Source organism: Botryllus schlosseri, chromosome 6, assembly GCF_051294905.1.
Source record: "Botryllus schlosseri isolate E-star chromosome 6, Bs_hap1, whole genome shotgun sequence".
NCBI lineage: Eukaryota > Metazoa > Chordata > Ascidiacea > Stolidobranchia > Styelidae > Botryllus > Botryllus schlosseri.
In genome coordinates this window covers 8963885-9078435 of record NC_137241.1, presented here as the reverse complement: position 1 = coordinate 9078435, position 114551 = coordinate 8963885, and the positions used below count along the sequence as shown (strand labels likewise).

The window sequence follows — 114551 nt, the reverse complement described above, 5'->3', positions numbered from 1 at the left end:
AGTCTTCAAAATTCCGGACATTTAGGCATATTTTAGAAATTCCTTTCGGACGCAGTTTTAACAGTGAAATTCCGGACATGTCCGGGAAATTCCGGACGTATGGCAACCCTACCTTAGGTGGATTCGTTCTCTGTTTGTGTAGAATTAGGGTATTTATATTTTATCTACACATAGTATAGAAGCGTGTAGCTAACATGATTATGATGCTGTCAGCATTGTGGGTCTTTTGGAATTGAACTAAAAGTGGATTTAATAAATCTATGAATATATCGCTGCTGCTCACTGATTTCAATTTCAATCCTGTTCTAAGAATTGGCACAACCGACTGTCATCTCTATAGTTTTTACAAATTGGTTATTGTGGTCGACCAGCCTATAAAATCACGCCACTGTTTCTGACGCGTGTACGATATCATCAAAGCAATGTTTGGTTTGTTTTAAAAAGCAGATAGATAGGCTATATTTTCTCCATGTCCTCACTATATAATCAAATACCAATATTGCGTTTTGGTTTGTAATCTCGATTTTACATAGTGCGGCCCGCGAATGAATTCAGATGTTGAATGCGGCCCGCGAGCGCAAAAGTTTGCCCACCCCTGCTCTAGAGGGTTACGAAAAAAACGGAAGGCATAAAATCGCTGCGAAACGCGAAAAAAAAAACACCCAATTCAAAATTAATTGGCCATGCAGGTAGGGTTCTGGTTTAAATCAGGTTTTTTCGCTGATTTTTTTATTTTAATTTTACCATTTTGGTTTTATTGATTATTTTGGTTTTTTCAAAACTTCGAGTTAAAATAATCGCCGCATATTGGCCAAAACGTTCGACATTTATGCTTTCTGTCCATGCGCCGAAGTGACTAGAGCCGAATATTCCAGCGCCCGTAGATTGAACCGCACTTATCAAATGTGACCCGCCGAGGATAATATGATGAGCCCCGTGAAATGCGAATTTGGAATCGTTTTAGTCTCACGATGACGTTTTTGGCTTTCCTACTTTAAATCAGTTTTTTTCGCTGATTTTTCATTTTAATTTTACCATTTTGGTTTTATTGATTATTTCGGTTTTTTCAAATTTCCGGACGAGATGCTTGAATGTGGTTTATTATCGAACAATCATGTTCATTTTATATAAACCGGACATAGCATCTCGTCACCGGCACCGGTATAGTTCTGCTATTTGACAGAAAGACGAGAAAAGAGCAAAGCGCGATAGTGCATAATGCAGAGAAATGAGTACAACCGTATTAGCCATTATAAAAGAACGACAACCGGGTATTGCATAAAACCGTTTGGATGATTTAGTCTAGGAGTGTGAACTGTGCAGCCTGCAGGAGCGCGACTACTCTACGAACCGGCATTTCGGCGATGGGCATTTTCACGCTAGGAGACTATATAGACCAGGGGTGGGCAAACTAAGGACCGCGGGCCGCATGCGGTACGCAACACCGTTCTGTGCGCCCCGCGAGAGTTGAAAAAACTTTTTTTAAATATTGATAAAATGCGTACTAAAAATCGAATTAATGCAGGGACTTGATTAACTTTTTCTTAGTATATTATTAGATAATTCTAAGACAGTAGTTCTCAAACTGGTGGGCGTGAAAGCATCTGAAGGGGGCGCGAAGTTGAGCTTGAATGAAAATTTTTTTTGCGCTAGGCGCGATTTATATATAATTCAAAGTTGTCGCTCTGTATTTAGTCTGAATTACATATTTAAAAATCTCTCATCCACAGCTGTAACGTTCCATGCCATCAAACTACCCGTTAGATTTGCTAGCATCCTGGTTGCGTTTTGTGATATGACGATAAGAGGGCGCAAAATCTTTCACCGACATGAGGGGGGGGCGTGTCTTAAAAAGTTTGTAAAGCACTGATCTTAGGTTAATACCTATCACAGCGGTATAGCTGCGACGAGATTGAAATAATTCGGATTACGAGTGGGATTTCAGATTTGCCACTCACTCCACTCCAGCCTATGAAATCTCGCCACTATATGTTTCTGACGCATGTGCGATATCATCAAAGCAATGTTTGGCTTGTTTTAAATCAGCACATATATGATCTCCATGTCCTCACTATAATAATCATATATCAATATTGCGTTTTGGTTTATGTAATTGAAGGGTCGCGCCGCCATACACTACTTTTTGCAATGGTTCACATGATGCACATCACAATACCACAGTTTATAGTCCCAATTTTACATACTGCGGCCCGCGAATTGATTCAGATGTTGAATGCGGCCCGCGAGCTCAAAAGTTTGCCCACCCGTGATATAGGCAAAACGTTCAAGGTAACATGTGACCATTCGACTCCGTGCGGTGTGTTCGATGCCAAAAAGATCGATGGCGATGAAACCTTCAGTTAAAATAATCGCCGCATATTGGCCAAAACGTTCGACATTAATGTTTTTTGTCCATGCGCTGAAGTGACCAGAGCCGAATATTCCAGCGCCCGTAGATTGAGCCGCACGTATCAAATGTGACCCGCCGAGGATAATATGACGAGCCCCGTGAAATGCGAATTTGGAATCGTTTTCGTCTCACGATGACGTTTTTGGCTTTCCTACTTAGTAATAATTTCATAATAATTAGAAGATTGAAGATGAAAAGATGAAAATTAGGTGGCATATCTTTAGTATGTGGGCGATATAGATATGGGATATCGTGGTCCGATAATTTCGAGCGCAGACTAGTAGCTTGTTGTTTAGTAGTTTACCGGTACTACTATTTCGTCGTCGTGATTCAGACATGGACTCCGAGTGTCTCGTTGATGACTTGCTTACCCGGTGAATGTGAATATAAGTTCACCTAGTTTTTTGTCAAACCGTAGTTTGCAACAGAACACAAACCCTCGAATTGTGGTAGCAGCGTATGTGAGCAGATCGCGGAGAAGATTTCGGTAGCCTAGGGGTTATTCGCAGCAGGATCGGTACTGCTAAGTTCCGTTGCAATCATAATTAAATTCCTGATTTCTCAATGCGTCCAAGACCTGTCCGGAGTGTCAGCCATGGTTAATTTGATACGAAAAGTGTACGGTTATTTGCAAACAATCAACAGATCGAAGATACAGCGCAAGCATGGCCGAACGGCCAAGTCGAAGTATTCACGCGATGGCCGACGAGTCGACCGATGTGGGTGTGCTGCGCAACAGAAATTCTCTCGTTCGTCGGCCGAGTCTCTCGAAAACGGGTCCGTCGGCAAGTGCATGGAAACGCAGTATATGCTGATCAGGCGCAACTCGCAAGTATCCTAATTTTTGAAAAGGTGCCTTTCATTTGGGCAATAAGGAGCATACCGATAACAGATTACAATGTAATGTCAATTAAAAGTTTATTACATATTAACACAAAACATATTGTACCAGGGATATCTAGTTCTAGATATCGCTGTAAGTTGCCCGACATGTGACCATATGCGATACAAAGGAAAACGACAGTTGAACATGTGACACTTAAGCATGCGTCACCTCAGCATGTGGCTTTATAATATATAATATATACCGTAATTTTCCGAATATAGTGCGCCCCCATGTATAATACGCACCTTTAAAATGGCGTGTAAATTGCGGGAAAAAGCCTGTACCCATGTATAGTACGCACCCTGCATTCGCAGTACATGAATCGTTGTGTTTTAGTACACGATGTTGTTCTGTTTTGCGATGTCACTGTCGAACATAACGATCGCTAATCAAAATACAATTACCGGTATTGTCTCTAAACGAGAGTAGATGGTAGCCAAAGCCTGCGAGGTCGGCGACGCGATAGTTCAGGCTAGCAACACACGACATCTTGCGCACGAGGTCTATTACAATTACAGATGCGATTGCTCAGGCCAACGGTTATGTCAGGCGCACCAGTCCTGTTGGAGATGCGACTTATGATTATGATTACGCAAGCGATTATATCTTGAGCACATGGCCTCATGTGTATGCGATTGTTGAGGCCTATCGTTGACGCGATGAATCAGCGAGGATTGCCGCGCACGCTTGTAGCAATCAGCGACCTAATTTCGCTCGCGTACGGCAAACTAACTCAGCAAGAGATCGTGTGCGGTGCAGACGACTCCCGTTAATTGGCAACACGCTTTTTGTTAATTGGCAACATGCTTCTCTATTAGGCAGCGCGTTACACTCTATAATACGAATTACGGGGCACGATGGCTAGAGGTGATGCGCGATTGGAAACAAACATGAAGAAAGATGTGATTTCAAGTTTTTGATCAAGGGAGATTTTTTTCAAGGCTTGCTCTACCCATGTATAATACGCACCCCCCTATTTTAGGGCAAAAAAATCGGTAAAATTTTGCGCATTATACATGGGAAATTACGGTATTGCATGTTCCGCTGTCTCGCGGTCCGCCGTTTAGATTTGAGCTATTTTGTTATGGCCCGCACGGTCCGCAGTTCCGCTAGTTCCGCCGTTTAGATTTGAGCTATTTTGTTATGGCCCGCTCGGTCCGCAGTTCCGCTAGTTCCGCCGTTTAGATGCATGCTGCGTGAAAGCGGTGTCTTAAAAAGTCCTGGGACCGTGCTACAAGACGGCAAATACGATATCATAATAAAGAATATCGTTATGGTGTAAATTGACCAATGTAGTAGTCGAAACACCATGAATATCAAACAACAACCAAAGATGTCAATATGACGTGAAAAATTGTAATGCATGCACAGTGCAGAACCTACCAAGGTTCGTTGTGAACGCGAACCTCCAAATTTCTGAGGATCACTCAGAGAATGCGAACGTGAACCTCACGTTCACACCATAGGGTAGGAGGTAGGTAGCAGGTAGGAGGATGCGAAACGACCAGCAATTGCGGTATCTTAATCTGGCATACTTTTTAGACTCTAGCTCAGTGGTTTTCAACCGGGGGTCCGCTAACCAGAGTTGGGATGACTCGAGTCATGACTTGACTTGACTTGACTCGAGTCACTTTGCGAAAATGACTATACAGACTTGACTTGACTTGACTCGTCGCTTCAGAAATGTGGATTCACTCGTGACTCGGAGCAAAATTCACGAGTCAATTTCAAGTCATCACGTAAACGGTGTCGATGAAATCACTGTATCTTGTGTATGTTCGGATTGTTCGCGATACGCCGGTGTCATTTGTGAGAGCAACCGGTCATTCATTCAATTGGTATGGTACAATACACTACCCATCTACACATCCGTGAGAATATAAATGTATAAACTATATATTCATTCGAGTTAAATCATACAAGAGGGCTGTTAAAGTACTCCACAATGTAAGCACTTCAGCCGTCTAAGAAACAGAGATACGTTGCTATCAATGTACTTCTACTACGGAAACGTAAGCTGTGATCATTTCGTTTGCGGCAAATTTATTTGTGATTTAACAATGGATGACCAGTGAAACGTACAATAAGTGAAAGACTGGTTGCTCTCACAGGTGTCACCGGCGTATCGCGAATAATCCGAATACACACATGATACAGTGATTTAGTCGACACCATTTACTTATTGATGACTTGAAATTGACTTGTAAATTTTGCTCCGAGTCACTAGTCATTTTTGCAAAGTGACTCGAGTCAAGTCACGTCATACGAAAAAATTGACTCGAGTCTGACTCTAGTCATCCCAACGCCGGCAAAATGTAATGACATTCAATCATCACTCCTACTTCGAAAATTCAGTTTGACTTGAATTGTGACTTGACTTGTGTTATGTTCTTGATCTTGTTTGAACAATAACTCAGTACGACGAGGTTGCAATATGAAATCAGTATATATTAACAGCAGAATAACTTTAGGCAGCGACACGATCCAGAGTTCAGTTAAATGAAAGACCAGTAGACAACAGAACACAGGGTATAAATACGAAGCACGACACACGAGGAAATAATGATTGGCGGTAATTACTAATCCTAGACAAATAAGAAACAAACGATACCAACGTAAAATGCACGAACATAACAACTTGACTTGACTCGAGTCACCTCCATAAAACGAGTGATTTGACTTGACTCGAGTCACATTCGAAAATCGATTGACTTGACTTGACTCGAGTCAAAATGTGCAATGACTCGAGATGACTCGTGACTCGGAGGTAGTGACTTGATCCCAACAATGGACAGTACAAGGGGACTTATCGTCGTGTCGTGAAAAAATATCAATTGATAAGATATGACAGGCTCCTGTCCAGTGATGTCACTCGAGGTTCGTGAAAAACACTAGATTTGACAACTAAATAACACTGGATCGACAAAAAATGCACTAGTTTTGAAATTTAGGCCAAACTATTGAGTAAATCATGAACGATAAGGAAAATGAACTGATTAACAACAATAACATAACGACAATACTCAGTAAATGACAAAATCGTCACGTTTTTCGCAATCTTTCGACATCTGACAATATTGTCGGGTATTTATTTGCCCATAACAAAACTTTCCTACAGATCAAAGTAAAAACGCGAGAGGTATATTAAAGTCGGTGGAACATCATACACTCAAATTTGTCGAGTTTTTACACTGTCAAAGGCTCAAAGGAATCTACATAAGAACATTGTATTGAATTAAAATCATTGCAGCCTAATCATGTATGGAAGAATGCCCCCCGCAAATTTATACTTCGTCTTTATGACGCCACGTCATTTTTCTAATAATGCGGCCCTAAAAACTTACCTTCTGTCAAGGCATTCGACCAAGGATATAGGCTACATAGGCGCCGAGTTACGGGGTGGCGCAGCCACCCCATGATACAATTATGGGGTGGCGGCCACCCCATACAAAATGCTTAATCGCCCGCCGTCTGCGCCGTCAATTAGCGAGTCCGCGACATCGCGTAAATGCCAACTATTCACCATTAACCGATACGCGCGCGAATAATTGAATACGCAGCTTCGTCGACGAACTAGTGCTTAATACGTCCCAATAAATTGCAATCCGTGATTACGATGATTAGTAATCAATTAGGGCAAGTTTTTGCAACTTTTTTTACAGCTTCCGGCAGCTTCCTAAATACTCGTAAGATATGTAGAATTCTGTTTTAAGCCCGTTGAAGGAATCTTATAGTGCAACTTTTTGCAACTTTTGTCCATTTTTTTCATGCAACTTTTTGCAAATTTTTGCAACTTTCCGTTTTTTCATGAAAGTATTTTCGATTTTGGTGAAATACACGGCCAAATTCGACTGAAACACCGTAAATCAGCACCGAAATAACGCTTTTACAGGTATTTCGGGAGCTGAGCCGGAAAATTGCCTTTTTTTTAGTCAACCGAACAAAATGTGGTCAAAATGCAACTTCTGCAACTATTGTTAAAATTAAAAAAATAAATGCAACTTTCTCAGGTTTTTAGTGCAACAAAAACTTGCCCTAGTAATTATACAATCGAAGCGACCTCGTTTACGACGTCGATTGCGACACGCGCGCTGAGAAACACTATCTCTTCTCTCGACGAGACGAGCGAATTCACGTTCTATTTATCTTAATTAAATTGTATTTGCGCGCATATTCGCTTACAAAATAATTCTTGAGTTAGTTTCGTGATAGTCTCTTTAATTGGAGCGCGAAATAGGACTGTGTGTTTGAGTATGCCTGCGAATTGAAAGTCATTCCTGCGCAAAGTGCGCAGCGCATATTCATTACTCTAACAAGGCTTTGCTAACTTTTATCGGGAAATGCAGCAATGCAGCTCAAGCGTCGTTATAATGAGCAAACAATTGTTGCGATGTCAGACTCGGAACCCCATTGCGCTGTACGCAAGTTGGGGAATTACTGATTAGATGCGCGCTTTCTCGTTTGCTATCATCTGTAGACTACTAATTCGTGTCTGCTTTATACACTTGTATTCCCTCGATGTCACTTGTCAGTGCACGGCATTGAATTACGTTGTCAAATATTGATGCAACACGATATTCTCGGTGGCGCAAATTCTAAATTTATTCCATTAGTTTGAGCGGGAACCTTCTATGTTCCAATAAACTGCATTGCTGGACGGACTCCATCGGCCGCAACCATATCGCGGATCGAATTTCAAACCATCGGGATTTGTATTTCTATTGCTAAGGTTACGGCATGCGCCCATATTGCTCTTGCTGCAATAATACCTGGATAATTAAAATCGCACCATTTCACGATCAAATTCGACTGGCTGATCGGGACCTACGTAGGCCGTAGGCCCCAGGCTGATATTAACCAGTGCGTTGTCGGTATTAAAACCCTGGGTGCGTAGCCAGGGAGTTTCTCATTGAAAACTGGAAATCCCGTCCTTTTGAAATGCCAATTCAATAATTCATATTATCGATGCTGCGTACTGCAAATTAGTGAGAAAATCATTCGTATGCGAAATGGGTCATTGATATCTGATGTGCGCTATCGTCGCTTATTTGATTTACCGCGTCCGCATGCAGGCCTGCACGCTATAATCGCTGGCATGAACTATCACGTTCGCCAGGCTAAGCCTGATATCGATACCAGCCTGAAGTATCAAGTCTACAGCAGGACTGGCGCATGTCATAACTACGCTGGCCTAAACCTTGGGGACTGCTACTGGCCTCACATGATTTGCCTGCTATCTCTACTGATGCGATTGTTATGTCATACTGGCTTAAGACTGACAGTGTGGAATTGAATAACTTAAAATCTGGGCAATTGGCCACGAACAGACTCGAACGGACGTCATTGATTAGCGGTATAATACTAGAACATCTGAAGATGTGTGTTAAAGCCGAGTTATCAAAAGATACGACAGGCCTGAATCCCCTTAAATCGGTGCCATTACAGAACAGATTCCACAGCAGACTTCAATCGTATTAATTTGTGAAATAGTTCGTCGTCACTCACCGAGGTTGCATATTCAATTGGTCACGCGAGTGTTGGTGAATAGTGAATTGTTGATATTGAAGCGAGATCGAGGAAACGCTAATTAACCGCTGGACTCGCTGGCAAGCTTACGCGCACTTATACGCGCAAATTCGTCAACTCTATAAAGCTTGTCCTATCCATGTATTAGGAGCATTTACGCATGTACTTGCCCTTAATAAATTTATGCTAACTTGGTAAATTTGATACAATTTCAAACCCCTCCCTTTTTATTCAAACACCTCCCTTTTTCATCTGGCCACCCCATCTAAAAATAAAAGTCGGCGCCTATGGCTACATACATCAGGGATATATATATCTATGTCTATATATCCCTGACATACATACACCGATGGTAGCCATTCAATATTGGGTACAGTCAATTGGGACAAGGTAGCCTAACCTGTTCGCTTCGAGTGAGTAACACAGTTTCCACTTTCTGGGACTTGAAACCCGGCCTCACGCTAGGATGAAAACTACGGCAAGCTTGGCGGCTGGCCTGGTCTATTTCAGTCTTTGTCATACAAACTTCACCCGTAGGATCATGTTTACAAACTGCCAGACCTGGAGTTAATTTCAGGATATTAAACAGTCTGCTACTGACGGAAATGTGCGGCAAGCTACGCATCGTCCTGTTGGGTTGGTTCTTGTGCCAAATGAGCAAGTGTAGACGAATAATAATTGCTAACTCTTCAAGTACAAAATATTTGAAGCCCGTCAAAATAGCATTCTCATTTACAAAAAGTTTTCAACAAAAAACACAAGATTTGCCGAATTTCGAATAAAAATGTACTAAATCTATAAGTGTAAAAACACTAGGAGTGGCAACCCTGCTCGTGTCGAGTTTAGAATTGCAGTGCAGCTCATTATGACGTCATAACAAGCCTTCTACACGCGCAATTAAATCTAGCAGAGTAATGGGGTGTGTGCCAGAGATTGTGTTTTTGGGTGTAAACTAAATGTCACCTGCCAGGTCTCGTAAACATACAGATTTAGTAAAATGAAGGAAGTCCAGAGCTATTAATTCCATAACTGCTCTGATGTTTGCTGTAATCTGCATCAGAATTGCTGGTTTTCGCTAGTATGGCAAAATCTGCGTCCAAGCTCATTCTTTCTCCGTTCATGGGTCAAATACATTAGTAGATGCATTCATATCAGAGCTACTTATTATCAAGTGCGAGAAACTGTCGCTACAAAATTGATTTAACGTTTTTTTTTCTGATATGGAAGTCGCAATTGGTGGCAGACATCGCAAAATTCACCAAATTCATTTTGTTACGTTTGTGGATATTTCGCTGGTATAGTAAACACAATTCAAATAAGATAGTGAAAGAAACCAAATGATGGACAGGTTATATAGACTTCATATTGGGATGCCTAGAGGCTGGACTCCAAGAAGTAATATGTGATTCTCAACCTTTTTGACCTGACGACATCCCTGAAAGGTAAAATAGCACTGCGTGAATTAAGACATGAATACAGCTGACTCGAAGACCACAAGCCTGACTGTGGTCCGCTGTAATTGTCTTTTTTGAATATTTGTGCCAACTCGCAATGTTCAAAATAAAGCATCTGTCTGTCTGCAAGATTTGGGGAGATGAATAAAACACTAAGGTTATTCTCAACTGGCATCCGATTGTGGTCGCATATAACCTAAACTACCCTCTATATCTCTCAACCACCCAGTCGTATGGTACGTGATCGCAACTCGAAGCTTCAGACAAATTAGTAATGATACCGCATGATTTCACGTGTTTAAAAGAAATTTATAACATTACAAAGGTATAATTAACGCAAGTTAAAAGAAATACAATGAAAAGAACAAAATTAAGAAATAATCTCTAGGTTAAGAAAAAGCAATCATCGTCTGGAGCGAGAATCCGTACACCTGGCGGTGGTAGAACCGAATTCAGTCACGCCGCAAGTGCAGTCCTGCACGGAAACAGCATTGACTCCTCGACTGACCTCAGTACCGACCAGATCCCATGCATCCTGCAATGAAATACATGTATATGTTGACGCTACTTGAGATAAAGTCCACAAGTTCATTTTACCCGTCCAATAACGTTGGAATTCCACATGGATCCTCTGGTCAAATCAGTCAATGGCAAGCACTGGTCCAAGAAGGAAACTTTGAGTGCACTTCTGGGATAGCTGGTAGATTTCGAGAAGATGTTGTCTTGATTGAAACCATAAACCTGCAATATAGCGTCGTCATGAGTTGGGCAAAGTGAGACCATGGATAACGCGACGACAAAATACACTGAGGTGCGTAATTCATAAGTCACGAACGATGACGCTATGGCGAAAACGAGTCCAAGTCCAGTATCGGTATGATGTTTATGTTGCGCGTATAGAAACACGACAATACAATCATCCGCAAAAAAATAAAAAATCTACTAGTCAAGTATATCAAAGTTATGAAGTCACGTACATAACGATTTATGACGCAAAATAATTAGCAACCTCAAATTTAGAGACATTGCAAAATATCAAATTTTGAAAATCGAAAACCCCACCTTTTTGGAACTTCGTCCAGCCCGAATGTTCTTTTGACGCAAATGATGCAGAACAATGCCTTGGTCAACAAGACGTTGTTGCACAGTGGCAAGAGAAAGCTGTCGAGGAATAAAATTAATGATAATAATTGTATTAAAAAGGACCGATGTTATTATTTTTAACGTTACCTTGCTTTCCGCAGAGCATTCGTCACATGTCATCAGGACAATGGTTCTAGAAGCTCCAGCTCTCAGTGGCATTTGGGATGCATAGGAGATAGCTTCCAATACGTCTGAAGTCGTGCTTGTCTTGGCCCCCTGTCTCAGTGCGTTAACGATCTTTCTCTCTTCCTCCTAAATAACGTGGCATTTGCTATCGATTTCAATGTAACCTTTACCATTTTATGAGCTTACACGTCGCAGTCTGCCGGCACTCGCTTCAACAAAGATTTCGTTTCCGAAAGTCACAGTGTGCGGTTCGGCAAGGCCATCAGGACCGCCGAATGCAACGACACCATAGTTGATTGATCCAATTGATTCCGATTCGGCCAAGGCAGAGTGAATTCCACCCACCATTTTCTTATAGTCCTTCTTTCCGAATCTGCATCGTAGAAATCACCATAACAACTTCTCTCCGTAATGATAGAAGCGTAGAATTACCTCAAGCAGTTGGCCCGTTCAATCACGAAGATAACATCAGCCCCAGTGACGGAAACTTGACTGGTCTCCACGAATGGGTTTCCAGACACAGCGTTGCATTTGTTGCATGCGGCAGGCGCGGCGAGGAACACTCCTTGTAATGCACAACGTCTAGCGTATGACGCGTAGGCTCTGCACACTCCATTCTGTGAAAACCGTGTATTATATATATGTTTCGCCCGCTAAGAACGAACGAAATGTACCTGAGAGGAAGGTCTGCTGCAGGTGTCTTTGGTGCACGTAAGTTGGTACGGTTTTGGATCTTCAAGTTCGAAGCACGCGGCGAAAGGCGATCTTTCGTTTTCGAAAAGGAAACTGCACTGTTCGTTGCTGACCATGTCACATCTTTGCATGTCGTTGTTACCAGAGCACAGCACTGATTGCGAAACCTACGAAGCTCAGAATTAGCATTCCGCGTACACGCGAAAGCAAAGACTAAACCATCTACTTACCATCCAAGATTGAGCCAATTCTTCTGAGTTTCTGATAATCACGTTACCCTGTCCGGTGAAGTCGTCGGATGGTTCGTTGTTGAAAGTTCCCAACATACCGGAAACTTGTCCGAAGTAGAACGGTGAGATGTCAATCGTGCAGAGTTCAGATACGAAGTTGCAGGTGACAACCAAACCGTAGCTGGTCCTGACCGAGACAACCTCTCCAGTTCTCTTAACGATCACCTGAAACACATATGTCAGCTCTGACTAATTCGTTTAATGCAATATGATATGATTAATAATATTAATCGTTGTCTCTTGATGCATTGGCCGAGATAAATAACTGCAATATCAAATGTTTTAGAGCAATACCAATCATGCAACGGAAATGAACACCAACTCACGTTATTGTATTCCGTTGGTATAACGACGCTTCTGTCTCTCTCGTCTGTGACGCTGTAATCGGCCTTCAGGTTGATGGTCTCTTCGCCTTCGACCGGGTCCATCGTGGTGATCGTGATTACCGGTATCGGTTCGAATGTAACGTAGACCTTGAAGTCGTGGTATTTCGTATCGTGTACAAGCAAGTGCTTGCTGCTGCAGCTGCTTCTGTAACTGTATCGCTTGCCGTCGAACGTTCTGATGTGACGGAATCCGGATAGTTCAGCGTGTCCCTAAAAATACGCAAGAAATCATTGTTATTAAACTGTACTACTCAAAACCTGTGAGTGTACATTGTACATACCTTGAACGGCGGCAGGATCTCGTCAAAAGGCATGTTCAAGATGGCCTTGATTCTGTTGTAGATCTTGAGAGCGGCGTCCAAAACTTTCATTTTGCTTCTGATTTCATCGGCGAATGCGCTCTGAGTGATCCAGAGTTCAATGTCGGACCAGGTGGGTGGCGATAGCGTGTCTCTCAACTGAGAATGTAAATAGGAAATTTGTGCACAAATTATTTCGTTTGATATCTCATAAAACTTACCTGGAAGGTCAACGGAATGGTGAAGACAACCTTGTTTTCGGTGACATCCATGAATTTGGCGAGAGCGGGTTGCGACGCGCGCAACAGAGCTTCCATGTTCTTATCCAAGCCAAATACGAATTTGCTTACGCCTTCTTCGACGAGTTCCAAGAACAGCTCTCCAGCGTGGAATTTGTGCAACGCCAAAACCACAGGCTGTAGCATCGGTTCGATTTCCGTGTAAATTTCGTTGGAGATGTCGGTGAGCATAGAATTCTTCAAATCGATCCATGGCTTGTTGATGACCTTGATCAACCTTTTCACTGCGGTGTTAAGGTATTCGACAAGCAAAACGAGTCCTGATCCGGATGTTCTTTCGGTAGTGCTGAAGATGTCTTTAGAATCGGTCTCTACTGTCGTCAAGAAATCAAGGATCTGGCTCTTCCAAACTCTTACAGTTTGAATGGCTTCATTTCGTCGCCCGTCAATCACAGATTGAATCATATCGGAACCTTCCACGAAGTTGTTAAAGCTCTCCAACACCTCGATTACAGCGTCAGCAATCACGGTGACCTTATCCTTCATTTCAGCGACAGATGATCCCAGAGCAATGGTGAGGTATTTGTTCAGGCCTTTGTTGATTTCGATTTCAAGTTGAATATTTTCCTGATCGACGATCTTACCAGTAACAGCGAGCACCTGGTCGACCACAATGTTGCGGCGTTTTGTGACAATGCTGAAGGAGAACGGCTCGGATTCAGATCCAGCCAAGAAGTGGAGAGTGTACGGCGTGTCTCTCACTTTGATTCCAAGCACCAATTCGAATCCGCTTTCGTCATTCGTGTAATATGCAATCGGTTTCATTTTTGGTAGGACGTGTTTCCTCTTCAAAGTTTCGTACACTCTCTTAACAGCAGGGACAATGCTACCCAAGTTAATCGTGACCACGATGGGTTCCTGACCAGCTGGAGTAAACGTCACCTTGATCTGAGATCTTTCTTTCATGTATTTGATGTTGATTACATGATCGATGCCGACCGGGGGAATCTTGCATGAGACAGTCATTCCATTTAGCAGGTCGACCGTCAAGCCCAATTTTGCGTCCATGCCTGGTGTTTCGGCGGGGGACCTCTTCAAAGCAACGTAGCCATCGAATAGCACAGACTCTTGGTTCAATGTCCAGGATGTTTTTGCAACGGTGGGGTGTTGTAGGAAGCTAGAGGTAACGGTGACGGCTACTGTGGTGGTTTTGCCTTCTACATCCATGCTCACTTCAAGACCGTTGTTTTCTGGCAGACTGTAACTGCTACTGAACGCCGCAGGCAAGTTGAGATTGTTCACTGCTCGGAAGCTGCTTGGTTCCATGGTGTATTTAGATGTAAATCTGAATTCTTCCTCGTTTTTGGAATATGTGTACACATATCTTCTGGTAGTCTCGCTGGAAACTCTGTCGTATGTCGAAGACCAAGTGTCTACATTATATTTGAAGGTGTTAACCGAGCTGACATGATGATCAGAGTACGTCATATCCGATGAAAGCAGCAGTGCAGGGGTCATCAAGTCTTCGTATGGTTGTCTCCAGTCGAATAGGAAAGTCAGGCCTTCCTCGGAGAGGATGAATTTCTTTCGCAATGTAACAAGCTCTTCTTCGTTACTGACGATCTTCCAGTCGCTGTCATACAGGAATCCGCCGACATTCATAACGCCAGTGGTGACGAAACTCTTAGGGATGTATTCGTTGTCGTAGGTATGGTCAATGCTGACTGTGAGGTCGAGGGCTGGTGTTCCCATAACTGCGGTTCCGTCCAGATTGAATGTCTTTTCATTGTGATCGATGTCAAGAGTAAATGTAACAGTTCCATCATCGGCGACGTGGGCATTTACCGAAACATTGAGGTGCTTGCAGATACTGTCAGAGATGGTTTGTCTCCAACCGGACTGCATGTACATACCAGTTTTAGCCATTTTGTAGTGTTCATCCATGAAGAAAACTTCTTCCCCGTTCTTCGTTACCTTGTGTACGCTTTCAATGGTGTTCTGTCCACGGACCACGTGACCGGCATACTCCGAGCTGACCTTTCCTTCGGTGCCAACATACTGCAGTTTCGAGTCGACTTTCACGCCTTCGGCGAGTTGGACGTCAATCGTGTAGTTCATTTCTGGCGTGCACCATTGCTCGATCGGATGTTTCCAACTCATATGTCCTGTGAAGCCAGTGTCTGACATTTGGTAGCCGTCTTTGAAGCTAGCGATAACTGCGTCGTCGCTCTCAACCTTCCAGTCCATTTCATATTCGGCGAGAGAGAATGATACCTTCCCGGTGGTCTTGAAGTGCTGGGGTAAATATTTCCAGTCGCCGGTGTGTCTTACGTCGGAGGAAACGTCCACGGTGACACCCGAAAGTGTTACGGTTGAAGTTTCTGTGAGTCCCGCTGGGATATGTTTCGTGAATGGTTGTTTCCAGCTCACCATGTGACTCACTTGCGACGCGGTGTAAGAGAAAGTTTCATGGTATGTCGCGACCTCTTGGCTGTTCTCTACCAAACTCATCTCTGCCTCGAAGCCTGTTTCTTCCCAACTGAAGGAACCGGTTACAGTGAAGTTCCCGAAGGCGCAATATGTCTGCGCCACTTCCATCGCATTCTTGAAGGATCCTGATTCGTGCTGCCATTTCTCTGAAACTTCGATGTACCGGCCGTTGCCTTCTGAGAAACCAGCGTTGACCACGGTCCATTCGTTTTCTTCGTGATATCCGAAATTGACGATCATAGTATTAGGTTGGAAGAAGGGCTGCACGAGCTTATATTCATAAGCTGTATTAGCACCCAATGTTAATACTTCTGAAGTGGCAATCTTCTTTTCACCGTTCCAAGAAAGTGATGTGTGTGCTTCATAAGCGAGAAGAGAAACCCTTCTAGAGACGCTGTATTCGATGGAATTGACGGGGTATGATTCAGGAATTGCACCAGACAGTATCATTGATTCATTTGAAGAGTGGAATTTCAAAGAATAATCGTTATAACGAGTTTCCAACATCCACTTGAATGGTTTGGCGTGAAGTTCTAGGGTGGTGTTGAATTCGAATGCCAAACTGGTGCAGTTACAACTTGCTACAATGGCACCGGTTGTATCCCAGATTCCTTTGTCGTTCAAGTAGGCGAAGACATCAGAGTAAAATCCCCGGTTTGACGCATTGTCCATCATTGAAATTTCGATTTCAGATTTTCCATGAATCGGTTCGAAGAATTGGATCTTCACACTGGCAGACGTGTCAATCTCAAATGGAACAATTTTGATCGTGCCCGATGCTTTGTGGGCTGGGTGTGTGCTGTATTCTCCGGAAACTGCAAAAATCTCTTCGTTGTTGAAGGTATATGTAGCTTGGATTGAACGTGGTTGAATGTCGAATGACACGAGGGATTGGCCAACTTCGGTGTTCAATGTTAGCGAATACTGCGCTAGATCAACTCCAACCGAAACTTCCCTAGGCACGTATGTCAGTGCATCGATATTGTGGTTGAATACGAATTGTTCCTTGGCATCTCTATCCACCAAGAGACTCAACCCCGTGTCATCTTTAGCCATTCTCAGATTGAAGTTATCTCCGGTGGCAATGGCCATTTCAACAGATGTGCTGTCTTCTCCCAGTCCCCATTCGCCACTGATTCTGGCAGGGTTAGTCCATTTCAATGAACCTGCCACTTTAGCGTTGTTGACGGAGAAAATTGGGAAGTTCACGGTGACATTCATTGCGACGCTGTCGTCAAGGTATGAGCCAGTGATTTCAAAGTCGTGTCGCGGGATGACAGTCGAGGCCGCGTCGGTTTCTTCGTAGAAGTATCCGGAGCTGGTGAAGGTCTGTTCAGCAAGTGAGAAAGAGCCCGAGAATTTTCCAGAATAGTTGATTTTATTTGACGATCCGAATGTTTCAGGTCTCACACCAGTAGTGACAATTTCAATTGTGGTCGGGGCGTTTCTTTGGACGATAAAGTTGTTCGAATATGTCTGCTCGCCAAACGCCAGCTCGACAGCAGTGTTGACGAGGTTGCCTTCGGTTTGTCCGCAAGTCGATACGGAAGTGAACTCCACGGTCTTAGGATAGCCCGAAGTTTCTAAAGCATCGATGTTGTGAGATGTAGTAAACCGGTAGGTGTTTTCCTCCTTAGCGCTCTTAGCCTTCAGGAAAAAGTCATCGCTGGAAATGATGGTGCTAAATCCCTTTTGGGAACCGGCAATGGAGATGGTTTCGAACGACACGTCAATGACTGGGGAGAGTTCCTTTTCGTTGTACTGGAAAACGCTCTCAACGTGGAAGCTGTTATCTACCACTCGCATGTTATTGATCTCCAGTTTTATATTTGATGGCATTCCGGCGGCATTCAAAATCTCTGTATTTTGACGAAGAGCCAATGCGTATCTCGGGCAGTCACTCGTGAATTGGAGGCTACCTTCTGCCTCATTTATATCGTAAGAGACGGTGTAGTCAGTAGACGTTACTACATATTTGAACACAGAGCTGGTTGGCAGTTTGGTCGGAAGGTGCTTGTTCAAATTGTGGTCGACCTTGAACTTCCATACTTTGCGAGAAGATTGGCCTGGAGTAGATAGGACAACGTTCAAGTATCTTCGTTTCGGTCCCATTTGGAATCTGGTCTCCATTGTGTAGTCACTGCCGTCTTTCGCAACTTTCAACGAGTAGCTGTCTGGGATTTGCGATTGATGGCGTCTTCGCAGTCTCCAACTGCTGCTGGCTTCTTCGAAAAGTTTCTGGTCTACCTTGATAATGAACTCGCTCTCTGTGACGGAGGAGTGTAGTTTCAGATATCTTTCACCGGTGCTGGCAGTGTAATACATCGAGGCGTTAAGGTCTTTTCCGTTGGACAGAATGTCCACAGACGCTCTGAACGGTGGCAAGTATCCCTGCATCTGATCGAAGTCGTGCGCAAAAGTAGTTTCGAATATCCATTGATCAAGGTCGTAGTTGACAGTCCAGGAAATCGCTTTGCTAACACCTGCACTTGTGAAGGTGGCTGAATATGACATGGATGATTCAGTCACCAGTTTGTTGGCAACGAAATCAGTGCTCATCGGGATGTAGTCAACAATGTCGTCGATGTTATGGGTCACGTGAACTTGAATTTGATTTTCTTGTTGTACGTTGTATGTGACACGCACTGACACTCCAGAAGTCAAAAATATGGTACCTGTAGATTCTCCGAAGGTATACCCGACTTCATACCCGAACGATTCCGGCATGTATTCGCAAATGGCCTGTGTAAAAGCGACCCGTTGATTTCCAGTATCTCGTCCTAGATTGCTGCTGACGCTGGAATCCAGAAGATTTGTTTCTCCCTTTATGAGGTTATCGGTTACGCTGATGCTGGTCTCCTGCTTATTGAAAACAAACTGATGCTTGAAAGCGTAGTCGTCAACATTCACATCGATCGAGTGGGACATGATTGGTTCCTCTGCAGTGTTTGTCACGAGAACGCTGGTCGATTGGGGTAACACATCAACGAAATTCTGCCTTGCCGTGAATCCGTTGTCGCTTACTTGGATTACAAACTCTTGTTCTCCAACCGTGACGGTCAGTTCAGGAGGTGTTATTCTGTACTGAATTAAAACATCCTGCGGAATCGGCAGCATGGTCAGCGTGTGATGGAATCTGTACTCGATCAAGTCACCGTTTGCTATTCTGTTCATTCTCAGTTCTGAATTTCCGTCTCCGGATTCGACAGACACGACAATGTTGTCGATTTCCATTGAATCCATCGACACCTTGAGCGATTTTGGGATAGGAACAATTTCATCAAAATCATTGCTGAACGAGACGGAAAGCGGCGATTTCGTAGCAGACACGCCTACACTGCCGTGCTGTGTCGGGGACGTGTATTCGGAAGTTACGCTGACTTCATCGACAGACATCATCAATTTGGTGGCCAGAGTCTCTTCGTTTCTGGACGCGATAAGCTGGTAGCCGCCGTCAACTTCTTCCAATGTAAGCCCACCCGTTGCTGACATCAAGTCGGTCATAGTTTGACTGAAAGTGTACTTGAACTGCTTTTCTTCATACCAAACAAAGTGAATGTTGTGCTTGTACTCTTTTCCGTTATATTGCAGCGCGATGAATCCGTCTAGTTTACCGGGAAGAAGATTGCCATCCAATACGATTCCAGCATTTTGGAAGTCAACCATTTCAAATCCACTAGTGATTTTACCATCCATATGCAAACCAGTGTCGTTCATGTTATAGATCAAATTGGCGTCTGCAATTCTGGACTTGCCATCGGCTGTGACATTGACGGTAACGCCGTAATTGCTGTCCGACTGCGTGACAGTCACTGAAACGGTGATGTGTTTTGGCAGAGCGCAGTCCTGGTCATGCTTCATTTCGAATGTCGCCGACGTGGGACCGTAAGATGATGTGACTTCAAAGTAGTACGGAGAATCCTCTGTCCCTTCTACTTTCACATTCACGGTGTTTTCATCAGCGCTCCATGTTAGCCGGCGTTCCATAAGGAAGGACCCTGCAGAACATTCCTTGGCAACGTGGAAAAATACTTCATTAATGCTCAAAACATCAAGACTTCCACTGGCAGAGAATTTCATGCCGTTCCATTTCATATCCGTCGAGGCCATAGTTTTCATTAGTGTATCTGCTTGTGTCATGTCGTAACCCAATTCAATATCGAATTTATTCTCTTGGCTGACAATGGCCGATGTAAATGTGAAAACCGATTCCGCCATGTTGTAATTGATTTCAATCGACAATGGTTGGCTGTGGTCTGTGACAAGGAGCATGGCGTTGTTCGGCAGTCCGTTGACGAGTTTAAATTCCCCGTCTCTTGTTCCCCAGGCGTAAGTCGCGGTGATTGAGCTGGTGTCGAAAGTTGTATCAATCTCCATATCGATCGGGAACACCGATGATAGCCATTCCATATGGTGGTTTGCAGTTACTTTAAAGCCGTTCTGGGGTAAGGTGTACTCCATTGATGCCAATATTTCATCGCCAGATGCAATCTTGAAGTTGCCCTCTTCGATCGCAAGATTGTAGGTGGCAACAATCTGTTGCGGGATCAACTCACAAATGGTCTGTGTAATTTCCAATCTCTGTGGCGAATATGTCACAGAAACCTTGTTGGTCGTTTCATCGATTGTTACTTTATGGACCATGCTATATTCGCTATCGTCGGCAGTGATAACTTGTTCCTCCTTGCGGGTATGCGGTATGCTGTCGAAGATGGTTTCTTTCACGACATATTCATGTTTCAATGTGTCTGGAGTAATAGTAACAGTGGAATTCGCAACCACGACGGCCTCTTCGTTCATCAGCACTCCAAGGTGAAATTGAGCCTTTCCTGTTTGCGTCACCATCATGAAGTTGGTGGGATTCTCAGAGAATCTGTTCAATCCGGATATCGTCAGTTTAATTGGAGTTTCATCCACCATCATATTGCTGACGAAGTTAAACTCGTCATCCAGAATCTCTCCTTGAAGATCAATAGTAGCGTTTTTAGGCAACCCACTCACTCCGTCGCTGTTCAAGTTGAACGTGCGTTTGCCGTCAGTGATAATGCTCTCAAACTGAAGTGACTTCTCGCCACGAGATACCATTAAAGCCTGGGTCTGTACCATGCCCTCCGTGCTCTGTGATACTGCCAACCTGTTGGGAACGTAAAGGTATTGAAGCAGTTCGGAGTTGTGAGAGAATGTCATCACAAATCTATCGCTGGTCGCTTGATCGAGGCTGAAATCCAGAACGGTATCGCCAAGTTTCCCTTTGAAGGTAGCTACCGATTTTTTGTTGGCCACCTTCCACGAAAAGGACTCGGGCAAAGCACCGAGTAAATTGTTGTCCATCTTGAATTGGTGGAGTTTCGGCCATCTGTTTCGGTACATGAGGTCAAAGGTTTCCTTATCAACGGTGGTGTAGAACCTGAAGCCATCATCTAACGGTCGGAACAGCACCTTGGCGCTTCTTGGCGCAAGCTCATTCAACATTGGCATTTCATTGGTCCAAGTAGATGTTATTACATTTTCTTCAGAGGAAAGCTCCCATTTAGATTCGTGATCGGCGTTGTCTGAAAGTATCAGCACCGCTCCGGTTTCTGTCAAACCAACTGAAAAGTGCAGTGGGTCGATCTCTGCCATGTACGTTTGATCAAGAGTCCCTTGTACGCCGTTCTCCGCATTTTCAACATGAAAGTTGATTTTCTTGCTCTTGTTATGATGGATCACATCGAAACGGTAGCCGTTCTCGTCATTCGCACTGACGGAAGTGTAAAAGTCCAGACCTTCCGTGAGTGGAAGGGATTCGTGTGCATTTGCCATTACGGTGACGTTGCCAAATCTGTTTCCATTGTCCATTGTCTTGAACGCGATGTCTGTCGAAAAGATGGGCGCTTCGTCTTGCGTGAGTTGGACATAGGACTCTAATTGTCTCGGCATGGCCAGCTCGTACCCGTACTTCAAGGTAATGGTGCGCTGATGAACGTCATGCTGCGTGACAGCCACAGATGAGTGTCTTCCGTTATAAGATTTTGTGGTACGGAAAACGGCACCAACTGACACGATCGCGTCTTTCAAAAACTCGATGGAAGCTGAGTTTCCTTGAGGGATAGTACCGATAACAATGTCGAGGCCTCTGGATTCGTACCCGGCTACTTGGATTAAGTTCTTGCTATAGTATTCTCCTTCGTTAGCGATATTCTCCGATGTGATGAGCAAAATCTCATTATCGGAACCTTTCACAAGTTGGAATCGGGCAGTCTTGTTGCTCGGGAGATTGACAACGACGGCCTTCTGCACGAATTGCAATTCGCCGGTTGTTCCCATGCTCAAACTCGACTCCATGTTGTAAATGTTCTTCGAAAATTCGTTTAGGCTGCTGGACATGGTCCACTTTCCGAAAGTCGTTTCGTAGATTTCGGCCGCAAAGTTTTGACTGATGAGCTGTGTTTCAGGCCCGTTGCTGCCCCACATGAATTTGGCGTATCGCGTTTTATCTCCGGATTTTCCCTCCAAACTCATTGATAGCACTCTGTCGCTATTTACATACGATCCTTTCAATTCTTTGTCGATGTTCATGAACGGCATAGTGCACGCAATCTTTCCGCTCTTAGCTGTAGCTGTGCTGTTGCTGTTGTCGCTAAATTCTTGTCTGAATGTTACTTGATACGGATTTGTTGCTTCCAACATGGATGCTCCAAATGCTACGTTGAGGGTGCTGGCCATGGCATCCTGTGAGAATCCGTGCTCGAGGTTGATTTTGTAATTCAAGCTGGCGAATTGGGTGGAGGAAAGAAGATGATCGATGCTGTATTGCGTGTCGGTTTGCCTCTGGTTGTGGATGCGCTTGTGGTGGAAAGCGATGCTGTAAAGAATGTGATCGACTTGTAATCAACTGCCTATACTTATGATCTTTATGAAATATACAGTGCAACATAACAGTGTACCATACAGTAACTATCTTACTAACACATACCAATTCCCGACGGACGATTATGTTAATTTAGATATGAAGACAGCGGTAGCAAATTGGATATTTACGTTTCTTTGGGATTCGTCCCGACTTTGTAGTTGACACTGAATCCGATGTTGTCCCAATCTGGGTTGAGTTCCATATCGACCAGCCATCTCGAGTTGATGTAAGGCTGCGCTCTCATTTCCACGTCTCCCGAAAAGGACATCTTGCTGGCAGATCCCGTAAGATCGTTCAATGCCGCTGTGATGAAACAAATAAGCCGTTTACGAGTGATATTTTTAGTACCCGCAACAGTTCCTCATATACGCATTAAATTGGATCGAACGGCTCACCTTTGAATACAACAGGTTCCGAGAGGACATTGGTCATTTCAAGAGAAGCGACCATACTCTGTCCTGGTCTGTACACCAAGCCAGCTTCGACATTCTTATTATTTTCAGGCCATATTAAAGCAATTCCGGCGGTAGCAGTCTTCTGTTCATCGCTCTGCGACCATTGGGCATCAGTCTGAAAGACGACAGCATTCTAGCCAGGGAGAAAGAGACCACGCGCTGAATAAAAACATACCTTGAATGAATACGCTTCTCCGTTGATGTTAGCCGAGATTTCAAATGTCTTTGAATCATCAGTAGATATGTAGTAACCTGTTCATAATATATACAAGTGTTAAGAGAAGTGCTGGGCGAGATCTATACTTCGAAGTCGAACCTTGTAATCTGGACACTTCATCTCCGTTATTGATGATCATTGCGATTTGCCTGTCTGGGATATTGTAAGATGCCATAATGATTGCCTTTCGATTTGCCGTGGTTCCCGGAGTATCGAAATCAATTTGAAGCATCAACTGGGAAGGTATCATGGCGCCCTCCTGTACGAAGTTGTCAATTATGTAACAATATTTACACAGTAAAATAAAGTCATGATGTATTACGTCGTATATGGCGCGATTCACCACAGAGGCAGTATATTTGGTTAGACTTGAATCCATCTTTTCCGAATAAGTTGAGATCTCGATTTCTCCCGACGCGGGGAAGATGTATCCGGATGCAGCATTCTACATATAAAATATTCAGTCCCTATATAATTTTCATTGTGGATAATATGTACCTGGTTATCCTGGAAACTATTGGTGTAACACAATCGGTGTCCGAGAAATTCATCAGAGCACAGTTTAGCATCGGTAACGACATCGGTGCTGAAACGTTCTGTGTGATCACCAACAACGTTGAGGAGTTTATGGCTGAAAGCAGGCATCAAGTAAATATCGCGATTAGACATCATAAAGATGAGGTTGTATACTTGAAGTTCATAGCCATGTTTCTGTCAAAAGGACTTTCCAATTCGATTTCGAAGTTCTCTCCGCCATTTTTGAGTGCGACACTCCCACTGATGGAAGTTGAAGTGTAGCCAACGCTCTCGGTGGCAATCCCCGTCTTTCTAGCGTGGGTATCGATGATCATGGATCCAGATACTGTGATTGCAGCTCTGCAGGCAAAACAAACGTGTTCAACATAATTAACTCGGGTAATATGTATGGAGCTTATGTATAGAGCAGGGAACTTGAGTAATGTCTGTCTCCAATCATAAATCACATAGAATTAGTTTCTAATCGAAATACGGCGCTTTACTAAGTTCAGGATTATTTATAAATACCTTGGAGTGAATTTTCCATTGACGGCATATACTCCTGACGACACCTTGGCCAAATTAAGTCTTCCTTGCGCTTGGACATCAAGACTCGAAGATCCTTTGAAGTTCATGTACAGAGGCATACCGATACCAGTTGGCAACGTGTGGGCCGAGTCCAGAAGGAGGGTGTCATCATGATAACTGTACCCTTCATTCTGTTTGAGATAATTCGAAATTAAAATACTTGGATACTGTTGCGGTGCATGGTATTAGAGTAACACAGCGGTGATGAGAAACAAACGGTAGTCTCTTACACTCATAAACTTGGTCATGAAATCGCCCCAGTAATCAGATTCCAGGCTATCTTCAGTTGTCATCATCTCAGTGTTGTAATATGACAATTCTTTACCGAATACTCTCATGAAGCCACTGATATGGGTCTTGCTTGCTGGTGTTTCCCGAGTCTACAAGAATTCAAGATGATAAGTTTTACGTCGAAGGGACAAGGAAGCTCATGTCGTACATTTTTGTGGCGTCTGGTTTCAGAGTCGATCAAGTTTTGACTTTCTTTCCTCTTTTCGGCATTCTTCGGCTCTAGTATGGACTGCAAATAATCTTCAGCCCCTTCGATTCTACCACCAAGCTGAAAAAAGGTATGAATGCTACTCACGTTTCAAGATTAGCCTCAAGGATAAATTTGGAAGCGTTTTTTACATCTAAGTAGGCCTATAACAGTAGGTGGATAATAATATGAGGTCCTAGTCTTATTATGATCAACCCTTACCTCAAAAAGATTGATTGCTTGGCCAAACATGTGGATGGTGACATTGGATGACACAGAGCGTGGAATGAAAGATTTCGGTGACCAGACAATACTTGCATCAGCAGAACCGCCAGAGTTGAAGTTTTCTATTTGACATTATACGCACTTAAATTGAGTAACAATACATATCGAAATGATTCATATCTATACCGGAAAATACAGTGGCTTCGTAGTAGCGTGAATACTTTCTGAAGTCAAGGTCAAACTTCTTGAAGGTGTGAGGCTCGAGCATTTTGCCGAAGAAGATTTTGAGTGGGTCTTGGGATCCCAACATCTCATTGAGATGAGACCAGATGTAGCTTCCCACTGAGGTAGAAGTCACGGATTATCTGTATGCCTCTTCGTGCACTCGTAGACAATATGTACCTTGCATATTTTCCTCTCTCTCAAGAAGTGCCTTTACCTTGACCAAAAGGCTATCGGTAGGGCATTGCATCAAGTTTCTGTAGGCTGCAATCCTCAATTCTGCATCCTCCATGCTGTCTTCAAGAGTCGCAAGCAATCCAGATCTCTAAATTAGGAAAACAATCGATGATGAATAGAGGCTATGTAAAGAAAATGATAATCAAAATCTTACATCAGTGCCACATGACATACGTCTGAACGCATCGATGGCGGCAATTCTGACTTCATGGCTGTTCATCGATTCGGCAATGCAACGCTTCAGAGTTGGGACGGATGTGGTTTGTCCAGCGTTTCCAATAGCTCTCAACGTCAACAAAGTCTGTAATTTGTAAAAAACGAAAACGTTGCTATGTAAGCTTATAGGGAAGGGTAGCAGAATTTGTTACGTACTCTGATCCTGCCTTCAGCGGTGACGCTGTGGCAATTGCTGCCAAGATGCTGCATGATAGCTTCGACTGTCGTACGGATCTCACTGTTGTCCATACAGTTTTCCTCGGAATTCTCACAGTATTGGTGGATCATAGATCCAATGCTGAGGAAAGACTGTTGCGGATAGATGTTGCTCTCAACGATGTCCTGCAAACCAACAAAACTTGGTTACACATATCCCCGCTCCGCAACATACTATCCAACTAGCCTATATACAATACACTCATAGCACATACTCCTCCACTATGTTTGCAAAACACCAATGTTATCGAAAAAATTACCAAAATTGAATGATGGAAGTGATGATGACTCCATGAACGGGCAGGTGAACAGGTGAAATCCCCTCTATTCGGATTTTTATCAAAAATGTATGTAGAAAGATCTACTTACAAGTACAGATGAGATCATTCCTGTTGTTGGTTGCTTGATTAAACCAAAGCCAGCCAGCCAGCGTCTGGCCACATTTTCTTCGATTTCACCACTTCTGATCAAGGTTGATGCGAACGTGACGCAGCCCTCGGTTCCACAAAACGGCAGAGTGTTGGCCAACATCTGACTGCAAGTTCAAAGTACCATCAGTCAACAGCACAATTACACGCCACATGCGATCTTACTGCAAAGGAGTACTGTGTTCAGAGCAGGAGTCCGCATGATCACGCAACTCAATCAATGAATCAGCGTCAAGTTTCCTTACAGCAGATACCAAACTCATGAATTGCTTGCTGACCTGTATTAACAAGAGTTGGACTTAGTACCCTGAATACATGCTGAACGACACGAGTTATTTCCATACAAGGTTGTAGCTTTCTCCGTCCATGTTGGCGCATATTTCCGTAAGAATGCCCTTTGCCTCAGTGGTTTTGTCTTGCATAGATAGGGATGAGGTTTCGGCTTCATTCTCGTATGCCAAACTTGATTTTCTCATGGCAAACTCTTCAGCTGAAATATCAATTTCAAGTTATCAGAATGGGATTTGCGATTTTCAAGTAGGCTATGCAATACCTTCATAAGATCTCGCTGACTGTTGGGACGTGAAAGTGATGATTTGGGTGATTGCTGTTCTAGCACCAGTTTCCTCTGTACTAAATGGTCGGAAAGTGTGTTCTTCGTCGCACCTCACTTCGTGTAAGACATCGGACACAGTCTGCACGCATCCTTGACGACTTTCGATGTAGTTTTGTCGAAGCTATTTGTGCAATGTGCATTGATAAATTAAGTTTCTTGCATTATGTCTAGTAACACCAAATCTTTACACAACAACTTTACCAGAGGATCAGAGTATAATATTCATTTACACTTTTGCAGCATCATATAATATATATGTATAGTTGGTACTCACTGCATTATGTTACAGATATATGTCGTTATAAATCATGTAGACATGGCAGAATTAAACTTACAGAGTCGAATTCGTATGGCATGGACCACGAGAAGAGAAGATGGTCGTTTCTGTTTTCGCATGTGGAATAATCCTTGGTTTTGCGAATCGCAAACCCATAATAGCCCGATTCTTCCACGAAGTAATCTGATTCACATGTCCCGGACACGTCCACCTGTGCAAACAGCGACAATTTACACGAAATATAGAATGAGGGCGGTGTGCAATTGTACCTCTTGCACGCTGCTTGTGGTTTGGTCTGCCGAGCTTTGCAGAGCGGACAAAATACCCTTTTTGAAGTTCACAACCCATGTAGGTTCCTCAGTGGACGAGCAGACTTGCTTGACAACTCCGTTTTCCCATTGAAAGTACAACGGATGGGCCGTCACGGCACGTTGCCAATCACGCTCATCCCGCGTTTCCGGTCTCCGGTTATCAAATCGAACGCCCCGGTTGATCTATAAAAAGCGTTTGAGAATTCCAAAACGATCGCAGTCTTTGCGCACAATGCGCAGTCATATACAAGATCGACGCGTGAAATTGATTTGAATATTCTCACCTGCAGTACTAGATTGCAGTCGGTGCTTGTAATAATTGAAAAATCCGCATTTATTTTTAAATTCGCCGTTTGCTCGTCGGTCGCGGCAGCGTGGAAGCTGCTTCTCACGAACGTCTCGTAGTTGTACGAATATTCGTGATTGTTTTTCGCGAAAAATTTTCTTACGTCATTTGCTGAAACGAAAGGTTGAAGGTATAGGGATGACTGATTCGACGCACCGGCAGAACGTAGACTATACTCACTTTCGCAAGTTCTGGAGCACACTTGTTCAAGTGACCCTGTAAATGCAGGATATATAGATTATGACGTATGTGGGATGCGTGCGGTTTTACAACGAGTCATTCGGTCTTGATTGTACTTAAGCTCAGTTCGGGTCATCTTACTAACTCCCTTAGGCTACTCGAAACTGCCGACCTTGCTCAAATAGGTGGTAGTCATTAAAATGTACACGTCACATGATATATCATTTGAGGGGACATGAAAACATGAACTCAGAAGCCTTCGTTGCCTTCGATAGTACATGCTTTCAAATATGGTTTTGCGACAATCTCGATGGGGCAGCGAAGCACGGGAAACAACTCTAGTGCAGAGCTGGCCACAGCGATTCGAGTAATATACAGGCTACGCAAATCCGAGCCGATTATATTATCAATTGTAGTGATTCGAGTCGTGTGGTGCGAGTGGATTTTCTTCAAATAACGAAATTATGCTCCCGTTGCGAATGAGAATTATTTGCCACTATCAAGTTTCGACACTTTCTTCACAGCGTGAGAACCTTGCAACCAAGGTCGCAACTCAGCATCCAAAACATGTTGGACACGGCTGCGTTTATTCATGGAAACGACAGTTCCGTGAAGCATTGATAGAGCCGTAGAATGGTCGCAAAGCGCTATGAAATAGCCATGGTCAAGAACTACATATTTAATTTCGATATGTCAGTGGAGTCATTTTCGTTGTGTCCAGTAAGTCGATACATACTTGAACTTTATAAAGACACATATATTTAATGCTGGACTCGGAATCGAATCTGCCAAGCAATCGTACGATATCAGACTAAAATAATATGGTTGAAATAATATGCCGTATGGCAATCGAGGAAACATATCGGTATTAACACACTTGAACAACAGATTGGATTCTTTACCATGACAGCGACGCAATATCGGTGTCGATTGATTGGTTGCGGATTGTGCACAAGTCTACCGCGATTACGCTACGCTGCAATCGCACCACCTCGTATGTGAAATTCTCCCCGTGGAATAATGTTGTTGTCAAATCTAACGCATGTTGTATACGAGCAGCTAACCCGATTAGAAATCAACAAGGTACGCCGTGATTCATAATATATACTAGTGATTTATCGAGATCATGAAATGAACAAAAAGCGGGATGAAGACACGGAGAACAACATTCGCTATGCAGTCGTTTACAAATGCTATTGTTATTTGGGATACACTGTGCGAATTAATCGATGAAATTACATATGTGAGCATTCTGAGCAAAGCGATGACGCATGTCATTCAAGCGTAGCAATTGGCCACAAGTTTTCGCGAGTTACAAACACTGTCAGCGTATCGATGCGGTTTTAGATTGTAACATCAAAAGGACTTGCAGCGGTGGAAGAAGTGAGTTGCATGAATGCGGACATTGAATTAAGCCGTATTCAGCCCAGAACAATCATCAGTATCTTACATTAAAAGTTTGCGTTTCTCGTCGACAATGCATTTGCTCTGCGCTAAGCGATCATAAGGTCGCACTGTGTGCCATTACGAAATCGCGAAAGCCCGCTCAAAGTCCATAGGTTGCTCGCTTGAACCAATAAACTAGTTCGGAGGACAAACAATCAATGTGTTAAACAGTACCGCCCTGCGACCCGAGATACGTAATACCCTAAATGTAGCCTACTGCAAAATCGAATACACGATATCGAGTGATAACGTTAGATTTGAACGTATTGCAGTACTGTCAGTGAAACATTCGGGTAAATCCCTTCAGCACTGCGACGCGGCAATCTTGCGCAAAACAAAACTTTAGCGTTATCGGTCAAAGTCCGTTTCGGCGATTTTTGCCCGTAGTTGTAAATAAACCGAACGAGTGGGATCAAAACAAGGTTTCGCTACGCGTACAATATTCGGATTTCCGAAAACAAAATATTGGCGCAAGTCTTTTCCGATATCAGATGCTACTCAAAACAACTATTTTGCGTCAGTCACTCATCAGGTTAATAATTATCAACAAATCAACATTCAGTTGAGCAAACGGACAAAGACAACTTCAAGCTAAGGTCATACTGACGATGCATTATTATAAGTAAGATAAGTTGCATTGATTTCCGATTGGACATACTTCGTCGGTAATTTATCCAAAAGCAACCACGAATGCCGTACCATGTTTTACACAAAAATGTAACAGTAACTATCCCGTTGTCAGCATAAATTTTGAAGAACATCGTTAATACCACGTGAATCGCAGCACGGACTCGCAAATTAGTTGCTATATCGCATTGCTTTCCAATATGATACTTGGAAATACATTGCCTTCCTGTCTGTGCACTTTGTTACTCGTTACGCGATAAAAGCTTTTCGAATTAGATCCACCTAATCGAAAAATTGTCCGGGCGTCTACCGATCTATATATCTTTCGCGATAGTAATAAATGTCAACTCACTTGCGTCTGAATCTGATACTACAAGTAGTAATATAACAGATATGACAAAAGCGTGCCACTCCATATCGACGTTTGATAGCTCGCCGAAATGTCCTGTCCACTAATTGTGTATTGTCTTTATATATGTATCCGGTCCCGGCAAACAGATGCAATCTCTTTCTCTCGGAATCTTGAACTTTCTCCGGCTACGACTGTGTTGCAACACCTCGATATGCTCGTGACAAATGTCGCAACGGGCAAATATCAGACTATGGCTCGACTTCGAACCTTGTTTATGCGCTCCTCCGCGAGAGATATCGTCAAATGTGTTCACTTGTTCATCAACTACTCTCCGAGCGAAATCAAGTTCCGTGATGGGTCAAAGTCCAGGAAGTTGTTCCAGCATTGGTCTGAGCATAAGAACCGTTTGCAAAGACGTCCAAGCTATCCTTCTTTGTTCCTTTTTAGGTGAAAATGGACTTCGGAACCAGATTTATGGCTTTTTTCCTTCGGCGCATCGAGGTTCAGTGCTTTCTTCTAATGACACCGGTATTGATATAATACAATTGCGATGCTGTCTGCCATTTTCCTTCCAGCAGTTCAAAACTTTGACGCTTCGCATTTTTCTCTATCCAAAATAAGTGTTTATCTTTTTTGCTGTTAATATTCTGCCAAATCTAAATATATTGTAATAATTGCGATAGCAAGCTGTGTAGATGTTCACTAAAATGAAGGGTTAATTAAATAGAGCTAGACCGAAACCGACAAACGTTTGACAAATTCTAGTTCATGCAATCTGGATTATTACGATCTATATTCTATATGGATCCTTACTCCAAGTCGTCACATCACATAATTAAACTTCAAGAAATCATTCTGCCTTCCGATACAGCTCTATCGATAATTATCATATTATATGACTGAGGCCTGTGCAAAACCCGCACGAAAGGTGCCAGACGCATTCGGCATGACTGGAGATCTTCTATTTTATACATTAGAACTTACTTAACGGTTTAGAGTTGTGAGCATCATTTAGTTGGATAGACATATTATTTAGGTAAGTGGGAATTCTACGTTTGCGTCATATACTCTAATATGTGAGTTGATAGGATATTGGTTGCGATGACTGAACTTTTCCTACCGTCCTTAGGATTTGAATGGAACTAAAGTCATGTCGATCCCACAAGATGTCGTTGAAGTAGATAAATGATTATTTCAATCTTTTTTTTCGCTCAAGCATCTGCTCTGACAGCAATTGGCCAATTTGCGTCGCCTTATACTATGTCGACCATGCCGACATTTGTGTGGCCCAACTGTCGTAATACCACGTATGATGTGTTGTTGAGCAGGAATTGTTTATATTACTTTGCTCACATTAATGCTGTAATCGCCGCTACAGGCTGTGTTAATTTGACTTTCCCATGTCTTTCACCTCTATACTTGAGTATGAATTCAATATCGAGATAAAATAGGCCACACAGTTTAACACGGTACTAGCTGGGAAAATGTCTCCTCGTAAAGCTCGGATCTCATGAGGAAGCCACAAGTCTTTTCCTAAGCGACTCGGTCTTGGCGGTGTCTGGGCCATCACACGCCAAGTCAATATGAGCAGATTGAGCACCAGCTAATTTGTCCTCGATGGAATGCTATTTCCATCGCCGAAACCGTATCAGCCAGTGAGGAATAGTGATTCTTGGCACAGCCCACAGGAGAATAGCATATTTAAAACAATTACAATATCTTTAAACTGAAATCAATTTCAGAATGTCAAAACGCTGTACTAAGCGTTCTTCCGAAATCTTAAATCAGGTCGGATGTTGATGAACCCTGATGTATAGCATCGAGAAAAACGTATATTTATCTATACTTAATCCAAACTTACACAGTCCTGGGCGACGGTTATTTTCGCAGTCATGGTCATCGTGAATGAATTTTGAATTTTACAGGCATCGTTGTGGTAGTTCTTTAATTTAGCGGATGTTTCTTGTCTTATTATTCAAAATATGTCAAACAAGTTGTTGACTGCAATTCACGATTATGCAACATAAAGACTTTCTTTCCGTAGCGGTTACTTTACAGTTTACACTCAACACGCTCGATACCAAATCTGTTTATTGATGACTACGAAGCTATGCGCGATCGACCTTTTGGTCTGTTTGGTTGCTGACGTGGAAGCACTCCAAATATAGGGGAGTTAGGCGAGATACGCCTTTGTCCATATGTCCGCAACCTCCACGTAAGTGTACTTTGGTCCGACATCTCGATTGATCGAAACAATCCCTTCGTGTTGGAGGAGATCGAATCAGAGCATCTGACATAGGTCGGTGTGGCGATCTGGGAGACATTTCGCGGAGAATCAGTCAGTCAATCAATCATCGGCGTTAGTATTTTTATCTCCAAACGACACAGAATGTACAAATGGAGAAAGAGCCACAATCGGTCTAACTTCCAATATCCACACACACACACACACACACACACACACACACACACACACACACACACACACACACACACACACACACACACACACACATACACACACACATACATTTATACGTACACACATATTGTTTATTTCTCTGCTACATTTCGTAGTGGCATTATATTATTTTAATTACGTACCGACTGCGAAAGCTATTTATGATTAATTTGCTTATACAGTTGATCCCGCTTATAATTGGGCCACTTTAGCTTCCCTCATTTTTGTCCGAAATAGGCGGAGAAACGACTTTGTGCGAATTAAGGAAAAAACAATTGTTCGTTTCACGCTCATGCGTAAAGGCGGCGAATTAGAAATACTGTACTGTCGCGTAATAAATGAACTGCAGCTCGATATACTGTAGTAATTGAGACTGCTCGTATAAAACGCACCACAGTTATACCTTTAGGTTATAGTTGTATTATATGCTACGCATGGTATCTCGATATGAAACGATTCAACAACTGCTGTATTTTACTGTGTAATTCACATAGATATGGATAAAATAGTAAAGTAATTCTCCAAATACAGTACCAAGTCATACAGCAAACGCCTGAACGATATTTTCACTTGATAAAGGAATACCACGTCCCCAAAACACTGATAATTACAGCAAGCAGCTTTTATCCAGACAGAAAACCATTTAGGGACCGCTTACAACGCTGACTGAAGGTTAAATCCACAAATATGGGATCCTGTGTCCGATTTAAGGGGATAATTGTCCGAATCACCCGGAGTTCTTTACGTGAAGTTTATACCTTTATTTCATTCCCGGACATTTTGACCGAATGAAACGGTTATCTGCGTTCGTATTCGACTGTGTCTTGATATGATACCGACTTACAAACGACTAACTCAGTATAAAAAGCAGCGGTCTGAAACAAGCGGCACGCGAGAACATTTTGGGCGGCCCACGTCGAAAGCAAGTATACAACAACAATTTTATTCGAATATTTGAAAATATATCCGTTTCGTGCCCGACGTGAATTGCATTTTCACGATGGATGTGGAATGACAGTGTGCAAGGTCCCATCAAATAAGGCCTGCTTGCCTACTTTGAAATAAATTGAATATCCTATTGATGCTGCGGCCCGCGGCGATACCAAAAACCAGGATATGGGCCCGCGAGGATATTTGAGTTTGAGACCCCTGATCTAGAGCAGCTGATGGATGACCTGAATTTTGTAATTGAGTTATGTGCATGTCATCATACTGCATACTGATCAAACAGTTTTATTCAATTGCACCATATGATTGTAGAATGTAGACACACACCAGTACTGCACGGTGGTGTAATTAAACGGCTACGTGTTTGTGTGGCAACGCCCTTTATCGTAAACAATGACTTGTATGTGACTAACAAGTCTGTAATCGCGCTGAGGCATCAACAAATTGACGGTGAATGTTTTATCCGTCGCCCATCTCATTATTGATCGGAAGGAGGAAATGAAGGGATGAATGATCCCAAATATATAATAATTGGACAGAATCAGATAATAGGCTGGACATGAGTTGTTGAACGGTATGATAAGGCCGACCAGTGTATTCAACTTCTTCGTATCAGGTCGCTGTCACCTGTGAACCTCAGAAAGTTGGAGGTTCGCGTTCGCAAGCGAACCTTGGTAGGTTCCGCACTGTGAATCTTTTTCATTTATTACAATTTTCACGTGATTAAAACATCTTTGATCGAGATTATTTCTATTTCAGCTTCGAACCACTCTCCGCATGGCCCTGACAGCATGGAAAAAAACTCAGCACTAAAAGAACACGCACCTTGCCAATTTCAAAAATTTTATTCGCTTTGTTACAAAAGGTTGCTCGAAACGTTCAGCTTTTCGCTTGTGAATATTAGTGACTCTCTGCAGTGGCTCGCCATCACACAACATCAAGAACGAAAATGCTACGCTACATATAGCTATAGCCAGCGAATTGTACTTACGCAACCAATCAATTATTGTCATCAATGATATTGATATAAAGAATGCATCGTTGTCCAATGTAAAATGTCTAATAGATGTACAGGATCAACTTGATTTGATAGGTTTATCGTGTCATGAAACAAAGTATTTCCAATTGGCGTGTGTTGGTACTGCATAACTTGTTTTGTGGTAATATCTGTAGCAAGTGTAGAAACCTTCTTTTCCCTCCGATCAATATTAATGTAGCTGACACCTTAAGGCAGTGGTCGGGAACATATGGCTCTTTTGGGCATATGAGATAGATTTTATGAAATTATTTTAGTATTTGATTGGTCCAGTTCATACATTTGTGGATGTTTAAAAAGTCAACCTGTATTTCAGCGCTTTGGCATAATGTGACCTAGTTATCACTAGGTATCGTGTACTGTACGTATTACTTTACGGAAATGCTGGTTTGGAATTAGCCTTATGGCGTCGTGTGGCGCTTTTACTTCTTTCCAATTCACGCGAACCAGAATCTTTCAGGGGTTCGCACCATCCCTAATTGAAATTCAATTTATTCAATTCCTTCCCAAAATGATAGGATATAATTGAGTAATACCAAATAAATAGAAAGTGACGTCCCGAATCTTATAGTCAGCGGCACATAGGCAGCTCCGTAATCAAATGCTTACTAAGGCGTTGTCGCTGACCGGCGGGTACTAGTATTCAACGAGTGGGCCGCTGGTTGGACTACCTGATTGCAGGCATGTTGGAGTATAAGACTATTTACTTGGATTTTCAAATTTTGGAATTACCTTGACTATGCTTTCAAAGCAGTAACGACAATAGTTGCTCGGATGAGCCTCGCGTTGATATAGTGTTGAGCCTTATAATATAGCTCATCGAAATGGACTACGACCTTTGAGCGGACTATTGCGCTGAAACTCCATCTACAGGGCAGATCGCGGTATGAAATTCCTCTATACAGTATAAGAGAAACATTTACATGCAGATACGTGACAAATGTTAATGTCCAAAACCATTGAGAAAGCTGGCAATTGCCCGGGATGATCATCACGCGTGCAAACAACATTCATGAACAAGTTGTATTTTGTGCACTGCTTTTGGATTGCAGAGTTGATGATGTTGTTTTGGTATTCATGATGTTTCGACATCAATGATCATTTGACGTCAGGCCGTTGTTCTGATATGATTCCTGAACTGCCGACGGTCCGTGGAAAAATGAACATTGTGATACAATGGCATGTGAAACTTGGACATGTGACATTTGGGCATGTTCGATCGGGTTTCGTTAGGGTTGGGGTTCTAATTGGTGCAAAGGTAGATTATGGGATTATGCTTGAGGTTAGGGTTAGCTTTAGTATAATAAAGTCACTTGCTCAGCGGTCGGGCAACCCTGCCGACTTAAAACACGGCCCACTTTTGTTTTACATTTTTGGAAGACACATTTTGCACGGACCGAATGGCGATGCGGAGCCTATAGATGGTATTCGGGATCAATGATCACTAATCAGTAGGGCGGGTATTTTTTCACCTTGAAAACGGAAGATTTTGCAGTACAAAATGAATAAAACTTAAGCTTGATAAAATAAATTGTAATTGTGGCTATTTTTATGTTACAACAATACGACCTGCCGAAGTACCGAAAATCTACATCAAGTGCATTTCAGTCCGAGTTTAATACACAACCTTTTCAATGGCATACGACGCATGACACTGACGTATTACTTGGTGACTTCAGCATTAACTCCCATATATTATAGAATCGAAATTATTTTCGTTGCTGTTGACCGTGGATTGTCATAGCCCGCGGACAAACTCCGCCGTTTCCCTTCCATTTTCGACTTGTACTTAGTAAGTACATACGTGCCACTACAACTCATCAGAGTCGGAGGAAAAGCTTTCCTATGTATAATTCGATAATATGAATATATTATTGAATATAAATGAACAATGAACATAACAAATATAACTAAACTTTATTCGCTAATTTTCCAATTTTCCAAAAAGCTCTGTGGCCTACCTCAAATTAGTCCTGTGGCCCACCCTTTGAGAAGCCCTGCTCTATAGTATTGCGTACGCCTGTATCTTTTAAAAACACAAATGAAAATTGCGATAAAACAAAACCCAATACACTTAACGTCCCAGTATTGCCAGTCGCAGAGGTTCAGTCAGATGTGCCAGATGTGTATGATCCCCCCGATGGTTGTAGTAACAACCTTGATTTGATCCCGAATATAGCACATACAAATATTATAGCGTTAATTAGTCGCGTGATCCTCGGGCGCGATTCAAGCTATACCAATAGTAAAGTCCCTACCCGAACAGAACGACCAAACTTCGAACTCTTACCTCTTGTTTTTACTACCGTCCTTAAAATATGGTGTGGGGCGCCATACCTAAGCAATTTTCTAAAAGGACCGCTGCAGGAAAAAAAGTTAAGGACCACTGGTATAAATTAAGTAACAGGTAACCCGGTCAAAATGCAACTATAGTTGTTTATAATAATAGTACGACGCCACGACATTCCTATCCCAGTCGTATAAAATCAATCAAATATAAACGCACAAAAATGCCCACGGACGCAATGCACACTTGAATATATAGTTGTAGAGTAGCCCAGTCTGCCATGAACACAACGAATGTCTCGCCTTGAAGTACGGAACAATGCATGGAACCTGAGCTGAGCAGTGAGCATCGATCCACATATCACACGCTGCTATGACCCATGATATCAAGATAAATGCTCAATTGCTCATAACAGTCAGTGATCAACACCCAGGATATACTATATATGATCCGCACAATACGAGTACGGCTGATGATACCCTCTGCCCATATATTGGTAGCCTATGTGAGATATAGCTAAGAAGAGCCGATAGGCAAGAGTAAGCTTTTCCAGGATATGGAAGTTTGCATCCACCTGCTCATAGTATAACCTTATAGCTCAGAGGTGGGCAATTATTTTTCTTCGCGGGCCAAATGAGAAACCGAAAATATGTTGGTGGGCCAAATCAAAAATTTTAGCTGTTTTCTCCAATGAATTGATTTTATTTCCAAATTGAAAGCAGTGAATTAATTTAAATCAGAGGTCTCAAACACGCGGGCCGCATGCGGCCCGTCCGAACATTTTGTGCGGCCCACGAAGGCATTTGTAATTTCAAGTATTCGACAATATATTCAAGTGTCATATATCTTTTTTAGATTTAAGAACTTAAAGGTCACTCTAAAACTATACTACAAAAACCTGAAATCTAAACAAACTTCACTATCACATCACTTCTAAAATCTACCATGCGATGGAAGATCGCTATTACGTCACATTTCAGGTTCATGATGATAAAACATGACCCGTTGATGATTCGTGATTGAAAATTGTGATTTTGTTTGGTGCGACCTTTCGTCAAATTACTCGATTTTGCATTGACTGGGTGATAAACTAAAATGACTCGAGTTGAGTAAGGTCAAACGTTCAAATCAGAGAAGGACTTGCGTCTCGGAATAGTGACTTGGTCGTCCTACGGACGCAACAATCTATGAAACTGTCGTGGGGAATAGTAATTTATCAAAAGCCCGTAGTGTGCGTTGCGTAGGGTATATAGATATCGAATCAGGTCTGTATGGAAATCATTGGAATTCTGTGGCCCCCGTGACGCTTCTTTGGTTACATCCTGGGTGTTTGTTCTCTTTATCCATGTTATTATCGGTGACGAGTAAGAGAGCGGTTCGCTACACAGCTGTAACACCAATGGATACTTCGGCGATTGGTCATTTCTATTCCAGGGGTTCTTAACCAGGGGTTCGTAGCCCCTTCGTGGTACGAAGCACCACATCAGGGGGCACGAGACGCATTGTGGAAATAGGCCTATATGCTATGGAATATTTTCTGGGCCAATTTATTCAACGCGAAAATATTCTTCGCGCTACGCGCGATTTTATATGGATGGGCTTTCTGATTTTTATATTAGTACCATCAGAAATGGTGTTGAAAATAGACAGGGGCACGGGAAATCTTATTGAAAGCACAAGGGGTACGATCGCTAAAACAGTTACGAAACGATGATATAACTATGGAACAATAATGATTACATTTAAGTTGTTATTGATCTGTCCAAATATTAATCGAAGAAAATCTAACGCTGGTTTAATTTGACTTTGGCAATGACAGCAACAATAGCCCATACTTATCACGACTATATTAAAAAACCCGGTTAGGCAACACCGCTTACATGCTCTGATATCAGATCAATCTTTAGTAAATTCTAAAATATACTACATAAAATTGTGGCACGTCGAAGGTCCACTAGCTGCAATATTATAACCCGACAGCTTTTACGATGTCATCATGCGTCCTCTCGCATGATGTCTATAACTCATTATTTAAAAAAATTATGCCCGGCACAAAAACTGTGTTATTCAAATATTTGAAAATGTGATTTTTTTTCATGCCAAGCGTGAATAGTATAATAGTAAATTACATTTTCACGGTGTTTGTGGAATGCCTGTCTGCAAGGTGCCGTCAAATATTGCCTACTAGGATATGATACATTGAATACCCCTATTATTGATGCTGCGGCCCGCGGCGTCATCAAAATTAGGAAATTGGCCCGCGAGCACATTTGAGTTTGAGACCTCTGATGTAGACAGTCCCGTATAATGTCTAACAAATGTGTCTATTCCCCACTAGAAACCAGTGAATTCCCCACCAGTGGTGAATTCCCCATCGGTTGGAAACCATCACTGACCCATAAGAAACAACTCGTATTTAATGTAGACTTCAAGTTTAACGCATAGAGACCAAAAGCAGTATTCAATGAATTTATTAACGAAATTTACTTCACTACCTGTTAATGCGACATAATGTGGTAGATCAAAGTTGTCAACAAGTTCTTTGAACACTCGATGCAGGTCGGACGTAGAAACCTTTAGTACAGATTGTACGCGAACATCAGTTAGATGGGAACGCAGCTTTGTCTTGCTAATGTTCATGGTCGAAAATATATGTAGACGCGGGTCACATTATCATGTCAGACCGGAAACTGTCTGCGGGTCGCTCACAACAACGTTGCCTGCTGGATCCGACCCGCGAGCCATACGTCGCTCGCCCCTGTACTAAAAAGACAGACTGATTCTTCTGATGACGTTGATCTGCGTCAACAAAGAGTGATTGAGATATACAGTAGGCCTACCCGTCACGGACCACATATACACGTGCTCTGAGTTTCGCCCGAGAAGCGTATAAAATAACTCGTCAAATTTGGTTGAATTATGCCGACATTCTATCACTCAGAACAGGGGCGGGTAACATACGGCCCGCGGACAGTTTCCTGTCTTGTATGATAATATGACCCGCGGCCCCAGTCTGCCGAGATTCCTCACTTCTTGCTTAAACGTCAAATTTTAGTGACTGTATGCATGATGGTAACTACCGCACCCCAAACCCCTGAGTTGGTGGGAGCCGTGCTCGAAGGGGGCCACAATTATTTCGCGAATTTAAATGAATTATGAAGTATTTCTTTAGAAATTTATGCAGCTTTTTCAAAAAAATTTCGCGCTGCGCATGACTTAATGTTGACAATTACCTTCATTATTTGGTACCCTTCCCCCAACAAAAATACGCATGATTTATAGAAATGGAGATTTTGGCGTTGGCCATTACCGCGCCTCGACGCACCAAGACATATGACGTTATTGGCCATGCTGCAACATGCGACTCCGAGAAGTGTGCTAGACCGATCTGCAGAGAGAAGTCCTTGGCCGAGAAGGACTGCCCTTGTGCTGACCGAAAGCTTCGACATATATATACAACTATAAAATATATGTTTAAATGTCCATTGGTGCCTAAATGGCTGGCGCCGAATGTTCCTGTCCAGGCGCTCTGAACCCCACAAGACCAATAGGGGAGATGTGGTACCGATGGATCACTGGGACCGAAAATACTTTGAAAATTCTCTATGATAATTCCATGATTACACTCCGTGAACTTTTCTACAATTGCATGCTGGCAATATCTTTCCTCACATACAAAAAAATTCGACGTGCGCGAACTATGGGGTCTCTCACAGATGTTTTTTGTTTTGGGGGGTGTAAACTAAATTTAGAACGACATATACATTTTTCTTCGTAACCTTCAACACGAACAAACCAGCAATCATTTTTATTGTGAAGTCAAGGGCTTGTATCAGGCTATTATAATGGAACCTATTATTTTTTTCAGTTCTTTCCTTGAGTAGAATTTTTTTCGATTTATGTACAAAATTAGTAGGGTGGGGACCGATGATACAATAGCCAAATCAAGCAAAATAATCAAGCATACTAATCATTAAACGAATGAAACATGACTACGTACAGAATATCTTTATGTAATAATTGAATATGATGTTTTATCGCTATAACGAGGTCTTTGAAAGTCACACTGTCGATTTTCGGGCAATATGTATGCACCCTCAAATTTATAAGTCGGAGCCTAAATCGAAACGTGATTTTACGACAACATTTGAGTCAATATTTAATCTATTTTTTGACGGTTGCGACCGAAAATTCTTCTTTGGCTTGCTGTATCTTAGATTATAATACTGTTGTCACATCTGAGTTTTTTAGGGTATTTGTGTCATAGGTCCCCGGGTCGTGTGCCATTGGACCCACCGGGTGGGGACCGATGACACGTTCGAGCAACAAATTTTAAACGTCCATAAATATTTTTTGAAAAGACGGATATTCATGTATATGTGCGCGATAGGTAGAGCTTGTATCAAAGTGCTGAGCCAGCAAAAGATCTGCTGTTTTCGGCTGAACATTTTGGGGCCAGCGAACATTTTCCAAATTTTTATCCATCGGTACCACATCTCTCCTACCATACAGCAGGGGGAAATTATATTAGCCAGTAAAGAAATATCAATTTGAAATTGTGTGCGTCATTTAGTTTAGTAAGTTTGGGCGATTTCAACATCTTTTGACATAGCAGATAGGAGATCACGAAATAGCATCATTTAACGAAGTCATTATACCAACCGGTCCGCCCGAAGATATTTAATTATTATTTAGAGGCCTCACATTTTCCAAGACACCTCATGCAATTCCCGATCACGTTGACTGATTCAATCATGAATTATAGAAACTTTTGCGCACTACCCTCGTTTAGGGGGGTGGGCAATATCAACGTTTTTGGGGGAGGGGCTGACGAAGTGCTGTTACGTTCCTTACTGTATGTTGTTATATGAATGTGTGCGCAGCCTATACGAGAGTGGAGCTCACGCGTAAGTTCGTTGAATCGAGAAGACTTGCATCATCGACATTTGCGCTGTACTCAACCCTCATGAATTGATATCTTGGTGAATTTGGGGTACGGGGCTTATCGAACGCATTGGAATCTTAATCAAGGATTGCACCCTGTGTTAATTGATCAGAGAGAAGCAGACATGGAGGCGCCTGTATGACAATGCTGTTCCCAAATCCACATTGCCTTCGTCACTATCGACGAGAAATGGCTTTGAAGTGACATTGCTGTCGTTTAAATACATTCATTAAATACAATTTATTCCTTGTATATGTGGATAATGTATCGATTCAGCGATTACCAGTGAACCCGTCCCTCGGTGAACCCGTCCCGTGAACCCGTCCCTCGGTGAACCCGTCCCTCGGTGAACCCGTCCCTCGGCGAACCCGTCCCTCGGTGAACCCGTCCCTCGATGAACTCGGCCCCCGGTGAATTCCGCCCTCGGGAAATTTTGTATTCACCGGCAACCCTAATATCCCACCTCCGGCAACCCTAATATCCTACCCCAACCCTAATGTCCCCCCACCGGCAACCCTAATATCCCACCTCCGGCAACCCGAATATCCTACCCCAACCTTAATATCCCCCCTCCCCCAACCCTAATATCCCCCTACCCCAACCCTAATATCCTAACCCTAACCCTAATATCCCACCTCCGGCAGCCCTAATATCCTAACCCTTATATCCCACCTCAGGCAACCCTAATATCCTAAGCCTAACCCTAATATCCCACCTCCGGCAACCCTAATATCCTAACCCTAACCCTAATATCCCACCTCCGGCAACCCTAATATCCTAACCCTAACCCTAATATCCCACCTCCACCAACCCTAATACCCCCCTCCCCCAACCCTAGTATCCTACCCGAACCCAATGTCCCACTCCCCGAACCCTAATGTCTCCCCCCTACCCTACCCTACCCAACCCTAACACCCCACCTCAACCTACAGTTGCAATAACGAGCAGACCACGCGTGGTTGATATGTGAGCAATAACAGTCGTTGGGATATATTTTTCATCTGAACAAGTCACACACAATATACAATGCGATAAGACCCAATGCCATGTCATGAACAGATACGAGGATGTCGAACGTCGCACGTTCGCCCCTCGCCAAGTCAATTCAACAATGATCCGACCACGCAATCGTGATCACGTGATCTGATCACTCCGTGACTGCGTGATCTACGCATGTCCTGACCTCCTTGCAAGATCGACAAATCAGTTGATAATAACATTATTAGTTTAATAATTCATATTAATACTTGTTAATACACTTAATTTCAAAATTTCCCGAGGGCGGAATTCACCGAGAGCCGAGTTCATCGAGGGCCGGGTTCACCGAGGGACGGGTTCATTGAGGGACGGGTTCACGGGACGGGTTCACCGAGGGACGGGTTCACTGGCAACCGATTCAGCAATCCGGCCCGCCAAGTACCTAAGTTTTCTATATCCGGCCCGCCGACTGGAGACGTTGCCCGCCCCTGACTCAGAAGAATACTGCCGGACGAATTTTTCATCCAGAAAACTCTATGATCTCTCGTGACTTATGGCAATTGGTGTTCTTTGAGCAAATCTTTATGAAGTGTCACGGCTCCCGGTAGTGTGTGGCCGGACCGCCCGTCAAAACGATCGCTCAGTCCTGTATTACGGATGACAGTTTGGTGTTTTCGAAATGCTCCGGTCCGTATGCAATGTTCGCTCTAAGCTGCGCAGTGAGAGAGAGAGATGATATTCTTTTTCGCCTGCACCATCTAGATGCTTTGACGACGTAGTTGCGATACGGCCCGATGGGTCATCTCGTCTGCGCCCCCGTTTTCTTTTCCTCCATGCTATCCGTGATTGCTGAGCGCCTAGCAGGATAGCTGCGGATACCAATTTTCGAGTCTTTGGTATGACCCGGCCGAGGATCGAACCCACGACCTACCGCTCGAGAAGTCGGACGCATAACCATTACACTATCTCGCTCGGTGAGTGAGTTGGTGAGTGAGTTGGTGAGTTTGGGCAGACTCGTGAAAAATTAGAGGGAACATTGCCTGTATGAGTAATTTGTGAGCTTCTTATTACCAATATTATATGGTTTACATAATATTGAGCAGTATAACACCGGCGTATTTGATTTTTGCTCAGCCTCGCACATTGCCGCTGTGATTCATCATGTGGGCCGTGACGTCGAACATACCCTGCTCGAAACAGGCAGTACGATCCCAGATGTCACAAAACATTGCTAGTATTACTGGCTAACCTTCGGGCAGTTCTCGTTGGAAGGAAAGTTCATGGTTTGGACGCGACCTGTTACGTTATGAAAGAACTCGAAATACTTAGAACCTGGGTGCGTGGCGTCAATGAATACAGCTACAAGCGTATATGCGATCAATTCGTTAGGTAAGGCGGCACAATTATAAAGACAATACCACACCAATGTGATGAACTCTATACATGACAGCTAGAAGCAACAACACGGGCCATTCTCTAGCTATAACGCACCGGCCGCGGACCGCGTTATTGCACTCGTCAATAAGCGGCACAATACACACGAGAAGTAGTGTCTCTTTACACTTTTCCGGTGTGAATGTACTCAAATTTGCAACGAGCATAATTTTGCGTTATACAATAATCCTTTCTCGATTGCTTCCATAAATTGAAAGAAGCGGAAAGATGCTTTCCACATTACGGTATATTCTGGATTGTACAAGTGTCGTCGCGGGAGTGATGAGCGTGACATGTTATAGTTTGTAACTTGTATAGACCTTTGTCAAATATAGTCGTCGACGAAGGACGCATTCAGTATTTTTCAATACAATTTTGAACTGCGAGTGCAGTATAATGCCGATCGGTGAGGTAAGAAGACACCTTGAAAACGACTGTTTGCTAGTAGCTGGAAGGCGTCGACGGCGAGAGGAGGAATCTGTTTGTGCCGAAGAAAATCATTGGGAAACCTTCTCGGAGATGCCGATAGCTCATGATCAAATTCACTACAGCGACAACAGCGCTGGCGTCCAGGTTAGCTAAATATTATCGCGTCTGTGAATCAAGTAGCCTATGCATTCAACTGTGGTTATTGAAATTTATCTGCACGCTGCAACTTTTCGACCGAACATCAGTAAATCAAGGGCAAATCGCGTTTCCTGTGCTATAGGCAGGGTTGCCATACCGTCCTTATTTCTAAGATTTGTCCTTATTTTGAAGGGCCACGTCTTAGAAAACTCAACTGTCCTTATTTCTAAGAAATGTCCTTATTTTCGACTTGCGTCCTTATTTTGTCTTATTTTTAACCACCACTAAACTTCGATCGTTTTCCTCTGGTATCCGTGTTGCATAATATTCGAAAATTATGTTTTTGCGTCGAGATTTTATGACATCATAACTAAGTGGACTCTTGTGACGTACATAAGATTTGACTTCTAAGTGGTGAGATAGCTAGGACAGAGCGGTGGTATAGCAGTTTCGTCTGTACCAAGCAACCGCAGCGGACGTCATTTTAGCGGTAAACAGCAGAGCCAGGCACCTGCTGTTTGGTCTACAGCAGAATAAGCTCAAGCTGTGGGGGAGGCAGCATTTCTGGCGTAGTGAATAAAGGCGCAGTGCAGTCAACACATTGGATAAAAAGTAGTAAAGCTATAAATCATTGATAAATTTATCTAAATTATATTGCACTTGCGCACATAGATTTATGATATGACTTCGTTACATGATGTTATTTCTTGACTTCCAGTCTGCTATATCAAAAAATGTAGAATCGCCCAAACGTAGGCTTCTAAACTAAGAGACGCACACTATTTCAAATTGGTATTTCTTCACTGGCAAAAATTTTTCCCTGCGGGATGGTATTTGTCATGTGAGGTTCAGATTGCAAAGACAGGAACATTCGGCGCCAGTCATTTAGGCGCCTATGGACGATTACACCTATATGTATTTTGTATATATAACGAAGTCTTCGGTCAATAAGGGCATAGACCTTTTCGGCCAAGGTTTTCTCGCTGCCGATCGTTCTGGCACACTTCTTGGAGTTGCATGTTATATGGCCTAAAACATGATTGTATTTCTTGGTGGGTCGTGGCACGGTAATGGCCCAATACCCAAAGATAAAGATAAATGGCTACTTGAATTCGCGCCCAGCGCGAAAAAATTTTGAACAAATTGCATAAATTTTCAAAAAATACTCCATGATTTATGCTAATTCACGAAATAATTTTGGGCTCCTTTCGAGCTCGGGCCCCCACCAATTGGGGGGTTTGGGGTGCGGCAGTTACGGTGCTGCATACTGTCAAAACCAGCAATCATTCCTTACCAAAGACTGTACATCGCAATTGTTCAAAGCAATATTCCCCGAATCCAACATCGCAACGGCCAGGACCAGGACTATACAAGCATTGCTGCTGGAGTTCTTGCTCTATACGCTCAAAAAATGATTTTGTCTATAGACTTGGTGTACGGCCTTTTTCGATCTTGGTTGACGCCTCTAATCACAACGAGGTGAAGAAGGTTGGTTTATCACCCTATTTGACGAAGTGCTCTTTCGGCCCTGAGTAAAGGTAAACCCAGACCTGAACTATCGTGAGATCCATGAAGAACTTTCTAATAACAAGGAGTTGCTGGAGCAGATTGTTTCTGGCGAGAAGTATAGAATGTGATATGCCACGGCTCGCATAAATACAAAATATGTACAGAAACGCTTTTTCATGCCAATCTAAATTTTTGACTGTCCTTATTTTTGGGTCCATGTCGATGGCAACCCTGGCTATAGGCGTAGGCCTACTCAAGGATACCTAATGCTTCTTGCTGCAATTTAGGAAGTGTTGTCGGTGTGCACTGTGCATATTCGTTCACTTGAGCAGTGTTATACAACTGCACTAATCGCAGAGGTAGAAAATGGTAAGTTAACGCTACGTCACGACATAGACTCCACTCGTCCACTGTCAAACTATCGATGCCGAATCTGACACGCATGCGTCGCAAATGTTCCGGTGATGTGAGAATGATGTGTGTAATAGGTAGTAGCCCTATTGACCATAAACCTCCATATGGTGTTAGGTGGTGTACGTTAGTACGATACGTACGATAATTCTGTTAAAGCTCAAAAAATATGGGGATAGTTTTGAAGAGACGTGGAGATATGTGGAGATTTTTTCATGGACAGATTCAATAGAAACCCCATTTGTGCATCTATTATATAAAAAGGCTGATGTGCCCGTAACAAAGGCTTCGCTATATCGCGTGGGTGCCGACAATCAATGACTTAGCTATTGCTATACCAATGACTGATACAAGCCCATGAGCCTATACATCAGTCATTCTCAAACTTTCATGAACACGTCCCTTTTGCGGTGGTGGAAAATGTCGCGCCCCCTTTATCGCCATATCAAAAACTATGAAAAAGAGCAAAAAGAATGTATGTAATCCCAACGCATGGTTTGATGGCATTTAGGGTTATGACTGCTGAGAGACCTCTCAAATGTGAAATTGGGATTATATACAGAGCAGTAATGAATTATCAGCTGGAGGTAAATCGCGCGGAGCGAGAAAAACTTTTCAATTGAACAATTTATCGAAAATATCATGTGCAACGGTAGGACGTAGCATTTTAGCGATTTTGATGTCAAATAACTTATATTTCCTGACTTAGGCTTGGCTCAAGTCTGTACCTACCTGACTATAAGCCAAATAAAAAATCACTGGCGCGGCCCCGTTCTACGCCACTTATTTCGACTTTAATCCTCATTTCTAAGGTCCGAAATAAATGTTACACATGGCATATGGCATGAACTTATGAGGAAATATTTTATTTCTACATAAGGCGGTGTGCACAGATATTTGACAAACTGACCATTAAAGCATCTGCTAACACTTCCCTTACACGCATTCGCCAAGTGCTCCTAATTCAGAGACATATTCTGATCGGTGCAAGGTCCGGTATCAGTCACAATCCAGCGTCGTTTTACAGATGGTACGACGCAACTATGACCTTGAAAATGGTAGTGTAATTCCGATTGTTTAAACTTGTAAGTTTTAGCAGATATTAAACTCATTCCGAGTTCAATAAACTTCATTTCTCTCAGGCGGTTCACGCTCCCCAGTTTGAGAACTACTGGTCTACATTGTAGCCATAACTGCTACACTGGCTGAGTACAATTCTATAATGCAAAATACGGGTAATTGACGCTGTGACACATAGGATATTAGCCTGTGACATTTCATAACAACAGTTGTTTTTGTGACGACGTGAATAGCGAAGAATACGAAACGTTGGTAAATCCTTGTCCCAGATGTGACTTTGTATCAACTTTTTTATTACGGCTCTCAGAATTTTCGTGGGTGTTTGCTTGTCAGCGAAACGTTTTTGAACTAACTACATAACCTGGGTTGCTCCCGTCGACGTGGGGGATTTGTGTATAATGACTATCACGACATAATTTCTCACAATATCTAATACCGATTGAATAGACCCTCGTTAGATTTTGAGCCTGTGTTGTAGTCATACAATGTTTTCTCGTCTTGTCATTGTGTCGACATTCGGTTATCTGAATTGTAAACTGCTTGATGAACTTAATCAGGGTCGTTCACGACTTCACTAATATGTAATTTATAATAACGTGCGTACTACGTATAGCTTTGTACTAAATGTTACGTATATATGCTACGATACGACCAGGCGAGGTTGAAGGCTTCTACAGTGGAAAATACTATCACAACTACAATTTTCGTTCAGGAATTAACTAGGGGCAAAGAAGCGTATAATTTCTGTATCAGAAAAACCATCTTCTACTTATCGACTCGAATCATTAGAATCAATACTCGATTCAGATTCGAGTACGCTAATCATTATGCCCAGCAATAAGCACGACCGTGCACATTTACGTTAGGTGATGAGATTCATTCCATAAAGATTCGCTCTAAAGCTAAGTAATACTATGTGAAAAGGTCTCGCTGGCTTCTGGTATGCTGTAGGCCTATCGTCACTGTATCGTAGCATGACCATTATGACCAACTATATGATTTTTCATCCATCTAGTATGCTTAAATGAATAATCCCTGATCCCACCCTTGAATTCCACTGGCGGGCCGGATTACTGAATTTATGCAACCTATACAAGGAACATATTCCATTTAATGTAGACTTCAAGTTTAACGCATGAAGACCAATAGCAGTATTCAATGATTTATTAACGTAGTGTACTTCAGTAGCTGTTGAAGTTAATGAGACATATGAGGTAGATCAAAGTTGTCATGATCGACATATATTGCGATCGACTGGCGGCCGGTGAGGTGAATTTTTCAACTCTGGGTCCAAAAGAATTTTTCGGCCTAAATTAATAAGGTTGACTGTCGCCTTCGGTGTATTGAATGAATTCCCGTAATAAAGGTCGGGTAATTGGAGGGAGTTTGTTTTCAGCCACTAATTGACATTGGACAATGTTTCGCAAAACCTACAAGATTCTTATAAAAATCGCAAAAATAAATGATTGCGTTTCTTCACCGCGCTATATTCAGTACTATTTTTATTCACAATATTTTACAATGCTTTAAATATGAGGCAAAGGTTATCTCCTATCAGACCAAGACTATTTGATATCCTTTCAATTGTATCAGTTAATTATTACCGGTAGGCCTTGGTGACACATTCGGTATGATTCGGCCTTCTTCTGATGTCAGAAGTTGAACTACAAAAACACCATCTGTATACAGAGTATACAGCAAGCATATAAAGAATAACGACTGGATTTGATTGCTAGCCATTTCCGCTTCTCCCAGGTCGTTTTACACTCTCCCGTAGGTCTACAGCTCATTGTAAACAGTGTGTACTTGGTAAGTCTGCTGTCATGGATGTATTATAACATTTTCCTGCAATTGTTTCCGTACAATAACGTGCAAATATCAGTATATAGCCCATTAACGTAATTACGTCTATATGAAAGGCGTATACATAACCAGTAGATGCGAAACGCGCACGCCCCCTTACAAGATAACTAGGATTTAACATTGTCACGTACGGACTTTGCAAGCGTTATTTGACCTTATTTCCTTGCTCGATACATTTCGTCAGTCATTAAACTTTTAACAGGAAACCTTCCTGGTGACAAGAAACAATGTGTTGAAAAAGACTTGTGGCATCAACTCTTGATGCATAATTTTTAACCCGCTAGTTTTCAGAATAAAAAATCTTGATTTCGCACGTAAATATTACAATTAGTAGTATGCATCCAAATCATTGTGTATAGACCGCGACATATAGTCATGAAAAACTAGATTTGTCCTTCATGGACCACGATCGTAGAATCGTCGTCGTAATCTTCAATAATCTTTTCTTTTTTAAATTGTCATGGTGGGTATAGGCGGGAGTGATGTTATAACAGTTGTTTGCAATATATTTTATGCGTTTCAGTTCGGTGTTGGTTAAGTCTTGAACAAACGTGCTTCATTTACGAAGATGTTGTAGGCCTATATATTCCCGTGTTGGGATGACTCAAATCATCAAGTATCTTGCTCCGCAAAGCATTCTGAACTTCTCAGTTGCACTATATAAGCACGCCATCAATGCTATATCACTTTATTTATTGGATTCATTTCCGTCTTCGGTATGGCTAATTCTGTTGGCAGCGACATCGCAGTCAAACATACTCATAGCTGTTGTCAATGTGGTTATTACTGGCATTATATCTTTGCAACCACCACGAATAAATTTCTTCGATTAGTATTGTTTGTGTGGAACTAGCTGAGGCTTCGCGTATAGTTGAACATTAGGCCTCTTCAAAAAATGACTTTTTTTCTCAAATCGTACTGGCTACTTGATAAAATTTCTATGCACAAGTTTCTATTTATTATACAAAAATAAATAATAAAAAATTTGAAAATTTTCTGTTCACCCCATGAAAGTGTTGGGCTGCCTATAGAAACTATGCTCACCAAATTTGGTTCAATTCCAACCGGTGAAAGCGGAGTTATTGCCGTCGAAAAGTTTGGATTTGAATAAAATAGTATTTACGGTAACCGATTCTTTGTTTATTTATTATAGTTCTGCTCACCGTAAATACTATTTTATTCAAATCCAAATTTTTCGACGGCAATAACTCCGCTTCCACTCATTGGAATTGAACCAAATTTGGTGATCATAGTTTCTATAGACATCCTAACACTTTCATGGGGTTAACAGAAAATTTTCAAATTTTTCATTATTTATTTTTATATAATAAATGGAAACCTACATCTCCTGTAGCAAAGCGGTTACTGCTACTGGCTAGAATTGAACCAAATTTTGTGTGTAGGCTTAAATTAGGTAACCTAACAATTTGATCAAGTAGCCAGTACGTTTGAGAAAACAAGTCATTTTTGAAGAGCCCTATTGAACATACGTGCGTTGGTTCATATCACAACTTGCCTGAGTCCGTCTGCGGATTTGCGATGAATAGGAATTAACAGCACTAATAAATAAGGCGATAGTTCTGGAGTAATGATGCGCGTAAGACGTTGTATCGGAAGTCAGTCGTCGAATTCGCATCCACACCGAAGGCATGCATGGATTTCGGTCACAGGGGTGTCATATCACCGCAAAGACAGAAATATTCAACATTCAGTTCAAGCGATATTGAACAGTTATTTTCCTAGGAAATAAATTTGGTCTTTTATTAAAGACAAATTTAGACCAATTTACGGTAACAACGTTCTCCTATTTGCTCAAAATTTATTTCCGCTCTACAGATATGAGGTCAGCACTGCCTATAAGCTGTCATATGCAGCATTTCATTCAATAAAGTAGTTAGCACGTAGTATTTCCATAGTGAATAGATTATCAGCGACTTGCATAATTAATCCGTTTAAAATGGCTTCGAGTGTTGACAAGTTTGGCGTGGCGCGGTCAAGCTAATGTACACCAGCTCATTTAATCAAAACACACTAACTGAAAACATCTGGTGACTTTAAAATGAGTCGAAATAATAATAAAAAAATTGAGATGGATTTGAATCGAGTCACATGAAAATCTGGGTGACTCTGATTGACTTGCAAAATTTGGAAATGACTCGAAGGTAGCGACTTTGATCCCAACAGCTATATATACTAAGCATGAAGAGTGGGAAGCATATTCGGAAACGGGTGGTTTAAAAGTAATTTTATGAGGGGCCAAAATTGCTGGAACAATGACGTGACTTACATTACCATGAATTTCACACATATGACCTCAAAATGGGGGTGTGAGGAGAAGTCTCGTTGTTCCATTCTAACTATATACGCACGCATAGCGAAAATAATATGTATTCATACCCGTGTACCACCCCACGGATGTGAATATACAGAGCCTATAACTCACGCTTACACCACGGTATAAATCTATAAGGATCGTTTTAACAATAGGCTTCACAAAAAGTGATTTCTTGCAGGAATTCGATCGCTACGCTCATCCAACCAGACACGTTAGCGACGAGAATCTCCGTGACTATCCAGTCACCAACACCTCACCGCTCGATGGTCAAGGTGAAAGTTACCACTCCATCCCGCCAAAGAATAGAATCTATCCCGATCAGTCTACCCCGGGTTTCGCCAATCGCATACCACCACTACACCCGCAAAATTGGAGAGACACCTACTTCGATGGGATGCCACTGGACAATATCACGGCAAACTATAGTTGCGTTGGCAATTTAGAATCGCTGTAAGTTCTCCAAACTTGATATGATACTGAACATTCTTACGGTAACGACGATAGAACATGAGTTTTCATAAAATCGACAAAATTGACACACAAGGAGTTGGCGACATTCTCATTTGTTATTGCGATGATATCCCATTATCGTAACCTCAGTGCGGGGCATGGGTTATTCATGGACTGAATATACACGCCGGATATTTATTTTTAATTTTGGGCGGATCCGGATTCATACTTTTGCTGCGAGGCCGAACACGGATTCGTACTTTTTGTGATACAACCACAGTCGCATACTACGTAACTGTTAACTAGCTAGAAGACGCCAAGCTAGGGCGAATAAAAACGAGCCGTATAAATGAATCCACACCGTATCATTCACCGTTTTTTTTTGCATTTATAAGATATAGCTACTCGTAAACGATCATTCTCAGAGTTTTTTGGATATGATGTTGCTCATTTCAAGAATCCAACTTCGGATTCTATAATGAAGAAACAGGATTGGAGTCGGACTATAGGGCATTTTTCGGTTCAACCCGCACGAATGGGCAATGGGCATACGTCGCTACGTGTTAGTTATTGATTTCGTCATATTTATTATCCACTATACTGATTACAGCTGCGTTGAACCCAGTACGGCCAACAACGGCAGTGAACGAGAACCATCATTCGAAATGGGTGTGTCGCGACATGGCCTTGCCGATCACACTCATCATATCGACCGACCGCCGAGAGAAGCGCAACGATCCGGTCTTCATGATCAGACAAGTCAAGCGGTCAAAACAAACCATCATGCCTTGCAAGAGGCGCGGAAGGAACTACAATCGAACAATGCTTTTCACGGCCACACGCATCATATTATCAGCGCGAACAGCATTCTCGTTGAACGTCGTGACGACCATCCCTCCACAAACGTGTTACAAGATCAAGAAAAACATGCTATATATATAAATCAAGACATCAACGACACGCGAGATGACCTCCACCCTCATTCGCATGATGTGCACATGAACTTTCGTGACAATTCGATTTCACGATCTAATAGCCTTGAACATCAACACGCCACGCATTATAGCGCATTACCGAACAGGGAGTCTTACTCACACCAGTACCAACTGTCCCAAATGCACGAAATGCATTCTCCAACCAACCTCTTGTTCCATCCACCGCTCGGTTATTCGAAGGACGCCGTCAGCTTTGTACCAACAGTTCGAAATCCAGTACACGAAAGAAGACCAGTAAACCCCATCATACCGGTGCAAGACCTTACCGGTTACACAGGTGATGGAAGAATGATCCTTAAATGTTACGGTATAACTAAAATCTCAAGTGTATAGGAAATGGACCGATCCAACTTTGGCAATTCCTACTAGAAATGCTGTGTGATCCAGCATGCAAAAATCAGATCATGTGGACGGGGGAGAGCTGGCAATTTAAAATGATTGACCCAGACGAAGTCGCAAGGTTTCGTGGGAGTTCGTGCCAACCATTGGTGGTGGCATGTAAAAAATATTCTGTCTTACAGAGGTTGGGGACTCAGAAAGAATAAACCAAAGATGACGTACGAAAAGCTATCGCGTGGAATACGATATTACTATGATAAGGGCATCATTGTTAAGTGTCCAGGAAGGTAAGCCAATTTCACTGATGTAAACATTCCGGAAATTAAAGTGGTAACTAGCTACATTCAGAATTATGATGGAGTGAGTTGAAGTAGCCACAGTGTGCAGCTGAAACAGCAGGTTGGCCTAACTCGACATTCCTTTCAGCGTCAACGGCATGATAGTGCGTTGAAAGATATGCATGCCGCTAGGATCGAGACTCACGTGCCGTATGTAAAATATACCAACTTGGTCATATCCAATTTCTCTTCGGGCACGGAATTATCAGAATATTTCTCTGTATGACCCCGCCCGTGATATTTCACCGAACCTAAAACCTACCTTGAAATACCGTGCTCGATTCGGTTACAGTAACAATAAGGTCTGACTAGGGTTGCATTTAAAACAAACGATGTTTTAAAACACTTTGTTTTAAACAGTGTTTCAAACACAGGCCTTTTTTTTAATTTGTAAAATTATGCCATAATTGTGTAAATACTTTCCAAAAAACATATTGTATGAGCCTACGTGCAATTACCACCCGATATAGCCAACGTATATCGATATGGGATGGTTGGAACCCTCAAAATAGTCGGTTCAACAGCAATAGTACTGATATTTCGTCAAAGGAGCTATATTTACAGTATGTTTTCAATTGTCAATCGACTATGACGTCACAATTTAATATTCGTGACGTCATTGCTTAAAAACAACAACAATAAAAAAAACAAAAAACATTAAAAAACATGTTTTAAACAAGGGCCTTGTACAACCCTTGGTCAACCATCATTTACTGAAATAAGTTTAATTGTAATCGCAATTATAAGATAACGATATATTCCTAGAGTCGGATAAGGCCGTTTGGATGCTTTAGTCAAGGACAGTGGTTCTAAACCTGCAGATTATTTGCCTCTATTCTGGGGGTCAGGAAGATGTTGAACGTAATCCAAAATAGGCCGTGAGTAAGTCTGAGAAAAGGTGCTGATATTTTCTAGTATTCAGCTCTTTAAATTTTGAGCTGGGCCAAGTAACATTTTCAATTGGAAAAGAAGTCGCTACCATAAAAGGTGTGTCACCACCGGATGTGCAACCTGCTGGCGCGGACCGTCATTTCGTCTCATAAATAGTCTTATTCGCGTGACATGAACATGACTTAACGATGCACAATTACGATCCCTGCATTTCCGAAGTCATCATCTGCCACCAGCGCTACCACTGACTCCGAAACTTGGGCGGAGAGAGGACCTATTTTCTTGATTTTAGGAAACCCACAAATCTATATATAAACCGCAACCAAATATAGTATGAAACCGTCTGTAGGCTTTAGTCTAGGAGTGTGCACTGTGCAGCATGTGGGAGCGCGACTATCTCATATGAACCAGCATTTCCACGCTAGGAAACACACGTTTAGGGCAACATGCGACTCCGTGCGCTTCCAAAATGATTGGCGGCGATAAAATATCGAACAAAAATGACCGCCGCATGTTAGCTAAAACGTTCGACATTAATATGTCCACTGTACAGGCGCCGAAATGACCGGCGCGAATAGTCCAGCGCCCGCAGTCTGAACGCACGTTCGAAATGAGACCCGCAGAGGAAAATAGTGAGTCTATGGTGTCGTAATGCGAAGTTGGGATTGCGTTCGTCTCACGAAAGGAAATATTGTTTTAGTTTCGTCTGATACGTGTAAGCGATTCCAATATATATGGAGCAACGACAACCTTCGCCGCTATATGGCGATCTCTGGAGCTTTGCAGAAAAATCTAGTGTCAGACCAACCTAATTGTGACATTAACCCGACAGCCGACATGCATGATACAGGGTTTGGCACATTTGCACCATCTCGCCATATCATCGTAACGCCTTTGATGGATCTGTCACTTATTGGCTATGACCGAACACAGTATAGGCTTGGAAACGACCAAGGCAACCACAGAAGATCGATCATTACGCGACTAAAATTAAATGATGCAAATATTACGTAGCCTACATTAGGTCTAGTGCTGTGGCGACCAAAATTTATACCCTTCACGTCCAATACTGTAAGAATTGATGCCGTTGCCAGGTGCAGATATATTTGGTTGGTGGGACTCATTGCTTGACAAAATTAAATATGGTTGGCACACCAGTTGGTAATACTTTGACCTTTTTTGATATTTTGGCACGCTGCATAGGAAATGTTGCCGGTAGTAGTTATAGTAGCCTACATAAATTGAGCGGAAGGCGATAGAGGCTATCATCGAAATAACGACGTTGATATGTATTAACTACTCCGTGATTCGCTCCATACCGAACTAACAGCGTCCAGTATTGCAGTATCAGAACTACTATCATACATTAACGGTCAGGCCTATGCGGATATCGCTTAAGGCAGTGTTCGGCTGTAGGCTACCTAATAGAATAGCTTTTCCAGCGGAAAATTTATTCATTTAATTGTTTTAGCGTGCGTTTGTATTTATCAGCTTTGCAAATGGTAATTTATAATCCTCCAATTGTTCCAGACGTTACGTCTACAAATTTGTGAACAACTTGGAGAAACTACTCAACCATTCCCCGGCTCAGCTTCACAAGATGCTTGGAATTACACCACTAGAAGACGACAAATCAACGGAAATTGACACTATTTCTGTAGAGCTCCCACAAACGACATGTGCGAGCTTAACTACTGACTGCACTGATGTTGAATATAGGCCGTCGGACCATTTGTTAAGAGGTTATTTCAGCGACAAGGCCATATAAGTATCTGAAATAAGCAAGAATCAACGCCGTGTTCTTCCGAGTGGTAAATACTCGAAACTATATTGTAAAAGTAACTTTCCCTATTTTTGTATTACGGCTGCACGCTCAAGTCCGTGACACACCTGAACTTACAGGCAAAAGACGTCAGTCTCTTTTCCACTAATAATAATAAGCCTTTCAAGACGACATATGTTGATATCATTTACAGCGGTGGTTCTCAACCATAGATAGTAGGATTTCCAAATTCCGGGATCCGAATCCGGCTGGTAATTAGAATTTCAGAGTCCGAAAAAATTCTGCTGGTGATTTCCAATTCGGAATCCGGAAATATCCTCCCAAAACCATGCTAATTTTTCATATTTCAGCGGAGAAATCCGGCTAAAATCCGACCGTCAACGCAAATTCAAAATCCGGATCCAGTCCGGCTCCTGAACCGGACTGAGACCATCCCGGCTCCTGAACCGGACTGAGACCATCCCTGTTCCCAACCTATTTAGTTTGTGGACAGGTTAAATAATTTCAAGCGAATTATCTTGAATTGCGACAAGTCGATCACGCATGCAAACTCAATACAATTGTATCTTCAGTCAGTCGGCAAGCCTTCAATATACTGTATTTTGTAATTGATCTAAAATTGTAAAATGCTTGGCGGAACAGCTTGACAGATGACGAGAATCCACGCCGGTCCACGGTCAAGAATAAGCACTCATTTACAGTCTGTTTCGCGATATAAGCCCAATAGATCAGTCTGTTCAGTGCTCACTGCTCATATATGTTTCAATCTGTTGCTGCACCATATACCGTAAACTCGGTAGCATTGATGAAGTCGTGGTGATATAAACAGACGAATATGACAGGCTGTTTCCAGATAGGAGACCCGGGTTCGATTTTGAGGAAAATCTGAACACTGAACAGTATATAATTCTGAATAACATTGTCTATTCATACAATAGGAGGGTATTCTACGTCTTGTCGGCCGGATTTCGATCGCTTGTTCGCAACACTGTCGATTGCGCACGCTGCATGACCGCATGCCTCCTCCTGTCTAAATGTTGATCATAGACTGCTTTTTCTATGGTAAGGGAATTTCTGTGGCGAAGTAATCCAGACCCAGTGGCGCGGTAGTGGTATGATCCACAGTTACAACACCAATGGGCTGCGAGTTCGACTCCAGAACTCCTACCTAAGTGTTGGGGGTTTATCTATACTATAGGCTCCTCCTCGCCACGTCATCCGCGTAAGCGGTGTCATATAAAAGCCTAAACGTGGCCGCGTAAACAAGTCGGTAATACGGAATCAAAACCAAAGAATATCGGTGTACAATGGCCATTGACCAATGTAGTCGAAACACCTTGAATATCAAACAAACAAACAAATCCAGACCCAATTATCCTGTTACGGTTACAGCTAGCTTGGCTTATCTGTCGTCCTTTAAAATCTACAATTCTACATACATTACGTATGGTCAAGGGCCGTTAACGGCACTTTGCCAGCCCCTACAATCACATCGAAGAAAAACGCTGATGGTCGGCCACCCAGAGGGTGATCAACCCAACTAGGCCTGCACTGGACATTTCATCACTGCCCTTATGTATGCAATTAGCAGAAGCCCTGTCCGTAGAGAAATAACTCCAAAATATATTTCGTGTTCCACGAACGAGTTGGAATAGGAACTATTCAATAGGGATAGGCAGACTCAATTATTTATTTTCATCGGCTCACTACGTATCAAAACCACGAGAATTAATGCTGTGATAAGTCACGACTCACGACTATATAGGAAGACTGCTCTGCTGTTGATCTTGTGCCCGACGCGACACGACTGTTTTGGCTATACTGCGGCTCGAGAGCAGTATACTTTCTACATAACGCATCTTTGACAGCCCACAAGCAAATCTCACGGCTCCGTGAAAGTGGACTACGTCACACTCTCCATATGGCTAAAGGCAATTTGACGGAAATTTTTGACCGGCTTGCCAAGCGAGAAATTTGATAAAACGGGTATCAATTGAAAGCTACCACGGTAGTGACCGCGAAAATATATATTTCATTTTGCTCGTGGTCCTGGAACCCCCGAAAATCAGCCCGGAATGTTGCATTGTAACGGAGTCTGGTATCGTGACGCAACCATGCCGTCTTAGCAGCTCAGGAGCAAGTGCGCACGAGAGTGAGAATGTTCAATAGGTTGCGCAACAATGGCCAACACGCTTGCGCTGCTCCTCACCTGCTCCTATACGGCATGGTTGCGTCACAATACCAAACTCCGTTAAAATACAATATTATATGCTGATTTTGGGGGGTTCCAGGACTACGAGCAAAATAGAATTTCTATTTTCGCAATCAGTATACCGCGACAGCTTTCGATTGATACCCGTTTTATCAAATTTAATGTTCGGCGAGCCGGTCAAGAACTACCGTCAAATTGCCTTTAGTAGGGTTACCATATTTTGGAAATCTGAAGAGGACACTTTTTCAAAATTTTCAGACTTGCAATACCGGAGGATAATACTGAAAAATGGTAAGTTTTTCCCACTTCGTGGACGGTTGACTAAAAAAGAGGTCAACTTTCCTGCTCGAACCACGAATTAGTTTTTCTTTCACATTATCGGTTGGTTGACTAAAAAAAAGGTCAGCTTTCCGGCTCAGCTCCAGAAATAGCCGCCGGAGCGTTACTTCAGTACTTATTTACCACGTCTCAGTCGAATTTGGCCCTATATTTAACCATAATTCCCAAGAAAGAGTACATTTGGGCGTCGTCTGAGGACACTTTCGAAAAAGAAGACAAATCCTCTCAAGAGAGAGCATACGGTAACCCTACCTTTAGCCAAATGGAAAGTGTGACGTACACCAATTTTACTGAGCCGTGAGATTTGCTTCTGTCCACAGACCACACCACATAGGACACTATGATACGATACTCTTTCCTCTTCCCATACCCCTTCCAGCATAAACACACGCCACGGCGGCGACGGTCGGAGATAATATAGTAGTATTTGTCTCCAAAACTTACAAACAATTTTACAAGGTTAATAACAATGTTGAAGCAAATGAAGCTCGAGTAACGCTACATATTATACTATAATGCAAGGTAATACAACGTAACAGTACAAAAAGAAGAGGGTGTATCGTTGCAGCACGTAAGTGGATAAAAGCCGCGAAACAATGTTAAAATCATATCTCCCGCACGCAAGAGCCTTCTCTCCGACACCACGCCGAAGCGGGGAGGTGAAATTTCGATGCGGCGCCGGGTTTGGTTGAAAGAACAAGGACCAGCGTCACCCGTACAATCACTCGCATGCACACAACTCTCACGCAATAGGTAAGGTACCACCGCTGGCGGCGCCGCTAATGCCAGCGCCGGTGTCGCCGTCCGGAGGTAGAGAGCGAGAGGGCGACGCTCTGCCGCTGGCTTGGGCTTGCAAAATTTCCTCTTCCTCGTCGTCGTTCCCGTACTCGTGCGTGGTCGGGAGAAAGTTATGAATGGAGTGGACCGAATTCATGCTGCGTTTGTAATGTCGGGTCTCGTAAAGTGAGCTGCGGAACGCGTTCACGACTCGGATCTAAAAGTACAGAGCGCGTGTCACCAAGCTGCGACGGCGAAGGACACGCTCGCTTCCAATCCGTGATCATTCAAGCTAATTCTTTGCTTAGACCAATTACAGCGAAACACCGGTCATTTGGAAAACGTTTCTACGCTCTTATTTGAATTTTAATCTGAAAATGGTACAGCACTGTGTGGTGCGGAACGAGCCAGGCTTAGTGTGCAGACATTTGCCATTCTCGTGCGTATGAGACCGAGGTCTGAATTGATATAAAGTGAACTTGTTTTTTGCTTTGGAACTCAATTCGACTTCCAAGTTTCTCCATAATCAGTAATTCAAATTCTGATCAATTTGGAACAGCATTGCCCATACTCGTGCTAACGAGACCAGGCTTTGAATTGATACGAACTTAACTTGATTTTTGTTATATTTATTGTAAATTCAGGATTAATTTCGATTACGAAGTTTTTATGAATTCGCTCATTCTAATTGTGATGAAATTTTGAAGAACTGAGTTGCTCATTTGGAAGAGCTGTAATTTTCTAGTTGCTGAACTCTACAAGAAGGCAATGCATGCTCTGTATACGGGTATTGTTCAGCGCTCATCCGTAAGCGATGGAAGTGGTGTATTGTGATGTGGGAATGGTGATTCATTCTTTACTTGACGCTTGGGCAAATCTGGTGCTGCCAGGAACTCCCCAGGAACTCCTCTGAACTCTTTATCGTGGCGTTGTGGGATAGGCGTGACGCGGTGCATCGACGTTTCATTTCAACTACTCATCTCTGTGGTCATACCATTTTTTTTACGCAAACACCTGTCCAGTTTATCAGATCGAATCGAACTGTATTACCTTCTCACAATTACTCGCATATAAGACACATCTTTCGAAGGGTTCGTCTTAACACGGCTTGGCATCGGTTTTTGAGTCATACACCATACCGACTTGTACATGTACAACGCAACCATAACTACAACTACTCACTTATCAAAACCAGCTACTAAAACTAGAACTAACGACTTTTTAAAATACGCAATTTGAAAAGGAGGGTTTTGATCCGCAGAAACCCCCCTGGCTACATCACACAACAGAACACTGGTATCACGATGCACGCCAAACGACGATTGCTGTTTACCAGTTGTTCAGCAACTAGTCTCTTTTAATTTGCAACTGGAACTAGATCTACTCGCTTTTCAAAATCTAAAACTACTCAAAAAACCAGTAGTTAGTTGACCGTCAACTAACTATGATTGATAAGTTGTACAAGTCTGACCACACTCCGGAATCGCAGATGTGAAATCTCGGAAATTTGGTGACAATTTGGCTGCACTGCACAATCAAATGATGCAGCCATACAGATTTAGCTGTTGCTCAGTGTGGATGGAGCGAATTTTCAAGCGATAGTGGATGTTAGAATAGGAATTCCACACATTATAACGACACGCCAAAACAGTTTCTTTCGCTACACAATGATCCCAACTAGAAAATATTAGAGCCGCTACACAACCACCGTACCGCAAGCCGCCACCCACATCTAGATATCGATTATTACCGAATATATGACACAGTATGATTGCCATGACCACGAATGACAGACCAAGCATATGGAAACATAGCTTTCGAAAAGTCACCATTTCCAGCGAGGATGATCGACCATGACACGAATGAACCGCGATCAGCCCGTTCACAAAACACCACCCCGATAAAAGGTACAGAGGAACATGGCAATCAATATGCAGTTTGCACTCATGCTGTGTCAAATCTCTATAGCAACACCATGCGCTACCCAACACCGGCGAGAAGGAATACCACACAGTAACTCCCAAGCATATTTACATCGGACGGGTTCTTTTGTTGGAAGGCTTTTACGACGTCCATCTGCGCAACATTAAAGTTAAGCCTTGACCTTGAGCAATGAACTCGGTTTGTCTAGTTTCATTTGCCGTTGCCACACACAGAGGTAGTCACTGGTCAGTAACGAAGTACTCAAGTAGGTTTTGCCTAGCTTCACTAACAACCTAACACTTCTACTACACATTGGATTTTGCATAAGTACAACTTAATTTGGGGATATGCTTGAATCCCTTTTATAAATAGTCATAACAACTGGGCGCTGTGGAGAGCCCTGTGCACAGTAACCGAATATGTCCATATTTCTACTGTAGTTACAAAAGTGGCCACATCTGATAACTGCCAAAAATCGACTTTCTAAAACTACTGTCTAATGTAAGCCTTCTACTTGAGCAGCAGCGCTGACAATTTTCAGTGACCACCTCTGGTTACACACAGTCATTTTGTTAATATACATATCGCCGACTACAGAGACATCACAAGGTAAAAAAATGGAGCCTCAATCCTATCTTAGCTAGGTGATTGAAGAGATAACAATATCTCCATGATGTAAATATACAAAAACCGATTTTTGTATATTTACATCATGAATATATTGCCAAGTAAGCTTTCCACGCCACAATACCTACGGCTCTTGATGAAGTTAACCAACGAAAAACTGTCTGAACACTCAAGACGACTCTACGCTCCTAGTCCCTCCGGTATGCCGCACGACTGCCTGCTGATACGGCGTGCAATCAGAGTAACTTCTCCGGCGTCCATGTCACCGAGGGTCCGGTAATGCACGTTGTTCTCTTCCGTGCTCTCAATCTGCGGACGACATAAATAAATGAACCAACTTCGAAATAGTGGTGAGCATATGGACCGCCTCCAAGTACCTTACAAGTGGCCTCTTCCATGCTCTGCAGTCTGCACCTGTGCTGACTAGCTCAGCTGTTTCTCAAACCGGAGTAGCCGAATGCTTTGTAAAGTCACGGCCACTAAGCAATATATCTAACCAAACAAAACTATGGCAATAAGTCCTGCATGGGATCCCTTGTCACTGAACCAGGTCACGTTTTCCTACAGACTTGCAAATCTTTCATATTCTGTTTTACTCAAAGTAACTAGTACAGATGCCTTTCAAATTTCTAATACATGAACATGGAAATAGTTTTACATTACTTCCATGACAAATGAACTGACTCTGTCCCCAAGGCAGTGCAAGGTACGATAATACAGAAACTATCTGTCAACAGAATGAATTTTAGAAAGCAGCAGGGCATATCGTAAATGTCCTTTTCACACTTTTCACTAATAATAACTGAATCGCTAATATCATATCAGCAGGTCTGTACAAACTAACATTGCACGTGGAAAACAACATGAGCCCTGGGCACGTTGTCAAAATGGCAGAGATCCTCCCAATAAATGACCCCCTCGCTCTTTACATAGTCCACCTCATACATCCCACCCTTGCAAATTCCACCCAACACCCATCCTTGTCAATTTTCACCCTTTCCCACCCCATTCCGCCCTCTTGTTTTCAAAAACGCCCACGCCGCACAGCCAACGCACTCCCGCATGCGGTACCCACCTGTTGCTGAATCCTGTTCAAGCCTCGGAACCACAGGATCTGTCCTCTCGACTTCAATTGCTCGTCACCGAATTCTCCGAGAACGTCGTGCTTCTCCTCCTCGCCTTCCTCGACGACCGGCTCGGTCTTTCCGATCTGTTCAAATGTATCCGTTAAGAGAATTTCACTACACTGGGACAAGGTCTAGGAGAGGGAAGGCAGTGTATTTTTGTCTACACCGTCGCGTAACTGTTCACTAGATTGGTAAAATGAAGTTGTGTTATTGATCGTTTCCTGTCAAATAGAATCTATTTTCGCATAATTTCAACAACTTTACGAGGGTTCATTGACACCCTAAATATTTAGAGGCAGTCATCTTTGCCCTATTATAGATAAAAGCTACTGTAACAAACTGATGAGCATAATAGCAGGGAATAATTGACATAAATTTTGTGATTTTGAACAGAGTAAACCACTGCCGATGCTCTGTACATAGTACATTAGCTTAAAATAGTAACAGACAATGCTACGTTACCAACCAATATACGAGCTTGTGCGACACAATGAAAAGCAGCTCTGTAATGAAACTAGGTGAAGAACAAGGCACTCGCAACCAAAACCACACCGTAAGTCGAATAATGGCATCGAATCCCCGATAACGAGGAATACGATCAAGCTAAAAACATAGAAAAGACAATCACAAGATGCTACCAGCAAATACATAAACTTGTGCGTCACATTGAGCAGCATCATAATAGAAATAAGGTAACTGCCCATCCTCAAGCGGGTGAAACGTATCGAAGTGAGAACAAACACACTCCACTGATGAAAACAAGTCCCAAAACAATGAGGCATACACTATCGAACTTAAGCATGGTAACAGACCATTCACAAATAAGCCGCAGCAAAAGGTTACCACGGCGCAACAGGAAATGACCGCGAATCTCACCGTCATGCATTTGGGCAGTCTCTTATTCGGTATAGTAGCGATGACCTGACCCCACAGGAGTTCACTGATGCCCAGAAACAGACACCACAGCCATTGCGTCAGATTCAACGGAGAACAGCTGAACGCCGGCCCGCCGAACTGCACGATAATAAACTGTAACGGAAGGCCAGCCGTTAAGACAAAAGACCGCACACAAAAGCACATCCCTTCGTCACCGACCTGAACAACGATAGTGCCGATAATAATACCGACAAAAATGGGGTTGGTGAGCATGCCAGAGAAGACGTCTCTCTCGCCGTGAATCTTCCTAGCGTTAATCTCGTTGAAGATTTGCATCAAAACGAAAGCGTTGAATATTATTGTGAAATGTATGCTGGGCGGCGCGTGCAACGCGGCTGTGCGGCCGTTGTCCACGTTGAATATCCTCTCACCTGCACAAAACCAGCACGCTTCACAACAGTGGTTCTCAAATAGTGATACGCGAAATCATTTTAGATGGTAAAGATGGTAAGTAAAATTACAGTTTTCACAAATCGTTCAAGGTGCTTTTTTTCAAGTGTAACAAATTTCTTAATCAAACGCATAACTAAATGCTTTATACGTCATTCGACTCAGTTGCACCCCGCCTAGATCAGTTTGTGGATAAGAGACAATTGTCAACCATCACATTAAATTTTTCGTTATTAACGTGCGTCATTATTAATCATCTGCAGATTAGCTCGTGAGCCGCATTTGATTCAAAATATCCGAGCCGACTTATTTTCTAATCCTCCCACGTTGATATCCTGTATATATTTGGGGTACAGTTGAGGTTTTCGTTGACTTGTTTGTGCGCCAAAAATTCATAGAATGTCAAGACGGCACGAGGTGAGAAAACAGAAGTTGGGATCCACTGCTTTACAGGCAGCTAAAAAAAGGCGAGTGGTCGAATGCTTTTAACTGTTAATAGAAGGCTACTTTCAAAATTACAGGGCGCGTCTTCGCGACAGACACAAAACAACTATTGACACTGCAAATAGGTGCAATATTCGATTGTATATTTAGTAATACAGGCGATGGTTTTCATGACGATTTCGAAGTGATGCTAACTTGCCCCGAAATTACTTTCTACCTTTAAAATCCAAAGCTTGATGTGCAAGTGGTTTTGCCTGAAAAACTGCGCAAGCAGAGTGGAAGTAGTCATAGTCAAAACCGCTTGTAGACAGTCAAATAAAATATATTTTTAGGATTCAGCCCACGAATATATTGCTTTGCCTTAACTTTTGACTATAAGGAATGATATTTTTCACGAATTTGTGATATTGAAATTATGTACAACCTTCCCATCAAGGATGGTCGTAACTGATCCAACTAATAGGTCTGTTAAATACGAAGTGACGCCTGAAAGATTGCGCAGATCCTCGTATGTAAAATGGCCCGGATGTTACAGAGAACGTCGAACAATGTTTGGAATAACAAGGTAGTGGCAGTGAACCAGCAATTCAGCATGTTTCATGGCTACAGTAATTGAATGGAAATTAATACAACATCTCACATAAAAGTCATGTTGAAAGTATCACCAACAAACTCAAAATGCGAAAAAGAGGACATGCTGACATTTTTTATGGTCCTCGGAGGACCATACATTTTATTTACAAAGATGACAAATCCTCCTAAAATAGGATATAAGGTGGATGTTCAGCTTACTACACAGATTCTCGTACCGGCAAAAAGTAAAGTGAGGATGATGATCAGCTGATAGACGGAGTGTCCGATAATGTTCTTCATCATGGTGCGCGAGATCAGAGCCTTGTTCCGCCCGTACGGCTTACGGCTCAACAAGTCCTCGGTGGGCTGTTCCGTGGCGAGCGCGAGAGCCGCAAACGTGTCCATGATCAGATTCACCCACAGCATCTGCACGGCTTTGAGAGGCGTGTCCTAAACGATACGCGTACGCTTGAAACGGTTGCCCAACATTTGAGCACGCAACACAATGCAAAGCAACGGTTAAGCATCCGACTCTTGAGCATGCGACTTTAACCCGAAAAAATATCCCTAACCCAAATCCCAACCTATAGTTACCCTAGTTCTAACCCAACCCCCCACTAGGGCTGGGCAACATCAAGAAGCCTACCTGTGCGATTTGATTCTGAATTGAGTATTAGGGTTGGAGAAGAGTGTTTGAGTATCACTGCTTATGACGTCAAAACAGCATGAATGATGTGGAACTTTCATAGGTATACGTTGTGGACTCCATAAGGATGTAACCAAAACTTGTACATTTTTCCAAGGTTATCCTGTCTTTTTGATTATATATACGCTCAGTTGACCTGCTCATATTTCGCTTCGTGGCGTAGTTGGTTAGGCGTTGATATTCCGAATCCAACGATATATTACTTGTTGGTCTCGCAGCCCATTGAGGTCGTGTTTTACAGTTTTGAACAACAAAGCAAAATCTTTCAGAAAATTGTATCGACACTATTATTCTCGTCGCAGAGCGGCAAGAAAGGATCTTGATAAGATAATTTCGTGTACTAGAAAAAAATCATCTATCACTACTAAGGCTGGGCATAATCGAATAACTGAATGATCCAGATTCAGGTACTTGCATTCAGTGCCTAACCCTAACTTCAACCCACATTCTCAAGTGTTGCACGCTAAGTGTTACATGCTCATTAGGGTTGTCCATAATTTGGAAAATCTTACAAATCCTCGGTTGTAATGTCTTATTCGATAGATTATTGATAAAAAACGACACTGAGCCTGAAAGAAGCTCACAGAAAGGCCGTTTAGATTTCGTACAAAGCGTTTGAAAGTAGCTGCCGAAGAATGGGCGTGCCACCGACCATAGAACGGCGAGAAGACTAGTAATCAAGAAACCACGGCTCTTGATTGGATAATCGGCTATGCTTCAATGACCACGTCAGCAGCAGCTTGCTGATTAGGTGAACAAGGAGTCTGCTACTGGCGGCGATTCTGAAAGCGCATTGTATGTAGGTTGACAGATAATGATTTAGGATTGATTAAGGGTATGTTGAGGTACGAAATACATGATGAACAAACAACAGCTGCTTCACAAAAACGTCTAAAGCATGACTGCTTTATTGTGAAAGAAACCGCCGTAGCCTATATGCCTTGTTTTCAATGAGGGAAAGCATAGGCGCTTATGCAAGTGGCGACGGATTCCTAGTTTCAAAAATAATATATCATTATTGAATACAAAGATAAAGCTTAACAATGACACTATTGTTTGTGTGATCTCATTGGGTTCAGGTTGTAGTACATAGTTGAAGTTTTGAAAGCTCTAAGGGTCGGCTGAATCAGCGGGTTATGCTTGGCACTTGTCAGATGCTTGCATCAAACTGTATTCACTTGCAAGTGTTGTCAGAGTCCTTGATGATGACGCAGAAAAGAGGTGTAAAAGTAAGCACATAATATGCCGGATATGATATGTCAAATTCCTTAATAATCGCGCAGAAAAGGGGTGTAAAGGTAAAAACAGACAATGCTGCATAGTGCATAGTATCCAGCGTAGTTTGCATATCATATCAAGCAGGGCCTGTGCATGCATTTAAACCTCGTTTCTGCGACATCATTAGGGACTTTGAAAACATTTACAAGTGAATTCAATTTGCTGCAAACATCTGATGAGTGCTAAGCCTAACCGTCTGATTCAGCCGATCGCTAGAGCATTCAAAACTTTAACTATGTACTGCAACCTGAGCCCAATAAGATCACCTAACTTATAGTGTCATTGTTAAGCTTTATCTTTGTATTCAATAATGATATATTATTTCTGAAACTAGGAATCCGTCGCCACTTGCATAAGCGCCTATGCTTTCCCTCGTTGAAAACAAGGCATATAGGCTACGGCGGTTTCTTTCACAATAAAGCAGTCATGCTTTAGACGTTTTTGTGAAGCAGCTGTTGTTTGTTCATCATGTATTTCATACCTCAACATACCCTTAATCAATCCTAAATCATTATCTGTCAACCTACATACAATGCGCTTTCAGAATCGCCGCCAGTAGCAGACTCCTTGTTCACCTAATCAGCAAGCTGCTGCTGACGTGGTCATTGAAGCATAGCCGATTATCCAATCAAGAGCCGTGGTTTCTTGATTACTAGTCTTCTCGCCGTTCTATGGTCGGTGGCACGCCCATTCTTCGGCAGCTACTTTCAAACGCTTTGTACGAAATCTAAACGGCCTTTCTGTGAGCTTCTTTCAGGCTCAGTGTCGTTTTTTATCAATAATCTATCGAATAAGACATTACAACCGAGGATTTGTACGATTTTCCAAATTATGGACAACCCTAATGCTCATATGTTCAGTTGTTCAACGACCATTTGAAACACACATAACAGAAGGCGTGAGCTTACAAAATATTTCAGCTACCAGTCGCAAATTGATTTCTTTTATCGGACACGAAAATCCATGATCAATATGTGCCAATCGGAAAATCGTTAGATTAAAATACCTTGCCTGGTTCAGAGTTAGTACACTTCTATAATTAGTGATCAATAGTCATGCATAGTCAAGAAACCGCGTCAACACTGCTCGGAAGCAGCCGACTGTAAGACTTTGGATATCTCTATTCCCAAGAGGGGCAACGTGTATTCCTGAGCGGCCTTTATTTAAATTACTTTCCGCATGAAAAATGCAAGCGGCATTTAGAATAAGTCATCATCGGGCGTTTCGCGTTTCCACTCCAATAACGCAAAACATTTATTAAGTTGACACTTGACCCCGTAATGAAACACTCTATCAATCAAATATCTCATCGCTGCCAATAGGTATAAAAGGAGATGTTGCAGGCTGTCAGATTACACAGCGGTCTGTCGCGTGTGTTTATCTGTTGGGCAAATCAAAGCAAATCAAAGTTAATAGATGACAGGTCGCGTCCAACACAAACGCGGTATCAATGTGAGCCAGTCGGCGTTTAAAAATACATTCGAGTCAATATTGGCAAATGATGTCCATTATGTCCACAGCGGGCAGCATCAACAAGCCGTTTCGTAGATAAGCTCACAGAAAACATTAAATATCTAACCTAACAATCGCGGAATAACGAATGTATAGTTTGCTCACTAATAATGAAAGCAAATTGTACAAATAGATCATCCCATCAACCCACTACCGGCATTAAATCTACAATCTCAACGTACACTGCAGCTGTAGGCAGCAACGTCATTTGAAAAGTTACGAGTTGCACGAAACGGAATACAAATCTACGCTTGAGATCGCCATTCCACGGCCCGACATATCTATTCCTCATACCGACACATGCCCGTTCATTTTCACGGCACATCCTTTTTATGCTATGTTCTGTTACATTTCATGCAGTGTACTGTACAAGTGTACATGACCCTTAGTTACACGTTTTAAGCCAGGAGTTCTTAAACCATTGAAAACCCTTGAATTTTGCGTATGCTTGCTCGCAAAATTTGAGAAGTCAATGACGGGAAGGTAATCACATCAACCTGAACTGTATTTGGTGACCCCATGCCTAAATTAAGATAACTAAGGACTGGGGCGATTTTTTTAACCTAGAAAGGTAAGATTTTGACCTAAGAAATCAAAATTTTGACATTTTTAGACCTTTAAAAACATAATTTTGACCAAATTTTGACCTCTTGTATGTGAATTAGGTGTTTTCTCACATAATGTAGGAATTTTACTAGTTATCTACATTTCTGGCCGAAATTGTCTGTCACTATGAGGTAGTTTGGCCTGAAAAAACTTTTCCGACTTGAAAACTGACAAATTTTTACTTGAAAAGACATTATTTTGGTGGAAATAGTTGAAGGACAACGAAAGATGCTTTCCTACATTCTCGGGCAAAAAGTGCCTCCCCTTACTAAGTAGCTTGCCAAGAATGGAAGAACACTGCTCAACAGCAGCAGTTGATGGCTTGCAACACTGAAGTTGTGCGTACACTGCTGGTGACACGCCGTGTTGCTTCATTCTGACAAGGTTGTCTACATCACAATTTTCCATTGTGCGCTTCTTGATATAAAAGCCAATGCCAACGCAGTCTTGCATTAGTTAGGATATAAGGATATTGCAAAAATTTTTCAACAATTTTTCAGCCTAACGCTACAATATTGACAAAATGTAGACTTAGTTTGACATGTCAAAAAAACATCGCCATACTAATGACTGGAAAAAGTAGTCCCACACTCACAACGTCATTCGCAAAGGATAACCTATTTATGTAAATTCTCGCGACGTACTCCCATTCACGGACCCCTAAAACTAATTTGTGGACCCAAGTTTAAGAACCTCGTTCCATGCCAAGGTGAGTGTTTCGACTCCTTCCTATCTTTTCATTTTATTACGGGTACAACATAACTACAATACACACATAAACAGAGTGTCGCTACACAGCTGTTTAACGACACCACTAAAATATTCATCGATGCCAACTGTAAAATCCTCGATAACACTCACGTTGATAGCGCAAGCGCCGATGAATGCCACAGTCACCGCGACAACGTTGACGGTCAGCTGGAATTGAAGAAATTTGGCAATGCTATCGTACACGTTCCTGCCCCACATCACGGCCTTCACGATCGAGGTGAAGTTATCGTCGGTGAGGATAATATCCGAGGCTTCCTTGGCCACGTCTGTCCCGGCGATTCCCTAAACACAAAAACCATTATTGGAAAACGCGGGAAAAGGCGGCTAGGTGCACGGCAGATACCACACTTGGTCAACTATATAATTCTAGTCGTATAATTACACTAATTACAGCAAAATGGCGGTTATCTAATTCTAATCTAATTTGGGAAATGTGTCTACACTCAAGTTTTTACTCCAACCTAACGTGTGATTATATTTCTATGCTCTAATTTTATTCTAATCAAATGTGTGATGATGCTTCAACGCCCTAATTTTAATTCTATAATTCTAATATAAATTGAAAAAGCTGTGTAGCTATAATTTTAATTCTAATTGTGACTAAATTAGGAAAAAACAGAAGCTATATTTCTAATTGTAATCTAATTTCGAGAAAAGGGGTAGCTGTAATTCTAATAAAAATAGGAGAAAGCTGCGAAGCTATAATTCTAATTATAACGTAATTTGACAAAAGCTGATTAGTAATTCTTCGAATTCTAATTTAATTTGGAAAAGCAGAAAATTTTAGTTTTCCAACTCTGCTAGATACTGACCATTGCAAATCCAACGTCAGCTTTTTTCAAAGCAGGTCCGTCGTTCGTGCCGTCCCCCGTCACGGCCACCACCTCTCTGTTTTCAGACAGCTTGCTGTCGATGATGCCCTTGACCAGAGTGTGCTTGTCAGTCGGCGAAGACCGGGCCAGCACTCTCAATTTCGGCCAGATCAAGTCCAAGAGTCTCTGCTCGACCTGGAACGAGATATACATCATGCGGCCGCACGGGATAAAGCGGCAAACTCTCCCAACCTCTCCGTTGTTATTTCTGATACGTTTGTTGAATTCTTTGCCTTCCAAGACCAGCACCTCCTCCCCGGGGCGGATAATACCGCACTTGCTCGCTATAGACCTGGCTGTGTTGATATTGTCGCCGGTGACCATGCGGACGGTGATGCCGGCCCGCTGACATTTACGAATAGCCTCGGGCACCTGTTATAATTAATATGATTAAGTCGCGAGTCACCAGAGGCTTTCAAAGTCAGGCGCGTGGCCGAGAGAAAATGAGGGAGGAGGGATATTTTGAAAACAGACAATGTTCCAAATTCTAATAGATTATTCGGGTTAAATCTATGTACAGATACCAATACAACAAGGATCAGAGAATCTTGCTCGTGTTAACGTAGGTATAAGTTTCAAGTAGGTATTTCCAAGTAAAAAATAAAGTTTTCTATGTGTAGTTTTGCTGAAAAAACTGAATGAAGTAGGAATGAAAACAAAAAATAAAACCAAGTTTGTGTACCATCTAAAGTAGTAAATTGAGCTCCAGTGATTTCTTCGCCCCGATTATTCGAGATTTCATGCTAACGAGTGGTGACGTCATATTTTGTGATATGATTGTTGATATACAGTGTTCTTTCCGATTCTCTACCAGTTGCTGGCGATTACACCTGACGAGTGTCAGCCGGGTTCATTTCAATGTGAATATACTATTCAAAATCATAACCGTTCAAGTAGTTCATATGTAGGCAAAACGTACTTTGCGTGTCACCCGAGGTTGTGAAAAAGAACTGCTTAGTTAGTGGTGGACCACTTCTCTGATTCGCCATATTGCCGACAAAATAAATGGGGTTGGCACAATACCTCCGGCCGCACTGGATCCTCGATGCCTACAACTCCGATAAGCACCAGGTTGCTGACGACTGTGTTCTCCTGCTCCCAATCCGGCAAGTCGCCATCCTCGAAATCTCGGTACGCGAGACCAATTGTACGCAGCCCGTCGCTAGCCATCGATTCGATAACGTTAGTCACCAAGCTTTGCCGTTCCATAGACGTAAATTTACGTTTCGTGCCGTCCGAGCCCAAAACGTGAGTACACCTGTTGTGATTTTCACAGTTAAATGCATAGCAGCATGGAACGATCAGCATAACAACACCAACTTTTTCAAAATGATTTCGGAGGCCCCTTTTGTGTAAAGACGGTAGCCCTTATCATCATTTGGTATTACTGTGCTCATGGACTTCCGTACAGAATTGAATGTATACACCTGAAACGCAGATTCATAATAGCTAAACGGTACAGACATATTCTAAATCTAAACATTGTTTGGCGTAGTAATGTTCTGTTTAAACTGATCAAACTTCTTCATACAACACTTAAATCAAGTTTTAACCACTGTGGCTTTTTATTGTGTTTTAAGAATGAATATCACACCTTGAAGAGCTTTTCCTCTGTGATCTCATCCCTGACAGATTGATAGTCCCGGCCCATTGCCTCCACAAAACCAAGCAGTGCACATTCCGTTTTGTTACCAATCTGACTGGGGTGACCTCCTTCTTTCTCCGGCGGCTACGCAGTGTATCAAGATTTCGTTAAAACGAGACACCCCAAAATAACTTAGCGCCGTACCATAAGTTTAGAAGTGTACCCGCTATTTACGGAAATTCCGGTGATCAAAAGCTCCACGATATTCGGAGGAAGCGAGTCAGGCTGCGGGATTGATTCCGTGTTGTGCTTATCGGCGACGTACACTTGCACCACAGTCATTCTGTTTGTCGTCAACGTACCTGAAATACAGCACGCATGACGCAAGCCGCATCTAGAAATAATCAATACATCAAGGGAATAAGGGTATTCTGTGTGCATTGTCGCGTGGGCAGAGTTTGTCGCAATACAGAAACTTTTGCGAGCGGCTACGTTGCATCACAGTCACGGGGTTACTTTATAAATAGCCGCGGCTGTAAGTCGAAAAAGAACTCGTAAATATATCTTAGTTCCGGCATGAATTAGATATGCAAAGCACCGAATCAATATATCGAGAGTAGCACAGACAGCAAACTCAGAAACTGCGCGATTGTACAAGTTACCAAAACAGGATATTAGCATTAGCGTACCTTATTTGTAAATGAACAATACAGTGCCGTAATCTTTTGTCAACGGGTAGCAGTTTATGTTCGATATCCTCTTTAATCAAGATTCAAATGATTACGGCGACCCATAGAGTTTTTATTTCCACAATCACATATAAATATGAATAGAAATATCTTATAAAGGATAGAGTTGGAATCAAGCCATCCAAAGTCAAAGAAAATTTAAGCAAATTACGAAGGCACAAATGTCACTCAACACGCATATACATTCGTCTTCAAATCAAAGGGTGCAGCAAAGTTGAATCCAATCAATCTTGCGGTAGTAATCTGAAACAGCTGTTATCATTATCCCTATGGGATAATTTCAAGGACAGTGCAGCCACAATATAAATTGCAATCGGATACTAATATCTATTTATAAATACAACAAGCCTCCTGCCGAACTACAATTTTATGACACAGACCACTAAAACTCTCAGTAAATTGCCTATCAATATTGGGAAACACAGGGAGTAATTCACGCAGCAATCAGCACTGAGTTTGATGAATAATACTGGCGTTTGTGGGAACTATTATGGTTCCAATATGAGGCTAGGATCAGCTGTTCACGCGTTTCAACAAAGTCAAACATCGTGGGAATCGCGGGTTTTGAAGTACTGGTAAAATGGAACATCGCCAGTCCGCACACCTTAAGTTCATATAGCCTGCAATCCATCTATAACGTATTTGTAGTAAATCTATAATAATAATCGATCACGTCACATGAATCAATCACGAGAGGAATGACTTTATCACTATCGAACGAATGAATTTCTATGAGAAACCAAGTGACAAATTCCCAGATGTAGTTAAATTCGAGACACCATATGATTAGATTTCGACGCACTGGATAGTTTGTCTCACAGAGACAAGCAAAACCATCATTAATAAAATTGCAAAAAAGCAACAGCTCTTCCAATACATAGTTTCAATCTGTTCTCCAACTACATCATTCCCCCGGGAAAGGCCATAGTTATGTATTATCAAGTGAAGCAGAAATCAAATGATATTAGACGACAGGCCCTAATTGAGATTGAGAATTTGATCGTAACAATCAATTATATATTGTCAATCGATTCTTGATCATGCTCGCTAAATTTCATTGCAGGAAATACTGTGGCGGCCACAACACCATACTTTAAACTTTATGTAGGCAGCACTAGCACAAACTGATCCAAAATAACTTTTCGAACGGAATCCATTTGCAAGGTTTGATTGAACACGACGACTTGGCCGTTGGGAATGGGTGATAATAATCAATCAGTGCCCTTTGGTGCGGATCTGGACATTTCAGATTTTCACACGAGCATTGGAGTTACATCGGACTCACCAAGAACAGGGATGGCAATGTTTTTACATAACTATTACTTAATTTAGCAAGCAGCACCACCAATATTATAAGGACTCTACATAACCCACAGTACAGCATGAAATACGACACCGTCAGTCCACACATGTTTTATTTAAGGATAGCGGGATTAGTTATAGCCAGCACACAACCGGCACAATGTAATCACTTTATTCATGAACCTAAAAATAACCTCCTTTTGATAGTAGATGAGAGGGAACAAATAATACAATATCAATCAACAATGGTGCACATGGCAACATGATGTGGCACGAAAAGACGCCAGCTCTACATAATTGATCGAGCATTTCCACTTGTGAAGTAACAAGCCAGCATAAAAATAACCGCTACAAATGACAAGAGAACGCATAAAATATACATGTACGTTATACGCTGAAAATGCTGCACAGTTAAATGCCTACCTGTTTTATCCGAGCAAATTGCTGTAGCATTCCCCATCGTTTCACAGGCATCAAGATGTCTCACCAAATTATTGTCTTTCATCATTTTCTGTAAATAATAACTATTGGTGATCCAATTTCATCCAACACAGCTTATTGAAAATTTCATGTAAATTTCAGAACCCTTATCTCAGAAACTCCTGTGTTTCATCAGTTAAATCCAACCAATACAAGGATTCAAAGGTCAATAAATTTTGGCACGGAAGTACACCTGAAAAGTATTCCACTTGTATTATATCACCATAGACCAGGGGTGTCAAACTCAAATGGCGTCGCGGGCCGGATTCAAGACTTCCAATCGCTCGCGGGCTAAAACAGTGGCATTAGGTTAGCTACGAAATAAGTTGGCACATTCTAAGCTCCCTTTGATTTAGTCGCAATCTGTCGTGATCCCTGCATATGCGCTGTGTGGAATAAGATATTCAAGTGGAAACACGGGCGTCGGAATTTGGTTCATTATTTTTAAACCGCGAGTTAGGTTTCTCTCATGTCTGGGGATCTATTGGGTCGAAAGCGACACAGCAGTGCGACCATAGATATTTCAATTAGGCTATATATTTGTGCAACTAATATATTTCCATGTAAACTGCATATAACGGTTCCGTATTGGCGTTTTCGCTTCTCTAACCAACTACTTTTTGATCCATATTTCTGTAAAAGTCTGAACTTGATGTGCACTTTTTGCCTTCTCAAAATTGGATGTCAATATCACCGACATGGGGCTAGTGGTAACTAGAGTGAAACCACAGCGACGTAGTTGAGTGGATATAATGGGGCCTATGAACACGACAGTATTTCCTGCAAATAACACAACATTTGTTGCAAATGTGCTGGAAAAGATATTAATTTTTCAATCTACACAGGATTGCCTCACGGGCCGGATGAAATCGTCTGGCGGCCTTCGCGCCGTATGTTCGACCTTCCTGCCCCAGACTAATTGCAAACAAAAACCATTTGATACGACAGCATCAACATTCTATGGAGCTAATGTGATGCTAACTTTTAATAGGGTGTGAAATTGTGCTCCTTTTGTGGAGCTAGTAAAATTTGAATCTAAAAGGCGAACACTTGAGTGAAAGTTCAAGCTGTATTTTGAAGAGCTGTAACTCGCGAGGTGGCACTCTCTTAGTTTCAAATTACATTATGTTATGTTGAGAAAACAATAACATTTCCTTAATGGATATCAATTCCGCTGTAAATGTTGCAACGAAACGAGACAACAATGAGACACTGTATGGTTATGTGAATGCATATCACACTAAAACGGATGAATCGAATATTCCCTCTTAGACCGTGCTTCGGCAAGTGACACAGACCCCTCAAATTTTAATGGCAATATTGGTACTATAATAGTATCGATATTTGTAATATTATGGTCGGAATATGGCTGTGATTCCTTGATTATCAAAGCATAATAACTATAAAACCGTGGTTCCCAATCTAGGGTCCACATAAATTGTAATGGAAATTGAACATTGCGAAGATGCATGTTAGGCTTGAGTTATCATTGAAACCAAACACAGAAGCGATTAGACAGACAGCTTCAGCACAATACAACTATACTATAACAATACAAATATACCAAACGGCCCAAGTGTTTAAAAGACAGCAACAACCTTGTCCTCAAATTTGGATCAAGTACTTTTTGGTTGGTGCATGTATAAATACACGAGTAGATTTTGTAAATTTCTTGATGATAGACGTATGAAAGGGATCAGCAACTGCCAAAAATGTTGATAGCATGACTGGGAAGTGAAAGCGAAAGAACAACAATCTATAAAAAGCATTGCATACCTTGACCGAGAAGGCCAGCGACATAGTCACTGCCAGAGGTAATCCTTCAGGTACAGCGACGACAAGTACTGTGACTCCGATAATGAAGAACTTGACAAAGTACTGAATATACACCGGGGTACATTCGCTCTCCCAGGATATGCCGGCAACACCGAAGACGCGGATGGAGAAAATTATGATCATGATTAAAACCGTCAAAACAGCCACAAAGAAACCTGGAATACGCAATAGTTGAATTAAAGACGTTAAGCGATTAGGATATGAAAATAAAGACATTCAAACAAGTATATCATTAGCTACCGATTCAATCTATTGCTGGGATAAAGAGAATGTGAAATCCACTTCTTTACAATGAATTATGCTTAACTATAACTAGTAACGAGTCTGAAAAAAGGCAATGTAGAATATAGCAACTCTGATTGGTCAACAGCGTGATTATATTTGCATTCAGGGATGACCATATCATAACAATGAATGAATAGTGACAAATAAATCTATCAATCAGTAAATATATTAACGCAGACTGTCGCTCTGATAGATGGAAGTTGTCGATACAGTGAGTACAGAGTATCATGTTCCCGACAGTGACAGAAGAAATGTGCCAGTTGAAGAATTCCAACAAAATGACATTGGAAGATTAATCTCAAGATTGGGTGTGCCCTGCAACGCTTTTCATGATCTTATAGCTAAAATATTTCGTATTTCATTTTCACGTTACATTTTTTTGATACATGAATACAAATCTGATCAAGTCACACGCACGACTGTTGGCAGGGAAAAAGAGATATTAATTATAGCACAAGCCTGACATGTTTACTGCAAGTTCCATGGCAATCTCTTCGGTTTCACATGCACAATTCAATTAACCAGGCCACCTACCAAGCAACAATAAACCAGGCCATTAGTTCATTGGACAGCAAATTCACACATATGCGAAAGACAGAACAAAAATCTTAAAGCATGTCAAACTATGAAATTGGTCACACCGTAATGATAGATATGCACCAGATGAATTTTCTGTGAGTGAAATCCTACGCTAGGCTTATCTGATAAAGTTGCACAAAACTATTTCGAACAATAACCGCAGATCCACAAGGATGCAACCAGCATAATAGAGATTGCTTCAAATATATAAATGAACATTAGACTCAAAAGATACGGTACAAAGAGAGAATGCATCAAAACCAATACCAACATAAGAATCTGTGTTGGAATGCCTATAAAGTTTACTAACATAAATTAAATTGACTTGCATTTGATGGGATCTTGCACTGAAGATCAGAGTGGATAGAAATATAGGTACACTGGAGTGTTGGGATGGGTGATAAAAGAATACTGCCAAACGTTGTAAAATATGCTTACCCTGTGCCCCAAAAGTTAATTTTGAGGTGTATTAGGAATAGTTGACCACAGTTACTATCCGCCAAACCCATTGAATTTGTTCTACCACATCGGTTACAATGAATTTTGAATACTAGCCAAACCTTTATATTTGACAATGTTCACTCCCAAGAAGAAGTAGATTAAAATTAGTAAAATACTCTCCGCTACCACCCACATCACCTACAATAAGTACGAATAGTAATGTACTGTTGCCCGAGATTGACCTGAAAATTCTTCATCACATACAAGCGTATCGAATTAACTTCCAGATGAAAAAGCGCCGAATCCGCTTTCAAAGTAGCAGCAACACAACGGTGCTTACCGGCGTATCCAATTTGCACCGCCAACTTGGTTAATTTCGCTTGTAGCACCGACTTTTCTTTCCTGTGACTCTTCTTCGGGGCGGATTGACCGTCCGCTACATCACCGCCGTTCTCTCTCGGCAACGTGTCTTCGTTTGAGCGCACGGATTGCTCGGTTAGAGGTATATTCTCGGTAGACCCGGCCATCTCGTGTTGAGATGACTTGCCATCTTTCTTGTCTGTGACAAGCATATAAGATTTCAGCAAGCATAACCCGCATTCAAAAACACCACGTGTATCTAAAATCTACCTGACTTTTTCGAATCATCAGACGTAGCTCCAAGCAATGACAAAATGATTCCGGTTTGCGAGTTTACGCCTACCGCGGTGACCACCATTTTCCCGCTACCCTCCATAACATGAGTGCCTGATCGAAAAGCACACAATAGTCGATAGCACAGAAAACAAATCTCAATTCGATATATACCCGAAAGCAGCATGACATCGCGACTACTACCCTTTTTGACGTGATCGGACTCCCCAGTGAGTGAGCTTTCATCCACTTTCAAATCATTACTCTGCAGCAAGATGCCATCGGCTGGCAGCAGGTCGCCTGTATGTTGGCCGCTATTTAGACGGGTACGTCACACGCAAGGCATCGTTCTCCTACCGTATTTTATCTGTGTGATATCGCCGACTACAATGTCCGCAACTGGAATTTCCACCACCTTTCCGCAACGTATCACGGCAAACTTTTGCTCCTGTTCTATTTTATTTTGGAGCCCCCGAAATTGCTTCTCTTTCGTGTAATCGTTAATGGCGGTAACCAAGACGACGACGACAACTGACCCGAGGATAGCGGCCCCCTCGATCCAGCCCGCCTCGCCTTCTCCTCCTTCGCCCCCCAGCTGGAAGTTTTCTGGAAGGCAGTCTAACGAACGACAAAAATGAAATAAGTGCAACACAGAACAGCCAAAATATATCAGAGAAATACCTGGTCTTATGTTTTATCATGACATTAGAAGTAACTACGAATATGGCAATACGACAATATATAATTAGTGACATTTGACACAACCAATGCAGATTGCGTGAGAAAGATTGAATATTCTGAAAATTAATATTGGTTTGACAACAGTATATTACTTAGCAAGGCAGACGTGCTAGATCAGTGGTTTACAGCCATGAGACATGGCTCTGTACACCAAAATGTGCCTCAGAGCTTTTCTGGTAGGCCTATATACAACAGTGTTTTTCAACCTTGGCCGTTACTTAGGTGCTTACCAAATATAGAGGTGGGCCCTGAAACATTTTCAAATCAGATATTGAGCCGCACCGATAAAACGGTAGGGCACAACTGCATTGGATAATAATCATTATGTAGCACGTGATACGGAATACTAGTACCTAATGGACCTGTTGATTTTAGTAAATCACATTCATTGATGGTGCAATCAAAAATTGGAACTCCAATACTCTGAAATCAGAGGTTGAGTCATTTGTCAAAGAAATACGATGTGAAAAAAAACAGAGCGTAGCCCAACCAATAACCGCCATTCGGCATAGCGAGAAACCAAATCAGCAGTTTAGTTGATAAGATAGCTATAGCATTTGATCCTGTTGTTATCGTAGAGACTAGATAAGAAAACAAAACAGCCAATCACCAGGGATGTTTTTAAAAAATCATATTGTAATTGTATGCAATGCGTATGAAATATGTGTGATGACAATTGTACATTGGAACTATAAAGTAACTGTCACAGCATGCATTGTTATATGCAGGATAAAAGCACTTATGTGAATCATGATGAAGCACCTGTCACAAGATATAGCAAAACGTAGATCGAATTTTCTATGAATCTGCAGGCCCTCGTTGTGCCAGACTACTAAATAATTGAGCAATGACATGATTTTTAAATTTAGCAGCACCGCAGCGGAAGGGAATAATGAGGCTGCGATGCATTCGATGGCAAACTTGAGCCATTGAAGTTACAATAATAGAATACCACCAGAAGTATATCACTTGGATGAAAGCATGTACTGAACCATCCGCAAGCAGTAATGTACGAATTGATCACAGAAATAAACTGTAAAACACGTCCCTGCCCAACGCAGAGCATTACTTATTTATGGTTTCAGCAGCTCAGTTACAGTTGAGGAAACGCAAGATGTATAGCTGCGACATAACCGAGTGCAAGGAAATATTCAAAATTAGATTCTATCGGTTTCAAGAACTTGAACTCGCTGCATGCAGATAGTTCCACAAAGTCACAACCCCAGGCTTATATCACCCCAAGTACAGGAAGCCAAGCACACATACCATCTAAGTTTGCACCCTCCGGAGGTTTATAGAAGGCTAATCCTAGGGAGACGATGGCCGCAACCTCGAGGATGATCAGAGTCACGTCCTGCAATGCTTCCCAGACCAACTCCAAGAATGTCTTTGGCTTCTTTGGCGGTATAAAATTGGTGCCAAACACCCTTCTTCGATTTTCCAACTCGGCAGTTGTATCACTCAGTCCTAAAACAACAGCATCATGGTCAAAAATATAATATAACCGGAAAACATCAGCTTATTTGCTGACTAAATAGATTAGCATTTACGTATATATGAATAGCAACTGTCTAAAACAGTGAAGTGTCCACTAACATACTTCCTACAGGACTAGTATAATGAAATGTTGGTAATGGTATCATGATTCAGCCGACTAGATATATATAGCAACTTTGACTGATATTAGTACCAAATTTTTGAAGTATACTGAAAGCATATTGTCACTAGACAGTGTCCCAATAGTACACAGATACCACAGCTGATACAATGGCACAGTAATATTAATGATGAATGCGATCTCATATTCAGAGTTTCGTCAATAAATATTTCATGTGTACAACCGGCAGCACTAAAGCGACGAATCGTCATGATCAAATTAGAGAGAAATTCAAATTTTCAGGGGATACAAACATTTTCCACAAGCAATGACAGTATTGAGCAAGCCAATTTAAATGCTTCGTCATCACTTGACAATTGTATGTAGCCTACTGCTATACTGGACAGAAAATATTCCACATATATACAGTATGTAAAATGACGTTATATTCAGATCCACTATTTCATAACCAAGCTGCCTATACTGTTGCACATGTCAAGTCATTGGAATAAATACCTGAATCATTTTGAAATATCAAAATCGACGCCGATCGTTAATCAGTACCAAAACAGAAAGCACCAAAATATGGTATACCATCATGTCTCAGAGACAAGGGAACAATTCAGATTCTAGAAAATGACCTAACCAAGTAATCCATTGTAAATCATTTGCTATTGCTATTTACATTTCAATATTTCATTTAATGCCAAACAAAACAAATCAAGTTTGAAGCAGAAGAATTTTTAATATAAAGCAATCGGAATATGTCCTTTCCTTCACAGAATTAACATACGTCTGAAGTATTTATATGGCCCAACCGCCAAATGCTATTAGCAAGATGATATCATATGAAGGACATGACAAACTATGTTGTGAGCATAGAAAAAGCTAAATAATCGTCAGAGTCACAGACATTGCATAAGACAGAGTTCTCACATCAAAATTATTACTTTCATATTTTGTTACAAGCCCATCTCTTTAACTATAAAATCAGTAAAATCATCCACCTGTCTGTTAAGAATAATGTCATGAGCTACTAAGAGAATTTGGAGCAGTGGAGGATTTGAAACTTATATTAGCATGTGAATTCACAAAAAAAAAACATCATTTATGGAATCAGCTTTACTCCAGCAAAAGTAATTAGCAAAAATACGCTTACGTCAAGTGCAGAATAGAGAAGGTCAAGTATTAAGTGTATCTAGATTCGCATGGTTCCACGCAGTTGCAATTCAGGATTTCAGTTAAGCATTCCTCGAGTAAAAACGTTATTTTACTCATTACTATTTGCACATGAACAGTGAATAAGCCAATGACAGTCACAATCTCGGACACCAACGCTGTGTCTGAACCAATGACACGTATACAACACCACAAGTTGTCAGGATATGATGGTGATGGTATTTCAACTCTTTGATAATATATCTGCCGAGAACCCCTATATTGTAATTCAAAATACAGTTACATAGGTCACAATCCAAACGAATAAGTGATCTTTTAGACCTAAGGTTCTAATACCGGCACAGACAACTGCATCTGCATGATCACACAGTCCCGCAGATTTCCTAACGACACAGCATCTTTTCAAGGTAGACACACAAAAATTGAGAGAAAATATTTCGAAGAAATGGTGATCAGCGATACGGCCGCTAGGTCATCTGTAAATTCATAACATATTGAGTCGATTCACATTACTAATATGGTGTAAAATGAGGGGCGACTATGAATGTTCGAACAGTTTTATATAGATAATTGTTTTGTTTTTATTATTTCAACTTAATAATATATTTGTAGGGCACACATACTAGCAGTAGGCCTATACTAGCTGGCATGGTATGAAGAACAGGCAGCAATAGGCTGGATGATTCTTCCTTCTCCTGCGACCCGTTTAGCCTAATTTAAACAGAAGGAAACATGAATTAGATCGACTAATAGGTTAATGTCTATAATTATACCAGGGATAGAAAAACACATTATTGCAACTTATGGAAAAACGCTAAATGAGTACTATGGAAATCTGAAGCTGAATGTAAATCGTAAAGTAACAATGACATAAAGTCTCAAAATGCCGATACTAGGACCTACAGAATTTAAAATCAATGGCCAATGTTGATGATAATATTCATGGTGCAGCTTCCTAGGGAAATCTTGCCAGTTTCCTGTGATACATTATCACATCACCAAATAGTTTATGAACTTGCAATACATCCCCATCATGCGATACAGCACTAAGGTGGCACATTCACAGTAAGACACTGGCAGAATATTCAGTATGAATCAGACTACCAGCTTTTGATGATGATGACAATTACTAGTTCAGGATGTAAAGTGGCCCCAGGACCCGATGTCCGGAAGCATCAATACTTAAGAATAAATCCTGGCATCATCTTACAATACTGAGAGCGGAACTGAGACAAGCATTAAATGTTTTGATTTTCATATTCATTGTTATAGGGCAGCAAAGATCAAATTGACATCACAATTTTTAAAACCTTAAAGTCATTTGGCGGTAACTGGGTCTTTTGCCTATGTCTCTGACTACATTGGCATGTTTTGTCAATTCAATGAAATTATTGGGACAATTACACGTCCTCAAAGCGAGTGACAAGAGCATATCTTGGAGTCTAGTAACCGAATTATTTATGTAATGGAACACAGGAGTCTTCATCATAAAGTTAAGATGAGGCAACATATTTCAGCACTTTGTGTGGTAGGTTTTAATAGTACTTGATCAATGAGGTTCATTTGGGCTGACGGGGATTTACAAAAGAGAAGATATTGGAACTAGCAAAGTGTCTGGAAATATTTAGGAATCACAAATCAAAATTAGTGCAAGATGAATTGATAAAGGTGTGAAAATTGATACAATTGGAGAGGAAAGCTATTCATCTTCATGTTCATCCTAAAATTATTGCAAGCACACCAGCAGAATATCGTTGACACAGGCTAGTAAGTGAAAGATCAGCCAATACAATCCGATATTTATGTAATAAAATGAGGAATCCCAGAAATTTCGAAGATAAGAAATCAGCCATTAGACAAGGTACTTCAACAGAAACGATGTGGGTTACAAAATCTCTGAGTTCTTCGACAACATCAGCTTTAGCACACAAACATACAAAACAGAAAACAAAAATATAGTAAGTCACCTTCAGTTGGGGACGTTTTTAATCGCGAGCATAATCCATTGACGCCCTGGTAATCGTTGTCTATTTTTTGAATTCCCTCCGTCCGCCTGAACTCCATGAGTTCCCGCAACTCGGCCAATTTACAGCCGAATCTGTCATTTTCAGCATTTTGCAACAACTGAGCATTGTTGGACATGCCTGCTGTTAATTCTTAGCTACAAATCTCTCATGAGCAAACGGAATAAGGCCTAGATTTCAATAACTGTGAACAGTTGAATGAATAGAAATTACACTTCGAAAATACAGATTAGAAAGCAGGTTATTTCAATAGTTCAGTATTGATATTACGATAAACAGGCATTGGCAATCTGCTTTCGGATAAGATAACATTGAGACAATATCTGGGCAATAGACTTGACCTCTGCCAAACATAATCAAAACTGCAAAAAATAATAATAAGAAATGGATTATGAAATATCAAAGTTAGTTTGTGGCGGGCTGGACGACAGATCTTTAAAGGCTGCAATTTGGCCAATCCTGGCTTAGAAATTGTCATCACCACCTAATCCTCAAAGAGTCAAAATCTCATAAAAAACTTTAGCAGCTAGTAGCGATTCTTTACTTGATGCTAACACACTACTGATCCAGGAAACTCGACAATCTATAAAAATGCTCCTCATAGCTGTGCCGAGATCTACATCTCCAGGGATCAATCCGGCAGCCTAAACTAAGTACCATGTCCCTAGTATATTTCTCTGCCGTCTAATCATCATTGTATATTTTCATATTTTATCAATTATTGTTTGTTTTATATGAGAATCAGAATGCCACCACTTGAAAGGCTATATGCTTACATGTAACAAACATAGCTTTCCTGAAATACTGAAATCCTGAATAACTGAAATAAATTGATCTACAAGCTGCACAATTACAAAACAAAGAATCATAAACACATTCATATATTCATGCTACTGCCTGTGGATTTCTTATCTATTGACAATAAAGTATCAGAGTGCTGATGCTGAGCATGCTCGGTAGACTACTCCAGTTTTAAACACAAGCTACTATATCTCGACTCGAGTCCTAACTCCAAAGCGTATCAAAATTATCCATAGCAGCATCCAGCTCACTACTAACCGCGAAAAGACTCCTCTGACTCATTGATCTATTGATTTGTGTTTTTGTAGTAAGGAAGGCAATGTCACTGTCCAAAATTGGTTCAATATGTGCAATGCACAATGGGAATTTCCACTAAATTTAATCAAGTGAACGACAGTGTGCTCAGGTGCTCACTAAAATTCTTTTGGGCAACCAGAAGTCTACACCATAGGTTTCAAAAACCCTTTTGCACATGTCCACTTGTCATGAGACAAACTTTGATTGATATAGGAGTAGGCTATACCATACACAGTCAACAACACAGATACAGTCTTTCTGTCTTCGTAATTCGTACAGTAATGGAATTCGCACCAATTGATGTACATTAAACAGTCACTACCACAGCCAAGGAAATATGATGTATGACACCATAAACTAATCTTTACTTTCGCTTCATGACACTATACAGCCCATGAATGGTCAGAGAGCATAATATATGATTTCAAACATTTTAATTACTGTGAATATAATTGACGCAAGACCCATGCTGATAAAATTCGAAGCTAATTGCAATCGTTCAAATCTGGCCGCATACACAATCAGTACGCATGTACCTGACCTACGGGGTCTGCATAAACAGTCAAACCGACATTATACGCTGTATAACGTACCACAACGAATATCGCACTGCATTGGCAAAGGGAGCGTTTAACTGCGCTAATCGATGATTGCAATCAACGCATATAGCCATTTATCGACCGCGATTCGTTGCGGAATACATCGAAGGAAATGTCGTATCTCTTACTAACGTGTTCTAGATACAATCGCCTCGATCTACGGATGCACTGCAGTACCGGTACCGCTCACAAACATAATTCACCCCCGCCTCTAGATGGAATCTTTGCTTTTACCTTTGCTACAGATGACCGATGACGTCATGCAATCAATTGTTCCGTCAGACCGGTAAAGCTGCGGTAAATCAGTGAAGGCTTGGTCCAGTCGGGGTTATACATGTTTGCTGTCAAGTTTTAGTAACTGGGTAAGCCATACTCACAACGAATCGTTTTTCTTTCATATTCCAGCGTCGAATTACGCCGCAAGTGCACGGATTTCAAACACTAGCATGCGAAATTCTGTTTTCACTTAATTGCATTTTTGGTTGCCAGGTAACTCATTGGTATGAAACTTTACTTTCGAGAAACTCTAACTGGTCGTTAGAAAGTTCGGATTGCGTCACAATCGAATTTATATTTTATAACCTTTCACCGGAATATCCAATGCTAGGAGATACTCTACAGTGCGGTTAACAGAAGTTACGAATTCCTACTAGCAATTTACATCGAAGTTAATATAATATATAATATAGTTCACTGCATCATATTATCATTTCATCGCGAATTTATGGTGGACTCCAAAAGTTTTATCTTATACCAGCGACAGAACCTCGAAATTGCGCTCAAATAAATCAATTTGAAATGCTGCTTAGCTAAATGATCTCTAATGTCAATGTATCGTCTGTCGACAGAAAATGGGTATTTTTCCAGAGTAACACATTTGCGCTACTCGTGCATTTTCTGAGGTCGAGTTGGATTTCACGGGGCCAACAGTACTGGATGGTCGACGGCTTGAAATGAGACGCTTAGGAGTACAGAACATCATAACACATATTTGAATAAAATATTCATATTTATTCCCGAAGCTTTTCGGCTGAGCCTCGTCAGGGGATATCGTCAGCAGTATTGCGAGAATTCGAATAACTATGTTTAGGCCTAACTATAGTTCAACACAATATATATCGCTAATTATGACGTCACACAAAAAAGATACAAAGTTAGGAAAACGAGAGAACTGAAGCGTTGGCATGGAGATAGCGAAGCAAAACAAGGTAATGCGCAATTTTCAAATGATACACCAATTCTTTCTGTTGGCATAGACTAGGTTTACTCATAGCAGGGTTGTAACCAAGTCACAAGGCTCCGAGTCACAAGTCAATCTCACTTTTATAGTTTTGACTCGAGTCAAGTCGAGTCATTTTCAATTCACCACCGAGTCAAGTCCTGCAATGCTGGATGTAATTTGTTCAAATTTTCCAGGAAACTATCGCAGTCAGATTCATTACTAAAGATCACGAACGTGTCATCGACATAGCGATGGTATGATAAGGGCGGTTTACTACAAGAAGAGAAGAGCTTATCTTCATGAAATCCTACAAATATATTGGCTAGAATAGGACCCAATGGTGATCCCATTGCTAAACCATCAGTTTGTCGGAACATGATATTGTTGAAACTAAATTCAACAGAACACATAGTGTTTCTCATCAATTCGATGAAGGTAGCTCTCGAGAAAGGAGGGGGTATTAGCTTACCGTTATACAGAGCATCAGCGCAAATATTCAACGTCTCATTTAGTGGCACGTTGGTGAAAAGGCTCTTTATGTCGAATGAGCATAGGAAATTATCGCGCGCGGATAGCTGTGAGCGACGCATCTCATCAGCGAAGGTAAAAGAATCGCGTACGCAATGCGACCCGTAAAGTTCGCGAACAGGTTCCAGTATGTTGATCGACCACTTCGCCAACTTGTGTTGCATTGACCGAGTCATGCTGAGTATCGGTTTGAGTGGCACATCGTCTTCGGTAATCCGTACAAACGCGGTCGTTGAGAGCCAACAGGCGCAGCAGAAACATATCCCAAACACGATGTCCGAATGGCAACACAGTCCGAACTCACCCCAGGCATGATGTCCGAACACCCCCAGACGCTATGTCCGGGTGACAGCATAGTCCTAACACCCCAGACATGATGTCCGAACACGCCCTGGACACGATGTCCAAATGGCAACACATCACGAACACACCCTAGGCACGATGTCCGAGTTGCAAAACTGTCTAAGCGCACCCAAGACATGATGTCCCAAACACCCCCAATACAAGGTGTCCGAGGGGCAAAACAGTCCGAACTCATCCCAGACAGGATGTCCGAATGGTAACACAGTCCGAACACACCCCAGACATGATATCCGCACACACCCCAGACTCGATGTCCGAACACGCCCTACTAGCAGAGTTGGATCAATTGTAATTTGTAATTGTAATTGAATGTAATTAATTACATTTTTCAATGTAATTGTAATGTAATTGTAATTGAAGCATTTTTATTTTGTGTAATTGTAATTGTAATTATAATGTGACAAGAATTTTGCTCAATTACAATTTCAATTACATTAAATTGCTATTGAGACCTGACAAGCACAACATAAAACAATTGACTTATAATGCATTCTCTTTAAATGTCGACAAGGAATTTGATGGATCCATTCGCGGAAGCCCTTGACTGTGCCCTTGCAGGCGAAGTTTTTTTTATTTTTACCGCTATGCTGGCCTCGGCTGCCATTGTATACAATTATTAGATTACTATCCAACGGATGGATTCGCAACACGTGACTCACGATTGAATACGCCGAGAAGCGAAATTCTGAGCCGGCTAAAAGCAGCAGAATTGATAGTCCTATTGCTGACGATCCAAGCGTCGAAATTTGATATGTATGGTCCTAATCGCACTGATTCCGCAATAAAAGTATATTTCAGGGCAATGGCACCATCCCAAAATAGTCGTGAAAGTCTGGGAATCGGCATTGTTCTGAACAATCGCTGGGCGTAATTGGTCATTGTTGTGGTCATGCTGCTGCGGCGCTCTCACTTTTCAGAACAGTCGGCCTTAAACGGCTATTTTGGAGCAGATACATTGCCCTGACGAGATTTTAATTTGTATTTTCGGAATTAGTGCATCAATAGCTTACGATAAAGACCAGATGCATCAAATTTGGACGCTTGGATCGCCAGCTCTAGGACTACAAAGTTTGCTGCTTATAGTCGTCTCTGCAGTACGTTTGTCGGTGCATTCATCCGTGACTCACATTTTGCGCATCTATCCGTGGGTTGGCAATCTACAATACGATTTCATATCACAATGCAGCATCGTTACTTCGTCTGGCTAACTAACCAGACCACTGGATATTATATAATGTCTTATCTGACAAAGCACGGTTTTGTTTTTACTCCTCATCCTAATTCCTACGTCCCTCGATAAAAATAATAATATTTCTTTAATTATATACTATATACGCAAATCCAACACGTGCATATATTATAATACTTTTTTCAACGACATACTGCATACTGGAATAGTTCGAAAACGTTTTTTCTTTTTAATAATTAACGGGTATTTGCGCATCATGAATGAAACATGAATACTTGAATTGTTGTTAATTACGACGCTACGGTTGTCAAGGAGCACGGTTGAATTTATGATTATTCAATTACATGTTCAACAGCGGCAATTGTAATTGTAATTGTAATGTAATTGAAGCATGCAAGGAGTAATTGTAATTGTAATTGTAATTTGATATTTTTAGCATGGAGTAATTGTAATTGTAATGTAATTGAAACATGCATGAAAGTAATTATAATTGTAATAGTAATTGAACTGAAATAATGTAATTGATCCAACTCTGCCTACTAGTACTGCGTTTCCGTACACAAATGAAGTGTGCTCTTGAAACTGCAATTTCATCACTTTACAGTCTCAAAACCAAAATCAAACAGGTATGAACGAATTCTCGTTGAAGCAAACTTTCATTTAATATCGTTTTTTTTTCCAAAATATTTTAATATGTTTTTGAGCAAACCGCAGTCTAAATTGTGTAACGCTTGACTGATTTTAGATTTCCCCCCCAATTTAACCGTTGACCCTACCCTACAGGGCAATAAATTTCACTTGGAAATATGGACGATCAAACAAGCTTCAGATAAATCCAAGTACCGTATCTCAACTGTCGTCCAACATCTAGCTACACCTTCTTGAATATTTCATCATTGATAAAACCTGAGATCTGCAGACCCGAAATGAGCAGAAAATTGTCAATTTTCAAAGTGACGTAACTTTTGACACCAAGGTCCTATTTTGATAAAATAAAGTTCATCCGGTTTGGAATTAGCTCATCTGTGCGTGTACCAAATTTCAGGATATTTGAAGAGGTAGTTGTGTGAACATCGTTTGTCTGTGCATGGAATGGCCTTAAACTATACTGATACTGACCAACCTTAAGAAAATCGGATGAAATTTTGTTTATCTTGATATATATATATATTCATTAGGCTAATTTTGGGGCGCGTATTCTAAACTGTCATTGATTTTTCGCTATCATCGATCATAAACCAACTGTGGGTTTGGGTGGAGGGCCCGCGGCTGCAGTAGGCCGTGAAGAGCACAAATCACGTTGGTTGGGGTTATTAGGCTACCATATTATGGAAATCTGAAACGACAACACCTTTTCAAAATTTTCAGACTTACAATAATGGAGTAACATCCGGAACAAAATTTTCCCCAACTTTGTGGTTGGTTGACTAAAAATAAGGTCAACTTTCCGGCTCAACTCCCAAAATACCAGCCCTGTTGTTACTTGAGCACTGGTGTAGCCAGAGAGGGGCGAAAAGGGCGATCGCTCCCCCCAAATTTTGGGAAAATTTTCGTAAAATCAATAAATATTACTGTATTTTTGGGCAGATGAATGCAACCTGAAAATTTTCTTCGCGCCTCGCGCGATTTAGTGGCCAAACATGTGTTTATTTAACCGAGCGAGATAGTGTTGGTTATGCGTCTGGCTTCTCGAGCGGTAGGTCGTGGGTTCGATCCCCGGCCGGGTCATACCAAAGACTCGAAAAATGGTATCCGCAGCTATCCTGCTAGGCGCTCAGCAATCACGGATAGCATGGAGGAGAAAAAAAACGGGGGCGCAGACTAGATGACCTCATGGGGCCGTATCGCAACTCCGTCGCCAAAGCATCTCGATGGTGCAGGCGAGAAAGAATATCATATCTCTCTCTCGCTCTCTCTTATCGGTATTCCGAAAAAACAGTCTTCCGCAAATACCCATAGTTGAATTTAACTGCATTCTCAATTATGAGAATACACAGTACCAGTATAGATAAATTATGTAGAGTAGCCCGAGGTCGTTGAGTTGATTGAGTCTAGGGGTGTCAGTTCAGTATGGAGATTGGGCACTGTTAGTTCTGGCATTTTCCGTTATGGGACACACGAAGACATAATAGAGCGGGCTACATGCGACTCCGCAAAGTACACTCCCAAAATAATTGACGACCATAAAACCGACGCATGTATTCCGAAGCCTCCTTCGATATAGATTTTCGGTAGCTTAAATGGCTGGCGCCTAATGATCTTATCCCTGCAATCAGACCCCTCCTACATAAATGCGTTTTTTTTAAATTTGGTCTGGTTTGTAAAAGCGATTCCAATCTTTAAAGTGGCGTCAATCTTTACCAGAGGTTATACTAAATAACCGTGCTTCAGCGAAGTAATTATAATAAGAATGGACACCACTCATACACACGCGTCAATATTAATAGTCAAATTCTCTCATTTATTCAAAAAAACTTTACGCTCCGCGCGACTTGGCCCGAAATTCACACTCATCGTTCATTACGTAATGTCAGCGATTTGGGCTCATCCGTGAAACAATCGCCGAATGCAAGCTATAGTTGGCAACTGCAAGCTTCCATAGGGTATGTGTGTGTGCGTCTAAGAATCATCGTATGCATAAAAAGGTAGTGATGAAATTGTCCATGGAAGGATCAACGGTGATGCGAGGTGTTCCCACGGGGGAGCTCGTCAAAAATAATTAGCCCCCTATAAAAAATTGTTTTTCTAGCTACGTGGCACTACGACTTGCGTGTGAGTGATCTTCTGAATGGTGACAGCTTTCTCCGCAAGCCATGAAGTAACAACAATAAATGACAACTGTCCCGCCTGGCGCAAACCACCTAGAAATTCATAAATAGTGTTGCCGTGTCGTATGTTCAAGATGTACAATTAAGTGCCCCCTGAATGACACCACTTCGATGACACCACTTCTATCAGCCCTTCCGGTAGATCTGACAATGAAAACGTATTTGAAATACGCAAGTAATAATATAAGGAACCAATTTCATTCACTATAACCAAGAAAAATTTTCGTGCCCTGCGCGAAAGTTTTTACGCCCGAGTTTTTCACAATCATAATATTATCACATCACTTTATGCCTGTGAGCGGAATATATGTATAACGATCGTCCCAGATGTTGTGTTAATCATCCAATAAGGGCCCAAGATCATCGGTTTTTTACCTATTTTTCGTTATCTTTATGGGGGGGGGGTCATTTACGTCATCGAATTTTTCTCCCCCCTCCCCCAAATATTTTTTCTGGCTACGTCCTTGTACTTGAGTACTGATTTTCTATATCTCAGTCGAATTTAGCCTATATTTAAGCGAAAAAAGAGGACAAAGAAGAGGACATTTGGGCGTCCTTCGAGAACACTTTCAAAAAAGTCAAAAAAGAGGACAAATTCTCTAACGTATGGTAAACCTCAGGGTTGTAACCAAGTCACAAGGCTCCGAGTCACAAGTCAATCTCACTTTTACAGGTGTGACTCGAGTCAAGTCGAGTCATTTTCAATTCACTACCGAGTCAAGTCCGAGTCCAAGCCATCGAGCATAGAGGGTCGAGTCCGAGTCATGGTATTTTGACTCGAGTCCGAGTCTAAGTCATTGTGTTGACTGCTCAGTTTCCGGTCAAAGCGATGTCAAACCCACTTTTCATAACTCTGTTTCGTGATATCGAATGGTTCGCATTTATAATATACTAATTTTCCTCACTTTCAGCAGTTTCTGATCTCATTTTCAATTATAAGTACCAATAGACGAAATGCCGATGGATTGGTTTGTTTACTATTCTTCGAAATTACAATGAAATGTCGAAATGTCGGTTTTGGCCGTCTGAATCTCGAGTCATATGACTTGCTTCGAGTCATGCCCAATGACTCGAGTCCAAGTCGAGTCGATACACAGACTGACTCGAGTCGAGTCAAGTCATTTCCGTATTTTGAGAAAATGACTGGAGTCATTAGAAAATAGTGACTCGAGTCGGACTCGAGCTTTGGGCAGATGAAAATATAAGCTGATGATTGATTGATTGATTGATGATCGACCGAAAAGATTATTATCGCTCTATCAAATATACCGGACCTGACGTATGCGGAACAGTAGCCCGCCGGCCATCCGACAGTCGACGAGCATCTCCACTAGGGCTGTTCAAAAATGGCTTTTTTCCTGAATCTTGCTGGTTACGTGATTAAATCGTTAGGTTGCCTTAAAAAACGACGCACACCAAATTTTAATTCATTCCAGCCAATAATCGCGGATTTCGTACAGTTTGAAAATTTTGAATTTACCCAAAGATGCAAAAAAAATTTTTATCAAATTTTTCTGTCAATCCCATGAAATTGTTGCGCTGTCTTCAAAGAGGATGCACAACAAATTTGACTCAATTCCAACCCGTAGAACCGGAGTTATTTGAGTTTTTCGATGATAATTCTTGGATTATCCACCGATCAAGGATAATCACCGATATTGGTTGGAATGAATTAAAATTTGGTGTGCGTCGTTTTTTAAGGCAAACTAACGATTTAATCAAGTAACCAGCAAGATTCAGGAGAAAAAGTTTTTTTTAACAGCCCTAATGTCCACTGTCCAGTTATCCTGATTCAAATCGAAATACAAGCAATATCTATACTAAATTATTCTAGTGAAATGAATACTAGCTATCACAATAAATAGGCAAGTTTATGCTTCAGAACATGTTGACCGGGTGCGCAATATCGTACAATGCTTATATCAGCTGTACGTAGAACTTGGTTAACTTCATTTACTGGCGTTCGCTGCTGAAGAGAGCCAGTCGAAAGCTTCGAGTGGGATAAATTTGGCAACATGAACGTATTGTTTGCTGCAATATGTAGGCCTACGTAGATTGTAAATTACATTCCTTTTGTTATGTTAATAAGCAATGCTTCTCCGCATCATTTAAACCGGGGCTTTCCCAGCCTTTTTCAGTTCGCTACCCACTTTTAATGCAAGCTTCATCGTGCGACCCACCATGAGATGGGACCGAACGAATGAGAACGTACTTCGGCCAATAATGAGTCGATTGAGTAACAGGTTCGACTAGATGCCCACAAGTGAAATTGCGTGACAATTCGAGTAAACGAATCAATCAAGCAGATAAGAATATACACGTAATAGATGATTGCAAACGAGAAAACCACGTATTTAAGCAGTAATTCGTCTTTAACGTCTAACATGAAGGCCGAAGGGGTTTCGAGTATAGCTTGCATCGCGGTAATTGATTGCCGATTAATCGGGCTGGATTGCATTCTCCAATCAGTGTACGCAAGGCCTTTGGAGAAAAGAATTAATTCATACACAAAACGCACTGTCCATTGTCCAACTTTGCGGTCCAATCAAAATGACTGTCACGAAAAGCTGGCTCGTAAATAATTGTGAGCACGGGAACGTGACTTACGACACTTTATGCGCGCAAAAATTTAATTTCGAGAACGACTTTTGTCCATCTAATCGTGAGAAGAAGACGTGTTCGGCATATAGTTGGGAAATTGACAAAAAACTACATTTAGAAAATTCTTCGCGGCCCACCAGTTGGGAAGCACTGATTTAAACGTTGGTAATGGTAACCACAATATGTTAGATGGTGGTCCGGTAACCTCGGGCCCTGATTATTATTTATCATTTCAAATACGTTTCAGCCTTGTTCATCCTTATTTCAACCGGCCAGAGGTGGCCAACCTGCAGAGTTACAGTCGCATGCAGCCATTAAGCAATAATTATGCGGCATGTGCGTGTGCACACTGTGCATTGTGCATTTGTACCCTCTCTATATCGCCTGTAGGCCAAGGTGTGTGTCTGATTTCAAAGAGTCGTTTCAACAATATCCTATATATCAAATAAATACTACGAAATCTATTTTTTGCCAATGGCTATCCAGAGCACATAGTCAAAATAACTATTGAACGTAAAATGCAATATTTCCCTAGATTTCCATAAAAAGCCGTCTAAACCGACAAGGTGCCCAGTTTATTTACATCTCCCATCTCTTCGTAACACGCTTGACAGCAAATTAAGTCCTCCGTCACTCCGTGAGTCATTGTTTTCCACATGTGGAACTATTCCTCTCTCTGGGAGTGCGTCCTGGTTCCATCATGATATATTTCGTCCTAATAAAGATCGTGAATTTGCCGGGCCAGAACTCGATTTGAGTGCGCCCGTACCACCCTCTAACGAGATTTTAGTTTCATCTGCCACGTGACTTCGTTGTTCACATTCTTGTTTTGGCTCCACTGCCACGGAGCAAAGCATTTCAAATATTTTGTTGACTTCAATGTTCCCTCTAAGCTGCGCGCGTGCGCAATTGCACAGTGCTGACACAGCTTCTGCGCAGTGCGCACAGAAAATCGAAGCTGCGCACACGAAAGCCGAAGTGATCACCTTTTTTTAGCCGTTACGCACTGTTGTCCAAGGGACTGCGCATTGAGTTGGTGTGCGCGCAGACTCGTGAAGAATTAGAGGGAACATTGGTTGACTTGTAGGCTATTGCCCGGTTGTTGGTTGTCTATTTCCTGATTCGGACACGGTTATTGACCAATAATCATTCAAATTATACGCGGCTGATTCCACGGCAGCTATATACATGTGACGATAATGCGCTTTATTTCGTGTTCGGGACAGTGTTTGGGATCAAGTCCATTCAAATTTTAACTCGCCTCAGTTCATGCCATTTCAAATTTTTGCAAGATAAGTCACGCTAATTTCGAATTTGACTCAAGAATCGAATTCAAATTTTCAGTGTCAAGCCATTTGTGTTAATGAGCGGATGCAGATGCACAATAATTACCGGCATATGCACATAGGAATTTGGTTTCTATGTCACAGGCTTATTAGTTATGTTGACTAGAAGTGAAAACGCAACATTGCCGTCGGGCAGTTATAATGTGGCATCCTTATTGCACAAATGCACATGCACAATGCACATCTTCGATTTTGGGGATTATTTATGTGTAAGTAGGCTATTTCTTACATATCAACTTTTGATGGATAAAACAGGCATTTTCGCGCGATCCGGACGAAATCGTCAAACTGGACGCATAATTGAAATCCTTAGAGCCCCAAGCGATGGTTATACGTAGGCTACCCTTTGTGTGACCACAATAATATATTATGCCAGCTCTACATCACATTAAAGATTGTTTGGTATTTTTCAACCATGTTTATTTCATTGCACTTAGTGATGAAATGGTCAATTATGTTACGGACTAGATGCCAGAAAGCAACGTTATTGTGTACATTTTGATCGACTCTGGCATCGGAATAACACATTATTTTAATATTCTCCATACAATCATTCCTTCTCTAAAGCATGTTCGGCCGAGGCATATTTGTTGATAATAAAACTTATCCATCCAAGAAATATAATGGAATCAACGCTTTACAGGGCCGGGTGATACTCTGCTAATTGTTCTTTGATTGTAGTATCATGTCAAGGTACTAATAAAAAGGCAATGTTTTGATAACACTCGCTGTATCAGGGAGTCATACTACTCAGCTCAAATTGCACCGTACCTTTGATTGAGTCTACGCCAAACTGTTGTCAATGGGATGATCTCTAGGTATCGCGACATGTCCTTCGTTTCACTAAACACGGGGCGCATATCATAACAGGTGTCGATGATGGATAATTGCGATCGAATATACATGCAGACGAACATAGGATAGGATAAAGTCGTTTACAGCATATACACAGTACAATAAAGGCTTATCCGAATAGTAAACTCGAGGAATTAGTGGTACGTAGCGCCGGTTTACGAATATTTTAGTCCATGTCTATGGCCAACACGCTGCGGATACTAGCCGGAAAAGACCCCTAATGTTCTAGCTGAGAAATGAAGAACAAGCATGATGAAGGCGCTGAGGTGAGACCGATATTTCGTACACAGGCTGCATAGATGTTAATCACTAATAATATATTTGAAGCATCTTATATGATTAAGATAATGTTCAATGTTCATTGATATTTCGGCATTGCCCATCGCGGCATCAGGCGGCTTAGACATTGCGTATTTCAGGTATTCGTTGTCAGGAATATTACCTTTGGAGGCCAGATTATGAAACTAATATATATCAATATCATCACTGCATATTTCACTTTGACGGGATCTGTGATATCATATGCATGAATGATGGGCTCCTCTGATTTTGCATGACATTTCGTCTACACATATTTCGCTTAGCTATTCTAACATATATTATGACATTAACACAGCGCATGCGGATTATTAATGTTCAAAATGGCCCGTCCTTATACGAAAATTTGGCATTGGCGCATATTGCCATATCTTATGGATTAGTAATGTTGATAATGACGACTCGTCCTTACGCGAACCTTTTCGCATAGTTCGTGGACTTGCATGTAGCGATCATACCAAGAAGGCATTGGAATCATCAGCTCAATTACACAAGTCACAGAGTACTTGCCGACAAAATTTCGGCAGGATTCATTCGGTGAGTTCGTTTCAATAATATTTCTTACGCGAGTTCGGAACGTCTGGTTAGTTGCGCGAAATTATCCCACAATGTACTCTCGCATAGGTTACACGACACGAACAAAACACAGTAGCGTAATTATTAATGATACATTTGAACATATAGGCTCTGCTAGTCGCAAATCTGTTACAACGCACCTCGTTCAACCACCTGATACGTTGATGAATTATAGTCGATATTTCAATACTGCCCATTGACTATTATGTCCCTGATAGTAGCGTTCATTTATCATACCCATCGCCATCGTTATATTTCACAGTTCTGTTTCGTCGGATCTATTCCCAATCGACGGGTTGGATAGCAGTTGCTATCATCGATCAGGTTTAATTTGTACTTAATCGAAATACATCAACATCTCCAACTTTTCTATTCCCAATTCTTCGTATTCTATATTGATTTCAGCAAATTAATTGTGTGGTATGCATTTCTCATTCGATTGAGAGCGTATACAAGAAATCGCCGATTGATTACGTAACAACCCTACCCTGGCAGCTGATGCCACCTGTTTGAGTGACAGCCAGTAAACGAGACCCGGGGTGACAAAATTACATGTGTCCCGTTTTGGAGTTTGGATGATGGGGCGAAGGAAATCTCGTGGCAATGTTGCATTTAAAATATTCACCAGTCGTTTAACATTGGAGTTATGTAACTCAATTACGGACTATAGTTAGACCCAACCGTAACTATAAATGGTATACCTATATAGTTTCGATGGACACTAGAATTGCAGAATGTTTTTTAAATTGTCTACTCGAACACTGGTTGGTATGAAACGGCGAATCATGGCCTACAAAAACATATAGTTGGGTAGGCTATCATTAGGGCTGGGAAAGTCGAGTACACGATTGATTCGATTACTAATCGACTATATCAGTACCGTTCATCAAGGCGTCATAACTACGTGGATGACTTTGGATGTTCAAATATGAAGCTTCTACGCGACCACAAATAAAATAATGCCAGCTACACTACATTTAAGAGGATAGAGGGGAAGCGACAATATAGCATCCTATCAAATGGACAGATAGATAGTTCACGTCATCCCGGCACCGGTTCAACTTTATGAGATAAGGTTTCAACATTTCAAATAACGACATATATTTATGCAGAAAGTATCTGCTAATAACTGCGATAATTAGCGAAACCTGATACGTTCTTAAACTCGATTTAGCACAAGCACGTTCGGTTAGGGATAGCTGGTGCGGGAGATGGGTAGCACTTATTTTTACATAGGATTACAAATGCTATTGCACGGGACAGAGCATGCTAGCATAACTTCAACAATTCACTATATATTTTCGCTACATCCCATGACTGCATAGCCTGCCCGAAAATTCCGCCCGAAACAAGCGTTAAAATGAACAATATATTTCCTATAGCGTCCGTCGAGACAGTCAAATCAACTCGTTGCGAAATGAGATTTCGAAACAAATCGGGCTGGATAAGTCGTTTCCAAACTATGCGTTCCTCCGGCATGTCGCGAAATGTCTGGTTTTGGTGAGTAAAATAAGTCTCCGTTTCGCATTGATATTCGGCAGTTCTGCACTTCTGAGATTAAGAAATTTTCTTACGTGAATCCGGATTTTTTTTTCAAGGTACATCGCAAGCAAGAAGATATTCTCACGTCGTCGGATTTCACACCACCAACGGTAATATCCATTTCGTCCGATTGTTTGAGACAACATATACACATAGTTCGTGATCTATAGCGATAGTAAATTCCAGGGACTTGGTCAACGGCTATATTATAAAATGAAACTGATCACTGCCGATGTTCTGCTAGACAGCCCTGGTCCGCGAATAACTCGTACACGACTCCGCGTTAGATTTACAGCTATAACTGTGACTCCTGATTTTATTTATGATAAATACCCCGATACCGAACTTTAAATACTCCACTGGTTCGGACTAATCTCATCAAACTTGAAGGGACAGCTTTGATTATGAATTCGCGATTGCAGGGTGGTATATCAGCAGACTAATACCAATCCATCTTGCCTTCTTTATGAATATACGCTGTCTTATTATTGGCCAGAAATACCGAATGCAATTTCGACTGCAGTTTATAAACTCACTATGCGATCTATGAGCTGTCAGCTCAATCAACTATAGCTTACACTGTGTTTAAAGATATACGGTCCTACGCGCATTTATATGGAGTTTCTAGTGGAAAATATATTTTAGGTACTGTATAATGAATCAGGAAGTTCAGACATGTAAATTTCCTTTCTAATAAGTCAATATTATGCCTCATCCAATCTCACAAGATTTCCATACGCATTGATCGAGAACCTTTCACATAGTTTAATATCTTATATGGTATATGCGAAAATCTCAAGTTCGATACAATCTAAAATAATGAAGCCCCTGGATGATTGCTTGATGTATTCATGCGGAAAATCAATTAAGGTCTCCAAATTCCCATCATACATACCAGTAATACAAAATGACAGGCGCAATATATAGCCTATATAATAAGGTCGAGTGGAAATGAGTTCCTTCGTTAAATTTAGATATATATTGTTTATATTTATGCCTATGTGCAATGTTCCCTCTAAGATGCGCACGTGCGCAAATGCGCAGCGATGACACGGTCTCTGCGCACAGAAAATCTAAGTTGCGCACTAAAAATCCGAAGCGATGAACCTTTTTTTAGTCGTTACGCACTGTTGTCCAAGGGTTTGCGCAGTGTTTTGTGAGTGTGCGCAGCCTCATCAAAAATTAGAGGAACCATTGCCTATGTGTCCACAAGTTTCAAGTCCTGAGTGCCGTGGATATTTGGTGGGAACTCGACAAACTGGTAGCGATTTTTGCGAGGGTTGGTGTTTACTCGAAAATTTACCATGTGATATATAGACGATTATGAAAGATCGAAAATGTCTTTCCACTAGTAGGGGAAGGCGGGGCACAATGCACACAGGGACACAATGATACATCGTGAATATTTTAAAAACCCGACAGGAAGAATATACATCGCTTCGACGATTTAGTAGCGTCATATCAGTCGTAATCCTGATGTGGTTTGATTTTGCGTCGCCGCTATTGTGAGAAAAAATGACGAATTTCTTAATTTTGCTAACCTGCGTAGATTTATATCGTTATTTCGTGATACCTCCTTTCTTTGTGTACTATGTTCAATGGCCGGGGTTCAAAAGGCCGTCAGGCGATAAGTGCCTAATTTTTCTTTAATAGTCATCAACAACAATAACGTATCGCTACCTTTCGATCGCGTTTTAGGTGAGCATGTCTCGTTTGTTTTTCTTGAAATTAGTACACAGCTTAGTAAGAGCTGTTATTAGTCGCGCCCTGTATGCTAATTTAGGCGCGGGATTGCGGTTCTAAAAATTTTTGGGTGGGTGGGGCACATTGAGATAATTTGGTTGGGGCACAATGGTCCATTGATATCAAACGACTGATTTTGCGAAATATATAAAAATCCGCAGAAGAGTGCTTAGAAACATCTATTGAAGTATAACGCAAGGAATTGAGGACGACATTGAGGTTATTTTACCACCCCTGATATTGAATGTGGATTGATGGGCCTGCAGACATCTTCATGCAAGTTTCATCAAGATTCCAAACATCGGGATGTAAGCTGAAACTCGTCTTGGACACCTACAAATTCATCATTTTTCCCAACAGTTCTCAGTTTCTGATGCGGTGTTAAGTTTTTTACTACTGACCCATTTCCCCTCACCGCTTGTCCTCGTCAATGGGGCACAATGGGACAAAAAGGTACGTTTTAAAGTGACTGTGCTTTCGTAATTTCTTCATATTTTCATATCTTTTTTTTTCGGAAATGTGACTTTTGTGTTCATCAATTGTTTTGCTCAAGTTCATTAGCATTTCTCAATCAGAAATATTTTTATGAGTAAAATTTTGATTTTCACCCTTGTTTGTCCCACCTCCCCCTATAGTGAATTTACCACCTTAAATTGCGTCTGCATTCTTGCCGAAGATACCATTAGCTTATTCTTCATTTATTCATTATATCTTCTGTCCCTCATCTCCTTGTACGTACTAAGCATTATTATACTGTTCTCCTGCACGTAAAACCGCATGAGCTACTGAGTCAATGATGAATAATTTTGACAGCCTCGCCTAATGTTTTGCAGATAGAGCATCCAGAACTTTTGATTCTGCCTTTGGATGCGGCTCATTCTCACTTGCCTCACGATTACAAGATTCCTCCCCAACATCGCAAAGATAATGTCAGTTCTGGCAGTAAGACAGCAACGAGACAAACGACGATTGATTCACTGACAGAGTCGAATACGGCGAATCGCAAAGATTACTCGGCAAATAAAACCCCTGATATCATAAGAACACCTGCGCCGCTGCGCAAATCAGCACTTCATTCCCAAGACCGCGACCGTAATGAATATGTGAATGAAACCTTCCGTGGCAGGGGCCATTTCGGAAATTTCGAGCCAGACGGACAATCTTCCGTTAGGACTCGCACTCAATCCGAAATTTCTCATCGAATTACTCCTCCCATTAGCGCGAGGAATGATGCATCGCAAACTATGGCTGTTACGAAAGGTAAGCCAGGTCAAGTCTTTAACTGGTACGCCCTATGTTGCACTGTGATGAATGTCCATTTGCAATTTCTAGGTAAGGAGTCGGCTGCTTCATTCTATTCTTCGTCAACATTGCCTCCATCAGGCTCAGTAACCTCTGCCAACCCAACAACTCGATATGTTACAAACGGTGTCCCTGCCCACCCAACTTTACCGCACCTGAGTGACCGCTTGGGCAGTGGTTCAAGTTCGGTTCAAGGCCGCGGAAAAAAATGGAATCAGAGTTACGCCGTCCCATCAAAAGCTCAGGAGCCATACGTCTTTGATACGAATTCTCGCTCTGCTTCACAAAGAGTTACGCAGCTCATAAAATCCGAATCAAAGCGGGAAAACGTGTCTCGTGAGCAAACGCTAAGTAGTTCAAGTTATGGGTCGGGTGGACAATCCTTAATTCGCATGGGCAAAGACGGTATCTTCGATCAATCCCGACGGTGCGTGTTCAAGTGTACGTTTTGTTATCAAATTATTTATAGCTTTATCGTTTAGGGAAAGTATCAGGACATCCAGAAAAAAGAGCCTCGTCAGCGAGTCGCGTAGGCGGAGTGAAAAACATGCGATGATAAGTACTGACCAGCATACGTCCGAGGACAAAAATAACTCATGGCGATCACCGCATTCGAATTCTCGACAAAGTCATATATCCGACAAAGACATAGCAGTCGAATCGTGGGACCAAAGCCACGGCGGGCGGTACACTATCCAAGATGAGCCAAACCAGGATAAAGCGCGCCACTATACGGAAGATAGTGACAAGAATAACAACAACAACAACCAAAAGACGAATCAGAACAAAACTCCCGTTGAAGCAACGATGGTGTACAGTGAGCCTCAGCAAGTAAATAGGGTAGCTTACTACGGGGTTCGTTCAAAACTGGAATCAAGTGAGCGACATAATTCAGCCTCACAGAAGAATGCAGAAACTAAATCGGAAGATGGTCAGCGAACCACTTCGTCGTTATACTCTGAACAGCACCCCGTGCAGTCTCATCATCTCCGTCCTATTTTATCACGCCAAAGTGTCAAATCTGCCCATTCATTATCAGAAGAATTGCACCAGAGCAGCTCTCGTGGCGATACACATATACGTGATAGGCTTACAGCTACCAATCGACAGTCTGTTGACTTTGACGAAGACCAACATCCAAACGTCGTCAGATCTGAAAGTTCGGGTAGGTTTTCGCGGTCTCCCCATCTACAAAACTTAGGCAGTGTGGGTACGCCTCCCCATACTCTGGGTGCGCCTTCCCATACTCTGGGTACGCCTCCCCATACTCTGGGTACGCCTCCCCTTACCATCGGTACGCCTCCTCATGCTCTGGGTACGCCTCCCCATACTCTGGGTACGCTATCCCATCATCCCCACGATCCGCGTACGCAACCCCGTCATCCACAGCGTCAAGAGCTTGGACAGAGTCAAGACTATCTGAGTCGAAGCATACATGGTAATTCTGCACAGTCGCATCGTGACGATAGCGAATTGCCGATTGAAAACAGCTTTATTCAAATTGATGGCAAACAGACTCCGTCACATAGATCTATTCCAAATCACATACTTTCTCCATCAAATCAAAGAGACGAAAAACGATTTGACTCGCGCGTATCCGTATCACCACATAGCAGCGACATTTCAGGCTATTCTAAAATAGATGATATTACTAACGGAAGAATTCGAAATGCTCCGCGCGAAATGACTCCCAACGGTGCACCTTTTGATTACCACTCGCAGATGCCAATACCACCGCCCAGGACAGTCGCATACAGCCCAGACACGTCGCCACAACAACAGTCACAATATGCGAGAAGAAAATCTGTGATCAGCAGAGGCACGCCTGACGGCACTCACATATCAAAAAGAACTAGTGTCGTAAGTGAAATAGGTTTACCGCCTACAAACGCAGATTCGCATATCCGCCAACGAATCCACAGGAGAGGGGCTCATCTGACACATGGAAAATCATATTTACAGGGAACCATAGACATTTCTGAAAAAGATTCCCGCTATTCGGGCGAAAATCATGATTATGTCGATCAAACACACGATTCAACAGATAATTACTTTGGCCATATATCAAGCTCGCCACGTCACTCAACACCAACTCAACATGATGCCCCAAAAAGTCGAAGTCAAACTCCTATCCCAAGTAAGCCGTACGGCGATCCGCGCAGTGAGTAACTATGCCAAGCGGCGTTTTCAATAGCGTCGTTAGCTACTGGCGTTTTTTTTTTTAGGAAATGCGCTGTGGCAAGAACTGCTGAAAGTTCGCGAGAAGAGGGAGAGGTTGGAGGAAACAAGGCAAGTGATAATCAGAGAAGCACAGCACAAGGCGGCGCTGATTTCACGGAAGCGAGATGGGTGTACGTATTAGAAACGTTAATTCAATGGACCAGTAGACTCTGCTGGAATGTCCTAATGTTTGTTTTGTGGCATTCATGGTGTTTGTCGACTACTGTGGTCATTTACACCAGGCCGATATTCTCCATTATTTTCAGTACCTGCCGACTTATAGCACGGCCCACCTCTTAGGCTTTTGCAAGACACCACTTTCGCGGACGAGGTGGCATGGAGGAGCCTAGATAAACCTTCAACACTTATCGGAATTCTGAAGTCGAGCTCGGTCGGACTCGATCCCGCACCTATTGGTGTTGCAGCCGCGGTTTATACCTCTGCGCTATCTCGGAATGTCCTAATGACTCTATTATCAAGTTAACATAAGTCAAAATAGTCTGGCTTCTTTACTTCGGACCCTCATGCACCTAAGCGTACTGTACACGATACTGTACACGTGTGTACTTGTTGAAATACCACAACATTGATAAGATGAAATACATGTATTAAACAAAACGTTTAATTGATGTGGTAGAAGGGCCCGTATTCCGTTCGGTATCAAGGCGTCTTCGAGTAGCCTATGACACGCTGCGAGTCTAGATACAAGCTTACTAGCGTGCGGGCCGGAAAGATTTTGATGCACCGACTCTGCCTGTAACCCGTGATATAACATGGATTTTCATTGCTAGCCCATTATTTGATAATTCTACTGTCAATTTTTCATTTTGTGTGCAATGTGTGCATTAGGGCTGTTCAAAAATAACTTTTTTCCTGGATTCCACCCATTCAGTCATTAAATTATCAGGTTACCTTGAAAAACGCTGCACACCAAATTTGGTTCAATTCTAGCAAGTATAGTGCTCCGTAGATCCAATCAAATTTTTTAATTTGAACTGGAAAATTTTTAAAAAATTCAAATTATTGTGTCAACCCTATGAAATTGTTGAGCTGTCTTCGGAGACGATGCAAAACAAATTTGACTCAATTCCAACTAGTAGAAGCGGAGTTATTGGAGTTTTTCATTGATAATTCTCGGATTATCCTTGATCTACGGAGCCCTATACTTGTTAGAATTGAACCAAATTTGGTGTGCAGCGTTTTTAGGGTAACCTGACAATTTAAGGACTGAATGGCTGGAATCCAGAAAAAAAGGTTATTTTTGAACAGCCCTAGTGTGCATGTGCATGCCTCTTACTTAACGCCCATTAATTATGTTATCACTAGGGCAAGTTTTTGCAACTTTTGCAACTTTTTTTTACAGCTTCCGGCAGCTTCCTGAATATTCGTAAGATATGTAGAATGCTGTTTTAGGCCGTTTGAAGGAATCTTATAGTGCAACTTTTTGCAACTTTTGTCCATTTTTTCCATGCAATTTTTTGCAACTTTCTCGATTTTTCATGAACGTATTTTCGATTTTCGTGAAATACACGATCCGACTGAAACACCGTAAATCAGCACCGAAGTAACGCTTTCGGGAGCTGAGCCGGAAAATTGACCTTTTTTTTAGTCAACCGAGCAAAATGTGGTCAAAATGCAACTTCTGCAACTTTTCAACTTTTTTCAAAAATAAATGCAACTTTCCACGGAATTAACTGCAACAAAAACTTGCCCTAGTCATCACACTTTGCCAAATCTGGTGTTAAGTTGTTCAAGTTAACCAAGTTGGTTCGACTCCATCTTCCTTTCTTTTCATATTATATCGTAATTTTTGTAGCATATCTTGAATTGAAAAACTTACGATGAAAATTATGATTATGATAGTGCTACGCTATACGCTGTCATGTTGTGAAAGCGAGTGACATGTGATCTAAATAAGATCCTGAGACGTATTCCATCACTACAGCTTCACTCCACAGTGGACAGAAATTAGCTGTGTCTTGTCTGTCACAGCGACTGTTAATCAATTCAAATCAATTTCTGTTATTCCGACATCAACTGTCGAACTCGCATAACACAATCAATTTTCATCAAGATATGATCGGTGACCTAAATTAAAACATATGGTGCAGGGCAACTGAAATCGTGGTAAAAGTCTGAATTCTACCGATATTTTCATTTCAGCTCAAGATGTGTGGCAGCGTCGGTATCAAGAAGAGAAAAAGGTTACGATGTCACTAACGAAATTCTATCAAGCTCTGGAGGGTCAATGCAAAAAGTAAAGTGATCGAATACAGACTTGGACAACTAGAAAATTTTCAGCTTTTTCAAATTAGATTGGAATTAGAATTAGAGCTACACAGTTTTTTCCAAATTAGATTAGAATTAGAATTAGAGCTGCACAATTTTTCCAAATTAGATTAAAATTAGAATTAGAGCTACACAATTATTCCAAATTGGATTAGAATTAGAATTACGGAATTCGAAAAAAAAAACTGGGAAATTGAATGAAATTGTTAATGAGAAAGAAATACGGCAAAAATCAAGTTCAGTTCGTATCAAATCACAGTGCGTTCCCCTTCCCATAACCATGAGAATGGTTCACGTCTGTCCACCAAGCTTGGCTCGTTTTGCGCTCACCAGGGGTCACCAAGACGTGGGCCACATGCGGCCAGCGATCTGATTTGTGATTTTGGAAGAACGCGAAGTAAAGCATTTTGAAATGCTGAAATTGATTTCAGTTTCAAATTATTATTGTTGTTGTTTCAAAATAAGCTATTCACCTGTACCCAACAACACTATATTCCGTACTAGCTGAAACGGCTTCGGCGTTGTACTACCGCATGGCTATTATTCGTCACAATTACCACTATGATTGTAAGTACGGTGTAAGCATAGTGTCCTATATGGTGTCGACACAAGCAAATCTCACGCCTCAGTGAAATTGTATCACGTCACAATTTCCATTGGCTACAGGCAATTTGACGGTCATTTTTGACCGGCCTGCCGAGCATTAAATTTGGTGAAATGGGTATCAATCGAAAGCTGACTCTGCACTGATTACGAAAATATAAATTTTATTCCGCTCGTGGCCCTGGAACCCCCACAATGAGCCTCGAATTTTTCATTGTTATGGAGATCGGCATTGGGACGCAACAATGCTGTCTGGCTCTTTTGCTCTTGAGCTACTCTCTCGTTTCGCCAGACAGCATTGTTGCGTCCCAATGCCAATCTCCATAACAATGAAAAATTCGAGGCTGATTGTGGGGGTTCCAGGGACGCAAGCGGAATAAAATTTATATTTTTGTAATTAGTGCAGAGTCAGCTTTCGATTGATATCCGTTTTACCAAATTTTAATGCTCGGCAAGCCGGTCAAAAATGACCGTCAACTTGCCCGTAGCCAAATGGAAATTGTGACGTGATACAATTTCACTGAGGCGTGAGATTTGCTTCTGTCGACACCATATTTACAATTGACAATATCTACACATTCTACTGATTTCAATATTATAGCCTCCCAGTTTTGAGAAAGCCGTCAAATTAGCGACGCAACTCGCATATCGCCTTTATCACAATAATGATTAAATGATCAACTCTATTCCAACGTGTCACAAATCTTTGTTATTCAAACGTTGTTTCCTGTAGCCTCAACCAGAACACGGAAACAATAGACGCTGAACCGAACGTCGGTAGAAAACGAAACACAATACGTACATCATACGCCAACGAAGGACCGTCATTCAAGGTAACACATATTGTTCACTCGGTAGGGTTGCGTACAGATCCTTTGGATCCCTGTTGGGGCGGGAGGGCTGTAGCGACTATGGAAAAGTCGCTACCCAAACCATTACATATATACGATACTTGGTTAACTTTCCTGATTATTCGGATGAAATATTTGAAGTTTCGGCTATTTCCCTGTGGTGTAGTGTGTCTCACTTTTCACATTCGAAAGTAGCTTTCTGCTTTGTTTGTTAGTCTCGTTATCAGTTGTTTCATTTTGAGTATTTTAGACGTTGCTATCAAGCGTCTGTTACAAAATTCGGTGGAAAATTCTCGAAACTTCTACATCATGCCTTAGTAAAATCACGGTTATGAAATTACGAATTGTACGTTTATGATACGTACAAAAGATAAGTAGCCTAATTTGAATTGCGATCACCAATATGCATTGCTGGATGCTGGTACATCGGAGAGATTAACACACCAGTCAGCCAATTGACCAATCGTGGACCCGCATACATGATATTCCAGAAAAACAGTGAGCTTCAAGCCAAACGGTGCATATCCCAAATCAAAGACATGAAGAGTCGCCTAGCTGAGGTCAAGGCTAAGCTGGCAACAGAAATCAAGGTAAATGCTACTGAATATTGACATCAGACGATCACAATTTCCACACATCGTGTGATCAAAACGCTTGTGACAGTCGACGATGATGTGCTGCGTCCTGCGTTACGTTGTTATTTGGGATGGGTGCGAATCCCTGAAAGGCTCAGGGTCGTGTGAACCGGGAACCACTGGCGTAGCAGCATGCGCTGCCGCCCCTGGCTCTCGCTTAAAATGCCGCCCCCGCAGCTAGTATCAATATAGATTCATGTTCAAACAATCTTGTCAATAAAAATAATTACAAATAATATGCCGTGTCTGAGCCTCACCGTCTCAACGTTAATAAGGCCAAAAATATTAAAGACAAGAAATAGCGAACGAATGTATTGTGCAAATTGAAAATCAATAGCCGTCTCAAAACTTAATTTTTCGGGCTTTGCCGATGCAAAATCAGCGATAATATCCTCAAATTCCAGATTTTGAACGTATAGTCTCTTTCCATAGACCAGTGGTTCTCAACCGGGGTCTGCGGACCCTGGTGGTCGACGAAGCATTTTCAGGGGGTCTGTGAAGCCTCTGGTCATTGTAAAGTCATTGGTAACCTAATTTACGTTTTTTAATTAGGAAAAGCATGGGACAGTTTTCGCTTCGCTTCATAATTACCAAGATTTAGGACTCACGTCATTAAAATGGTCGTCTGAGATGAAATATCCGACCGTGCAAACTCATTTTATTGTCAACTTACCAATGGCATGCCGATGCAAACATATTTTGCTGTTTATAAATGTTTTGTTAAGGTTTCTGAAAAAATAAATGTTGGAGATAGCAATTTGGATTTGCAGTTGTCAGTCGCAGCAAATTTGTAATCATTCGTTTGAAATAGAAGTTCCTGAACTTTTTTCCTCATCTGTCCCAATGAAGGAATTGAAACCGTGCCGCCGCGAAATTCATTTTCCTCTGTGATATAACCACTAAATACCTTCAAGATGAGATGCTAGATAGAAATGGCTATAGGCTGCGTGGACATGATATGTTCATTAAAAACACACACCAAAAGCTATCGTCGGAAGCGTTACGCGTTAATATTACATTCGCCACCAATATATCTTTGTGGAAATGGACTTTTGGCACTCGTTCATATCCACTCAAAGACGAGAATTTTCAAGACAATAAATACAGGTGGAAAATTCGTTTCGAAATATTAAAAGTCTACCCAATTTCGACATATAGTGTGATGTTATTTTGAATAAAATTCATTTTCTGGCTGTTTATTACTAACCTAAAATCAATGTTTGCACGAGACAGTTGACGGTTGCACGATAATTGAGCTAATTTTGAACAAAAACCTGAGGGGGTCTGTGGCGTTCCAAAAGTGGTCCGCGAAGTCAAAAAGGTTGAGAACCACTGCTATCGATAGAGCTGATAGCCGATCATCATTCATGGTAGAACGTAAATAAGACTTAATCAGTTTGAGCTTTGAAAAGTTCCTAGCACAGCTCTCAATTGAAACACCGATGGTCAGATGAAGTTCCAGAAACGAGTATAAATATGGTGTCGAATGAAGTAGCTTTGCATTAACTAACCATTAACCAACCATTGTTAGGAACACGCGGTCTTGACGGCTATTTCGGAATGGTTCCATTGTCATGTTAACATTTATTCGTGTTTTCGGAATTAGCGTGACACTAGCTTTCGTTTAAGACCAGTTTGATTAAATTTTAGCTCACGGGACGCCAGCTATAGGACTACCAATTACGCTGCTTTAGCCGGCTGTGTACACTGTGTTAGCCTCATTTTGCCGCCCCCTTGGAACCTGCCGCCCCTGGCGCAGAGCCAGAACCGCCAAGTGGCTGCTACGCCACTGCCGGGAACGTGAACATTTTGAAAGGTTCTATGTGAACGCGAACGTGAACACGAACCCATGACGTCACGCGACGTCATAATGCTAATTCCAACTATACATTTCCGTAAAATACGATAAATAGCCACGACTCAGGCCACATGATGTAGGGTTACTATATGTCTTCCTTTGCGAGCATTAGTCCATCTTTTTCCGGAAATTCAAAATTTCCTTCGAGGATGCCGAAATGTCCTCCTTTTTGGCAATTCGTCCTCCATTATAGCTTTTACAGGTAGGCTAATGGACAGGGTCAACTATAAATTGGTATAAATGAAGCGAACTAGATAATGCGGACATTCGAGTGGGTCATTCGGGAGTCGAATTAGAGCGATGACCTCTTTTTTTAGTCACCACAACAAGATTTCCAGTAATATTTCAATATCAGCTGTTTCCAATTTCGATAAACTAACTAATAAAGTTCTGATAAAAGTGTCCTCTTTTCCCTATTCCGAAGATGGTGACCCTACATTATGCCACAATGCTGAAGTACATGCTGCGACTTTTTAAACATCACCAAATATATAACTGGAACTATAAAATGCTAAAATAACTCTATAAATGCAATATCTTCCGTCGCTTTGCCAATCATTTCGACGAGGACTTGCAAGGGAATATAAGCATACGCCTAAACGGTCTATGCTAGACCAGACAATATATTCTTAAGGCATAGTTAGACTATCGCTACATTAATCATGATTAGAGTGAAAAACCTGGTTTCCATACTTGCGACAGATATTATCCCAAATAAAAGTTATACAGTAACCAACACCCTAATCGCACGGATTTCATTTTTATGATACAATTAATATATCAGATCATGATAGATTGCGTACGTTGAAATGCAAAGAATTTCCACCAAAGATGATATACTGACACTGAAAATTGTAATACATTGGAGAAGGTTCACAGTGCAGAACCTACAAAGGTTCGTTTGGGAACGCGAGCCTCCAAATTTCTGGAGTTCACACACATAACGCGAACGTGAACCTCACGTTCACACCATCCGTAGTTGTTATCACGTTATCGCCAAAGGACTATGCTAACAGACGGGTTTAATGAGAGCTTTACTTCAAGCGTTTTGAAATTGACTGTATATTTACAGGTCCGCCACGATGTAGAAAACGAATTGAAATCAATGCGAAAGGGACTTCTGACTAAAAAGATTCACACGAATTTAGCGTTTCGCAGAATCAACCATTACGAAGAATTGGCTCGCCTACCACGCGGTGGGCCTCGTAGAACGTTTCGAAAGTATTGAATAAGACAACCACACTTGGTATGAAGCAGGACTATCAGTGAGCGATTTCGACTGGACTGGAGACGGAATGGTGCAATTCATATGATAAGACCGCAGCAGTTCTTATGTATTAGCACAGGGGTGTGCAACAAGCGACTATAGCAGAGAAATATATTGCAGCACGTGAAGACGTATATCAATTCCAAGTTTCCTATTCTCAATGAGATGGTCGACCTTTGCAACTACCAGAAAGATTGTACACGCGGTCTGCGGCCACATCGCGATATTTATAGCCAGACCACCTGCCGAAAAGGTTGCATACTGTGCACAATTGCACACCCCTGAGATAGCATATAAATTGGTCGGCAGATATGATTTTCATTGTCTTTTCATTTTTCGAGTCAGCCATTTTTATTTGTCTCAACTGACATCCTTCGTACCTGATATTATAGGCTTACTTAGCAGTGTCGACACTTTGTTATGATATTTATTAGTTTAAATTGCATAACCAATAAATCATTAATCATGACATCAGCATAGACAACGGAACAGGAACTGTCAGGCTAGATGTCACCGCGTAAAACCTATATGAAATTTGGGCTGTATATAGGGGTTAGGAAAAATAGGTAGGCCGGGTGTCAACAACACCCTTTCTTGTAACCACAGATTTATCGACTTCTGTTAGCGAGTAGCAAACACAACAAAATAATAAGATGACATTTAGACCATGGATTGTATTTCATCTATCCCAATTCCTCATCACTTTCTGATTATGCGTCTGGACAGTTCTGTCGGATCGTATTTGGTATATACTTTC

The 114551-nt window shown here is 41.7% G+C and overlaps 4 protein-coding genes across 7 annotated transcripts; 2 read left to right on the top strand and 2 right to left on the bottom strand.

Annotated features, from left to right (window-relative positions):
* Positions 1-10564: 10564 nt before the first annotated feature.
* LOC145440836 (uncharacterized) lies at positions 10565-31083 on the bottom strand. The gene is made up of 35 exons (XM_080318592.1): positions 30788-31083; positions 28363-28398; positions 28121-28293; positions 27795-28019; positions 27584-27736; positions 27186-27369; positions 26977-27122; positions 26798-26910; positions 26574-26739; positions 26145-26330; positions 25927-26073; positions 25716-25860; positions 25500-25655; positions 25311-25435; positions 25050-25169; positions 24841-24990; positions 24551-24741; positions 24197-24382; positions 24005-24137; positions 23829-23951; positions 23606-23765; positions 23465-23541; positions 23230-23404; positions 22963-23137; positions 13435-22786; positions 13196-13372; positions 12855-13124; positions 12469-12693; positions 12220-12405; positions 11978-12162; positions 11732-11918; positions 11507-11671; positions 11339-11437; positions 10874-11017; positions 10565-10811 (listed from the first exon to the last, which is right to left on the bottom strand). Exons 1-35 carry the CDS (start codon positions 30849-30851, stop codon positions 10680-10682), a joined length of 14631 nt encoding a protein of 4876 aa, XP_080174718.1. The 5' UTR covers positions 30852-31083; the 3' UTR covers positions 10565-10679.
* Positions 31084-45058: 13975 nt separating this feature from the next.
* On the top strand, positions 45059-58276 carry LOC145440832 (uncharacterized). Its single transcript, XM_080318588.1, has 6 exons — positions 45059-45449; positions 52820-53091; positions 53702-54363; positions 54420-54546; positions 54608-54712; positions 57185-58276. The coding sequence occupies exons 1-6, from the start codon at positions 45273-45275 to the stop codon at positions 57420-57422; spliced, it is 1581 nt and encodes a 526-aa protein (XP_080174714.1). The 5' UTR covers positions 45059-45272; the 3' UTR covers positions 57423-58276.
* Positions 58277-60389: 2113 nt separating this feature from the next.
* LOC145440831 (plasma membrane calcium-transporting ATPase 3-like) lies at positions 60390-86662 on the bottom strand. Of its 3 annotated transcripts, none has more exons than XM_080318586.1 (21): positions 85905-86662; positions 82428-82628; positions 80778-81038; positions 80595-80720; positions 80418-80534; positions 80128-80346; positions 78423-78637; positions 76590-76677; positions 74320-74477; positions 74125-74259; positions 73851-73957; positions 73554-73788; positions 72723-72902; positions 72471-72665; positions 71749-71940; positions 67022-67235; positions 65538-65749; positions 65319-65471; positions 64391-64525; positions 62800-62841; positions 60390-60982 (listed from the first exon to the last, which is right to left on the bottom strand). In XM_080318586.1, exons 1-21 carry the CDS (start codon positions 86077-86079, stop codon positions 60731-60733), a joined length of 3612 nt encoding a protein of 1203 aa, XP_080174712.1. In that variant the 5' UTR covers positions 86080-86662; the 3' UTR covers positions 60390-60730. The 3 variants fall into 3 exon arrangements, 2 of the variants coding, with proteins under 2 accessions (XP_080174712.1, XP_080174713.1); XR_013915632.1 differs by lacking the exon at positions 62800-62841 and adding an exon at positions 63440-63624 and having other exon boundaries at positions 60843-60982; positions 85905-86661; XM_080318587.1 differs by lacking the exon at positions 62800-62841 and having other exon boundaries at positions 85905-86650.
* Positions 86663-98524: 11862 nt separating this feature from the next.
* LOC145440830 (uncharacterized) lies at positions 98525-114268 on the top strand. Of its 2 annotated transcripts, none has more exons than XM_080318584.1 (12): positions 98525-98856; positions 99339-99445; positions 100867-100984; positions 101083-101136; positions 103603-104038; positions 104102-104498; positions 104554-106232; positions 106297-106422; positions 108455-108548; positions 109917-110016; positions 110526-110624; positions 113600-114268. In XM_080318584.1, the coding sequence occupies exons 1-12, from the start codon at positions 98827-98829 to the stop codon at positions 113753-113755; spliced, it is 3396 nt and encodes a 1131-aa protein (XP_080174710.1). In that variant the 5' UTR covers positions 98525-98826; the 3' UTR covers positions 113756-114268. The 2 variants fall into 2 exon arrangements, with proteins under 2 accessions (XP_080174710.1, XP_080174711.1); XM_080318585.1 differs by having other exon boundaries at positions 98526-98856; positions 103603-104029.
* Positions 114269-114551: the final 283 nt, after the last annotated feature.

Bases quoted from the DNA above. Each gene is read 5' to 3' on its own strand.
- LOC145440836 (XM_080318592.1), bottom strand. From the start codon at position 30,851: ATGGAGTGGCACGCTTTTGTCATATCTGTTATATTACTACTTGTAGTA. The intron at 28,020-28,120 runs GTGAGAATATTC...CGCTTTTTATAG, and splicing joins ACTGCAATCTAGTACTGCAG to ATCAACCGGGGCGTTCGATT. The intron at 23,542-23,605 runs GTTCGACTTCGA...TATTATGAACAG, and splicing joins TGAAGTGTCCAGATTACAAG to GTTACTACATATCTACTGAT.
- LOC145440832 (XM_080318588.1), top strand. From the start codon at position 45,273: ATGCCGATCGGTGAGGTAAGAAGACACCTTGAAAACGACTGTTTGCTA. The intron at 54,547-54,607 runs GTTTCGTGGGAG...TCTGTCTTACAG, and splicing joins GACCCAGACGAAGTCGCAAG to AGGTTGGGGACTCAGAAAGA. The intron at 54,713-57,184 runs GTAAGCCAATTT...CAATTGTTCCAG, and splicing joins ATTGTTAAGTGTCCAGGAAG to ACGTTACGTCTACAAATTTG.
- LOC145440831 (XM_080318586.1), bottom strand. From the start codon at position 86,079: ATGTCCAACAATGCTCAGTTGTTGCAAAATGCTGAAAATGACAGATTC. The intron at 62,842-64,390 runs GTGGGTACCGCA...AATGTTGCGCAG, and splicing joins TGAACAGGATTCAGCAACAG to ATGGACGTCGTAAAAGCCTT. The intron at 60,983-62,799 runs GTAAATATGCTT...CTGTACTTTTAG, and splicing joins AACAAAAGAACCCGTCCGAT to ATCCGAGTCGTGAACGCGTT.
- LOC145440830 (XM_080318584.1), top strand. From the start codon at position 98,827: ATGAAGAACAAGCATGATGAAGGCGCTGAG. The intron at 99,446-100,866 runs GTGAGTTCGTTT...TATTTCCTATAG, and splicing joins ATTTCGGCAGGATTCATTCG to CGTCCGTCGAGACAGTCAAA. The intron at 104,039-104,101 runs GTCAAGTCTTTA...TGCAATTTCTAG, and splicing joins TGTTACGAAAGGTAAGCCAG to GTAAGGAGTCGGCTGCTTCA.